This window comes from Impatiens glandulifera, chromosome 6, assembly GCF_907164915.1.
Source record: "Impatiens glandulifera chromosome 6, dImpGla2.1, whole genome shotgun sequence".
Taxonomy (NCBI): domain Eukaryota; kingdom Viridiplantae; phylum Streptophyta; class Magnoliopsida; order Ericales; family Balsaminaceae; genus Impatiens; species Impatiens glandulifera.
The window spans coordinates 54,925,961-55,059,363 of NC_061867.1; the positions used below are offsets into that span (position 1 = coordinate 54,925,961).

Below are 133,403 nucleotides of genomic sequence, written 5' to 3' on the forward strand. Positions count from 1 at the left end.
CAACATCAATTTGTAAATATTGCCTTAAATGGAAACAAAAGATGAAGTAAATTGAATATATGTCTCAGAAACAAGGAATCCAAAAGAATATGTTTTGCAAAGTTCTTCAGCAAAAAAGAAATGACACCCATGAAAAATAAACTGAAACATCAATGGCTGATCTAAAACTGAATTTTGCAATATATTATTTTTATATTCTAGCTTGCTTCAAATTTGGGTGTCTCCAACTAAGTATAACATCAGCATATGGCTACCAAACTTGCAGTTAATCTGACATTCTCTATCTCAATAAACTAGTATGATGTATAGCATATTTACTCATTCTCTGCGAACAGTTCTCCATATGTAATTCCATCAGAGTAGCGAATTTTCTTGAAATGATCAACTCCCTGCAATGAATGAAATGCCTTAACTTGATTGAAATAGGTACATCGTTGTCAAGACAAATGCACACAAAAAGAAAAAAGAAAAGGCACAAGAAGACAATATTTGAGATCAAGAGTTTCACACTGACCTGAAGTAACATTAGAATACGTTCGAGGCCATATGTTATCTCAACAGAAACAGGCATCAACTGAAGACTTCCTGCCTAGGAATCCATGTTAAGGGAAAGGAACAAAGAAAGAAGAAAAGTTACTCAAAATACAAAAAATGAGGGTAAATAAGAGAATCATAGCAAAAACTAAACAATAAATTAAACAAAGTATGCACCTGCTGGAAGTAGGTGAATTGTGTAATCTCCATCCCATCCATCCATATCTCCCATCCTAATCCCCAGGCACCAAGTACCTACTATGATTTTGGTAGCAAAAGGGAAACCTGTGAGTGAGAAACAAAAATATCCATGCATGTAAAGAATGTGAAGAAAATAAAGAGAACTTCAAGAAAGCAAGTTCTGCTCTTTTTTCTCGTGTTCAAAAGCAAGCAAAAAATTTGGCCACACTCCGCCTTAAATCGCACCAGATGAATTGAGTTACTATTGCAACACTTCGGAAAAGTAAGCATAAACTCAATTTCTTACCGGGCTTTCCCAGTTGTCCTCCACAAAACGTATATCATGCTCATTCACATTAATGCCTGTCAAGTAAAAAGAGAGAGTTAAACTAAAGTTCATGTGATTTGGTTAAATAAACGCCACAGAATAAATACATATACAAACTAAACAGTGGCCAAAACAGAGAAATCAGGACAAATAGATGGTTCTCAGATTCTCATTTAGAACATTAAAATTTGACAGCCGTCCTTAAAACAAATTACTGAAACAAAATTGGTCAAGATTACAGGATAAAACCATTACATGGGATCATATAACAAAAAATTTATCAAAACTGAGGATGTTGAAAATGAAGTATATATAGAGGGAAAATAGTTTCAACTTTTAACAAATAAATTTGATGCTTTTGAGTCATCCTTCCCTAGCCTCAAACTATTCTTTAAAGACTTTGAATCCATCTAAAAATCAGCAGTTCAAATCTTCTTATTATACATATTGCGCAAACAAAGTTTTGGCTGAACGTAGATTAAGAATATGTATGACTGACACAAAACCTTAAATCTGAAACAAATAACTTTTTTTAAAGGTCCAACTTCTACAGCATCCAAATGCACCACAAGGTACTAGAGAAAGAGAACATAATAAAGTAAAAGAAAAAAGAAAGCCAGAAAAAAAAATAAAAGAGAAATCTGAAACAAATAACTGTAATTGCAATTACTATCTTTATAGTACTCTAGAAAAGAACAAGTCAATCAAACTAGTGGAAACATTGTGACAATAGTTATCAGTCAAGTAAGATAAAGTCGAACTAAAACTGAACAAAATTAAATAAGAAATCAAGCAAATAAAGCACCTAAGGCTGATAGGCTCCCAATAAATAAGTCTTGAGAATTCCCAGGGTCGGGCTTCAAAATTACCTGAATAAAATTAAGACAAAGATAGAAAATCCATATCCATTAGAGTTTTGAAAAAACTCAGAAGACTCATTGTCCTACCAAATTAATATTCTACCTGAAACTGTGTATGGCGCTGAAGCCTATTTGGGTTTTCTCCGTAACGACTATCATCTGGTCGGATACTTGGCTCAACATACCTTGAACACATTTAGCACATTAACAATCACCCAAATGAGCTACGAAAGGAAAACTCATCAGAAGATAACCACTCCAAAAGTTTCAAGAGAAAAAAATTGGCAGCAGAAGTACAGAAGAAAACTATGTTGAAATCCAAATAACCATTTATTGGTGTACAAAAGGGCTTCTAATATTACCATGTGAAATCAAATATAGTCCCCATTTTGAAACACTTTTGGTTTTGCTTCTATATTTGGAAACCTTTCCAGATACAAAAACGTTTGGGAACAAAATTTAGTCAGAGAAAAAAACATAAATAAATGTGAACATAGCTTCCAAACGAGGCCTATATAATATCTAGTGGATCATGCTGTGATAGGAAATCTGGTTAATATAGATTATAGTTCAAAGATGCAATTGGCCTTAAGAGTTTCAGTAAAAGACTTACGCCACATTCCATGGTTCTGGCCCAAGAACTCTTAAGAATGTCAAAGGGTTCATTGTCCCAGCTCCAACCTGGTCAATATGGTAATTGTGAAACTTTAATCATGTAGGTAAGAAAGGACAAAGTACATACTTCGTAACATGTTCATGGGAGTCACAAGAATATAGTTTTTTATGGGTAAAACTATTTTCATTAATCCACAATTAACGCAAAAGTTGCATGAATCGTTGTGAAACATCCAGATAAAACAAATTCAAGTACCAAGTTATGACATGTACAACATTTAAGTCATGAATCATTGTCACCAGTTAATTCGGAAAAAATATAACATTGCAAAAAACCATCAGAAGGGAACATGTACATCCAGAATAATTAATGTACATTCAATATGAACAATACAATGCAAGTTCAAACACGTTGCTTAGTGAAGAAATATTCAATTGCAAACCCGTAAAATAAGAGTTATTACAGCTAAAATGCTCACTACAATGTATTTAAGATGAATAAGGATTCACAATTAGGTCCTTCAAATAAGAGATATTACAGCTAAGTTCTAAAAATTACTCATGAAATATTAAATAATAAAACAAAATAAAAGTGTACCTCTGTGTTGCTGCATTGCATTACAGCACAACCAACAGATGCCCAATACTCCTGTAACATGTTCAAGAAATAATAAAAATTGTAAGCATTAAGAAGATAAACCATTACGAAACATTATATATGTACTAGTGAAGTCAGGTAAGAGTTGGAGAAGGAGGCTATTAGTGATTGTCTAAACTATAACTCTTTGAGGTGTTCCTCAGCTCATACAACATCTGGAAATCCAAATATATGAGTTATTTGTATTGTATGTACAATGAATACTCATTCCACAAACATGTTCTTACTAACTTAGTTCTTCTTCCAAGACGCAGAAGTAGTAGCTCGGAAGGTAAAGGTTCAATATTAACATTAGGGTCTTTTGGGATTCTGGGAACAATGGATCTCGAGATGCTCGAGAGGGGTTATTAGCCATGAATGGAAGAGCATCCCGCTTATTATTTGGTGGATATTATGGAAAGAACGAAATAGGAGACATTTTCAAGGAAAGAGTTTTGGGGCTAGTAGGATTAAATGTTTTCTTCTTCAAACTTTCGCATCAATCAAGAAGAAGGGGATGTGCACCGGATGGGACTATCTCGAGCTTATCGGAATCTAACATTATTGTATTTTTGGTTTTCTCTTTCTTCACACTCTTTTTTCTGCAAACTGTTTAGGAACGTTTCTTGCGTTCTACCCTCAATCTCAATAAAAAAATTGACCATTTTCCAAAAAAGAAATACCGAATCGAGATGAAATCTTCCATATTAAAATTGTATTCTCCAGTAGAATCAATGCTGAAATCAATTAAGCACGTAGCACGGAGGTAAATGTTCAATAAAATGTAACAACATCCAGTACAACTAATACTGAATCGAGATGAAATCTTCCACATTAAAATTGTATTCTACAGGAACATCAATGCTGAATTCAATTAAGTACGTAGCAAGAAGGTAAAGGTAAAATCAACATGTTCTCACTAACTTAATATTCTTCCAATACGCAGTAGTTGCTCGGAGATATAATGTAACAACATCCAGTGTGACTAATACTGATCGAGATGAAATCTTCCATACTAAAATAGAATTCTCCAGGAAAATCAATGCTAATATCAATTAAGTACGTAGCAAGAAGGTAAAGGTAAAATCAACATGTTCTTACTAACTTATTTCTTCCTCCAATACGCTAGTAAAGGTTCAATAACTGTAACAACATTCAGTACAACTGTACAACTAATACTGAATCGAGATGAAATCTTCTATACTAAAATTATATTCTCCAGGAAAATCAATGCAGTACATAGCAAGAAGGTAAAGGTAAAATCAACATGTTCTTACTAACTTATTTCTTCCTCCAAGACGCAGTAGTAGCTCGGAGGTATAATGTAACAGCATCCAGTACGACTAATACTGAATCGTGATGAAATCTTCAATACTAAAATTGAATTCTCCAGGAAAATCAATGCCGAAATCAATGCAGTACGTAGCAAGAAGGTAAAGGTAAAGGTAAAATCAACATGTTCTTTCTAACTTATTTCTTAACAACATACAGTACGACTAATACTGAATCGTGATGAAATCTTCTATACTAAAATTGAATTCTCCAGGAAATCACTGCTGAAATCAATTAAGTACATAGCAGATGAAGATGAAGCAATATAGAATACCTGAAGACGTTGAATGGCTTGTTGAAATGTAGGAGTTCTTTTGGTGGAGATCTCAGAGCTAGCGTCATTTGTTGACGATTGTTGAGGATTCGCGAGTGTAGAAATGGCGGAGAAAGATGAACGAGCGAAGTAACGTTTCCTGAAAAGGAGAGAATTACCTGGATTTCTGGTGAAGAAGAAGGAAAGATGAGGTTTATAGGGTTTTATGAGAGAAGTTATGAGAGGGAAAGCGAGAATAGCCATTGAAGAGGAATGAAGGAGGCTATGGCAAAACCTTAGCCAGTTCAGTTGGATAGAAAATGAAGTTCATCAAGGGGTTTGCTTTTATATATAATTCACAGTTTCTTTATGAAAATATGTTTGAATTATTTTCAAAAAATTAAAATTTGGAAATTAATATATTTAATAATTAAAATATATTTTAAAAAATTATTTTATGTAAATAAATAAGTTAATAAGATACAAAAATAATAATAATAATAATAATTTACCCAAATCCAGATTTCCCAATTTTTGGGCCAATTAGTTTATGATGGATCTTATTATATTTAACATATAATGTTGTTCTTTATATTAATAAATTAATTTTAAATATGTATAATCAATTTTAAAAGTTAATATAGTTATTTAATTATCCTTTTTTACATAATTATTTTTTATTATTTATTTACTATATACTTAAACGCATAAATTTGAGAATAAATAATGTTATAATATAAGATAAAATATTGGTGAGATATTATCCTAATATTATTATAATATTATATTCTAATATTTATATAATTAATCTAATTCATGTAATTTAAATTATAACCTATAATATAATATTTTTAGTATGAGAGTTTATTTTTGTTTTTTAACCCACCAAATCATAGTCTTTTTTTTATTGTCAATGAGTATTCTAGTCTTTTTGACTTTGTATGTTCAAAATAAAACAAGTATTATTTTAACGTGATATCATAGCCACATTTTTGTTCTGATATACAAAATCATAGTCTTTCGATGTCTCTATCTAGGAGAAATTGCAATAGATGGTAATTAATCTCGAGACGAGGGTTGTCAGGAGACTACTTGTTTGGAGAAATCACACTCGACGATAATCTTTAATCAATGGTCACGATAGATCAGAATCAATCTCGAGTCAAGGGTCAATGGGAGGATGCTCGTTTGGAGAAATCACAACTGGTGATAATCTCTAATCGATGGTCGCTGGAACGCGGAAGTGGTCGTCAATTACCGCATTGAGGTCAACCTGTAGTTGAAGGGGGTAGACAGTTTAATCGGAAAATGTTAAGAGAGAGGTGAGGGGAAATAAATGAAAAAAGTTGATAGGAAAAAAAAGCAAACAATATTATTTGAATTTAGTCTGAACAAAAATAATATATATATTTTTTTTATGTTAATAGTTCTATTATAATTGGATGGAACTACTAAATAATTCAATTTTTAATAACAGTTTTGCTGCTTATCTTTTATAACAAAATCTAAATAAGATACTTATTTTGCTCTAATAAATAGGAGTAAGTGAAAGATATACCGGATTAAGATCATTTTTTCATAAACTTTCTCTTAAGATTCTGTAGATCACTCGGCATCGTTTTCAACAATGCATGTTCTTGTTGGATCTTGTCGAGAAGTTTGTTAGTTATGTCTATATTTTTTTTTAGAAAAAAAATGGGACAAAGAATTAAGTATATAGCCCGCAAACATATTTAATCAGACGCAAAACTTATTTTCTGACAGGCTCGAACCCAGAATTTTAAGGTTAATATCCACCTCTTATTACCACTAGACTAGGAGAGGAATTATATATATATATATATATCTTTATTTACATAGTTGATTCTTTTGTCTAGCCATGTTGTCATTTGTTGTTCTCTTGTTTCAGAAGAAGTCGACTATAGTGGGTTGATAGAGTAATTCGATTGGTAACGATGATAAATTACTTGGATTTGTTGAGGTCGAAATAGTAGTACGAATATGCTTAACAAAATTTCGTAAATAAGATTTTTTTTTTTTTAACAAAACTCTAATTAAATATTAATATCTTCTTTTGGAAATAGGTCTTGAGCTAGAGCTAGGTCTAAGTATACTTAAAAATCAAAAAATAATTTATGGTTATATTTGGTATTAACAATTGTAACTAAAAATTGGTTCTTAATTTATAAATCTATTAGTTCACTTGAATTGTATATTAATTTGATTATTTTAATTATTTGTTAATTAAAAATGATAATATTTAATTATAATTGAATAATAAAATAAATATAATTTATTTTTTAATGATAAAATTTTATGATATCTTTATTTTGACCATATTCTTTAAAATTAATTATAACATGATAAGTTAATTAGAATTTAATATTACTTAACAATATTTTTTTATTTAACAATATTGTTGGAGCACTTTTAATTAGGGATGACAATTGGCAGTTCGAGGCGTGAATGTATTACCATCTCCACCCCATTTTTATTTTATGAATTTTTTTAATATCATCTTTTTCCGTTCGGTTTCGGGAAATCCACGTGGTTAGATCAGGGTTGGATCGGGACAGGTCAGGCAGGACACAAATACTAGCCTAGCCCAGTTCTATCCCTGTTCGGTTTCGAGGAAAACCATCTCAAACGGAACAATTCAATTCGATTTTACGATACAGTTTAAAATTGTCATCCTTACTTTTTAATGTTAATAAGTTAATATTACTAATGACTTTGTTCTATCTGTCACAATTTTGAGGCTATCCAATATGTAAATATACTTATTTCATCTCTATTATAATATAAATATTTTTTTATAAGATATTGTCATCATCGTTATTTTCATTGTTATATTGGTCGTTATTGTCATAACTAGATTAATCATTGTCATATTGTTTCACAAAATTATATAGACACATCCTTGTTAAAAAATACATGTTTAAGCCTCTATAAAAAAAATTTACCACAACTATTTATAATTTATCGATTTGATTTTCATACTCCAAATAAATGTTTTATCGTAGTTCTCAATGAATTTATAGTTTATTTCTCAATTTCTATTGATTAAGTGTATAGTTTAAGTGATTAATTAATTTATTTTATTTATTAAGTACCAATTTAAAACCAAATTATTAAATATTATTAGAAGTCATTTTTTATTGCAAAATAATTCATTGAATCACAGCAGCCATTCTAATTGAGAAGAATATTACATATATCTGGTAAATCTTAAATAATTGATAACTTAATTAATTATTAATGATATTATTTAAATTATTATAATATTTATTATTTTTTATAATTCATTTTGTTTATTATATATATTTATACATATCAATATATTTTACTCAAATAATTGTTTTTTTAATTTATCTACACAAATAAGTTTATTTAAAACTAACTATATTATTTAAAATAATTCATTTATTAAACAAACTCTTAACCTACCAAGATAGAAAAGACAGCTGCCCCATCTACCATGTTTTCTAGATATAATAGAATTGTTAGTGAATTTATAAATATTCAATTTTGATGTTTATAAATTATGTGAGTGTTACAATTTTTATTTTATGATTTGATTAGATTTCGAATATTGTTGAAATATACTCAGTCCGGAAAAGAGCACAAGTAAATATTCATATATCACATATGCTTCTCTCGACCGAGTTTATGAAATTTATTAATGTAGTGAGTCCGAAATATTTCAAATGTAAATCTCATAATATTTGTTCATATTTTACCAGTATTTTAAATAAAATTTTAAAAAAGAAATTAGTCTTAGACCTTGTTTGGATTGGGTTATTTAAAAAACACAGAGGGAGAGAAAAAGTAATGATTTTGATAATTTTAAGAAGTTAATAATTATTATTATTTTTTTTTTGTAAAAAAACTTAAAATTTATTGATATATAAATAAAATAAAAAATAATAATAATTTAAAATATATTTTATTTTATTATTTTGATTAATAATTTAAGTGATATTATGGATGAAAATGGTGAGATGATGTTTGATTTTGTTTGAATTATTTAAAAATAATTCTTGTTTTCAAACTTTTTTTTATAATATATATATATAAATAAATAAATAAAGTAGCTTAAATAATAAAGAATCATTTTAAAGAAAAATTATGTACTGTATTGACAAATTCAAATTATTCTAACTAAGCAAAGTTATTTAAAGATTTCATTTGTATATTATATATTTGAGGTCTATATTAACTCATTAACAAATTGTGAATATATTTGTAAAATTTAAAGTTATTTAGGGACTAAAAACCTAAAATGGGACAGTCCTAAAAGAAAGAAACCCTGGCGGCGCCATCCTAAACGAAACCCTAAATTTATAGTTTCTTATAAATTCATTCTTCTTCTTTCATTGTTCATACCTACATGTTCTCTCTATGACCGCCGTCCTCAATAAACCCTACCCCTAATTTTCTACTTCTTTTAAATTCAACTACTTCAAAGATTTATGAGAGTATTTTATTTCAAAGGTGTTTTCCATAAGAAAAGAGAATTAGAATCATGGGAGGATTTATATTCAATATAAATATAAGTGATAAAGTTTATGTGTATGATGTTTTATATAGGAATGGTAACGACGTTACAACATTTGCATCCCGTAGATTCAGGTATATTATTTATCTTTATTATTTGTTTAAGATGATCTTTAGATATAGTTTTTAAAATAATTTTAGTTGTAATTTATCTATTTGTTATTTCAAATTTATTGCATCTTAATATAAATTTATTTTTGACACAGTTTGAAGATCGAAGCTGAATTTGAAGAGAAACAGATGCTGATTAATAGCAGGAATTGATAATGATTAGAAGCTTAAAAATTAGTAGTTAATTATATAAAATATTTGTATGTAATTGTTTTGAAATGATTGAGAATGTGTAATTAATATGAATAAATAAAATGAGTTGATATTTATATTAAATGTGTTATGTTTAATGTAATGTGCAGCTTAATTTGGTTGAATGTTTTATGAATTGGTTCAAATTTAATTAAATTTTAAAATTTGTTGATAAAGTTGGATCAGAGAATTAGTATGAGTGGGGTAAGTATATCTTATCTTGGGTTGACCAAGCCTAAATATATTAATTTGGTTTGGGTTGAATTTGGGTAAATTTAAGTAAGGTATAATTAGTATTTAATTGTTTTAAATAATATTGTTAATTGATCTCTCATTTTTTAGCAAAGGAAAATAATGGTAGACAAAATTGTGTTAAATGGCCCGAATAGGTTAACAACATATTAAATTGTTAAATTAATCAAAACAAATTAAATAATTGGTAAACGTGTCAGTCAAACCTAGGTCAAAATATATTAAACAAAAAAAATAAATTAATAATTATTAAACGGGTTAAAAAAAGTGTTAATTAAGTCAAAATATATTAAACAAAAAAAATAAATTAATAATTATTAAACAATAAAAAAAAAATATTAAACAAGTTAAAAATATTTTAAACGAGTAAACGTAATAAATTTGAAACCAAAATTTAGTTTGGATTACTCAACCTATATTTAACTCAACCCAATTTCAGCCCATACTCAACCCATATTAATAAATAATATATTTTACTAAATTTAATTTAGGCTAAATCATTTTTATTTTCTATGTTTATATAAGATATTTTTAATTTTTTAAATTAATGGATGTATTAATTATAAATTTAAAAGTCACTTTATTATACTTTATATTTTTATTTAGAAGATAATTATATATATTTTAAAGTTAAAGAGTGAATATAAGGTATAAGAAGGTTATTTAATAAAAAATAAAAATAAATTAATGAATACATATTAATTATGAAAGTCAAAAATCGTTTCATTTTTAATTCTATTTTATATTTTTTTTAAATAAATTATTTTATATATATTAATTATTTTATAATATGTATAATTGTATATTAAATATATATAACAATATATTTAAAATTAATTAATGATTTATTTAAATAAAAATAATTATTTTTAATTTATATAATTATATATTAAATATATATAACAACATATTTAAAATTTAATATATTTAAATAAAAATAAATTAATTTATTTGAGTAGTTGTCACCCTTTTATAATAATATTTTTTATTTATGTTAAAATATTTTTTTAATTCTCTCCATAATTATTAAATTCACTTATTTTAACTATTTTTCTTAATTTAAAATTTTTGAATCTTGTGTTTATTTTTTATTTTTTATTTTTTAATAAATAACTTATATATATATTAATAATTATATTTGTATTAATTATTTTATAATATATGATAAAGTATTAAGAAATGAGAGAAATTATTGATTTATTTCCTATTAATTAGGTTAAATAATATAAAATAATTCCAAAATTTTAAATTATTATCGATTAAATGAAAAAGAAAAGGGAAAGAGATAAAAATATTGTTTTAAAGAGGTTCATATATTGGGTTGTCAATAAATCTTTTTAAACGCATGGGTTAGTTGGTCAACCCTAATCAAATGATTTAGTGTAAAATTTTAGAAATGAGATTAGTGAGAAATATGTGAGAGTAAGATGTCGAAAATAATGATTAAAAGATGAGTTAGTTGATTGATTGAAATGAGAAATATATATATATATATATATAATTAATGATACTTAATTTTTAAAGTGTTAAAGTGCCGTTCAGTTAGAGTTGTGGGTAATTTAAATATATATGTGAGAGTAAATGAATACTTGTGTGGGTCGGATTGTGGTTGACAAAAATAAAATTAAAAATGTTATACGCATGGACGAATTCAGGAATTATATCTAGGGTGAGCTTGAAAAAAAAAATAAAAAAAAAAAAATCTTAGAATTGACTTAAAATTTGAAAAAACAAACAAATTTAAGTTAATAGAATTTAAAATTGTTCACGTTAACTAGTAGATAACTAATATAACCTTTATTAAAATTTTGTCACAAAAACTTAAAATTTTATAATAATTGAAGATATACCTCACCTGAAAAATTAAAAATTGTTGAAAGTAAAACTCATTTACACTCCAACATAAAAATAATATATGAAAGATAAATAAAAATTATAACACTTCTAAATTTATAAATAAATATGTTATATATTTATAACTAATAATTATATAAAATTATGAGATAAAATATAATTTTATTGTTTATATATACATAGTTTTTATAAAAATATAAATATTTATTTCTCTATTTACCACTTAAAATATCATTTATATAAAAAAATAAATTATTTACATAATATTCTTTAAAACTCATCTTAATTTAATAATAAAAAAATATCAAATAATAGTTTTATATTTTTTTCAAATAGCTATTCAAAATTTTAACTTAGACTTCAAGAATTTAAATATAAATATTAAATTTAATAAGTTATATATAAATATATATATATATATATATTTAGAAAAAAAAAAAGAGAAAATGAATAAAAGTAAGAACAAAATAAAAAAAAAAAAAAAAGTAGTAAATTATATCACGGCAGATAACTATCGTTCGTCTTATCCTTCTCGTTTTCTCTCTCTAATAAAATTAAGAACAAAAGTGAATAAAAAAAAAATAAGAGTAAATTATAGTCATGCAATCCGTTTCTGTTTCTGTCAACAAAACCTGAGAATATATATATATATAACAGGATTTTTATTTTTTATTTTTTTTAACATATCAAAACAAAAACAAATACAACTTTTTAACTAATTAGGCTAATAACATTTTATATTTTAAATTCAACACTAAATTTGATGAACGCGAGACATTTTAAAAATATAAGTTTAACTTTTTAACTAACTAATTTATATATATATAATTATGCTTAATTTTAAAGTGTTCGGATTATCGGATCGAGAGTTGTGGTTAATTTGGATATATATGTGAGAGTAAATGGATATTTGGGTCGGATTGTGGGTTGACCCGCCCATAAACTTAAAATGGTTAAAAATAAAATAAAAAATGTTATATGTATGTTTCGAACCTGCAACCTAACAAAACAAGTACAACTATTTAACCAAGTGTGATTGAGATATGGTTTGCCGAGGGATAATATGCCGATATCAATTGAAAGTTGTTAAACAAATATGAATCAAATATTTGATTGACTAAAGTGTGAGGTCACGATGCTAAATATTAAAAAATATAAATTAAATATTTGATTGACAAAGTGAAAGTGAAAGTGAAAGTGTAAGGTCACGAGATAAGATGTTCATTCGGAAAAAATATGTGAGAAGATAAGTTGTTTTATCAAAGTAAATAAAATGTGGAATGAGAGCGTTCTATTTTTTATTTTAATATATTATTCGTGATTTATTAAGAATTTTAAACGTTGAATACATATTATTATAGTTCTTTTTAATTTATTTTGTTTTTATTTTTATTTATGTACATCGTACAAGAATTTTTCTAGTGTTAGTAATGATGAGATGTTTTTATATAATGTGAATTGATTTTTTATTTTTAGTTGTTAATTATATCAATTATATATTTATATATACAATTATAAAAACAACTCAACATGGTTAAATATTCATAATGCATTATTCTATGTTTGTGATTAAAATTTCCTAAAAAGTGAAAAACAAATAAACATCATTCAATCTCAAGTATAATATATAACAATGTAAAAGGTGAAGACAAATAATATCGGACAAATCAACTAAATAATGTTTTCGAATCATGAGTAATAACTCTAGTAGTTTTAGATTTTGAGAATTAAAGTGGGGGAGGATTGTAGATTTTAATTGATGAAGCAATGCATTATAATTTTTATGATGTTTTACACTATTTTATTTATTTATTTTTTTATTATTGTTTTGAGTGAAGGAGAACTAGAATGTCATCACGGAGTTATGTCCTCACTTAAACTCAAAATTCTTTCAGAACTATATTTTATCCTAGTGGGATACTATAATGTAAATTTTAATATTTTTCTTTCTTTTGGTTTGATAGTGTTTGAGAAGATTTCTTATTCATTTTGTATTTTTGGAATTGTTGACATGACCATTTTTTTAAAATTTTGTTAATCTTTTCAGTTCTATTAATAAATAGATTAAACTTTTTTATAAAATATATAAATATATAAATTTGTATTATTAATTACTCGTATATAACTAGCGCAAATATATAAAATAAAATAATTTTATATATTATATAGTTATGTGTCTTAACTCTTAATATATAAAATTGTATAAATATTTATTTTAATCAACATATTTATATTTAAAAAAAAAAGTTTCAATTAATTTCCAAATAATGATAATTTTTAAAAAGAGTTTATTTTTTTTTACTAAGGAGTGCTTGGTTGAAGGGTTCCCTTAGGAATGAGAAAAAAGAAAATTTAGTTGTTTGATACATAGTTTTCACCATATTGATTTGAATAATCATACTAAGGTTATTAAAGTTGTGTTACATAAAGAATATGAGTACTTAATAACTTAAATAACTAGACATAAAAAAAATTGAATTAACAAGCATAAATATATAAATTTTAAATTGTAAGTACTCAATATTTAAATTTATTTTATCTAAAATTAATATACGATAAGACTATTATACCCTTATATATTAATTATATTAGTTAAAAAAATTATTCTAGTGCCCTTAAATGATTTATGTTTAAACCTTAATGCCCTTAAATGATCGATATTCTTTCGGTATTTTCTCTTATATATATATGAGAGTAAATAAATATTTGGGTCGAATTGTGGGTTGTCCTGTCCATAAACTTAAAACGGTTAAAAATAAAATTTAAAATGCTATAGGTATATTTCGAACTTGCAACTTAACAAAACAAGTACAACACTAGTAGAAAAAGGACCTTCTATAATGAATGTTAGTAACGGCTCTATAGCGCCGTTATAATTTTTTTTATTAGTAACGGCGCTATAGTAACGTTACCGACTTATCAGTAACGGCTTTATATAACCGTTAATATCACGGCTCTTACTTAGAGCCGTTACTAATAACATTGATTTTTCTCGGTCTTTCGAACTAAGAGTATCTGTAACGATTTTTAAATGCCCCTACAGATAGTCTTTGAGCATCTGTAACAGTGTTTTGAAAAATTGTTACAGATACCCTTTTTTAAGTGGTATCTATAATGGTTTTCGAATGTCCTTACAGATACTATATACCATCTTTGTAACGATTTTTTGAATGCCCTTACAAATATTTCATTATAACCCGAGAGCAACCTCTTCTCTTTCTTCTCCGCTCCCGTCCTACTTCCGCTACTACCGTCCTGCCAATTTAAGTTGTCGATTGCTATAAAGGATGAATTCTTCAAGTCCATCGCACTATGAAAGTTCAAGAACATCGATTCAAGAACCAGGTTAGTTGACGACATCAATCCATCCTCAATTAAGGCGCATCTATCATTATCTCATTCTTGTCAAGATCTAACTTTCATTTCACGTTTCACGTTTTTGTTTTATATAATTCTTCGATGATGATTTCCTTTTCATTTTATATCTGTTTTGTTTCGTTTGAAATAACTCAAGCATTTACTTAAAAAGCATGTTACAATTGAGTTTATATCATTATTCTAGATCTAGTATGTACCTCCTTTATCCGATTGCAAAAGATCAATCTGTTTATTTAAAATAATTAATGTGTTTATTTGCTGTTCTGTTTCGGTTCCGTCTAGTTCATGTGTCGATGCATGATCATATTCAATTCTATAAATAAAGCATTAGATAACATTTGGGTAGAATTAGGGATTAAAATCACCGCTAGTTCATGTGTCGATGCAAGATCATATTCAATTATGTAAATAAAGCATTATGATAGCATTTTGGTAGAATTAGGTATTAAGTTCATCGTGTAGTAGTTATTATAACGAATTAGAATCAGATGATGAATGGATTCAGTTTCATAATATGAACCTTCTGTTTTTAGCTTCTAATCTATTCTCTAAATAGATAGATTACATTGATCTTGATGCAGGAAAGTGATAATGGAAGGAATTGTGTCCAGTCTAGCTATTGAAGTAATCAAGCATGTTAAATCTGAAGGAGGAGAGATACTCACAAAGTCTTTCTTGAATGTTTGTCAGCAAAAATGTTTACAACCGAAATCAGATGGAAGTAGGATTGAGATAACATGATATGATGGATGAAAGTGGTTAAATGATGTTTGATTTTGTTTAAATTATTTAAAAAAAATCTTTTTTAATAATATATATATATATAAATAAATAAATAAAGTAGGTTAAATAATAAAGAATAATTTTAAAGAAAAATGATGTACTGTATTGACAAATTCAAATTATTCTAAATAAGCAAAGTTATTTAAAGAATTCATTTGTATATTATATATTTGAGGTCTATATTAACTCATTAACAAATTGTGAATATATTTGTAAAATTTAAAGTTATTTAGGGACTAAAAACCTAAAATGGGACAGTCCTAAAAGAAAGAAACCCTGGCGGCGCCATCCTAAACGAAACCCTAAATTTATAGTTTCTTATAAATTCATTCAACTTCTTTCATTGTTCATACCTACATGTTCTCTCTATGACCGCCGCCCTTAATAAACCCTAGCCCTAATTTTGTACTTCTTTTAAATTCAATCACTTCAAAGATTTATGAGAGAATTAGAATCATGGGAGGATTTATATTCAATATAAATATAAGTGATAAAGTTTATGTGTATGATGTTTTATATAGGAATGGTAATGACGTTACAACATTTGTATTCTGTAGATTCAGGTATATTATTTATCTTTATTATTTGTTTAAGATGATCTCTAGATATAGTTTTTAAAATGATTTTAGTTGTAATTTATTTATTTGTTATTTCAAATTTATTGCATCTTAATATAAATTTATTTTTGACACAGTTTGAAGATCGAAGCTGAATTTGAAGAGAAACAGATGCTGATTAATAGCAGGAATTGATAATGATTAGAAGCTTAAAAATTAGTAGTTAATTATATAAAATATTTGTATGTAATTGTTTTGAAATGATTGAGAATGTGTAATTAATATGAATAAATAAAATGAGTTGATGTTTATATTAAATGTGTTCATATATGTTTAATGTAATGTGCAACTTAATTTGGTTGAATGTTTTATGAATTGGTTCAAATTTAATCAAGTTTTAAAATTTGTTAATAAAGTTGGATCAGGAGAATTAGTATGAGTGGGGTAAGTATATCTTATCTTGGGTTGACACTTGACCAAACCAAAATAATATATTTGGTTTGGGTTGAATTTGGATTGCTAAATTTATGTAGGGTATAATTAGTATTTAATTGTTTTAAATAATATTGTTAATGGGTAAATAAATTTGTTAAACAGGTTGAGACAAATATTGGAAAAAAAGAGTTGAATAAGTCAAAAACTTATTAAACAGAAAAAAACAAATAAATAATTGTTAAACGGGCAAAAAATATTTTAAACAAGTAAACGTAATAAATTTAAAACTAAAATTTAGTTTGGATTACCCAACCCATATTTAAATAAAATAATTATTTTTAATCTATATAATTATATATTAAATATATATAACAACCTATTTAAAAATTAATATATTTAAATAAAAATAAATTAATTTATTTGAGTAGTTGTCACCCTTTTTTATTAATATTTTTTATTTATGTTAAAATATTCTTTTAATTCACCATAATTATTAAATTCACTATTATTTTAACTATTTTTCTTAAAAAAAAATTTGAACTTTGTGTGTTTATTTTTTAATAAATAATTATATATATATTAATAATTATATTTGTATTAATTATTTTATAATATAGAATAATGTATTAATTAAACAAATTATTGATTTATTTCTTATTAATTAATCTAAATAATATAAATTAATTCCTAAGTTTTCTCATAGTTATATTTTCTATTAATTTTCATTAATTTTGATATTATGAAATCAAACTATATATAATTATACATGGAAGAGAAATGAAATAGAAAAGGGAAAGTGAGAAAAATATTGTTTTAAAGAGGTTCATATATTGGGTTGTCAAGGTGTGGATCTTTCTAAACTCATGGGTTAGTTGGGCTTACCTAGGGTTAGTGTAAAATTTTAAAAGTGAGTTTAGTGAGAAATATGTGAGAGTAAGATGTCGATAATGATAATTAAAAGATGAGTGAGTTAATTGATTGAAATGAGAAATATATATATATATATATATATATATATATATATATAATTGTCGGGTCGAGAATTGTGGTTAATTTAGATATATATGTGAGAGTAAATGGATACTTTGGTCGGATTGTGGGTTGACCCGCCTATAAACTTAAAACGGTTAAAAATAAAATTAAAAATGCTATAGGTATGTTTCAAATTTGCAACTTAACAAAAACAAGTACAACCATTTAACCAATTAGGTTAACATCACTTTATATTTTAAATTCAACACCAAATTTGATTAACGCATGAAAATATAAGTTCAACTATTTAACTAACTAATATATATATATATATATATATATATAATATGATGCTTAATTTTTAAAGTGTCCGTATTGTCGTGTCGAGAACTGTGGTTAATTTGTATATATATGTGAGAGTAAATAACTATCTGGATCGGATTATGGGTTTACTCGTCCATAAACTTAAAACGATTAAAAATAAAATTAAAAATATTATATACATATTATTTATAATATTTTAATTATTTGACCTAAATTATTCAAAATCTACTGCCGTCTAAACCATATTTGGTGGAGAACTTGTCAACCCAAAATTGACCATTTGTTTATTAATGATTAGTTGTTGAAAGAGTTTATTAATAATATTAGTTTTTTAGTCATTCTAAGTGAAATAACTTAATAATTCATTTTTTCATCATTTAAATAAACAATGTTTATTGCAATATATCTAACCTAACTAAACGAGTCTTCAAAAGAAAATTACTTCTTTTAGTAATTTTTTTTTTCTATTTAGACAAAACTTAAGATCAAGCCAGCCCTAAAGCAAATTATCTAAAAATAAAGAGACATATAATATAATGTTGCCATTTGGTTTAGTTTGAAAAAACAGGCTTCAACTGCCCCCATTTGTAACCTACACTAAATTTACATGGTGTAACTATATTTGTTTTATTTTATGTATTTTGTTTTTTTCTTACAATATTTTCTTAACAGGATCTTTATTTAAACATATTTGGGTGGAATTGTCAAATTAATATTCTTTATTGAAGTCAATTGGGATTTATGACTTCTCCTTTTAAACATCATATATTGAGGGTTATTTATTTATAAAATTATAAAAAAACGAATTTTGTCTTAATAATTTCAAACTCAATTAACTTATTATCTAACGATATTTATAAATAAATAAATAAAATATTAGTATCACTAATTTAACTAACGAATTTAAGCGAATGTAGGGTTTTGATTGCCGATTCTCTAAAATCCGTAATCAAAACCCTCGTTCGCTGAAATTTAAATTAGTGATATGAATACGGATAAAATGAGAAAATAAAGAATCCCGATCCATGCAGTAACGTCTGAGTCCATTCAATTTGAAATTGTCGGCGTAATTTTTTGAATTAGAAAACAAAGTCATTAGGTTTTCTTCTTCAAATAGCTTGATAAGATAAAAACTAGGACTCACTATTTAAAAATAAGTTATTTTTCAGTATCTTCTTTTTGATATGCCGCTCCACGAGCGAGAAAACAATTGGGCAGTGGTGATGTCATAACTTTCGTTTTGAACTCTCTCGTTTCCCGGTAATTAAACCCTTTACCGCTCTGTGGGACTAATCTTTTATCCTGAGGCAGATCAATCATCACAAATCAGATCTAACCGCGCTCACTACTAAAACGAAAGAAATGAACTCCAACACTCAGAGGAAATTGGTTGCTCTAGAGTTACAGACAAGGAACTGAACTCGAAATTGGTAATAAAACTATCGTTTCGCTGAAATTTGATATTTAAATTAGTGATATAAATATTTTATTTATAAAAGTCACGTAGATAAATATGTTAACGTGGTTTGAAACGGTTAAGACAAAACACAATAAGAAACTCTAAATTGTGAGGTTCGAAAGATTGAGACTAAAATTCTCATTTGTACCATTCTGGTGATTTTTTTTATATTTTGTTAAAAGTATCTTAGATAAATCCATTTGGCATGATTTTGCTCTATAATTTCATCATCAACTACTCTGTCCACATCGATCAATGCTTAAAAAATATAAATATGATCAAGTAACCGGTATTTTTACAAGCATTTAGCCACGTCCAAAGTCATAGTGGAGTTGTTGGCCATTGAATAGAATCTGGCCAGTTATGTATTTATTTTTAATGTTAATATATTAATTATTGTCACATAATTATTTATTATGTCTAATGTGAAACATGTGAGCTCATTGCCTAGCTAGAAAATTGTATAATTTTCTTTATTTTTGTAAGTTCTTCATTGAAAAACAGTTAAAGATGTAGTTAAAACATTGTTTGATAAATAAAGTCTAGGTAGCGGAGAATGACACATTTTATCGTACACACAAAACGATTCACTACATAAAGTCCCGTAAAAACAAGGAATTTCAAATGTATATATTTATATATATGAGCCCAAAAGATCGATACAAAATTCAATGAAGAAGATAAATTCCACAATGATCAAAAATAAAAATAAATAAATAAAGAAGTGCTAATGGGATGTAATTAAAATACTAAAAATAACTTAACCAAAGGGAGTTCATAATCAAACTAATTGGAATGTTCTAACACAAAAATAATAGAAACTATTCGTTTTATGCAATATAGACCTTTTATACTAAACCCCGAGTTATGTACTTGAGCATTTTTTTTCTTTTTTACTTTGCATGTTACGTCCTTGTTTATTTAATCGAATACATTTTAGAAAATCCTATAAGTGTAATTAGTAATTACAATGAATAAAAACCCTAATGGGAATATTTAAGCTTGACGTGTAAAACTAAAATTAAGGTATTACATACCTTGCTTAATTTCAAAGTTATTTTAAAAAAGTGAGATTATTTTTAATTAATGAATTTTAAAAAATATCTTAAACAAATGAAATACAATTAACTCAATTAGACGTATGAATTAATAAAAATTCAATTTAAATGTATGTACTATCAAAAATTGACTCATTTAGTCACTATTAATAACTAAAATTCATTTTTTCCTTAAATTTATATATTTATTAATTAAATATTTATTTTTTCTCTTTCTTTTTACTAATTAATTAATTTATCTCTTTTTATTTATTTTTTTAATTTTTAATATTTTTGTAAAGATTTTTTTTTATAAATAAAAATGAAATTAATAGGTTTTTTATTCAGGTTTATAATAATAGTAAACAAAATCATTGAGATATTATTTTTTTTATAATTTTGATTATTACTCTTGTTGTTGGATGGACTAATATTTATTATTATCCAAAATTTAATGATATTTTGTTGGTGAATGAATGAAACATTGTAATATCTCAATACTAACTACTTAAATAGATCAAACAATTTTAAAATAATATATAAGAAAACGCAAAAATAGTAAAAATAAAATAAAATAATCAAATATCAAAAACATATGAACAGACCATTGAAGAAAAATAAATAAATTGAAATTAACTAATTAATAAGAAAATAGAGAGAAAAATTAATGATTAATTAATAAAAAGAAAGAAATAAAAAAATGAATATTTAATTAATAAATATATAAATATAAAAAAATTAACTTAAAAAAAAGACTAAATAAATCAATATATATTTGATACTACCTTATGAAAAAAAATCATATCAGGATATTTTGATATATTTTTTTTTTATATTTTATATAGAAAATTAACATAACTCCAAAATAAACTTGTTTATTTATATATATATATATATATATATATATATATTTTGATTAGTTGATGTTGGTTATTTGAATTTCTAATGTGCTTATTTTGCATTGTTATATATTTAATTTAATGAGCATGGTCTAGTTTTTATTTATTTATTTATTTTTATTAATTATACTTCCCATACACTCACGAAAAATATATTATTTATTGTCCGGAATTGTTAAATTGATAATACTTAGTGGGGGAAAACGAGATTTCAGACCTTTTCTTTTAAATTGAAGTTCTTTATTATTAAAATTATATAGATTGAAAACACATACCGTTAAATTTTTATATACGGATTATTTATAAATAAATAAAAGATTCATGCAAATAATTTAACTACCGAATTTCAGCGAATTAAGGATTTTGACTATCGATCGAATTTTAAAGAATCGGTGGTCAAAACTCTCACTTTGCTAAAATTCGGTAGTTAAATTAGTGACATAAATTATTTATTTATAAATGTCGCATAAATAATAAACCAACAGCGTTTTAAACACTTAATTTAAGACATGTATATAACTTTAATATTAAAGAGTCCCAAACTGTGAGATTGAAATGAAATTGTTCTAAAATCTCAATTGATCATGTTAAGGAATCATAATTTCACAATGTTTTATTATTTTAAAATAAAAATAATAATTTTCTTTCTTTTTCATTGATCTATATATGTTATCACAAATATTACATATAAAGTGAAAAAACTCATATCTATACCACCTAATAAACAAGTTCTGACCAAATAATTTATCACAAATTAATCCTAACAAAAACATTTAGAACTCAAAAAAAAAAGAAGATGCACATAGGACCTGACCAAATTAAGATGGGGATTATGCGGACAATTAAATAACTAATTTATAAACAAACAAACAATCATGCATGCATGATGATGGCTATTTATTAGCTGTCAAAATATATATGTATGTATTTGGTGCGATCCACATCTAATTTTTCTCTAATATAATTATTATTATTATTTTATTTTTAAAGGGAGAGGCAAAGAAGTGTTTGGTGCAATATATATATATTAAGACGTTATCTGGTGAAGGTGATATGAAACTGTAAATGGCGTAATTCTTAAACATTATGAGAATTAAATAGGAACCTTCATATATATAATTTTTTTTTAAAAAAAAATTATCAAAAAAATTGAAACATTATAATCATAACCTTACATTCTTAGACTGATAAACTAAACTAGAATATTGAAGCTTCATATTTTATTTTCTATATTAAGAGAATTACAAAAATTACATCAATCAAATTAATCATTACATGTTTCAAATAATCAATAATAATTTTTAGATACAATGCAATCACAAATTTTGCACAAATTAATAAAAATAATTATATTTCAAAGGTTTATATCATATTTTTAAAAAAATATAATAATTTATGATTAATTTATATTTTATATAATATATATATACTCTAATAATTATATTAATAATGTTATGTCTTTAATAATGTTTGAGACATCTCCGGTAAACTAAGACAAAAATCAACCAAAAAAACAATTCAGTTCAAAAAACAGTGGAATAATATTAATATAAATATTAAGACACTATTTATTTCAAAATTATATTAACAAATTATTATTACTATTACATTAAAATATCTGAAACCCCTACTTTTATATAAAAAAAATTAAAATAATTGTTAGTATTTATTTTATGAAAGTAGGTACAAATAATTTATTAGAATAATTCTAGTAACAAGATAATCGGATTAATTCCATTTAAAATATCATAAGTTAGAAAAAAAATTAGGGGCATAGTGTTTTTTTTACGGGAAGAAGGTGACATAAGTCTTAATTTTCTAATTTTTTTAATTAAATTTATTATTTGTTAATTTAATTCTAAAAAAAAAAAAGACAAACTCACATTTATATACAAGTTTTATTTATAATTTTTAGTTTTAACTTTTTTTAAATTCAACCCAATCTCTAATTTCTGAATTCATTTATGACGTGACTATGTTAAACTATCATTGACTCCTAGCTTTCAATATATTAAATAAAAATTAAGATTGAACCTATGTCTATCTATATATAACAAACATGGCCACCACGCATTCTTGTGAGCCTTAGACATTTGAAGAGAGATGGCAGCAATGGGAGCTATTTTGATTGCGTTTATGCTAGCAGCGTTACCAGCGGCGTTTGCGATTCAGCATATCGTCGGCGGTAGTGATCAATTATGGGTTCAAGGGGTCGATTACGACAAATGGGCTCAAGGCGAAAAATTCACCGTCGGTGATACATTACGTAAGTTCATTCATTTGTTCGTTCATTTAATCTAATTACCTTTACTAATTAAGAAAAAAAGTTATTTAATTGCTAACAATGTTATATTTTAAATATAAAAACAACTTTACCATTTGAATTATCTTAATGGATTCATGCTCGAAATTTTTGACCATGAAAATTTTATAAAAAAAAAGTTTATATCTTCCCTTATATAAGCTTGTTGGTTTTTATGAGAAATTATTAGCTTTTCATTTGGTTTTGTTTATTTTTCTTGATTTTGACTCATTTATGTGAAAACAATTGTGTGTAAACTTGTGTCTAACACATATTACATAACTTATTTTTGATTAATTATTTGGTTTTGTCATTATTTTTGTGACTTTCATGGATGGTGGTAATGAGTAGGATAGAGCCTCATTACAAAAAATTAATAAATTATGGACAAACATAATATAATAATTCAACTTCAACCACTATATGTTGTTACAAGTCTCAATCAAACATGTTTGCTCCAACTATATATATTATGATTTTGATATATATTTGTCCTCTTAATTTGTTATTATATTCAATAATTTCGCTCTATATCATAATTCGATATTTCGATCCTAATTGAATGAGATTATTCATCGTTTTAAATACGGTATATTAAATCCAATAGGATAGTTTAAGTGAAAAAAATTGGTTTTTAAAAAGATTAAATATTACGAGTTCATTCTCTTTTATAACTCATTAAGTTTAAGTGAAAATTACAACTTTAGAAGTCTAACTTCTTAAATTAAAAAATAAAACAATATAATATAATATTTTTTTATTACATTTTAAATACAAAAACAAATTATTACATTTTAAGTTTTTGTTACTTAATATTTTTTTATGTATTTGATGGTTATAAGTAGTTAATAAAAAATTATTTTCTATGTTTGAACTTTGACTTTTTTTTTTTCTTATTAATATTTATTTTAGTGTCTATCTTAATTTTATTCTCTCTATTTGTAGTGTTTTACCTTTGTATAATTATTTTATGTGAAAATTTACTGAAAGCAATGGTTAGGAGTCAGATCAGTTTCATACATTAAAAATAAATATTTATTATGATAAATTTTGTTACTATTTTGTTATATTTATTGTGTATTGGCATATGATATTTGTGATCTTAAAAAATGTGATTTAATAAACAAAACAAATAAAAAACAAAAAAGTAGTTTAAAAAAAACTTAACAATTAATGTCCATTTGTACTCAACATTATTTTTATCCCCATATTTTACTACGGTTTCAAATAAATGTTGGAATAAAAAAAGTATAATTTTTTAATAAAAAGAAGTTGAGTTGTTATTTGATGCCTAAATTTGGAGCGTTTTTATTAAGAGAGACTTTAATTTTGAAATGTGTTATATAAGATTCGAACTAAAATTTTAGTTATTTGCGGCTGGTAGTATTTTTTTCCTAACTAATTTATCAAATTTGTAAAAATAAAATGATAATTCTCTTTTTTCGATTTTTTCTAACTATTTTTACATATTACACAATTTTTTAAGACATTCATATTGTATTTAAATTAAGAAGATATGTACGTTGAAAAATACTTAATTTAAAACACGAATATATTTAAATTAGTAGATAGTACATAATTATGATAAACACCAAATCTATCTCTTTACCAATTTTTTCAAAGAATCACATTTTTTTAGTCACTCAATCTTTCTTTGACAAACTAAAATGTGTAGATTTCAAAAAAAATATTCAATTTATAAAACATGTCTAAAATGTATGTAAATATCATTATATTACAAACAAATATCATTATATTTGTACACGTAACAAATTTATTAAAATAAAATAATACATTCTAATAACCATACATAGGTGTATGGTTTAAGAAAAGTCTCAAATAATTAAAATTATGATACATCGTCAAATTTGAACTTCAACCACCCAAATTTGACAATCAAATATCCATATTTTGCAGTCTTTACATACTCAAGCCTACATAGTGTATACCAAGTAACCGAAACCAACTACGGCAGTTGCAACACCGACAGCCCTATTAAAAGAAACTCCGGCGGCTCAACCACCGTGACCCTCCCCACTCCGGGCACATACTACTTTATTTGTGCTACCGGTGGCCATTGTGCCAGTGGCATGAAAGTTGCGGTGACGGTACCCGGAGCTTCCGGCACATCACCACCATCTTCCGGCGGCAGCCCTCCAAATACGCCGCCTTCTAGTACAACATCCTCTCCGCCACCGCCAAGTGGTTCAACCGGATACTTTAGGACTGTGAATTGTTTGGTTGTTATGTTTTCTTTGTTTGTAGCCAAGGTTATGTGGTTTTAGAGCTAGGCAAGAGGCAGTGCTAAAATGTATGTTTTATTATTATTGTACTTGTTATTTTTCTTTAATTTGTATTTGAACATGGATGATGAATGCTGATTAATATTTTGGTTATCTTAATAAAGTTGTTTTTTTGTGCAAATATAGTTTGTTAAAACTAGGAACTATTTGATCCTTTGTTTGGTTGATTCTTTTACTGTTCCCAAAAATTAGAAGACGGAAAATTGAGGTGAAAATCACGCAATTATGTCTTTCAAGTTTTAGGTTCCAATAAATCAGATCCGAGTTCAATATACTTAATTATGTATATATTTACAAATTTACTAACATTTGTTCGATGAAACTTAGTTCCACTCCAAATAAATGTGTTTTCTAATTTTATTTTATATTGTTTCGATTAGTAAATTAAGTTATTTATGGTTGAAAACTTGAAATGATATATGTGGTGAAAGAATAATTATATAAATAATAATAATAATAATAATAATAATAATTATCAATTTGTTAAAACATAGTTTGCAATTATTACTATTTTTCTTTATCAAAGAAAGATTTAAAAATGTAAAAAATGACAAATATGGATAGAAAGCAATAGTATTTTTTTTAATTAGAAAAGGATAACAAGTGAAAACAATTAGTTTAAGCATAACCATCAAGAATGATAAAGATAAAAAAAATCACTTAGGCAAACATAATAAACTAACCCTATGTTTTCCAACAAAACAATTAGGTCATAGTTGATTCCACAAGCATCCTAATAGAACATTACATTAGGCACCTTATCCATTTTCTTTTTCATAATAAGAAGTTACATAACTTTATAATCATGACTTTCATCAAAGTGTATTGCTATTAAGAATCACAAATATAGACCTTGTCACATTGCATTAAAGAAAAACAGTTAATAAGAACCATATGTCTACCCTTAGAAACGATAGACCATTTCCTTTGATACGTGGTCGTTAGTCCGACCACAAACCCCAAAATACTAGATTACATGTTTCTCATCTTATTCGAAAGATGAAGGAGATGTTTTACTTATAATCATGGTCGTGTATGAGAATTAAGACCTAATTCAAATAAAATTTTTTTGACAAAATTAAAAAAAAAATCCCAATATAAACTTTAACAAAAATAAAATATATACATAAATTAAATATATAATATATATTATATCAATAATTGAGAGAAAATATATAAATTGATTCATAATATATATTTATGAATTAATTAAATAATTAATAATGCTATATAAGAAAATTTTGACATGAAAATTTGAATAATTTAGATTAAATATAATTAAATTCTAAATTTATAAAAAAAAAAAATGTTTTGATGGGTAAATTAAATTATTTATGGTTGAAATATATAGCATCTTAACCATGATTTGGTCTTTGGGAAAAGAGCCGGGTCGGGTCGGGTCGAGCCAACTTCATTGCCGCTCTCTTTTGTGTTGAACTTCATCTTCATCATCTGAAATCGCGCAGTTCTTACTATTGAAGAGAGAGAAACAACAATGGCAGGAGAAGATTCTGAAGAATTTTACCTTCGTTACTACGTTGGACACAAAGGAAAGTTCGGTCACGAGTTTTTGGAATTCGAATTCAGACCCGATGGTAAGCTCCGTTATGCAAACAACTCCAACTACAAGAACGACACCATGATCCGTAAAGAAGTCTTTCTTACTCCCTCCGTCCTCCGTGAATGCCGTCGCATTGTCACCGATAGCGAGGTATATACTCTCTGTTCCTTCTCCCACTCGTTTATCACTTTCTAGGGTTTCGTTTTTGATTTGAGTTTCTTTTTCAATTTGTATAGCTTATGAAGGAAGATGATAATAACTGGCCAGAACCTGACCGTGTTGGGCGTCAAGAGCTTGAGATTGTTATGGGGAATGAACATATTTCCTTCACTACTTCAAAGATTGGATCTTTAGTCGATGTTCAGAGTAGCAAAGATCCTGAAGGACTTCGTATCTTTTACTATCTTGTTCAGGTTAGTTCTTTCATTGACAGTAAATGATTTAGGTCTTGCACTTTGATGAGAACAGATACCCTTTAGTTGTCTTTTGGGGATTTGCAGTGAGCAAAATGGGGTGCAATTGAAAACTATTTTATTGTTGTTGCATATCTTAGTGAAAACAAAATGGCATTCTTACCCATGATAGGTAGGTCAGAAACCATATGAGACAGGTGAAGAAGACTGCGGGAAAACACATGAGCTAGGGTGTCGAGGATAAATGCTTTGATAACTACCTTAAGATGAACCAGCTATTAGATTCTAGTTGTTTATTGTTAGGGGCATGACAGGAGTTTTCTACATTGGGTTTTATATAGGAAAGGGGATCATTATTCATCACTTATGAAATGAATGATGTATTCTGTTGGTCACATCTTGTGTATATATTCTATATTCTACTGTTTACACATACTTCAAAATTTATTGAACCAGTAGGTTTTAAGGTTGAATTGAAGCCACTCATACATCTAAATTTTCGTTGTTAGGTGATTTTATTGAGGGTGTAGTTGTGGACAGTCAACTTATTTTGTTTTTTTTGTTGAGTTAACATGGTTATTTTCAAACTATGAAGTTCATCCTTGTACAATAATCATGAACTAAGTGAATCTTGGGCCTTGTTTGATGAGAAACCCCTTATCCCTTCATCAATCATTTCATCAGTCAAATCATTTAATCAACCAAAATACCAAATTTTAGTCATTTAACTCAAATAGCCCTAAATATTCAACTTTTCCATCAAGCAAGATTTCCACCCAAAAAATTGGTTTATTTCAAAAGAAAATCCTTCATCAAACAAGCTCTTGTGATTATGCTGGTAGTTGATGATGTTTATGCCAATGTTGTTAGCTTGATTATTGGATATAATTGAGCCCATTTGGAAACTATGTTTTTTTTATAGAAAATTTAAAGTTGTATCTCAGTCCCAGCAAGAAATTGCTAACTTTGTAGTTGGAACTGCAACTATGTTCTTTCTTTTAGATATTTTGAAGTGGTATATCAATCACAACGCAAAATTGCTAAATTTGTAGTTATACTGTAACTATGTTTTTTAAGATAATTTGAAGTTGTATCTCAATCCCAATGAGAAATTGCTACATTTGTAGTTGTATTGAGATTTTTTTCGTTTAGTAAAAGTTGTAATGTTACTAGTGACGAAAATAAACTACAAATACTCCCGATCAAACCAAATCACTGAGTCACTACAACCCAAGGCCAAAAGGTCACAATGAAGATATGTAAAATAGTCTATTAGTCCCACTCTTATAACGAGTCTACATTTACTATGATTTTCCTTTGCGGGGACTTCACACAATTGTAGTTGATGTAGAATCGCTTCATTTACTACTTGTTGTTTGTCTTTATGAAAGTTGATTTGTAATTCAAAGGTTTATCATCTCTCTTTTACAAGTGATAATATATTGACCATGATTTTTGCAGGACTTGAAATGTTTTGTATTCTCACTCATATCTCTTCACTTCAAGATCAAACCTATTTGAGAAGGAGAATGGTGATCAACAGTTTTCTTCATCTAAGATTTGAGGGAGAGATGTTCATTTAACTGAACTTACTGATCAAATTATTAGTTTTTGTGTGTTTGAATTTCTCAATTGTTGAGAATTCTGTTTATGTGCCAAACCGACCTTATGGTGTGGCTATTATCCTTCACGTCTTTCTTTTCTGTTACCTTGTACGAATTACGATACATACAAGACAGCGACAAAAGGGTAATGAAACAAGACTGAGATTCATTTTTTTACTTCTTAACTAATTTTCCAGGAAACTAGCTACATCAACCCATTTTCATAACCCTCAAAAATCTAAAATAAGTCTTAGAGTTCAATTCTTTTGTCATCTGATCTATTTAGGTATTTTATATTTCAGTAGTGATGTAGTGTTTTTAATGAAAATAGAATGTGAAATCTGATAGTAATATGCAAGTTAGGGTTGACAATTCAGGTCGAGGTTGTTTTTAGTTTTCTTGCATAGAGTTCTATTCTAAAAGGATATTATAGTTTTGGTTCTACTCTAAAAAGAGATCATAGTTCTTGATGACTCTTATAGATAGGGGTTAGCGGGTTGATGGTATGTTTATTTCTTATAACATGTTTATTTATTTCTTATAACATGTTTAGTAATTCGGTCATAATCACTATTTTAGTAAAATGACTTCAATACAAAAAAATAATGAAGTTTAATTATAAATCTGCTAAGAAAATGACTTCAATACAAAAAAATAATGAAGTTAAATTATAAACCTGTTAAGAAAAAATCCTTATAAATATTGAAATGATGACTAAGAAAAAACAAACACAAAATTTTACAAAAGAAAATTGTAACCGGGTTGACGAGTCTACTTTGAACAATTTCAGGTTAATCTGATTTTGACATGTTTATTAATTAGGTTAAATTGTCCGACCTGATTTTTTTTTGTTCGGTTCAAGTAATGTTTTCGTGTTAGGTAAAAAATTGTTGACCCTATTGTTATTCAATTTTTGTTTTATTGACTTATCCAAAGTGTGTTAGGAAAATTGTGTTATTAGATAAAAAAATATTCAAAATTGTATTATTTTTTATAAGAAAGTGAAAAGTAATTAATTTAATTAATAAAAATAGTGAAAAAGATATTAAATTATTTAAATAATTCTCACATAACTAAGGCCCAAAATGTTGTAACAAATTGTACCAATTAATTCAAGATCTTTGTGTTATTCGGTGGGTAGGTTTGAATACACTTTAAAATTTAATAACTAGAAAATTTATAATAATAGGGACATTGATAACTAGATATGTCACAATCACCACAATTATAAAAAAAAATAGTACATGCATTGATATAAAGATGATATGTTGGGGTCAAGACACTATTATTAACCCATCCTAACCACATCACTTGGTCGGGCAAAACATTATTATTTAATGTGTAAGAAATAAATATTATTATTATTATTTTTGTAATAAAGTCACACACGACTTGACTAATTGAATATCAGTGTTACCTATAAAGGGAAACACATTTTGGATAGAAAGTCTCTTTTTTCATACATGTGGTTTGAGGGGACAGTATCTAATACTCACCTTTTTTTTATAGACTTTTATCAAAAGAAAAAAGAAAGGAAATGTCAAATTATTCAATGAATTTGCATGTGAAATTCAAAATTGTATACTTTATTAGATTGTTGATCTTAATTAAAGGTCTTTAAAGAACCCTTTATTTTAAAGTAAGTATTCTTTAGAAATACCAATGTTAAAAGAAAAAATAAGAAGGTTTAGTGTGAATCTTAATTATTGTATAATGAATCTTATGAAGTAAAATAAATAGTGGGTTATTTGATTTATGCAAAACTTGATTCTTAATACTATTGTTTTCTTTTTACATTGTAATGTCAATTTGACATTTACTCTCATTTTCTATTTATAAGGAAGCTAGAGTGCATAATTAGGTAACAAAAAACAATGTTTTTTGCGGTGGTTCTTCTGAGATATGACAATGTGGAGGATCGGGAATGTGGAGGATCGGGAATGCGTTTACTATCCCATCTCATTCTACTTTGGAGATTTTTTTACTACCATTATCGCCTCGTTCAGTTTCAAGGAATCCGCCACGCACTTTTTAACCATATTCTTTAAAAATATCATTTGATAAAATTATATTAACGGATTTTTTAATATTATATATTGTAATATATTAAAAATTTATACTATTATAAAGAAATAATCTTTAAACTTTTATAAAATATAAAGAATAAATAAATATATTACTGATATTATATATTTAATTGTATTTATTAGTGTTCGAGGCAGAATTGAGGTAAGATTGGGACGAAGACAAATATCATCACGCTACATCCCATCCTTGATCACTACCGATCAAATCGGGGAAAACCGTCCTAACTGGACAATTCAGATCGAAAATCGTTAGGTGAATTATAATTGTCGTTCCCAGTTCTTATTTCTCTCCATTTATGTTTTTCTTCCTTCTCTTTTTTTTTTCAATTTTTATTCTTTTACATAAAAATTAGTGAATTTTCAAATTTTGTAGGATACAACATTCAACAAATTGATCATTTTAGCACCATTACTAGTTGAATGAGTGATGGAATATCTCACAATAATCTATAGTTTTCTAAATTTATATACATTTATTATGTGTTTTCTATTCTTTATAATGTAAGAGTGACAATTCAAAACTAATAAAAATAAGCATACTTTAACTTTTCAATGGGGTTATTGAACAAATAAAAAGTTGAGTAGGCTATTATAGTACTCTTTTATATATGTTGAATGGACATTTTAAATCTTTATTCCTTTTTAAAAGGCATGTTTGGAATCATATAACTTTATTCTCTTACAAAGCTAATGGTCATGCCAGACTATATAGATCATTTTGCCCACAATGAAATGGTTTAATTTAACTCACAAGTTATGATCATGATTACTACATTGCACGCCCCCACCTTAAGTCTCTCATTATTACCTGAGGGTTGATTGAAGTTTTGGTTAATTATAGTTATAATTTTCAACACATAAATTAGTTGATTTGTAAATTGATTCATTTGTTTATTTGAATATAAGAGTTAATAAAACGATTGGAATCAATTTGAAACCAATTTACATATTAATTAAAGTGTTCTAAATGTGAATCGCATCTATCAAAATAGTTCTAATGAAAAGAGTGATTCTTAAAATATTAAAGGTCTTGAGTTCGATTCACACTTATAAGGACTTAAGTTGAAGTGAAAATTATTACGACGAGTTATGCATCATAATTGAATGAAACTAATAGAAATCACATGCCATATGCATAATCATTTTATGATAAATCAATTTATTTATTTTTGTTAATCACTTGAACTAGGGGTTATGTTTTTATTTTTATCTAAATTAGGCCCGTTGGGTTGACCCGCCCCACCAAATAATTTAAACGGGTTGAGTTGAAATATTAGCAACTCATTTGGAAGTGGGCCTACACGGACCAGTCAGTTCGGATCGCAGGCCTAGGCGGGTCGAGCTTGGTTGGCCCGTGCGTTGGCAAAAAAAATATAATCTGATTTATAGCCTTATAGGCATATGCCGCATAACCCTAGTTTTTTTCTCTCCCAAGCAGCATTGCACCAGTCAATACTCAATACTTCGCCCATCGGCCACCGACTACTTATTTGTTTCGTTTTTCTTTTCTTCGTTCTCGCCTTCAAGGGTTCGTGGATTCAAACTTGCTTCCAAACTGCAGTAGTCAATACTCAATACTTCGTCCATTAGTCGCAGACTACTTATTTGTTCCTCCTCCCTTCTCTTCGTTCTCGCCTTCAAAGGTTCGTAGATTTAAACTTGGTTCCAATTTTAAAAGTTTTACACTAAAAGTTTGAAACTTAATATTCTGTTAGATAACAAATTTATTTTTGAAATGGACTCCTCTCAAAATCAATGTATTGATTTGGATGTTGATGAATTTGAAAGTGCTAAGCATGGTGAAGGATCATCTAAAAAGTCTAGGGAATATTATGATATATTTTAAGAAAATGAAGAGTATTGATAATTAATATAGAAAAAGATGAAGGTAATGGATGCAAAATTTTTAACTACCTTCATTTTTGTGTATTTCATATGTAGATAAAAATCAAGAATGCAAAGAGGATGCTGATGCAAACATTGAAGAGAAATGCAATGAAGGAGAATGATTTGACATGGATTATCTCGATTGATGATATTTAAAAAATGTTGACTTTACTAAAAATTTTATTTTATGAATTTTTTAAATCTTAGTTACTTTGTTGAACTATTTGGTGGTGGATTGGGAATTTTCAGCCCGTTGGGATGGGGGTCGGCCCGCCGTCGACCCGTCAAATGATGGGTTTCGGTGGATAAGTCTGTCTCGCCATGGGTTGACCCGTCTAACCACTCTATATGTCCCGCGGTCCATTTTTTTTAAAATATGTGACAATTGATCTCTGAAAAATTGTTATTGTTTCTTGAATTCCGTAACAGGTTATATATTAATAATGTTTTCGTTTGTTGTAATTATATTAAATTCTTAAAAATAAATTAAAAATTCACCAAATAAGTTATAACATTTTTATATTATGGATATCTAAAAAAAGTACATAGAAGATTATAAACGAAGCAATCTCACTTTCCGACGACCAGGTGCATTTTCCATTGCCGGGAAAGCAATAATGATACATGAATAATAATGGTTTACAAAATAATAATAAATAGTACATAAGAAACCACATTTCTATGTTTGACTGGATTTAAATATTCTTAAAATTATTTTCTGTTCCACTTTATATTGTCGGATGCTTGTAGTTAATCCAAAGATATAGTGTAGAAGATCTGTCTGGGAAATTATTAGACAAAACCAAAATTGATTGGAGATTATATTTATATTTAGTGTCTAAACCCTAAACCCGATAATTAAACTCATGCCCTCTTACATTTAGTGTCGGCCCGATGCCCCAATCCCAAAATTTTTATTTTTCGAAAAAATCAAGTGAAAACTAACAAAATTATCGTCGTTTTAATAATTGAACCAATAATATTGTAAATCTAAAGTTAGAACCATCTTGCTTGACTTACCTTTGAGAGGACCCTTTAATTCAAAGAACCAACCTCAAATATGTTAAATTATTATTACACATTTACCAAAGAAAATATATAAGTTATGGCCTATGTTATTATAAGTTAATCATTTAAATAAAAATTGTATCAACTAATCCTATGTATCTAAAGGTCAAACTTTTGTCAACGTATCAAGTAACGTCAACTTTCGTTCGTATCTTTGTCAATGGTTGGTTTAAAAATTTTCGATTATTTTATTCTCATTATTTTGGTAATTATACGTAATTAGAGTAAAAAAGGGATATCTCCAACTTCCTGAGATTCTGAGTTCGAGCCTGTCAGACGAAAAATTATGTGATTGATTAAATAGTTAAGTGTGTTTGCGAGATATATGCTTAACCCGTAGGGATTAATCGCATTTCAAAGGAGAAGCGGAAACCTCTCTAAAAGAAAATTGTATTGAGAGGACAAATCTTATTACATTACTAATAACTTTTGTATTTTAAATTGTGGGAATCATTTTTACAATCAATATAATATTTCATTAATTTATAACCTTAACTTTTCATCTATAATAAAGTTTGGTAAAGACAAACTCTAGCTTAGAAATTTATATTTCCTAGTCCACCTATATTGTCTTCTTTTTAATTTCACTAGTCCTACACCATTGACTATGCCTTTATTACTTTAAATTAATTTATTAGAGAAGTTAAATTTCCAAAATAAAAACACTTATAATAAAGATAATTGCTTTAGTTATTTTTATATAAAATATCATTATAATATTAAGTAAAAATGTATATATATATATATATATATATATATATATATATATATATATATATATTGTGATATTTTATATTAATTTTCGAATAATTTATAACAATTCATGTCATAACTTAAACTTAACAATTTTTTATGGGTTTTATCGTCATATTACCTTTTTCCCTTTAATATTTTAATGAAATGTATTTAATCCTTTTTGTAAAAATAGTACGTGATTTTAGAATTGTATATAGCTACAGAAGGACAATATAGGTATTTTGTTTTGCAACCTAAGACGAGGAATGAACAATAATTTTTTTTAATGTAGTTAGTGACGAGAATAAAAACACCATTCTCCACCATTCCATCCATTTCGCCAACAAAAAAAAAAAAAGTGTGTAAATAATAATTGATTGATAATTCCTTGAAAGTCATCCAATAATGCACATTTTGTTGTAAAAAAATAAGAGAAAATTGAAATTGATGAACACTCCTTAGTTAGTGGAAGATGATGAAGTATCCAACTTGTAGTGGACCAGAAAAAACTTGCTATGGAAGGGTTAAAAAGTAAAAACTTAAAAGGGATGAAGATAAAAGAAAAGGGTTTGATAATGTTTGGTAAGCTATATGGACCCTATATATTATTGGATGTATTGTGGGTCACAATTAGACTTGTTTTGGTTGTAGTTGTTAAAATATTATTGTTATCATAGAAAGCAAGCAACTATAATCAAAGTACAAAATTGATTGTGGGGTATAATTTAATTGAACTCTTCCCATCATGACAAAAGCATCCCATGTGACTAGTAGCCAAAAATTTGAGCCAAACACTACCTATTTACAACTAGTTGGCAATCTACCCTTCTTTTTAAAGCTTTTTTTTTTTTACTTTGATTCTTGGGATGGTAATGTAACTTTATTGTGGTCCACCTTAATCTAAGTAAAAAAATGTAAATAAACTAGTTTGTAGTTCTAAAATGAATCTAATAATATTAAGAAAGAACTTGTCAGATATGTTAAAATGACCATTGAGATTAAGCAAGAGAGGATCGTCAAAATCATGATTTGTTAGAGAGGTCCAACAACATTAAGCGACATTAATTATTAATGAATCCTTGTAAACAATTCACGAACATGGAAGTTTTGTACTAATGGGACTTAAATTCTTTAAGACTTAATGATTGAGATTTGTTATTTCATTTTTTATTTTTATTTTTTAGATTCATATGGGTGTAATCATGTAGGTAGCATTTTTGATAGAAAGATTATGAATTATTGAAATTTTAATTATTCATTAAAATATATACGATGTTACAAAGAGTTTAACGCAAAATCTCTCAGTTCCCCTATTTTTTATATCACGAAATATTATACACGAATATCTTGAAGTTTGAGTGTTAATTTAATGACCTTGATTGAATTAATGCCCACACTAAACATTTTTTATGATTTTAATGATTATTTCAATTTATCTTTTAAGTTTTTTAAAATAATTTATGACAAATTATGTTATAATAACATAATTTATAATATATTAATTTTGTTTATGAGTTTTCGCTGAGTTTTCTATTATCTTCACAAAAACACAAGTTAATAAAAAAATTGTTTTACCTTTAACAAAATGTATACATTACAAAGAATGGGGCTGGATTGATTGAGTTATTTAAATAATTCAGCATTGGTTCATTCTTTTTTTATCTATTACATCATTTAATTCATTAAGTAAAATACTAAAATATACTGTATTTTTAATTATTTTTATTTTATCATTATAATATCAATATATTTTTACTAAAAAATTATTGAATCTCTTCAAAATCATTATCAATCACGGAGAACAGATCTACTCTTAAGGCTACATGGGTTGTATAAAAGATGAAATAGCGACGAAAAATATCATTGTTATTGATCCATTCTCCATCGTTAAAGGAAAATAGCCAACGTAAATTTTGTTTGTTTGATTGATATTATTATCATTATAGTTCGAATAAATTTTGTAAAAAGTTTTAACCCGAATAGATTCAAAATCATAACTCCATTCTTGTTCATCACCACCTTTTAAATAACCCGAATTATTAAAAAAAACTCAAATCCGAACTAGCCATTGTTTATCTTTGAAAAGAAACAAATATTAGTCATTAATAGTTTATAGACAAGATTGATTAAACCAATAATAGCTATACATCTCATTGACTAGTCTCTTAATTGTGTGTGATTAGTTTCATCAACTTTTCTTAACATTACTATACACATTACTATACACATGACATCTATAATGGCATGATTTGATTATATATAACCTTTGATTGGTTGAATATTTAATTGTTTATATACTTGAATGATTTTCTGCTTTTACTTCACTCAAAATTTCAAAGCCAATTCAATAATTATGATAGTTTGGTTCTTGGAATGTTTTGTAAGGCTACTTCAATAATCATTTCTTGATTTATGGATGTGTCTATACATTTATTTAAATAAAATAAATGTGATAATAAATATATTTCTTATATTATCTACTGTTTACTAGGTGATATCATTGAGTCTTTTTACCTCACCATTTTTTAAAATGGCCCATTAGAGAGAAAGTGTCGCGAAAACATAACAATAAAAGTATTAAAAAAAACAGAAAAAAAAAATTGAGATACTAAACTAAAAACAAATGCAAAATTATAAAGCACGAAAATCTTCTAAAAGAACAATGAGATTACCTGTTAAGTTCACATTCATACCGGATCTCACATCAGAAAATGTCGTGATAATGACGTTGTGAATGGACATTGATCGTTTATAATGTCAAAAATTCATGTCTGGTTTATAAAATGACTTTGGATACAAAATAAAAATGTATATGCTAAAATTGAAAAAAAAAGTATTTATTGAATTTATTCCGTACTTATTCAATTGCTAGATCACTGGATTAGATTGTTTATAATAACATTTGAATCTTGATACAAATAAAAAATATATATGCTTAAATAAAAAAATGTACTTATTTTATTGGGTTTATTTTGAAATAGGTTTCTATCTCTATATGCAAATATTTTGTGTATTAAATAATATATTTCAAATAGTGGCATCGGGATTCAAAATTACAGTTTATCCCTTTTATTTTATTTTTGGGTGGTCCTAGTTTATTTTTAAAGTGGTTAATACAACTTCATGCTATCGTGATTCATTTTAAATAAACGTAATTTTTTTTATATAAAAACAAATACATATATTTTTGTCACTTAAACTACCTTATTCTTATCTCTAGATGATATTAAATGGTTTCGATTTATATAATTTTGTAGAAGATTAATCACCTTTATAGACTGGTTTTGAGTTTCATTATTATGATCTTAGTAAGTTGGTTTGGGTTAAATGTGTAATTTGGCTGTCTACATTTAAATTTATTTGATCAACATAGAATTCATTCACAGTGTGACACTTTTCTTTTCAATTTTTCTCTTTTATCTTTGCTGACTTCTTTTTTTTCTTTAGAATTTAAATGTGTTTACCTTTTATTCTCTACTTTCTTTCTACTTTCTTTTGTTTGTTTATTATTGGTCAAACAATATTTTTATCATAATTTATATTGAGAATTATTATAATAATTAATTTTAAAAAGTATATGTATACTTATTTTCTTTTGTTAGGGTGTGAGTTAGATTTCTAATCAAATTTTAATATTATATAAAACATATTTTCTAGAAAAATATATTTATTATAGTCTCTATCATGATCTTGGATTATTATCTATAAAATAATTTAAAGTAGGATAAAAAATTAATTTGAATCACTGTAAATTTTAAATTAAATATTTTTTAATAAAATTATAATTATGTAAAATAGCCTTTAATATTTTGTATATTAATTTAAGGTGGAAACATATATAATTTTAATAGGGAATATATCATTCAATAAGTGAAATGAATATTTGAAAATTCCTTATTATTCAGACTTATTAAATGACACATCATTCTTAATAAAATTCCTACAAATTATTTCTCTAGTATATATATATATATATATATATATATATATATATATATATATATATATAGATATATATATATATAGATATCTAATTACTTTTAAATTTTTTTTATGAAGAATTGGTTTTCACAAAATTTTTAAAAAAAATTAATTAAATTTTGTAAAAAAAGAATTGAACTGAATTCCTTATTTGAGTTAATTGAGATTTAGGCCTTGTTCGGATTGGAGTTTTTAAAAAAAACCTAGAGAGGGAAAAATGTAATAATTGGTGATGATTTTGAGGAGGTAATGATTATTTTTGATAAAAGACTTAAAAGAGTATTGATATATATGAATAAAATAAAAAATAATAATTTAAAATAGAGGGTATTTTAGTATTTTGGTTAATGAAATGAGTGATGTGATTGTTGAGAAGTGATTGATTGGAAAATTGATTTGGGATGAGTTTTTTAAAAAACCCAAAGAGAACAAGGCCTTAGATATCTTCTTTTAAAAAGATCAATTTTACTAATTTAACTATCGAATTTCAATGAAATGAGAGTGAGAGATCATCGTTATCGATCTTCTTTACAAAATGAAGAATAGCATAAAAATGTTAAAATATTTACAAAAATTCTAATAAGTAAAAGAATATACATACTTTAATAAATAATAAATAGCGTAAAAATAAAGATATAAAAGAAGGAATATACGTCCTCGCCGTCTGTTGTCACTCCCCTCAGCGAAGATAAAGGAATCCAACTGATAATCTCACAGAGATAGAGAGAGATCATCGTTATCGATCTTCTTTGATTCGTCAAGCAGAGAATCTCCATCAGCTTGTACTGAAAAATGTGCATTCTGTTCCAGAGTTCGTTACTTATTCTGCATTAGCCGTTCGAGATCAATCAATTTGAATTTCTCTTCATTTTCTAGATTTCCTCTTCTTTTCTCTCGTTTTGATCGAGGAGTAATCATCGATTTTATTGAACTAAGATGTAAGTCAGTTATTTGATCTGAAATGCATTTTTAAGCTACTTTCATTTCGAGAATTGACGGTTGTTTGTTCTATTTGTGTGTGTGTTTTCTGTTTGATTCAGTTTTTGGATGAAATGACAGCTTGAAGTTGAGGAAATGGTGGATTCATCTTTGAGGCTTTAAGTTTTTCTTGAAGGTGAATATGGACGATCGAGGAGGTTCGTTTGTTGCTGTGAGAAGGCTTTCTCAAGGTCTTGACCGTGGAAATAACTTGCACTCTACTTCTGGTGGTACGTTTCGTGATAGATTAACGTATTAACTGCAATCTATATATATGTATATTTGATTTTGTATCTACAATTTGCACTCTACTTTTTCTTCTGCTTGCTTGATCTATCGACCTAAATTAGGTCATACTGATAGATGATTGATTCCTACTTGCATTCAGATTTGTGGTGAGTGTGTATTGAACTTGCCGATCTGTCCTTTTGTTTCTAACTTTCTCCCGATTTGCTTGCTTGCTTGCGTGCGTGATAGATGCTGTTTTCCATTATAACTGAAAGTATAGAAGCGAACTAATGAAGTTATGGACTAAGTTATTAATGACAGATTCATTTCAATGGACATGAGACCTAAGACAATAACATATCGAAATCGAATTGATGTATTTTTTAACGATTCCTTTATATATAAAGCTTTCCAATATTCTTCTCTTGATGACTGAGTTCTAAATGGAGGCCAGAAATTGTAAGCATAAACTTAGGTTATCTACATTGTCATTATGTGTTGTGATCTGGACACATTATCGCATGTAAGTTGTAACTACCTCTGGCAGTCAACTAGACTATCACATATTCACATCCCGAATACAAAATGGTATGCAATAAGGTAACTATAGCTCACAATCATATCTTATATACCATTAACAATTTCCTTGCTCTCCGGAGTGGGATGCTCACTAAGTTGCAGGATATACTGATCTAATACCATTTATGAGGTCCTGAATTTACATTCAATTTGAGGTGTGTTAGGGTATGCATTATAAATTGGGTCAACGCAACCCAAGTGCCCTTACAACTCACTCCTTATATAGTTATACTATTATAAGATGATGGTATGGATGTATTTCATCAATTTAAATCAAATGCTGCTTGGTTTATAGTTCTGTCGCCAGTGTAGCTTGAGGTTTTAGAAGACTCGTGACAGGATTTTGTGATTACTATTTTGAATATATGTAAAACAATGCCTAAATTGAGATTAAAAGTTCTGAACATAGTTTTATACGAGTTTCTTGTTGATTCTGTAGTGGAATTATATATATTGCCCGATGAATTGTATGTATCTATTTAATGTGTGAATAATCAGATGTCAATTCAGGTCCAAGGAACTTAAAACTCGACTGTTTAAATCTCTGAAAATGCGAATCAGTTAAACCAGTTTTGCTGTTTTGGAATTTATTGACTACTTTGCTCAATTTAACTTGCTTATGGTTTGAGACTTCATGACATTGTAGCACTTTCTTGTTTTTTCTGTGTCTTTGTCTTGGCCATCTATTATGTTAATTTAAATCTGAGAATTTGCAGACTCTGTGATTAAGTCTTCTGATGATTTGAACTGATTGTGTTTTATATAAGAATTATGGTGCGTTTGAAAAGGCTGATAACTAAGTGTTGAATGTCTACATTAGAAGTACTTGATATGTAATTTGATTCGATAAAACGTGGAACTAATGTTGATATCGATCATTTTTCAGTGGTTAAAGTTGTTTCTTGTACAATCTTGCTATATTACAGAGTTATGTCATTAATAGATTTAAAAATACAAAATTAAGCCAAATTTTTTAGCTTAATAACAGTTATAAAATGAACTTAATGCAAATAAGTTAATTATTAAATTAAGTAAGACTATTTATTTGTTCATTGTTGGGTAGAAAGTAAATTGTACATGAACCATACAGATGAATTAACTAGGAATTTTATTGTTTTTATGTTATATTTTAACGTTGCATGTTTCTACACTGTTTTAGCTGAGGCTGTAGCAGGATCAGCGGCATGGCTTGGCAGAGGACTTTCATGTGTTTGTGCTCAACGGAGAGAAAGTGATGCACGCCCGTCATTTGATTTGACTCCATCACAGGTTATTTTCCGAGAATCTGGGTTGATAATGGTTTATTATTATGGCTATCTGAAATAAATTGATTTTTATGGCCAGAAATAGCATGATGTTAACATCTCTTTACCGTTTTTCTAGGAGGAATGCTTGGTAAGGCTACAGAATCGAATAGATGTCACCTACAATAGCTCAATACCTGAACATCAGGTGCCTTTCATGCTCATACTGGTTAAATTTTCCATTTTTTTTTTTTTGTCAAGAACGGCGAACCATTTAACTTTGCTGAAATGTGTTATTTTATCATGTTATCTTGAATTATAAAAGGTTTTGTATGATAGATAGTCACTCTATATGTATTGTGTGGTTCATAGGAGGCTTTGAAGGCTTTGTGGAAAGCTGCTTTCCCAGAGGAAGAACTTGTTGGACTGATATCTGAACAGTGGAAGGAAATGGGCTGGCAGGGAAAAGATCCATCTACAGACTTTAGGTACGCTAAATAATTATTTACTATGTTGTTTTATAAATGATGTGTTACTGAAAGATTTCTTTCTTCTAGGGGTGGCGGTTTCATATCACTAGAAAATTTGTTGTATTTCTCGAGAAAGTTTCCGGTATATCCTTTTTCTTTTTCTATTTATTCTTTTTATTATATTCCAGTTTCTAAGATATTGTTGACTTCTTTATAGTAGTGTTGCAATCTGAGAAAGAATGACTAATATTAAGATAGAAAGTCCACTCTTTGGAATTTGGCATTTTGAGGAAAAGGGAATCCTTTGCTCACTTAATAAACCAAAAACCCATTTACTTCTATCATTTATATCATCTCATCTCATACATTCTCTAGAACTGCAATACTTACACGAAGATAGTTTTTTTTTTTTTAAACCAGTTTATTCTGTGGAGAAAGTTAACACGATCCCCCAATGTCATGACCCTCCACTTCATAGGGGGTTCTTAGTTGGAATTGAACCTCAGACCTTTGATCTCTTAAAAAAAACTCTTTCACTTAAGCTACACCATGTTGGGATAAATGAAGTTAGTGTTTCTCCATAAACAAGTGAGCCTGCTTGAAATTTGTATTTTGTCAAAATCTCTATCCTACTAGAAAATTGTGAAAGTTAAAATTGGGTTCATGATCTAGATTATAAGTGTTACTTTTTGCTTCATTGGGTATAAATATGATTTTGGATCATCATCTAAATTATGATATAGTTTTGGCTTTATTTGTATACACTTTTTTTTTCTGGATTATGATCCAAATTATTTTCTAGATGATGGTGAAAATATAGATTTTTCAACATTATGATGTTAGATTTTTTTTTTTTTAAAAAAAACAAAGTTTACTCTATGTAGTAAGATAACACGACTGCCTACTTCAATTTAGAGTGTTCTTAGTGGAAATTGAACCCGAGACCTTTGGTCTCTTAGGAGTATTTCCCTCAAAAACACAAAGTGAGATTAGACAAGTGAGCCTTGGAATTTAATTATATTTTGTCACAATCTCCTTGACAATTACGATCCCACTAGAAAATTGTCAAAATTATAATTGGGTTCATGATCTAGATTATATTGAGTGATATTTTGCTTCATTTGGTATAAATATAGTTTTGGATCATCATCTAGATTATGATAATGATTTTTAGCTTAATTTGTATATACTTTCCTCATATCAAGTGCTCTATATGACAAACTGTATTCGGTTTAGCATCATTTCTCAAGGTCGTCAAACATTGAATGCAGGATTCTTTCCAAGATCTTCTTCACAAACGAGAAGGTGATCGAGCCTTATGGGAATATCCATTTGCTGTTGCTGGTGTAAATATCACATTTATGCTCATTCAAATGCTTGATCTCGAAGCAGGTTCGTCTATATTTCGTTTACTTTTCCTCATCAAGATCCTTTTATGTAAATACCAATTTTTGCTCAATCTATTATGCAGTAAAGCCAAGGTCATTTGTGGGGGCAATCTTCTTGAAGCTTCTTCTTGGTATGGTTAACAAAAACAAAACTCTGTCTAATTTTAACGATAATTTACTTAAATTTTCTCGATTTATGCAGAAAATGAATCAGCATTTGACCTTCTCTACTGCATTACGTTCAAGCTTATGGATCATCAATGGCTTTCGATGCATGCTTCTTATATGGATTTTAATGTATGTCCCTCCCCTCTATTGAACCATTCTTCATATCATAAATAACATAAATAACCAAATGCTTAATTATAAACGCTGTTTTGTTTACGGGTTATTACAGACAGTAATGAAGGCGACTCGTCGTCAACTTGAAAGGGAGCTTTTGCAAGAAGAAGTAACTCGGCTTGAAGACTTACCATCGTATGGACTTCTTATTCGACCATCTAGTTATAAGATTTAGGCGAAAATACTTAAAAAGTTTTCAAAAATGCTATATTTTTCTGTATTCTGATTGTTGGTGAGCTCTATTACTACTACATTACAATGTTCTTTTCTTTTATTTTCTTTTTTGGCTTTATGACATTTTCAAAAACATGTCAGAAAGACAAATTATATTTGTCTTTTTGATTTGAATCTTCAAATGAGAGAGAGAAAAAAAATGAGGTATAAGTTCAGTTTGAATGCTAACTTTGGCTTTCTAGACGTCGTGTAAATGAATCTCTTTAGAGGGATGAGGAGACGTTTCATTTGGTGGTATATTTTCATGTTTGTAATAAACATCTTATTGATTTTTCATGGTTTATTTTTTTGGTATATGTGAAATCAAACATCATGAGTATATTGATTTTGTTCTTAGCTACCATTTTAGTTTATATAAAATAGAGAATTTATTAATATTTGGTCTAATTGTCAAATTGGCGCTCCTTAGTAGAGTTAATTGAGATTTATGATATCTATTTTTAAACCTCACAATTTGTATATAAAATGATGTTTAAAACGCATTTAACTTATTAGTTACGTTTCATTTATAAATAAATAAAAGATTTTATCACTCATTTAATTATCGAATTTCAGCGAATTAAGAGTTGAATATCGGATTTCAAAAAATTAGTAGTTAAACTCTTAATTCGCTAAAATTTGGTAATTAAATTAGTGAAATTAATTTTTTTTATTTAATTATAAATGTTACGTAGATAACTAATAAGTAAATCTCTCGATTAGATTTAATTAAAAATCTCAATTTTACTGACATTAATATATAGAGTTTATTTAGTAAAATTGTTTTTTTAATTTATAAATATAAATTTAATTTCTAAAATAGTTAAATCAAAATAATTTATAAAATTAGAATGTCTTAAATTATAAATTTAAAAATATTAAATTTTAATTAGTTTAAAATTTTACTAAAATATAAGTCATTAACCTCTTTTATAAGATTTTAAAAATTAAATTTTATTGTTGTCTTGTTTGTGAGAAAATACAATCTTTATTCTTATTATTTATTTTAATTTAAACATTTTTTTTTTGTCTGTTTATGAATATAGAAAGAAATATAAATATCTGAAATGATTAAGTTTAAATATAAAATATAAATAAATAAAAAGTAGGTCATTTCATTTTTTTTATTGTGTTTGTTTTGGAAATGCCTTTTATTTTTATTTTTATTTTTTTACAACTCATAACTTAATTTACCGACTAAATATTAAAATAATTTTACTTTATATTTAAAAAATTGGAAAACTAATACAATTTGCCAAACAGAAAATGAGCATAATCGTGGTTCATTTCTATTGATTCATCTTTCAGCATTGTTAATTCCATATCTAAAATATCATAATGATATGCTAATTTGATGATATATAAAATAATGTGAATTTGATTCTCATTAAGAATTAATAACGTTTTATGTTTATTAAGATAAAATAATAATATTTTTTTCCATTAAAATAAAATTTAAAATTGTTTTAATTAGAATTAAAAATATTCTAATTAATAATTTGTTCTTGGTCATGAATTATAATTAATTAAAGTCAACCGAGAGAACTAAATATACAGAAATTCTCATAGAAGTACGAGTTTATGTTCAAATTGAGGTGAGTTTAAATTCATCCTGAAATTTGTAAAAAAATTATTACTTTAAGAAGGTGTAGTGAAACCCTATTTTTTTTTAAAATTTATTATTTGTTTCTCTTGTTTTAAAATAAAAAGATAAAATTCACACAAATTCATTCATTTCATCTATAATTTCTGATTTACTTTTTCAAATGTAAGTCAAGTTTAATCCCCAATTCTAATTTTCTGTTGAGTTATATATAGCCAGTTTAATACATAGAGTTACTTTAATGGTATATAATTATATTTGATAATTATTTTTATTTGTTATTAAATATTAAGTCAAATAATATAAAAAGAATGAGAATATGAATAAAAACAAAGTAGTAGCCAGTAAGTAAATAAATAATAATATTTTGCCACTGTCAAATATTTAAATATTATTTTCAATATGCAAAGTGACAAACTTTAAAAAATAAAATAAATTAGGATGATCTTATTTTAAATTTGAAGAATTGTTTAAAAATTCAAAACAGAGGAGTTGAAAATAAACATAGATCTGGAGATTCCAAATAGGTCAACATTATGACAACTTATTTTAAATTTGAAGAGTTGTTTAAAATATAAAAAATAAATGAATTTAAGTACAATTTTAATTTTAATTGAAATGAGATGATCTATATATTATGATTTATCAACAACACATGTATAGCTTAATTTATTTCATAAATCTCCATAAAATAATTTATAAAAGTAGTTTGACCTCCAAATAAATCATATTAAAAAACTTAGTTACAAATTATTGTTATACCTAATAAGTTTCTCTAAATAACTAGATTTTGAATTTTAAAAAACAAATAAATATTACAATTATCTGAAAATCCCTAGATTTGAAGTTTAGGTTTGGAAAAAAAAAATGTTTAAAACTTATATTTTTTAAAATATTTTATTTGGGTATTGATTTAGATATTTATAATAATTTGGAATTTTTTAAATTTATATATATTAACAAATTTAATAAAAAAAAATTAATTTTACCTCCAAATATTTTCAAACAGGCTCATTATTTAACCAAATATTTTTTTAATTAAATATAAATTCACTTTATTTCTTTAAAAAATCTAAATAATTTATAAAATTATACCATCTTAATATCATAAATTTAAAATTTAAAAGTATATTTAGTAACAAGAAAATATAATTAGAGGTATAATTCAAATTCTCAAATTTAATAAATCATTTAAGATTGAGAATTGAAATTAAAATTAGAACCTAATTCAAGTTAATGTGTTTTCATTATAATTCTAAATATATTTTTTTTCTATTTTTCTAAATAAAAATATCTTATTATTTACCATCAGGTTGACAGATTAAACCAGTAATTTTATTTTAAATTTAACAAGTTACTTTTTTTTAACTTAATAACATAACATTTTGAATTATAGATATTTTATTTTTAAATTTAAAAAGTTAAATAATGAATCAATATTTTATTTTCTTATTGACAAAAATATATATAGAGAGAAAAATATTGACACTCCAAATATTGTAATAGATGGTTTCAATCTAATGTCTAATTAATATAATTATTATATCTTAAAATAGTTTATATTATATATTCTTTTTAAAATGTAAAAATTATAATTTAATATAAATCTGAATGAAATTTCAAATTCTAAATGTTTGGTAAACCTTTAAGATTAAGATTGAAATTACAATATAATGTATTTTTATAATTTATAACTCTATTTATTTTAGTTTGAAATTATATTTCAAATATTTTTTAAACAAAAAATTATTATTATTTTATAATTTACAATCATGTTTACTTGTTAAATTGATAAAAAAAAATATTAATTTAGAAAATTTAAATATTTAGTATTTAAGTTAAAATTTAAAATTAAAATTTTTATTATTTAAATATTAAATTGATATTTTTATTAATTTAATAAATTACCCTAACCAACCATGTTTTTTTTAATTAAATATTAAACTAATATCTTAATAATATAGATAAAATATATTCAAACTATTTTTTTTTTATTAAAATTGAATTACAATTCTTTAACATAAAAAAAAAAGTAATTCAATAATTATATTACCAACCTAAAATTGTTAGACTTTTTATCATTCTTAACCCATACTTCTCAAACCATTATATATATTAATTCAATGAATTAAAAATCTAAATAACACAATATGAAACTAATATTTTTATTTAACCAATATAAAAGTAATTATAAGCATAACCAATAAACAACAAAATAACCCAAATCAAGATAATATCAAGAAAACAAAATACTGAAATTTATAAAAACAGACATAATTCAAAACCACATAAACAGACAAAAGTCTTAACAAGTAGAAGAGAATTAATTATTCAAAATTACCATCACACAAACAACAAACTATGACAAAATCATCATTCATAGATCCATTTATGGCTGCTGCTAGTCCATTCAGCAACACCTTCAGGAAACCACAAAGCAATCTCCTTTTTTCCACTTTCAACTGAATCACTTCCATGAATCACATTCCTACAAATCACAAACAAATATCAAATTGTCAACAATAATGATTGATGAATTAGTTCAAGTCAAATCAGATAAGATTTACCTTCCAATATCAATAGCGAAATCTCCACGGATAGTTCCAGGAGCAGAATCTGCTGGATTAGTTGCACCATTAATCTTCCTTCCAGCATTAACAACATTCTTACCTTCCCAAACCATAGCAACAACAGCACCAGAAGTAATATACTCAAGCAATCCATTGAAGAACGGTTTAGATGATAGATCAGCATAATGCTTCTCAGCCAAAGCTTGTTCAACATTCATTAACTTCAAACCTAATGATCAACAATTACAACAAATCACATATTACATTCTACTTATTCATCTTTGCATCATTGAAATAAACAAGTACCTTTCAAATAGAATCCTTTCTTTTCAAATCTAATGATAATTTCACCAACCTGAATACATAATAAATCATAATCAACCAGAGTAGATATATAATCAACAATAGGTAAAGGAGATAGATAGATATATTAAGACTAACCAGGCCTCTTTGAACGCCGTCTGGCTTGATCATGATGAAAGTTCTCTCCATTGTTGATGATATGAATTTGATACGACTAACAATTGAAAAAGGAAAAGTATGAAGAATGAAGATTGAAGATTGAAGACGAGCATTTATAGGGGATTTCTGATTGAAAACCTAATGAGATGCTTGGTAAGTGGTTTTTGGAGAATAATTTGTATATTCTATATTTTTTATACTTATATGTTTAGGCTAGTAAGAGTAATGTAGTTAATTGGAACTAAAAAGATTCTAGTGTGATACATAAATAAAAATATAAAAAATATTTAATAAAAATAAAATAAAATACTATTTAATTCAATGTTTAAATTTTTTAATAAATCATAAATATTATATTAAAATAAAAAAAAATAAAACAATCTCATTCTACATTTTATTTATTTGGGTAAAATAACTCATTTTCTGACATATCTCATCGCATATTTTTTTTCCATATAACCTATCATCTCGTGACCATACACTTTTACTTTGGTAATTAAAAAAAATAAAATACTCTCATTCTACATTTTATTTACTTGGGTAAAACAACTCATTTTCTGACATATCTCATTACATATTTTTTTTCCCAATTAACCTATCATCTCGTGACCTTACAATTCTATTTTGGTCAAATAAAAAATCTCATACATTACCAATCTCTTTTTTACCTTCTCTTTAGTCATCAATGTATAATCGATCTCTCATCTCGTGATCTTGAAGTACTTAAACTGACCAACCATCTCATTTCACATTTATCTACCAATTCAAATCGAATTTCTCATCTCGTGACCTTAACTTTCTCTTCGGTTAAACAACTAATCTTACAATATGAGATTCTTTATTGTTAAAATTATATAAAATAAGGTTTCAAACGCAGTTAACTTATTAGTTATTTTATTTATAAATAAATAAAATATTCTATCACTCATTTAACCATTGAATTTTAGCAAATTAAGAGTTTTGAATATCGAATTTTAAGAAATTGGTAATCAAATTTTTTAATTGGCTAAAATTTGATAATTAACTTGTGAAAGGATATTTTTATTTAATTATGAATGCATGCAGACAATCTTTTTATTTAATTAATTTAGCATAAAAAGATATGTTGAATGTTCGGTTTTCGTTGAAAGAAGTTGGGGAGGCCATTAAGGGATGCGGAAGTAATAAAGCGTTGGAATGCGACGTGTTTATTCTGACTTATTTTAAAAATGCATGACATTTTCTTAAGACGAAATTATGGAAGCAATGGATCATTTTTATTACTTTTCATTATTTGATAAGAGTTGAAACTCTACTTTGAAATGTCTTATTCGTAAAGTTCTAGGGACTATTGATGTGAAGAACATTAGGCCTATTAGTCTCGTTTCATCTTTCTATAAAATTGTCGCAAAATATTTAGTCAACAATTTGAGAAAGATATTAGAGACGTCATATCTAGTAATCAGATGACGTTCATCAAAGGTCGTCAAATATATGATGTTGTATTAATAGTCAATGAGTGCATTGACTCATCTAATTCAAGAGGTGACAAATGTACTTTTGTCAAATTAGACATCGAAAAAGCTAATGATCACATCAATTGAGAGTTTTTGTTTGATGTAATGGGCAAAATGAGAATGGTATGAAATAAATTGGGTGGATTAGATTTTGTCTCTCGATGACTAAGTTTTTTTTGTCATTATTAATGGTAGTTCTCATGGTTTTTTCAAGAGTTCCCGAAGGATTAGACAAGGTGAATCACTCTCTCATTTCTTGTTCGTTACTTTTATGAAAACTCTCTAAAAAATGATAGTGTTCACAGAAAACTCGAGACTTATCCATGGAGTGAGTTGTGGGTAAAAAGATATCATTTTTCTATATCACATTTGTTTTTCGTTGATAACACACTCTACATGGTTCAGGCTACCTACAGGAATTTAAAATACCTTCGGGATATTTTATGGGTATTCGGTGCATGTTCCGGTCTATGTGGAAAAGTTTATTTTATGGATATTTTATGGGTATTTGGAAAGAAATTTATTCTATGTGGAAAAGTTTTTGTGAGCAATCTAGATTCATTGTAGGGGATGGTTCTTCGATAAGTTTTTGGGACAATAGTTGGTGTAGTGTCAAAAGTTTAGCTACGACGTATCATGAGCTTGTTTCCATTGCCATATGCATAAATGTCACAGTTAAGGACATGTTTGATCCTTGATTTAGTGATTTCTCTAGCCGAATTAGATATAAGGAGATTAAACATTATGGAGAGTTTGTTCATAATAGAATTTTACTTTTGATATGACGCAAACAAGTGTCCCCGTTTGAACAGGACGTTATGCGTTGATAAAATATTGATATTTTTTATGTGGGGGCATTGCTACAAATTGTTCACTAAGATGAGTTCATATAATTTTTATTAAGAGAAACTTTTAGGGTGTGTTTGATGAGGGGGAATTGGAATTGGAATTGGAATTGGAATTCTAATTCCAATTTCATGAGAATTGGCATTGAATTACAATTCAATTCCTATGTTTGGAAAAATGATAGAATTGTAATTCAATTCCAATTCCTATGTTTGGGAAAATGATAGAATTGTAATTCAATTCTAAATTCAATGTTTGTAAAATAAAATATCGGTTCAAAATGTTAACTTTTAAAATATGTTTTCACGTTTTGGCACGTTTAATACGTTTTTGACATTTTTTTCACATTTTCACACGTTTTTCACGTTTTTCACAAGTTTTAACACGTTTTTCACATTTTCATACGTTTTTCACATTTTTCACACGTTTATCACGTTTTTCACACGTTTTAACACGTTTTCCACACGTTTTCACGTTTTTCAAACGTTTCTCACATGTTTTTCACGTTTTTCACACGTTTTTCACGTTTTCACGTTTTTCACACGTTTTAACACGTTTTTCACGTTTTTTACGTTTTTTCACACGTTTTTTTACACGTTTTAACACGTTTTCACGTTTTTTACACATTCTAACACGTTTTCACATTTTTCACGTTTTCACACGTTTTCACGTTTTTCACACGTTTTTCACGTTTTCACACATTATTCACGTTTTCACACGTTTTTCACACGTTTTTCACGTTTTCACGTTTTTCACACGTTTTTCACGTTTTACACGTTTTTCACGTTTTAACACGTTTTTCACGTTTTCAAACGTTTTCACGTTTTTTACACGTTTTAACACGTTTTTCACATGTTTTAACAAGTTTTTCATGTTTTTCACACATCTTTCATGTTTTCTTACACGTTTTTCACACGTTTTTCACAGTTTTCACACGTTTTATACACATTTTAACACGTTTTTCACGTTTTCACACGTTTTTCACATTTTTGGCACATTTAACATGTTTTTGACATTTTTAATATGTTTAACATGTTTTCCACACGTTTTGATAGTTTTAAAACGTGTTAAACCTATCAAAAACGTTATAACGTGTTAAACGTATCAAAAATGTGTTAAATGTGTCAAATAAGCGAAAAACTTGTTAAACGAGCCAAAACGTGAAAAACGTGTTAAACGTGTTAAACGTGTTAAAACGTGTTAAACGTGTTAAATGTGTCAAACGTGTCAAACGTGTCAAAAACGTAAAAAAAACATGTGAAACGTATCAACAACGTGTTAAACGTGTTCAAAACGTTTTAAACGTGTTAAAAACATGAAAATGTGTCAAAAACGTGTTAAACGTTCCAAACATGTGAAAAACTTGTTAAACATGCCAAAACGTGAAAAACGTGTTAAACGTGTCAAAAATGTGGTAAACGTGTCAAAAACGTAAAAAAAGTATTTAATGTGTTAAAAACGTGAAAACATGTTAAACGTGTCAAAAACGTAAAAAAAATTTGTTAAATGTGTTAAAAACGTGAAAACGTGTTAAACGTGTCAAAAATATGTTAAATATGTGAAAAATATGTTAAACGTGTCAAAACATGTTAAACGTGTCAAAAATGTGGTAAACGTGTCAAAAACGTAAAAAAATGTGTTAAATGTGTCAAAAACGTGAAAACGTGTTAAACGTGTCAAAAACGTGTTAAATATGTGAAAAACTTGTTAAACGTGCCAAAATGTGAAAAACGTGTAAAACGTGTCAAATGTGGTAAACGTGTCAAAAACGTAAAAAAAACGTGTTAAATGTGTCAAAAACGTGAAAACGCGTTAAACATGTCAAAAACGTAAAAAAATGTGTTTAATGTGTCAAAAACGTGAAAACGTGTTAAACGCGTCAAAAACGTGTTAAATATGTGAAAAACTTGTTAAACGTGCCAAAACGTGAAAACGCGTTAAAGATGTCAAAAACGTAAAAAAAACGTGTTTAATGTGTCAAAAACGTGAAAACGTGTTAAATGCGTCAAAAACGTGTTAAATATGTGAAAAACTTGTTAAACGTGCCAAAACGTGCAAAATGTGCCAAAATATAAAAAACGTGTTAAACGTGTTAAAAATGTGAAAATCATGTTAAACGTGTCAAAAACGTGTTAAACGTGTCCAAAACGTGAAAAACGTGTTAAATGTGTCAAAAACGTGTTAGACATGTCAAGGACGTGAAAAACGTGTTAAATGTGTCAAAACGTGTTAAACGTGACAAAAATGTGTTAAACGTGCCAAAAACGTGTTAAAAACGTGAAAATCATGTTAAACGTGTCAAAAACGTGTTAGACGTGTCAAGGACGTGAAAACGTGTTAAATGTGTCAAAAACGTGTTAAGCGTGCCAAAAACGTGTTAAACGTGTTAAACGTGCCAAAAACGTGTTAAACGTGCCAAAATATGAAAATATGTTAAACGTGTAAAAAACGTGTTAAAAACGTGTAAAACGTGTTTAATGTGTGAAAAACGTGTTAAACATTTCAAAAACATGAAAAACGTGTTAATTTGGAATTATAATTCCGACCTAAAAAGATAGGAATTGAGAACTATCAAATTACACTATATTGAATTCCATTGGAATTCTAATTCCAATTCCAATTCTTAATATTAAAGTGTCTAACAAACATAAGAATTGGAATTGAACCCTCCAATTCCAATTCCAATGCCAATTCCAGGGTTATCAAACACACCCTTAGAGTCAAAGATTCCATCAAAAATCTGGTCCTTTGAATGGAGCGTTATTCACAGTGAAATTCTTACGGATGATATATGCATGCAAATTTTTTATATTATGGTTAGTCGTATGTGTCACGATGAGGTTGAATCGGCAACTCGCTTGTTTTTGTATTGTCGAGGGTGGCTAGTATCTGGAGTCTTTTGTGGAGTATCATTGAGATTCATTGGGTGATGCCCGAGTCTTTGGGTAGTTGTTGAGAAATTTGTATTGATACGACTAATATGACAGACCTACATTTGGTGGACTATCTGGTTGAAGAAAAATCGTTGAACTTTCACTGATCGTAGTCGTACGATGCATATAATTCATAATGTTACTGTTATGATTTTTACTCGAGATTAATTTCAAAAAGACGGTAGAGTCTGTGGGGAAATTAATCGTTATTCTCGAAAACTTACGAGCTCGATAACCTATTTAGTAACGTTTTTTATTTTTTTATTTTAATTTTTTTTTGTTTTAATATGATGTTTTTGTTATTGCGTTTAAACGATTTTTATTAATTTTAATATATATATATGAACCTTTAAAAAAATGTGCTAATCTAGTTTAAAGATGAGGTGGACTCAAATTCTTTCCGAATTTTTTTTATTACTTTAAGAATGTATAGTGAAACCCTAATTTTCTAAAAAAAATAATAATAATTTTATTTATTTATTCTATAAAAAAACATGTATCAACTCGTTTCATCTATAATTTATGATTTACCTTTTCAAATCCATATCAACTATAATCACCAATTCTTATTTTTGTGATTCTAATTTTTTATTCGGTTCTTATATATATATATTTACTAAAAAAAAAGTATAAGGAGATAATCATATGACAAACAATGCTAGTTGAATGCCCTCAGGCTTGAGCATAGGGAGACTTTAATGGTATATAATTAATTTATTTGATAATTATGTTTATTTGTTATTAAACATTTAGTCAACTGGTTTGAAAAGAATGAGAAAATGAATAAAAACAAAGTAGTAGCCAGTAAGTAAATAAATAATAATATTTTTCCACTGTCAAATATTTAAATATTATTTTCAATATGCAAAGTGACAAAATCTTTTTAGGTGAACAAACTTAAAAAATTAAATAAATTCTGATAACTTATTTTAAATTTGAAGAGTTTTTTAAAAAATTCAAAACAGAGGAGTTGAAAATATACATAGATCTGGAGATTCCAAATAGGTCAACGTTATGATAACTTATTTTAAATTTGAAGAGTTGTTTAAAAAAAAAAATGTATTTAAATTTGTTTCCTTACCCATACAATTTGAATTGAATTGAAGTGAGATGATCTATATATTATGATTTATCAACAACACATGTATATCTTAATTTATCGAAGTAGTTTGACCCAAAAAAAAATCATAATTTCCAATAGTGTAAACTACTTAAAAGAATTATTGAAAAAATTATATAAGAAGATTGACAATTGAAAAAAAAAAAAAAGTATGTAAGCTGCCTAAACCAAAATTCGTAATTGTAATGGTGATCCAACCTCCATAAAGTCGGACTAAACATGATTAAAAAAATTAGTTACAAATTATTGTATAATACTAAAAAAAAAAAAAAAATTCTCTAAATAACAAAATTTTGAATTTTAACAAATTTTAAATATTTATCATATCTGGAAAGAGAGTGATAAGGGAAAAAATTTGGGAGAATGAATAACGGTTTCTCCACATCACTGGTTTTTCCTCCTAAATTCCCCTCTCTAATCATTCATCTATCTGGAAATCTATAGATTTTGAATTATTTATTTATATATATTAACAAATTTAATAATATTTGTTCGTTTAATTCCACTCTAAATATTTTAAAACATTCTTTGTTTGACAATATATATTTTTTAAAATAAATAAATTCACTTTATTTCAATAAAAATTTCAAATAGTTTATACAAAAATACCATCTTAATATCATAAATTTAAAACTTTGAAGTATATTTGGTAAAAAAAAATAGAATTGAAGGTTATAATTCAAATTCTCAAATTTGATTAATGATTTAAGATTAAGAATTAGAATAACAATATAATTAAAACAATTTGTTTTCATTATAATTCTAATATATTTTTTTATTTTTCTAAACAAAATTATCTTATTATTTTATTATTTACAACAAAGTTCACATATTGAATAATGAGAAATGATTGGGAGAGCGAATGAGAAAGGAATGATGTGCCAGAATTTGATTAGCAAAAAAAATAACAAAATTTCACTCTGTTCTCTCACCTCATATTTTATCTTTTTCCAACTGGTGATGTATTGACACATCATTCTAAAATTTAATAAGATAACATTTTAACTGCAAATATTTTTTTTTAAAATTAAAAAGTTAAAAATTGAACAAAAATTTTATCTTCTTAATAACATTAAACATATAGAAAAAAATGTTTACACTTTAGATATTGTAATATACTATTGAAACCAATGTTTAAATAATATAGCTAATATATATTAAAATAGTTAATAATATATTATTTTTTCAAACATACCTAACAAAAGAAATTCTCAATATAATCTTGTTTTTTTCTTCAATTTGTTTCTTTATTTTCAAATTAACCTAACTTATTATTTAAATTTAGTTCTTTTATTTTTTTTTTTAAAATTAATTAACTTTTTTAATTTAAACTCATTAATATATATATATATATTTTAATTATTATTTTATAAATTTGATATATTTAAATTATTATTTGTATAATTGTGATATATTTAAATTATTATTTTTATAAATTCGATATATTTTTATTATTATTTTTATAAATGTGATATATTTAAGTTATTATTTTTATAAATTAAATTATTTATATTTTGATATATATTTTAAAATTATTATTTTTATAAATTTTATTATGTATATAAATATATATATATAAATATATATATATATATATAAATATATAAATATATATATAAATATATATATATTTCAATTATTAATTTATATAACTTTTTAATAACAAAATCAATAAATTCACCTAATTTTTAAAAAAAATATATATATTTTCTATTGTCATAACAATATATTTAAATTATTAATTTTTATAAATATTTACCGAATACTATTCTAGTTAATTTTTTACTTTATTGTCTCTTCACAACATATTTTTGTTAGGATTTAATCTAGTTTTTTTTTATAAAATAATAATTTAAAATATAAATCAAAATATAAATAATTTAAAATATAAATAACATAATTTATACAAATAATAATTTAAATATATATATATATATATAAAATAACGAGTTTAAATGTAAATAAATAAATTAATTAAAAAAACTAAATTTAAATAATAAATTAGATTAAATTGAGAATAAATGAAAGGACCATAACTGAATAACTCAAATATACATATTTATAAAAAAAAATATTTAGAAAATTAAAATCTCACATATATATTTAAAATAAATATAGTAAGTTAATATTTTAAATAAATATTAACTAAAAAAAAATGAAACTTAAACTATCCTAATAAGGCAATATACTTGATAATATTTTAATAATATATACAATTTATTAAAACTATTTTTATTATATATTTTTTGAATATAAAAATTTATATATTTTTCAATAAGAAAATTAATTCAATGACAATTCTTTAGAGTTTCATTACCACCTAAAATTTTGGACTTCTTTATACTTCTTGACACATTCTTGTCAAACCATTATATTAATCAATTAACAATCTAAATAACACAATATCAAACTTATATTTTTTTTAAACTCCCATATAACCCCATCATTATCTAAAGATCATACATATAAAAGTTAATTAGAAGCATAACCAATAAACCAAAACAGAAACCCAAATCAAGATAATATCAAGAAAACAAAATACTGATTTATAAAAACAGTCATAATTCAAAATCACACACAATCCTCAACATAGAGCAAAAGTCTTAAACAAGTAGAAGAGAATCATCCAAAATTACCATCACAAACAACAAACTAGGGCAAAATCATCATTCATAGATCCATTTATGGCTGCTGCTAGTCCATTGAGCAACTCCTTCAGGAAACCACAAAGCAATCTCCTTCCTTCCACTTTCAACTGAATCACTTCCATGAATCACATTCCTACAATCACAATCACAAACCCATATCAGATCGACAATTCTCAACAATAATGATTGATGAATTAGTTCATATCAGATCAGATTTACCTTCCAATATCAATGGAGAAATCTCCACGGATAGTTCCAGGAGCAGAATCTGCAGGATTAGTTGCACCAATAATCTTCCTTCCAGTAGTAACAACATTCTTACCTTCCCAAACCATAGCAACAACAGCACCAGAAATAATATACTCAACCAATCCATTGAAAAACGGTTTAGATGATAGATCAGCATAATGCTTCTCAGCAAAAGCTTGTTCAACATTCAATAACTTCAAACCTAATTCAACAATTACAACAAATCAGATACTATATTCACTCTACTTATTCATCTTTGTATATCATTGAAATAAACAAGTACCTTTCAAAAAAAATCCTTTCTTTTCAAATCTACTGATAATTTCACCAACCTGAATACATAATCAATCATAATCAACAATCGGTTCTTCGTTACAATGAATTGAAATCAAATTAAGACTAACCAGTCCTCTTTGAACACCGTCAGGCTTGATCATGATGAAAGTTTGCTCCATTGTTAAAGATACGATTTTGATACGACCAACAGTTGAAAAAAGGGAAAGGATGAAGAATGAAGATTGAAGACGAGTATTTATAGGGGATTTCTGTAAAACCCTAATTCGTATATTCTATATTTGATACTCACTTTTTTGTGGTCCAGAATGAATAAAACTTGGGCTGTTCTTGATTTTCTAATCCATATTTTAAACCCATGTATTTTATTTTTATATGGGCCTATGGACCAATTGTTTTTATTACAAATTATTTGAAAATCAACATATTTATTATTTTTATTTATAAATCTCGATTACGATTTTAAAAAGTGAGATTTTGAAATTTTGTGATTTTAATATTTTACAAATTTATAAATAAAAGTTAGACATTTTTTTTTTATAAGTTGTCTTATTAATTACTTATTTAATATAAATATTTTTGATAATATATATTTATAATTATTTATTTCTATAAATTTAAATAAAAATATGTTAAAAGTAATAAAATATTAATATTAATATTATTCTAAGAGTGAAGAAAATTCCTATTTAAAAAAATTACCAAAATATCACTTAATCATTAAATTTAATAAAATTACTAGGTTTTTCGTGTTTTTCAACTTACGTATAACAAATTTTCTTCCTGTTTTCTTTAATTTTAATTCATCAAATTTATAATAATACTAGATTAATTTTAAACATTATATAGAATATAGAAATGTAATCATATTTAAACTAATTATTAATTATAAAATAAAAAAGAGAAAAGAGAAAGTAGAGAAATGAGAAATATATATACATATATATTTAACAAATTACAAATTAATAATTTAATACGCAAATTTAAAAAAACTATTAATATTTATTTTGTTATTTTTATTTAATATATTAAATTATATAATTCAATATATTGAGATTATTAACTAATATAATTAATATATAAAGATATAATAATTTTAATATATATTTCAAATATTAATGTTAAATATTATGAAATTAATTCAAATATTAAGTAATTAAAATATAGACAATTCAATCTTCTCTAATTATTTAAGTTATTAAATATTTAAAATTCAGTATCTTAATTTTAAATTTTATGTATTAAACTATTATGAAAATCAAGACCCATTTATTTATTTAAATTAAAGAAAACTAACATTTTCCAAAGGACCAACTCTGATTGGGTCTCATGTATTTTATTTTATCATGGACTCTAGACCAATTGTTTTGATTAGATTTTTTTTTTCAATTTAGGAAAGTGTTATGATGATTAATTTATTAATTTTTTCCAATTTAATGTAGTAGTTTGTTTCTCTAATTCTTAAAAGAAGGCATAAAGTCGCGTTAATCTACTCGTTTAAGTTCACTGTAATTTTAATTTTTAGATATGTTCATTAACGAATGACTAATTATTCTACTTAAATATTTTTTTATATCCTCTCTTCAATATAAAATTATCATAATTTACTTTGTATTAGTTAATTTGATTTTACTCATGACGTTTTATTGTTTTGTATGAACTAATTAACACTATTGTTGGTGGATTTTAAAGATGATAAAATGAAGAAGAGAAAGAGTTGTTTATAGTTAATGGAGTTGGTAATTGATAATTAAGTCTCAACTGTCGAAGTAATTAATCACATATTAATATATATACAAAAATCTTACTACTGTGATATGAAAACATTTTTCAATTTAATTTACGGTATCTTTATCTAATTTGAAAAAAATGGTAAAATTCATCTGCCCGTTTTATCCATAAAGAGAGATGAAACCGTTTACCGTATGTAGGTTTTACCTTTATTTTTTTAATTCATACTATTTTTTTTTAAGTCTATTCCAACTCTAATTTCTTGATTTTATTGACTAAACTCGTATTATAATATATATATATATGATTTGTATTGTTGTAATTTAATTTTCCACTTTTAATTCTTCTTCTTTATTCTTTGTGCGTAACGTAACCCTTTATTCTTTGTGCGTAACGTAACCGTAACCGAGAAAGATATTTCAAACCATAAAATTTTAACTAAAAATCAAATGTTTGAATTTTAATTTTATGAAGAACAACTTAATTTGAAGTAGTACTTTATACACTAAAGAAAAAGAAAGAGTATAGTTAAATTGGACCAAAGAAAAAAATAAAGGATTTTATTGGGATATGAATGATGTAATTGTGGACAAGTTGTGAGCCCACGAAATATCTGATGGGAATAGACTTTACTATTACCCATCATTATAATTTGGAAGACTTTTCATTTTTTATTGGAAAGCCATGATTATTGCATGGAATTCAACATATTTATACTTTACCCCCTTTCTTTTCAAATACAATACAATTTTTAATTATTTTCTTCAAATTGTTAATATCACTACACTACTGTTTATAAGCTAAAGTGCATCATGTGTTTCTTGGAGGGATTACATGAAGGGTTCATATATATATATATATATAAACAATTATTGGAACTTTGAACTTTTATATGAAATCATGATGAGACTTTCGTCGGATCGATCCATTCTTTTTTTCTCATTTGAAAAAAGATAATTGTTAATGTGGATCTCATACACTATTCAAGTTAAAAGGATATTTCTTTTATATTATAAAGAATATATTATCATTAGATATGGTATAGTGTGTTCACCATTTGATTTATAACTCGTACTATTCTATGTCATAATTTATGAAATTTCTTAAATTTAGTGTGATTGAGATATTAAGTATATTTATAAATATAAGGTCAAAAATCCAAAAACATGATAAAGTCTGGCAATTATTGGTTAGATTCACAAATGCTATATATCTGTCATCCCTACAAAGTTGGGATTGTTCCAATGGCCCAACATGTAGTTTCTGCACTAACTATAGGATATGTTTGTTATCCGACATCATCCGAAATACTCGGTCATCCATATAGAGAAAGATCTATGTACGAAAATAAACAATCTAATATGAAGCTAGCACAATTCCTACATAAGTAGTGTCAAGCCCACTATGATAGCTTAATTGACAAGTCTTATAAAAAATATTAAATGTCTTTGATTCGATTCTAACTAAACAAGCTAAGCTATGTTATATATAATAAGCATGTGAAGATAGTGACCACACTAATTTTCATTGGCTCAACATGTAGTTTCCACACTAACTATGGACATGTTTGTTGTCCGACATCATCTCAAATATTCGGTCATCCCACTACATATTATAATTTTTTCCAAAACATTTATGTATGAAAATAAACTTAATACAATGAAGCTAGCATGATCCCCACATGACTCTCAACCCCCAACATGGTAGCTTCGGTTCGATTTTAACTGAACAAGCTATGTTACTTCATTTAGGTAATATGGTGTAAACATATAATCTTTTCTTTAAAAGCTTGAAAATGGTAACCAATCATTCAATATATTAGAATGTTTGCTTAATTTTCAACCAAACATTGAACATTCAATTGGAAACCAAACATTCATGGATTTGGTTAGAAAAGGACTCTATTTTCACATCATCATGTCCAAAAAAGCTTTGTAGAAGTTGTAGGTAGGAAAAAATAAAAAATCTAAAAGGTGAAACATGTCAAGAAATGGTAGATTAAATAATCGATTATCTGTTTAAGAATCGCACACACTCTGACTATCGACAATATTAGAAAAGTTGTGGAAATGCAATTGACTTATAGTCAAAGTAAAAATAAGATTTAAACTATTATTTGTGGATTAGTTTATAATTTTATAAATTAATTTGTTGGGATAATTGAGTAACAAAATAAACAAAATTTGATATAGTACATGGAAATGATCATTATTATATGAATTGGGACTGTGGATGAAATAACAGATCGAGAGTGAGTGGAAGTAAGAAGGAATGAAGAAAGAGGAATGATGATGTATCTTTTGCAGGGGCAAGAATATTGGTCTGAGTAGACTTGTATATTTGTCAAATATTGCAGCATTTAGATTTCCATTATATTTGCCTTTCTTTTTAAAAAAAATTATTATTAAGATTTTTTTTTTTTTGGGTCGATTCACGTTTAGGGTGAACTTAATTCTACCATATATGTGTCTCGGCCAAGAAAACAATTTTAATCGCAATCAAATAAAAAAAATTAAAAGTGTCAATTATGAGAATACGAGGAAAAGTTTGAAAATAGGCCAAAAGAATCACAATCAAATAGTAAATATTGAAAATGTCAATTATGAGAACGTCACGAAAAGTTTGAAACCGAGCCAAAATAATTGGATTCAAATTAATGTGGGTTTAGACTTAGACGGTTAAAATTTAAAGTTGACAATTATGAGAACGTGACAAAAAGTTTGAAATTGAGCCAAAAGAATTGGATTCAAATTAATGTGGGTTTAAACCTAGACGGTTAAAATTTAAAGTTGACTCTTAAATCTTATGATTTTACGATTTCAGAGAAGGTTAACAAGTCTGGTTTTAAGTAAACTTTTAAATAAGTAATTTCTTAACATTTTAAATTTACGATAATAAAATTTTACGAGTTTTTAAATAATTTTGATTTTATTATTTTATTTTTTTTTTAAAAAATTATAAATAAATTAAAAGTTATTTTTTATTCAAATAAATCAATTAATATTTTTATAGTGTTATTTACTTATTATTATTATTTTAATTAATTTTATAACTAGATATAAAATATTAATTTAATTATATATATAATAATAATATATAACTAATATTTTTTCAAATAAATTCTAAATTTTAGAAGTAACCAATCATTTGAAGTAAACTCTCAATTTTGACGTTGTTGATTTAAACTCTCTAGAGAATTTTGATCTTGGATTATATGAGATTAGATTAGTACTGCTTTAATATAAGGTAATGATGTAGCTAATTTTATTATTGTTTGTTTTGTGTTAATGTTATGCTTTCTTTTATTGATTACATTTGATTTTAATTTTTCAGGATAAACTTTCAAAAAAATAATTTAAAAATTCATATACACGGACATGCTTAAAAGGGGGTTGGAAGTGACCCGGGTGGGACTTAAACAAGACTCTCTATGTATATCTCTCTATTTTCCAAAAAGAAAATAAAACCCTAAGAAATAATTCCATCATCGTAAAAAAATCATACACAAGATGAACATGAAATAATACAGTTTCTAGAGAGTAGAGAGAGAAAATAAACTAGAAAAAATGGAAAGAAGTTTGCCGACGACGGCGACGGCCGGCAATTACAGCCATGATCTTCATCATCAAGTTTCATTCACATCTCCAATCATAAATCCAATTAACGAAATGGGTTTTGTTCATTTTGAAGATCATCATCAAACTCATCATGTTTTGACTTTCTTACCTAGTCTTGATAACTCCACCGTCGGCGCCGGCGCCGGCGCAGTTGCTGCCGGAATCACATCCACTACTGGTAGTGGATCAGTCATGGCCGGGTTTAATCAAAGTGACCCGATTAAGGTAATATATTGTTTTCTTTTTATATAAATATATATATAGATTTCTTTAAATATTGTTATATATATATGTGGAGATGAAATTAATTTAGGTTGGACAAGTGGATCCAAACAAGACTAATGTGGAGAGTTGTTCTAATGCAAGTGATGGAAGCAATTCATGGTAATATTTATTTCTTCAAATTCTTTAGATTTTAAGAGAGAGAGAGAGAGAGTAGGGTTTTTGGTATGACTAAGAAATTGAGAAAATCAAGTTCAATTTGGACAAGAATAAGAACTTGTTAGGAAAGTGGAGGTAGTGAGCTTGGTTTTTTTTTTAATTTCTATGTAAACATGATAAAAAAAAAATTTAGACCATTAAATTGTGAGTTTTTTAATCTATACAAAAAATTAAGGATTTGTTGAATTAAATTATGTTTTTAAAAAAAATAATTTATGTTAATATAGATAATTAACTAAGAGTAACATATTTTGTACTTTGGTCTTATATACTTTATTTCTAGTTTCAATTTTGAATTTGTACTAATTCTTGGTGTTTTTTTTTTGTCGCTTGAGTTTATTTAATTAATTGTGGTTAGTACTCTCTTGCCTTCGTGATTTTTTTTTAAAAATTTAAATGTTCTTAGGAAAAAATAAAATTCCTGTCATCTTAGTTAACCTATAAATTTTGTTTGAGTTATTGGAAATTTTACTATAATAATATAATTTAATAACATAAATATATTTAGAGTGGTTGGGTTGGGTTTATTATAAAAATTCAACCATAATCAAATTAAATCATTTTATCCGTTTTATCTTCAATTACATCACTCAATTTAAATACTAAAATACCTTCTATTTTATCCTTATATTATACTAAAAACTACCAACTTTTGCGAATCAACCCTAGTTTGGTTTATTTAACATTAGCTTCTAATTGGTGGGTTTTCAATTTCAGACTTGACCAGATAAGAGACATGTTCTCTCTTTTATTTTTAAAAAAAAAATGTATTATATATCTTGAAATTGTGTGGGAGAAGTAATGAGTGGTAAGCCAACTAAGAGTTACACTTACAACTCCATGATCTTCAAGCTTCTCATCAATCTGTTTGTTTCTTCTTAATTGTCTCTTTCTGCACCCTTTTTTCATAAATGGAACAGAAAACAAGAAAAGAATATCATTATGATCATATGAGAAAATAAATCAACCTATAGCCTTGTTTGGTAGCTAGCTAGGTATTTTTTATATTTAATATTTATATATATAATTAAATATCATTTCATCTCATTTATAATCAATTACTCGATTCATTAACTACAATAATAAAATTTCATCTAAAAAAAATCCGAAAACTCCCTAACGACTGGAAAGAAACTAAAACAAATTATTTCAATTTTTGCGATTTTTAGGTGGAAGAGCTCTTCGTCTTCGGCTGCGGCGGAGAAAAACAAGATGGTTAAAGTGAGGAGGAAATTGCGAGAGCCGAGATTTTGCTTCCAAACGAGAAGTGAAGTTGATGTTCTTGATGATGGTTACAAATGGAGGAAATATGGCCAGAAAGTTGTCAAGAACAGCCTTCATCCTAGGTACTCTCAATCATTTTCTTGTTTTTCTTTCATTAAAACTACAATAATTCTACAAAATAAATGGAACCGAACTAGTTTCTTTAATAAATAAAGTTTATTTTTTTAAAAAAACTAACACAAACTTTCCCTTTAACTTAAGAGGTTTTTGTAAAAAATCGAGCATGAAATCTTTATTCTCTTAGATAAAAAAAAATGAAACCAATATTACTAATAATAAAAATAATTCATTTTGATGGCCTATCAAACCCTAGTTTCTAGATAATAGAGATTCTCTCAACATTAATTTATTTTTCTTTATTAGTCCATGAAACAGTGACAAAACTTTCGAGTAAAAATAAAAAAATAATTGTTTGAAGAAAAATATTCCAACATACATAAAGAACTTTTTGATACAAATTATTTAGAATTATTTTCAACCATATATCATTAATTACAATTTTTAAATAAACAAGTTTTTTTTCAAATTAAATAATCCTAGATCAAACAAGTTCTAAGTTTTTGTTTTCATAACAAACTTGGCAGTCATTCCATTTATAATTAAATTGTTGTAAATATGGTATTGATGTATATAAATCCTTTTTTACAAATAATTAATTATAAAAAATATTAATAAATATGATGAATATTGAAAATAATATAGGTATACAAAATTAAATAGAGAACCTATTTAAGATCGATATTTGATGTTGGTTATTTGTGAATTTATATATATAAATCATATATCTCGTTATTTTTATTTTTAATAACTCAATTTATCAACTAAAATATTAATTCATTCTTACTTTATTCTTAAAATAAATAAATAAAAACTTAAAAAACCTATATTTTTATCCAATATTTTTTTTTTCAAAAATACAATAAAAATACTTCCAAATAACCAATATCAAATAAACCCTAATATAAACAGATATCAATATAGCTTTTGAAGCAACAGAGCAGTAATAATTTGAGTATTGAATAAATTCAACATACCTAATTAACTTTATTCCTAAGTTAACAATTTGGTCTTGAATATATAATTCTTATACGTCATTTGAAAAGAAAATAATTTTTTTATGTTATTTTAATCTCTTCATGATGTAACCTCAAAGTAATTAAAATCCACATATCAAATTGATTTATTAAATGAGGCATCAATGCAAGACAGATATAAAACTTTTTTTTTTAGTTTTGGATAATTGTAACTTTTTAATAATTTTATTTTTTCACACAATTCATTATACTTTCTCAATGATTATGGATGAATGAAAAATTATAAATATTTTTTTTTTCAAATTGGATGCATTGTCTTTGTCATGTTTTAGAATTTGATTTGCATATGGGTTTAGACGGAAAAAACTTCAAATGAATATATGTTTAATTAGTTAAGTTATGTTTTAAATCTTACTAATTTAAACGAACGTTTGAATAAGATACTTGATAACAAAAACTGTTTAGAAGAATGTTATTAACGTTTTCTTGTCCAACCCGGAGTTAGATTCAATTTCAAAAAGTTTTTCTAAATGAGGATTATCAATTATATTGATTAGTTCATGTGTAATTTTTAGAACTTTTTAATTTGTTTTAATTAATAATTGTGATTGCAGAAGTTATTATCGGTGTACACATAACAATTGTAGAGTGAAGAAAAGAGTTGAACGATTGTCTGAGGATTGTCGAATGGTTATAACAACGTATGAAGGACGACATAACCATATTCCATGTGATGATTCAAATTCATCTGAAAACGAATGTTTTACCTCGTTTTAGCTACCTAATCTCATCATTATTGAATGCCCTTATTAATTAATTAAATTGTGTAATTAAGTACATGTAATTTGTATAAACAACTTCTTAAAAAAAGACAAAATATTCATGTTCTATAAGTTTTGCTTGTTGTTCTAATTTATTTATTAAATTTAAATTCTAAGTGCCATGCTTTTTAACTTTTATGTATAAGCAATTTACTCTGTCAAGAGATATATTGAGTAGAATGATGAATTTTGTGTTTCTTATTAAGAAAAAAAAAGATAAATTTCAATTTTTAAATAAATTAAGACAAATATACATAAGCATAAAACACAAATCATATTCTTAATTCATAATCAAGGAGAAAATCACATTAATAGTTAAAAAATAAACTTATTTAAGTTTCCTAAAAATTATATCATGAATTATTGATAATGAGAAGGAAATTCCATTGTTCCAAATCAATATTTTTCATCAACTAAATTATCTATTAGATTTTTTGTAATCCTAACCTAAATGATTGGTTATATTTTAAAAGGATTAAAAATTTGTTAAAAATTTGATTGTACAAAAAAATTGATAACATAAGTTTTACTAAATTTCTCCAAGATCAAACATTTTAAGTATAATCAGACTAAAAATTCAACTAAAAAAAAGTTCAAATAAAAAGATTTATTGAAGAAGTTAATCGTTTCAAATTTTGTAGTCATATACTCATCCAATTGTCGAATTTGGGTATTTTAAACCGGGTCAGGTCAAACATGAAGAGGGTAAAAGGTACTCGATCGGGTTCGTTCGAGGTGAGGGATAAAGAGTATGTAAAACTCAAAACCCGATATCTCATACCTAACTATATTAATATTAAAAATAAAATGTGTTTTTCTTATTAAGGTTTAATGTAATCTCATGACAAACAATTCAATATATATCATTTATTTTGCTCTTATTTACTTAAATCAATAATCTTACAACCGAATAGTGTATGGGGATAAAAATATAAATAACAATTATGGTAGGATATTGAAATTGAGTAGAGTACTATTGTCATCCCTAAATTTCTCTAAACTAAGATAAAATCCACTATTCCCAACATCTTTCAAATATATATATATATATATATATATAATGATACTTAATTTTAATGTCTCTGAATTGTCGGGACCAGAGCTGTGGTTAATTTGAATATATATGTGAGAGTAAATTGATACTTGAGTCGGATTGTGGGTTGACCCGCCGATATATACTTAAAACGGTTAAAAATAAAATTTAAAATACTATAGGTGTGTTTCAAACTTGCAACCTGACCAAACAAGTATAATCTTTTAACCAACTAGGCTAATAACACTTTATATTTCAAATTCAACACCAAATTTGATGAACGTGAGACATTTTAACAATATAAGTTCAACTTTTTAACTAACTAATTTATATATATATATATATATATAATTATGCTTAATTTTTAAAGTGTTCAGATTGTCGGGTCGAGAGCTGTAGTTAATTTTTTGAATATATATGTGAGAGTAAATGGATATTTGGGTCGGATTATGGGTTGACCCGCCCATATATATTTAAAACGGTTAAAAATAAAATAAAAAATGTTATATGTATGTTACGAACTTGCAACATAACAAAACAAATACAATTATTTAACCAACTAGGCTAACAACATTTTATATTTTAAATTCAACACCAAATTTGATGAACGCGAAACATTTTAACAATATAAGTTTAACTTTTTAAGTAATTAATCTCTCTCTCTATATATATAATTATGCTTAATTTTTAAAGTGTCCGAATTGCCGGGTCGAGAACTATGGTTAATTTGGATATATATGTGAGAGTAAATGAATACTTAAGTCGGATTGTGGGTTGATCCGCCCATATATACTTAAAACGGTTAAAAATAAAATTTAAAATACTATATGTGTGTTTGGAACTTGTCACATAACAAAATAAGTACAACCATTTATTCAACTAGACTAATAACACTTTATATTTAAAATTTAAGACCAAATTTGATGAACGCGGGACATTTTAACAATATAAGTTCAATTTTTTAACTAACTAATTAATATATATATAATAATGCTTAATTTTTAAAGTGTCTGAATTGCCGGGTCGAGAACTATGGTTAATTTGGATATATATGTGAGAGTAAATGAATACTTAAGTCGGATTGTGGGTTGATCCGCCCATATATACTTAAAACGGTTAAAAATAAAATTTAAAATACTATATGTGTGTTTGGAACTTGTCACATAACAAAATAAGTACAATCATTTATTCAACTAGGCTAATAACACTTTATATTTAAAATTTAAGACCAAATTTGATGAACGCGGGACATTTTAACAATATAAGTTCAACTTTTTAACTAACTAATATATATATATAATTATGTTTAATTTTTAAAGTGTCTGAATTGTCAAGTCGAGAGTTTTGGTTAATTTGAATATATATGTAAAAGTAAATGAATATTTGAATCGGATTGTGGGTTGACCCGCCCATATATATTTAAAACGGTTAAAAATAAATTTTAAAATGCTATACGTATGTTTCAAACTCACAACCTAACAAAACGGGGAATTTGAGGAAATGACCCCACTGATAGGCCTAATAGCCGATAATGTGGGGGCATAAATTAAATAGCACTGGTGACCATTTTTTTAATGACAATTATACCCTTGCGTAACACAACTCCAATTGCGTGACGCAACTGAATTTATTTATTATTATTTTTTTTTCAAATTTTTTGGAAAAAAAAAATTGCGTCACGCAACTTGAGGTTGCGTGACGCAACTGGGGCATTTTCGTTCAAAATCAGTAAAAGGGGTCACCAGCACTTATTTTTTTAAACTCTGCACTTTCCGCATTTAAGACATTTTTAAGGGTCATCTTCTCAAATTTTCCAACAAAACAAGTATAATCATTTAACCAACTAGACTAATAAGACTTTATATTTTAAATTCAACACCAAATTTGATAAACGCGAAACGTTTTAACAATGTAAGTTCAACTTTTTAACTAACTAATCTATATATATATATATATATATATATATATATATATATAAATATGCTTAATTTTCAAAGTGTCTGAATTGTCGGGTTCAAGAGTTGTGTTAATTTAAATATATATATGAGTAAATTAAAAATGATATCACAATTTCATAGTAATTCTTTTTTAATTTTTATATTATTAAATGCACATATACTAGTACAAAAATAATAAAAAAATATATGTTTGTGACTTACATGTAAACAAAATAGTATGGCATATAATCATCTTCCAAAATAAATGATATATCAAAAAACATTTATAACCTCAGCCTTCCAAAATAACTATACCATCTTAAACAAACCTAGAATTAAGACAATTAATCTAAATATTGAAAATCCCCAACTTCTGAAAATATTTCTAATTAATCACACCATCAAATATTACATATTTCATCACCTCCTTAAGCCATTGTTAATAAGAAAAACATCCCCCTTCAGACTTCTTCCATACATTCCAATTAAATGTTAGATAATAACTGCTTAATAGTAAGAACCAGAACCGCCTCCCATGTAACTGCTACTGCCGCCACCGCCGCCCATCCCACGACCAGAATACATAGATGATGGGTACGAGCCCGAGCCCGAGCCCGAGCCGCCACTCACCTGTAAAATAGCAAATAAACCGCAAATCAATCAATTTGGTTTGTTTTCAAAGAAAACCGACCAAGATGAAAAAAAAAAAACTTACATCAGATCTACGCGATATGTATTCACTATCGTGACCATACCCACTTGAAGGGTACATACCGCCAATATCATGGTTATGACTACTACCCCCACCACCGTAAGAACCTGCACATTCGTTACATTTAGGAAATCTAGCTAGTTTTGCTTTAGATTCAAGGAAAAAATTGAGTAAAATTTTCAAATCTGCCAGTTTTGATGTTTTCATTATTTACGGGTTTAGTAAAAGAAACAATTTTTTAAAAAAATATACCTCCAGCATAACCCATACTATGGCGGCTTCCATAGAGACTATGCGATTCTTGACCCGAAAGATGAGCTCTGCTGCTACCGCCTCCACCACCATAGCCTAGACTAGATCTCACCATCCTACTGAATCGCAATAACCCAAATATTCCGTTATTCAAAACCAATAAATAAAACAAAATACACCCGATTATTCAAACAAACCTGTCGCTATATGCATTTACATACTGAGAAGAGCCACCACCGAGATCATAATCCAAACGAGCCCTTGAATGAGGAACGCCACTATCAGCATACCTCGAAGGGATATCATCCTTAATAATTGGACCACAATCAAATACCCTGATCAGTTTACTATACAGGATGATGAAATGATTAATAAAGTTATTTATTTTACTAACCATAGAACTATAAGGACGCTTTGAACCAGGAAGAGGATCATAATCACGATCACGTCCTTCACGATAACTTGGAGGAAGTGGAGGAGGAGGCCTTTCGTATCTCTGCCCATAACTGTCTTCTACATAAGGTCTCTTCGATCGTGAAGAACTTCTTGGCAGATCGGTATAGCCAGAAGAACGGGTAGGATAGTCGTCTCTATGAGAATGACGCCTCTCATCCATAGCCCTCGAACCATAGTTAATTGTATCTCTGCTGCTCCTAGGAGGTGGTGGTGGCTGTTCACGTCGGCCATAATCCCTCTTCATGCTACTCTTAGAATATGAAGGGACTGTGGCAATGAAACCTAGTGGTTATTTCAAAATTACCTTGTTATGTAGGTTATTGATTTTGATCTAGGTTTATTTGAACAACCAAGTGGTTATTTCTAAATAAAAGTGTTTGATGTAGGTTATTGAAAATTAATTTATTTAGGTAAAAAAAAACATTAAGAGGTATAAATATATAATTTATTATTTTTATACAATAAAGGGTAGGTGAGATATTGTACTAGCCTCCTCTAAGAATTAAACCCTAGTTAAAATAAATAAAAAATGATGTGATTGATGAGTAAATTGTTAAAGGTATTATTTTGGAATTAATCTCAAATAACTCACATTAAACAAGGAATTTGAGTTATTTGGGTAAATGACATTAAAGCCTTGTTTGATCTTGGGTTATTTGATAAACCAAGTGTTATCTTCAAATAATCTTGTTTGATGTGGGCTATTGAAAATCAGGTTATTTGGGTATGAATATATATTGAAAAATAGTTTAGAAACAAATTGAGGATATTTTGGTTAATCATTTGAATGATGTGATTGTTGATTGGATAGTGGGTTATTTGGATCACTAGTAAGTTATTACCAAATAACCTTGTTCTGTTTAGGTTATTGAAAATCGGGTTATTCAATCAAAGCCCAACATGCACTTTCATAGGATCAAATGTAATCTGACAGACTTACCAGGCGGAGGTCTCCTATCATATGACCTAGGTGGGGAATGCAATGGCCTGGCTCTAGATGAAATAGATACAACAGGACGTCTATCTCTAGAACTGATGGGCCTCTTCAATCCACGGTCAGAAGGAGGATGTGGACGATTTCCTACTCTTGTTGATCTGACCGGAGGGGGTCCTCTTTGGATGGGTGGTCGGCTCCAAGGAGCTCTACCACTTCTTGTAGAACCTCGTCTAGGCCTAGGATCACGAATGACATGTTTTCCTTTACCTCTATTAAGAGGCCTTGACAATCTAGCCCTCACTTTAATCTAAAAGAGAAAACTAGCTGATGAGACAGGAAATCAAAACTATTATTGCAAATATCAAATAAATTATATAAAATTACTAAACCTTGTTGTTTCCTTCGCCCAATTCTTCATTGTTGATATTCTTAGCACATGTAATTGCAGAATCATGAGTGGTAAAAGTCACAAAACCAAAATCCTTTCGCTTGGCAGATGGCATATTACGTGCAAGCTCAATTTTCTCGATGGCTCCATATGCCTTGAGTAGGTCCCTCATACGATCCTCATCCCAAGAAGCAAGCAGTCCATCAATGAAGACAGTTTTTACCTAATATCATTTAAAAAAATAAGCAAACTTGTTTGCAGTTAAATACGTTACACAAAAGGGCATCCTTGGCGAATGTATCCAAATAACACACTATCTCCTCTTCAATCAAACCATTAACTAATATTGAATATAAATGATATTTTCGTCATTTAAACCAAATACTTTTTAATCAAATAAGGTTTTTGTCCACAAAAAAAATGATTTTTTCGAGAAGGAAAAAATAAACTACATCAAACAAGCTCTAATTTAAATGAAAGAATCAGGTTAATGAAGCTTGGGAGATCTCTAATATGATAATAACCACCATCTGCCCACTGAAGGTGCAGCAAACAGGCCATATATACTCATTGGAGAAGTTGAAAAATGAATAAAGATTGTGAATAGCACCTTCAACATTGTTTCCAACAATGCATATCAAATTCCATACACCTTAAACAACCACTTTACAAATCTAGGAGGCAAATATGTAGAGAATTGATGTGCACATGGATTCAGAAAGTCAATCCATAACTTTACCTGAGACATGATCTCATCGCCAGGGTCAATAAATGAATCTGCAAAAGAAACTTTTGGAGGTCTATCAACTCCAAATGCAACATCTTTCTTCTGTAAACGCTTGAAAGCCTCCATGGCTACAGGGCGAGAATAGAATTCCAAGAAAGCGAAGCCCCTATTTGTTCCTTCATTATTACTATCTTCAACTAAGGTCAAATCTTGGATACTGTCAATTCCATAATGCTTCAATTTGGCTTTCAACTGGTAAGCACATATAATACTGTCAGTAATGAATTAAAAGGAACTTGGTAGAAGAAGAGGAAGATCAACATAATCCAGAAGAGCTTGTAGGCAATATTATTAAGCTGTCCTAATCTACTTACAGCTTCTTTTGTCCATGTCCTGCATATATTACCCAAAAATAGGGTATCGCTATCTTGACTGGGCGTAACACCACATTGTTTACCATTGACCTGGAATCGTTGTTAAGGAAACATGATTTTCTAACATAAACAAAACATTTGCCGCTTTGAGTTATATAAGAGAAGGAAAATAGTCAAATACCACTGGGTTTTTTATCTCAGTGCAAGCTCTTTTTGCTTGTTCAATAGTTGCAAAACGCAAAAAGGCAAAGCCTTTGTTCTTCTTAGTTTGAGGATTCATGAGAAGCCTGACTTCAGTAACCTCCCCAACATCCTTAAAAACTTTCCTCAGATCATCCTCAGTAGCTTCTTTGTCTAATCCTCCGACAAAGATTTCAAACTCTTTGCGTTTACGCCTTTCTTTGAAAACATCATGATGCTCCTCTTCACCATCCGCCATTTCTGGTTGCTCTTCACTTACATGTCCATCTTCTTCCTCGCCCTCAAGTTCCTCACATTGATCTTCAATTTCTTCCTCAACCATGTCACCTTCTTCCTCTCTTTCAGCTTCCTCATCAACTTCATCCCCCTCTCTTTCCACATCATCATGTTCAATCTCCTTCTCATCATAATCACCAACATATTCTTCAACTTCATAATCAGGTTCATTGTCATCCAAGTCCAATCGTTCATCTTTTTCATATTCCTCTGTGGATTCCTTAATATCATCTTCTTCTGTCACGGAAAAATGGAGACATCCAAGGAAATCAAGGAAATGTACATCTGGGGGAACCCACAGTTTCCAGCAGTCTTAAATAAATATCTGTTTAGAGTTTCTTAACCCTCCAGAAATAATTACCAATGGTCCAATGAATCTCCCACTTATAGTAACAAACTTGTTCCTGAATAAAGTTCGCTAGTATATAAACCATAAGAGTGTGGGAAAAAGGTCCAGAATTGTCAAATTTGACACTTTTCTGTCAACTATCATATTCCACTAGAATAATGGATTGCAAAAATTTGTCTAGAATAGAACAGAGTAATATTCATACTGTTAATTGTATTCTATTAACAAAATTTGCACCAACCAGTATAAGATAGATATACTCTGTGAGGAATCATTATAAGTTGTCCAAGTTGCCAAGAATCTAAAACAGAGTAATCATAATCTTTTACCATTCTATATCACAATCTTCCACCAGACGTTCATGTGAATCTTCAACACATTGATTAAAATCATACTTAGCAATCGTTAAATAAGGTTCAATTAGCTTTCAGGTCTTTCTAATCTATAGAAACTAGGGTTTATGGAGAGTCTATCAAGCTTGATCTCATTGATTCATCGCTCAATTATCAGAAGATTAAACATAAATATAAATATAAATCATGAGGATCCAGCTATCATTAAGAATAACGTAACTTACTCTTCAAAGGAAGAACATCATCATCCACATATACAATCTCAGGTTTAGTCTCCGTAACCGGTTCAATCACAGGTTTGGGAACTATCGGCGTGATTTCCGATCTCTTCTCCTCGGTCTTATTCTCATCGATCTTGACCTCATGTTTAACATCAGATGGAGAATCATCCGCCTTTATCTCTTCAGGATTCAACTTCTTGTTCAGCGTCCTCGGAGTACCACGTCCCGCCCTCCCTCCTCGCTTCGATCCTGCCCCAATTACAGTCTTCCTCGCCGATTTAGGAGGCATCCTCGAGAAATTGAATGAATTAAACCCTAGAACTGATACCAAAAAACGAGCTCCCAATGAAGGGGAAAGATGGATATATATATATATATGGTTCTTTGAAACAGGGTAACAATCTAACTGAGAGATATCGTAAGGAACCGAATCTCGGGATGGACCGGACCGGATCCAATTGGCAAACCCTAATTTGTTTTTTCTTCTTCATCTAAATATATTCTCAAAACAAGTTTTAATCATGATTTTTTTTAAACATCAATATAATGCACCCACATTGCAAATTTTATATGCAAGAATATAACTGAAAAAACCGTAAAATGCAACCGCAATTAACGGAAAATTTTATTTCAAATATATTGTCGTCTATCCATTTAAATAAGATAGTAAATTCAAAATAGTAATAGAATTGATATCACAATTCACGGTTCGCAAGATATATATAGAAAAAACGAGAGTCGTTTAAACATAATGAAAGTATGTATGACATTAAAAAAATCGAAAATTTAAATTAATGAAATAATATATTAACATGTACGAAGGTTGATGAGCGCTTAGATGACTCCGTACTTTTCTAAGCGAATATCATAATGGGTTATAACAATAGTGTACGCGCCTTTTTAGGTCATCCTCCTCTTTTCGGATCGAAATCGGATCTTCTTCTCGGGGCGCGGCCTTTCTAACTCCAAACTTTTTTTCATTTTTAAAGTTCGCCTAGTTTGTTTCTTAATGAAATTATGAAAGAAATTCATAGTATTATAATTAAAGGTTCGGTGTTTGGTTAAGTGTGGGAAAGTGTATCGGCGTTTGTCATAAAAGGAAGGACTCTTGTTTGATGTTTGAAATTTTGTGTTGTTTGTCTAATAATATATTATGCTTATTACAGTCCTAGAAGTTGTTTCTAGAAATAGTAGATAATGTTGAAAATGAAAGCAATAGACAAATTTGATGAAATAATGGTGTACGCGCCTTTTAGGTCCTCCTTTTTCTGGATCGGATTCGAATCTTCTTCTTGCGGGCGCGACCTCTCTAGCTCTAAATTTGCTTCAGTTTTAGAGTCGCAATCTTAATTCGCTTCTTAATGAAAGTAGGAAAAAAATTCAGAGTAATCCGATTAAGGATTCAGTACTTTGTTAAGTGTGAAAAAGGTTTCGATGCTATGACTCATATGCCCCGTCCTAAAATAACGGTGTCAACTACAACACAGTTGGTTATTGAGACATAAAGGATTGTAAATTTGTTTGATGTTCAAAATTTAAACCTACATTTATCCAAATACAAATACGACGTTAAAATCCAAATATGCTCAAATGTGGACTTTCTTATAATTGAGAATAATATTAGGAGCATGTAAAATTTTCCAGTTTTAGAGTTACCAAATTAGGATTTTTCCAAACATGCTCTAAAAACTCTAAAAAAAATATTGTGTTGGTTAAAATACTCTTAGGAGCATTTAGGGATTTATTTGGTGATTTTTGGACTTATAAATTTAAGTTATGGCATCAACAATTAGAGAAATTTTCAAACATGATCTAAGAATTCTTTCTTTTTTTTTTGTCAAGAATAATATTTTTGACCATTTATATTTTTTGAGATTTTTCTGAATTACTTTAAAGGTATAAATTAATTGAAAACTTTGATGTTGTAAAGGAAAATCCAAATAGTCTCAGAATTTTAAAGAAATTTAAAATTGAGAGCTAGAGGACAAAATTGTGCTATGGAAAAATCGTGTTAGGGATAAGTTCATGAGTTAGTTTGAACATGCCTAGGAAATCCAGGGATGCGCCTAGGATGTCTATTGTAGCCTTCCACATGCGAGGTCCGAAATCCGAATATCCTTAACTTATAGGCCGAGTTGACCTTGAGTAGGGCAAGTGAACTTGAGGTTGGGGTTTAAATCATGACCTCAGTTTATTTGTATGTTTTATTTTCTTTAAGCTGATTGTGCCTATTATACGCGTCTAAAAATGTTCGGAATGAGCTTTCAGACTTTGAGAATCGCCACCAAATTTTGTTTTATAAAAAAATAGGAAAAAGTTTACGTTTATTGAACGTTGTTTAATTTTAGAAATTCTATTTGGTTACCTGTAGGAAAGGACTTTAGCACTATATTTCACGTGTCTTCCCTTTCGGGCGGTGTTTACTCGTGTACAGTTTGACTCGTTTACATACATAATTCAATCATTTGTCATATTGGCATGCATGCCAATCACAGCTCACAACAGGAATTATTCTTCATCTTGTTCACGTTTTTTTGTTCTTCCATTGCCATTGATAAACGTTATTCCTTCCTCACCTCCTTACATGCCTTGACCAAGGTCCTACACCAGTTATCCGAACAGATCGCATCAAAAATGGACTGAATCAGTACAAGTCTCTCTAAATTTGTCGTATCAACGTCTCGGTCACATGAGTGAGAAAGGGTTGCGAATTCTGGTGAGAAAGTTTCACATCTCCTCAACCAAATACGAGGTTTTGGATCTATGTGACTGTTGTCTATTTGGTAAGCAACATAGAGTCTTTTTTAGTCAAACATCAAAAAGAAAACATAATGTGTTGGACTTGGTTTATTCTGATGTGTGTGGTCCTTTTGAGGAGGAGTCATTTGGTGACAATCGATATTTTCTAACATTTATTGATGATGCATTTAGAAATGTGTGGGTTTATTTTATGAGAATGAAAGACCATGTATTTAATTATTTTCAAGAGTTCCATGTCATGGTAAAAAGAGACAAACAATAAGCTGAATGTCTTCGCTCTGATAACGAGAGAGAGTATGTTAGGATCTAGGTCGCGGCTGGAGGACCGGGGTTGGGCCGGTTAGCGCGTCTCACTCAAAGGGTGGTGATTAATCCGGTTGGAGATTAACATCGGGGTTTCAATACTACACAAATTGTCACAAACCCTTGAACCAGGTTCAAGCGCGGAAGAGGTTTGTTTCAGGTTGAAGCAGCACACTTGCAGGATAGGCAGAACCGGTTTTTAGTAAGACAGGTTTGGAAGTTTGCTGGGTCGGTTTTGTAACTCGGTGATTCGGTTTAGGTAGTGTAGAGTCGGTCAATGCGGTGTAGGTAGGTTAGTACAGATCGGTTAGAGTGTAGAACCGACAGAAAGTAAATAACAAGACAGGTTTTTATGGATGTTCGGAGATAAAACTCCTACGTCACCCATTCCTCTCGAAACCGCGAGAAGGATATTCACTAAGGAATACAAATAAAATCCGATCGAGACTTATTTCCTGCTCGATAACACCCGTACAATTTACACCGAAATTGTAAATACACACTTCAACTTAGCACTTAAGCTTTTCTAGAGATAGAACACAATCTTATCACTTGTAAATTAATTGTCCACTATGTCCCCCATTTACTCATCTTCAGCTGCTCCTTTTATAGGTGAAATGTGCCAACGGTCACATTTCATTTCCTTGAATTTGATTGGTTGAGGAGAGGTTCAGTGATTCAGACCTGGCGGTCAACTGTTCAGACCTAGCGGTCAACTTTCAGACCTGACGGTCTGTTCTTCCAGTATGTAGGACAAACCGGCTAGGTTTGTCTTTTACTCAATGTGGTAACTGTCGGTTAGACAGTTGTCTGTACTTGGAAGATTGTCTTTCTGATTTATCATGAAGTGGAAAGATCTTGTAGGACGGTTTTCTGCAGCATGCAGACTTTCCTCAGACTTGTATGAATATGGAGATGTTCAGTCTGTTCCTTTGGTATCATTCTCAACAGATACCCGAAGTATCTTCTTATGCTGGTCGGTTATTTGTCTTAACCGGATGACTTCCGGACTGGTCGGTCATTTGTCTTAACCGGATGGCTTCCGGACTGGTCGGTCATTTGTCTTAACCGGATGGCTTCCGGTTATTCCTTTGGCTTCTAAATGACCGGTTGTCTGGTGTTTCTGGCCTTTAGTTTTGGCCGATCTTGCCTTCTTTGTGCGGTCATGTTTCGGTCAGTTTAGGTGTTTGACCGGTTGAGCTTCTTAACCGGTTCATTGGTTTGACCGGTCCGGTTCTTTGTCTGTTCCTGCATAGGAAGTTTATTTGTGTTAAGTTATATTGACCGGTCTAATTTTATCTAACAGAGTATACCTCTAAGGAGTTTAAAGCATGTTGTGTAAAATATCGATTAAACCGTTAAATTTAATGAGTAATGTTTATGAAATCATTAAATGGTCGATTTAGTGACGGTCGAACCAAGGGAAAGAAAATATATAATACATATATAATTTGGTTACAATTAATTCATAATTATATTTTTTAAATAAATATATTTGGGAGAATCTTTGGGTAGTGGAATATATATGAAATAATGAATTAATAACTTATAGATTAGTAAAACCTTTCACATATTTTTAATTACTTTAATTTGTTTTTAGAGTGAATTTTTCTATATTTAACACAGTGTGTGTTTTCATCAAATTATATTGTGTTACTAAATAATATATTGTTTCTCAAAATAAAATACATTTTTTAGTAAGAGATTCAACCAAAACTACATGAAAGTAGAGTTTTATAGTCTTGGTTTTATCATCACAATTATTGAAAATTGTAATTTTAAATGAGTGAATTGATTCTTATTTTTTTTAAGGTTTCAAAAAATGTTACATTACTTAATTAAATGAACTTGTATCCTCAAAAATCATTATAAACCAGTAACAAAAAGGAACTGAAATAAAAACAAGCTCATATACATTTGTTATTTTATCGCGGTTATTTTAAAAGAACCTTCAAACAATCCAAATAACAAAAAGATATAAAAAAAAGTGAAACCAAAAAAATAGATTAGTTCAAACAAATAGAAAAAAGACCGGGTCGATCAAGCACTAGAATCCACAGTTAAAGAAGAAAGATCGAATGAACATCATAACGAATGATCATATTGATTGTCTAGAGGATGCGACAAACTCTATATTGTTTCTTCTTCTTCTTGGATTTGGGTGGCTGAAGAACCACCTTGATTGCAGCATCAAATACACCTTTCACATTCTGCAAATTAATAATTTCGATTACAAATCCATAAAGAAATGATAATATGGGAAATCATTTACATTTTGAGAATAAAATCGGGGGTTAACAACCTGTTGTGTCTTGGCGCTGCACTCGACATATGCAACCGCTCCAATCTGCTTCTTTAGTTCTTCGCCCTGCAATAAAATTTAGTAATATTTGATTTGATATTCATAAAAATGAGTAAATCTTGTTGTTTTTATAATTTATTTAGGCTTTGAAATTTTATGGTATACAAGCATCTACATTTCTACAATGATTTGAATGTATAAGGTTTGTTTATTTGTGGGTAGGATTCTATCGTCATAAATTTTAGAGTGTTATTAGTAAGAATCGAATAATAGATATTTAATATTTTCGATTATACCGTCTTGCACTTTAATATAGTATAGTTTGAATGAACTTAGCTTAGAAAAGAAATTGTAATGTTCAGTACCTGTTGAGGAGAGATGATACATGCACCTGGATAGTCCATTTTGAACTGATTATCCTCTCTTAAATCTGCCATTATTAGAATGAAATTACACTTTATGAATTTGAAAAAGAAAAATCACTTATCTTTGAAAAATAAAATAAGATAATTGTATGATAGATTTCACCTCAAATTTTAATTTATTTTCCCACAAAATTAAGTGCCACATTTATATTTTATATATAACAGAAAAAAGTTACTAACTTTTTTAAAAGAAAAATATTTATTTCAACACAAAATAATATGGAAAAAAAGTAACTATACTAAATAACATAAAAAACAAACCCAATAGGGATTTGGATTAGTCTTTCTTAGATTTAGTTTATTTGAGTTTAATCTCAAATAATTTATCTTCTAATCAACATTTTTCATTAAAATATTAAAAAAATCATTACATATTTATATTTAAGTGTACAATTTTTTTATCAAAATAATTCACTTTCTAAATACATTTATTTTTGAAATAACTAACCGATTATCCAAATAACCCAAAGTCGAAAAAGACTTACTCAATTGAAGAAAGTAATTTATTATCTTTAGATTAATTTTTTTTTTTTTGGGTTATGTAAGAAAAGTGAAGAGAAAACTTGAAGTAAAAGCAAAGATAATTGTATTAATAATTAAAGAACTAAAAATATTAGAAACAAATGAATAAAATGAAAGAATTAGAAGAAAAAAGATAGAATATTCACCTAGTTTTGTCCCCACAAGAACAATAGGCACAAGTGGAGCATAATGTCTCAACTCCGGGACCCACTTTCGGTATCAAAAGCAAAAGAAAGAAGAACACCCATTATTAGGTTAAACTTCCAAATTAATTTAACCACAAGATACAAGAAATTTGAAGAAAAAAAAAAACTTACTTTCTTTGATATATTCTCGAAGCTAGGTTTACTTATTAGAGAAAATGATAGAATGAAGACATCTGCACCTCTATAACTAAGAGGCCTTAGCCTGTTGTAATCTTCTTGACCTGATCATGATAATGAATTAATCATTTATTGGTTTCTTTTCAATTATAAAAATGTGTCAATTAAAATGATATTATTAGTGAGAAAGAAAAAGAAAGAGTTAAAAGATAATTCGGATGATTGGTAATGATTTCGAGGGAGTGTATGCTTTTTTTTATAAAAATACTTAAAATGATAAAATAAAATTTAAAATAAATGATATTTTGTATTTTGATAACCAATTGTAATTGTATGATACGATGAATGAGAAAGGAGAAAAATAACATTTTATTATGTTCAATTTATTTATATTTATCAAATATTTATGTATCTCAATCTTTTAAAAGAATAATAATTTTGTATTAATAGTATTACTAATTTTAAAAATAAATTGTACAAATCTTACATTATTTTTTACATTAAATTCAATCTCCCATACTTACCTAAAAGCTAGACAAAGCTGTCAATTTTATTCTCCAAAAATGCTAAAGCAGAATAATCCAATTTTCAAAAGGAAAAAAACTAAATTTCACCCTCTTTGGTTTAATAATACTCAACTTGTTTCATCTTAGGACTTGTTTGGGTTATTTAAAAATTTCACTCAAAACCCAACTATCACATATTCTTTAATTATCAATTAAATCATTATATTTATTAAACAAAATTACAAATTACTCCTTATTTAAATATTTTTATAATTTACTAAATATAAAGGTATTTATGTATATATCTAAAATCCCAATTATTTTCTAAATCATATCAAACTTTTTTTTAACCAGTTTTTATATCTAAAAATCCAACATCAAATGGAACTCTTACATTTTTTTATATTTTATCTGGGTTTTTGAATAAATTTTTTATTTAACTTAATTTTAAAAAAGAAACTAGTCTTTTATAATTTTATGATCATTCTACTCTATTAATATATGAAATTGAATAATGAGAAAGAAAATATTAAATAAAAATATTTGAGTATTTTGTTTGATAAAATAAATAATATAATATATGAAAATTCAAAAATAACCAATATAATTAAGTTTTTTTAATAACAAACAAAATTTAAAATAAATAACTCAAACAATTCATTAATCAAACAAACAAGACTAATAAAAGTAAACCAAACAAAAACATTTGAAAAGATTATAGAGAGAGAAAAAACCTGCAGTATCCCAAAGTCCCAAATTGATGATTTGTCCATCAACAGATACATTAGCACTGAAGTTATCAAACACAGTTGGAACATAATCCTGTAAAATTCAAAAACACAACATAAAAAAGATTCAATTTTTATTTTCAAAAATGAAAAAAAAAAAAAAACAGACCGTTGGGAAACTATTGCTAGTATAAGAGATCAGAAGACATGTCTTCCCAACGGCTCCATCCCCCACCGTTACACATTTGATGAATCTTGAATTTCCACTCATTCTAATCAATCAAATTAAATAAATTAAAAAAACCCAGATCAAAAACAAAGAGTAATCTTTATGAAGAAGAAAACTTATGTTTTTCTCTCTCTAGAATTTGTTCATTTGAGAGAGAAACTGAGAGATCATTTCTCTTCTTTAGACAGAGAAGAGAAGATGACTTTATTTTGAGCTGTCAATGGCACCCACTTATTATATATGGCCCTATTTGAAAACAACTTTATCATTATAATTATGAGATAATTGATCAAAATAATTATTATTATTAAAGCCTAATTGTTGTTTGAGACTAGAATCTACATGAGATTTACTTTATTTTTAATTAAATTGGCATGTATAAAAATAAAAAATAATTAAATTAAAATATTAAAATTATTTTTTACTAATTTCGTGTGTATGTTCAAAACAGCGAGAGATTAGATAAGATGAGGTTTGGACCTTAAAGATTGAAGATGAAATCGTTGGACCATTGAACTGTCTGTAAGGGAAGAAATCGTGAAAGTACTATAAAGAAGGGTCCGAGTTGTTAAGTGAAGAAAAAAAACATTATTTAAACTAAATATCATTTCATTACTTAAGTGATAAATTAATTACAAAATTTTTATTATAATTTTATTTAGGACAAAATATTAAATGGTTAAAATTGTGATAATTTGATATAATTTTGGTATAAAAAAAACTATCCAAAATTGAATATTAAATCTTAATTTGGTTAAAATAATATAATGTGTAATGTTTTTTATTTTATTTTTCATATTGTACTTTTTGTCGTCGTGCTTAAATAATTTTTATTATTTTTAATGTAATAGATATTTTTAAAAAAATATATATTTATAATTTTATTCTTACCATAGATGGTTTTGAAATAATGTGGGATTAATTAACCATTAAAATAGATAATTTAAGTTACCAAAATTTGTTAAAATTTAATTTATGTGCATATTATTAATGTAATATATAAATGTAAATTAATTATATTTCCTTAACATAATAAATTATCTAAATCTTTTTTTAGACGGTGTTGATTTATATTTAAAATAAAGTGTATATTGTTATATTTATTAAAGTTAGTGAAATGATGGTCCAATTGACTTTTTTATTAAGTTGATGGTAGAATGATTATGTAACCCACACGTCACTCATGAACGGTCTCCTTTAAGAACCTGAGATAACGATATTACTAATACACTATTTTAAGGACTCATTTTAGAAACAAATTTAGAGTGTGATGAACTTTAAACAAAATTAGAGTAGGTTTACAAAATAAAGATTTTTTTTTTTTTAATAAAATAAGTGTATAAAAGTAAGTTTTATTATTTTTTTTAATAATTATATAAACCAACCGTAAATTATATTAATTTTTTTTTATAAATAACAAGGTAATGTTACATTTTTACTTATTTTATTTTTTTGTTCCGGGTGGGCTGCCCCTAGATAAATCCACTCATGTTTGTTTGTATTGTATGGATTATTTTGGGCTTTGTTCGTATAAGAGTTTATCAAAAAAATAAATTGAATTATTTGAAAAATAATGATGGATAATAGTTTTGAAGATGTGGAAATGTTTTTAAGTAAACATATTTCAATGATATTAATATATAGTTATAAAATAAATAATAATAATTTAAATATATAATATTTTAGTATTTTAATTAATAAATTAAGTGATTTGAAAAGAAAAAAAGTTGAATGAAATGATATTTTTTAGATTTGAATTATTTAAATAACTAAAATCAAATTAATTCTTATAGCTTGTTTGATATTGAATAAATCAATTAATATTTCATCACTATTTTTTATATATGAAAAACTTAGGCCTTATTTTGATTTGATTTATTTTTTTTTAAATATGAAAGAGAGAAAAATAATAATTATTGGTGATAATTTTTAAAACGTTAAATTTTTTTTAATAATAAAATTTAAAGATTATTAATATATAATAATAAAATAATATTTTGATTAATAAATTAAATAATCTGATAATGAGAAGTCAATAAAATATTATTTAATTTTAATTTAAAATATTTAAATAACTCAAATTCAACTTATCCTTAAAAAGGTATATTAGATGTAAAATTATTTTTTTTTAATTATAAATGTGTTAGTCTAATGGTACAAAGTTTTATATACTTGGGCTACCCATTTTTTTTTTTAAGTGACCAAAATATTATATTTTTTTAGCATTTTAAAATATTATAAAATAAAAATATTTACTTTGAGATTATCTATAAAAGTTTAAAACAAATAGAAAATTTAGGATTATTTGAAGTCGCCACTTTCACGACTTAACTTTTATCTAAAATTTCACTTTAAAAAAATAATGATTGTCCACTTCATCCACACTCTTCACAAGTATAATTATTTTTTTACTTTGAAATAAATGATACAAGAATTCACTATTTTAAAGTTATTATTTTTAATTTTATGTAGAATCAAATATTGAAATTAGTTTATTATAGTGGAGATATTCAAGTACCCACTTCAAGGATATGTAATTTTTGTTTAATGTGTCAAACTCAAATATATTTAGAAAATTTTAATAATATTGAAATTAGTTTATTATAGTGGAGATATTCAAGTACCCACTTCTATTAGTATAATGGTTCAAAATAAAAACTGATAACTTTTATTTGTTTATGGTCATTCAAATCTCAATAAAACATTTTTTTATCAAAAATTTAAACTAGTTCTAATAAACAAAAAAAAAAATCACATTTTTTCTCCGTAAGAGTTGGGACACCCAACACTCGAAATCAACTATTTGTATAAACAAGAAAAAAAAATGTTCAAAATATATTTTGTTCTTAAGTCAAATTGTTTATTAATTAATTTTTGTTTCCACATTACTAAACTTTGAGAAAGGTTCATCCAAATAATTTTCTTTTTAGTTTTTTTTATTTTATTTATGTGTGAAACACTTTATATATAGTTTTAACTTGTTCAAGTGGTAATAAGATTCTTAAAAGACTAAGATAACTGGTTCGATTCTCAAATAGATTTTTTTTTTAAGTAAAAGTTACTATTGTATGCTAGCTTGGTTATAAAAAAATGTACTAAATAAATAGATTAATATATATAACATGTATATGTCTAAAATGGACCTAGGATTCGGTGGTGAGTTAGCTAAAAAAAATTATGGTTGACTTAAATAAATAACCAATTTTTTTTTTTTTTTGAATAAAACGAGTATATAAAGATAAGTTTTACCATTTCTTAAGATAATAAAATAAAAAATAATAATAAATTCTATTGAAAATTTTAAAAAAAATTAAGGGAGTAAAGTAACCTTCTAACCCTAAAAATATTACATAGATTCGTCCCTTTATATGTCCATCTACATGACTTTTTAATTTTACAACATTGGAAATCATATATTTAAACAAAAGAAAATAGTTCATTTTGTTTTTCTTACCCTTAAATATATAATTTTTACATTAATGAATTATTTGAATATAAAAGATAAAAATTAAGAACTTCAAATCATTTATTTACTTATAAGTAATTGTAATCAATTAAAAAATAAAATAAAAATAAGGTAAATAAATAAACTTAATAAAGTGAAAAATGAAAAGGTTGAAAAAATGGAACTAGAAACATTAAAAAAAATAAAAAAAAAAAAGTTTGAAGACATTAGACAAATTGAATAAAATTATTATTTTTAGTTGTATTTTAAGAAAAAAATATATTTAAAGACATTAAAAAATAATGATAAAACTAGTTTTAAGTTGTTTTAACACATTTATTTAGCAAATTAAACATCACAAATTTTGAGAAAATAAAATAATTTTGTTTTAAATTTATTTATTCAAATGAACTTATTTTTTAAAAGAACAAAAATTAAATTCCATAATGTCTTTTTAATCAATCCTAATTATATATATATGCTTAATTTTGAAAGTGTCTGAATTGCCGGGTCGAGAGCTGTGGTTAATTTGATATATATGTAGAAGTAAATGGATATTTTGGTCGGATTCTGGATTGATCCGTCCATAAACTTAAAACGGTTAAAAATAATATTAAAAATTTTATAGGTATGTATGGATTTCGCAACCTAACAAAAACAAGTATAACTCTTTAATCAAATATGCTAATTAATAACATTTTATATTTTAAATTTAACACCAAATTTGATAAACGCGGAGCATTATAACAATATATTTTTTATCCGTTTACATCGTCATGGGATCTTTCTAGTTAATATAATCATACAACCATTTAAGTTTTTAAATAATTTAAGTTTTTAAATAATTTAAGTTTTTAAATGATTCTCTTTATTGGAAGAGTATATATATATATATATGCTATCCTTTTTAGATTTTCTGATAGAAATAAAAGTAATTAATTTTATATTTAGATTTTAAATTTATAATAAATAACTACCACTTTTAGAAAAAAATATAATATTTGAAATATTATTTAATAACCAAAACCATTTTTACCATGTTGTTATATATACATATCTCAAGTTATTTCTATTGTTGTTTTTAAATTATAATACGAAAATAGTTAAAATATATTAATTGTGAAAATACTCACTAACTATTACAAATCTCTTTTTTCAATAAAAATAAATAATATATTTTAAAGTAGTCACATATATTAATATTAAATTGATTCTTATTAAAAAAAATTACACATGAGCCATGTTTCAAACTATCAACTTTAACTAAATATAATATTAATTTAAAACTTATAATTAAAGAATAAACGTCTCAAATTAATCTTTACCTATCATATTTTTCTAAAATTTCAAATTAAAAGAAAATTTTGTTTAATTTATAGATTTATTGAATCTTCCCACCAAATAATAATACCATAATTAATAATTCATTAATCAATTCCGATTCAATTCCTTATTTATATTCTGGCCTCTTGAGATTTTATTCTCTAATTGATATTTTATAAGTTTATAAATACAAATTTTTATTATTATCGTTATCAAATAAGAATTAACTTAACACATCTATCTAGTCTTATCATAATCAATATTATTGTTATGACGTCTTCTTCTATAGCAATATCTATTATCTTTCTATTGACTTATTCTTCAACAATTTTCGTAATAGCTACCAATCGTATCCCTTTCATGGTTAATAGTAAAGATCATTATACCCATGAATTGAACGTTGTGGTGTTTCGTAAATATCTCATATCTTACTTCTATTATTAGTTTTTGTAGAATTATAAAAAAAATATATATTGTTTTTTATAATAAATAACTATTTTTTCTTTATATTGCAGCATGCCAAGGTCGAATTGGTTGTTACTCATGTTGTTACTGCAATATTACAATTATGCCACCAGTATGTGAAAAGTGTTGCCCTCAATAAGGATGGATGGATTTTCATTATATAATAGAGAAGATTATTCCCTTTTATTTTTAATAATTAATTTCATTAACTATGGTAGAAGAGAGTTAAATAATAATATCATTATATATTCAATTATTTGAATCCATTCGTTTTCTCATAAATTTGTTTTTTATATGATTTATTTATTAAAATAAAGATTATTTAAGTACAACGACAAAAAATATAAAATGAATAAAAAAAATTAAAAAAAGCGAGAGAAAAAATACAAAATATCAATATAATTAATTGACTTGAAAGTCTTTAAGAAGAACAATAATGACTCCACGCGAATCTAAAATTTTTTGGATCTAATTTCCGAAATCTTTTTTCTTATTGATTTCTCTTATTTTATTAATTTGTATTAATTTTCTTATAAAGATTGTGGCATAAAATGTTGTTTAAACTATAAATTTTATTTTAATAAAATTCAAATGAAAAATAAGATATTGGAACAACAATACAATATACAATAGATAATTATAACTTATAAAATTCTATTTTATTAGTTTATAAGCACAAATAAATCGTGAATTAAGTAATATTTAACCAAAAAAAATATCATAAATAAATAAAATAAAATGTAACATCTAAAAAATAAATTAGATAATATGAATCAAATAAAAAAAAGATAAACAATCAAAATAATATGAATCGTGATTATAAGGTTTGATCTAGAAATTTGGAATGCTGACAGAAAAATAAAATTTGTTCTTATTCTTTTTTTTTTAACTTGTTATATTTAATATATTAATAGTTTTGTATTAAATTTAACATAAATAATCTAGTTTAATTGGTTAAATCATTTAAATATTATAATAATTTTAATTATCTCTTAAATTTAAACCATTATAGGATAGTTTAGTAAAAAATAAATTTGTATAGAACCTTAACCTAATTTGTCTCACCCAAAGGCTGTACTTGATAATTTTGAGAAAGTTATGATTTTTTAAGATAAATAAATTTAAGTGTATTAATATATATTAAAATGAATAAAATAAAAAATATTTAGTATTTTGATTAATAAAATTAATTGAAATAATGAATAAAAAATGAATAAAATAATATTTGATTTTAATTTAAAATATTTAAATAATTTAAATTATTTAAATTCAACTTGTCTTTACCAAGGTATTTTAGATGTAAAATTATTATTTTTTAATTATAAATGTATTCGTCTAATAGTAAAAAGTTTTATATACTTTGTCTAACAAATATTTTATTTTAAATGACCAAAATATCATACTTTTTTTTAGCATTTTAAAATATTATAAAATAAAAATATTTGAATTGAGATATCTATAAGAGTTTAACACAAATAGAAAAAGTGAAAAATAATTATTTGAAGTTTCCATTTTAACGACTTAACTTTTATCCAAAATTTCACTTAAAAAAATAATGATTGTCTACTTCATCCACGCTCTTCAGGAGTATATTTATTTTTTTTACTTTGAAATAATTGATACAATTAACTATTTTAAAATTTTCTTTTTTTAACTTAGAATCAAATATTGGAATTGGTTTATTATAGTGGTGCTATTCAAATACCCACTTGAAAGATATGTAGTTTTAGTTTAATTGTAGAAATTTTCTTTTTTTTAACTTAGAATCAAATATTGGAATTGGTTTATTATAGTGGTGCTATTCAAATACCCACTTGAAAGATATGTAGTTTTAGTTTAATTGTAGAAATCTTAGTAGCTGAATTAAAAACATATTTAGAAAATTTTAATTGTGTGTAAACCCTCGGGCATCCCATCCCACTCCTCATAATAGTAAATTTATTATTTAGTGTAACTTAATGGTTCAAGGTAAAAACAAATAATTTATATTTGATTATGAGTTAAAATTTCAATAAATTATTATTATTATTTTAATTTTAAACTAGACCTACAAAAATAAAAATAAAAATTCACATTTTATTTCTACCTGGAGTGGGATCAAAATTAGGGATCGTCTCGGTACATATATACAGTGGAAAAAAAAAGTTCATAATATATTTTATTCTCAAGTCAAATTGTCTAATAATTAATTTTGATAAAATTCTCTCATTTTTACACGCAACTCATAGTTACATAGAGTCCCATTTTTATTAGGTCCCTATTTTTAATATTTAATAATATTATATTATTAATCTTATTTTTCTCATTTAATATTAAATATATATTATTATATATATATATATATAACTTTTTTTTATCTCTTTTTTAATCTTATGTTTCTGTATTATAATATATTAATAATTTATATCTCAGTTTATATTATTAAAATTAAAAATTTTTATTTTAATATTTTATTACCTAAAATTTAAATTTACATAAACCCCAAATTCATCAGGCCTGACAATAATTACTTAACCCTTTTCTATACCTGACTATAAACTGTGGACATAAATAACTACTAAACTTTGATAAAGATTCGTCAAGGCAGATTTTTCTTTTTAGTCTTTTTTGTTTTTGTTTTTATGTGTGAAACACTCTATATGGTCTGAACTTGTTCAAGTGATAATAAATTCTTAAAAAGTAAGGTAACCGGTTTGATTCTCAAATATATTTTATTTTGTAAGTGAAAGTTACGATTTTGGGTCATGATAGTTTGTTACATTATATAATAAAAAACATGTAATATCTTAATAATATATCTAACTTTTATATGTCCAATTACATGACTTTTAAATTTACAACATTGGAAATCATACATTTAAAAAAAAATAGTTCATTTTGTTTGTTGAATTTGGAACAAAAGTTATTCTACTTTTCCAAATATTAGTTACAGCTCAATTTGCTTATTGAACTTGTGAAATAGCTAAAATATAGTCTCCCAATGGTTTTTTCTTAACAAATTAATGAATTATTTTAATATAAAAGATAAAATTAAGAACTTCAAATGATTTGTTTACTTATAAGTGATTGCAATCAATTAAAATATAAAAAATAAGGTAAATAGATAGACTTAAGAAAGTGAAAAATAAAAAAATTAAAGAAAATGAAACTAGAAACATACAAAAATATAAAAATTGAAGATACTGGGCTGAATGAATAAAATTATTTTTTAAGTTTTAGGTTAAAAAAATATATATATTTAAGGACGTTACAAAAATAATGATAAAACTAGTTTTGACTTTTGAGTTGTTTTCACCATACTTATTGAGCGACTTAATCCTCACAAGTTTTGAGAAAATAAAATAAATTTGTTTTACATTTATTTATTAAAACAAACTTATTTTTGTAAAAAAACAAAAATTAAACTTCATAAAGTTTTTTTTTAATAAATCCTAATTATTAATATAATTATATAACAATTTAAATTTTTAAATGATTCTCTTTATTGAAAAAGTCTGTTTCGGTAATATACATGTATATATGCTATTTTTTTTTAGATTTTCTGACAGAAATAAAAGTAATTAATTTTGTATTTAGATTTTAAATTTATACGACCACTTTTAGAAAAAAATTATAATATTTAAAATATTAATTAATAACCAAAACCATTTTTACCATGTTATTATATATACATATCTCAAGTTATTTCTATTATTAATTTTAAATTATAATATAAAAATAGTTTAAAATATATAATTGTAAAAATACTCACTAACTATTACAAATCTCTTTTTTCAATCAAAATAAATAATATATTTTAAAATTAGTCACATATATTAATATTAAATCGATTCTTATTAAAAAAATTATACATGTGTCATGTTTCAAACTATCAACTTTAACTAAATATAATATTAATTCAGAACTTATAATTAAAGAATAAACATCTCAAATTAATCTTTACCTATCATATTTTTCTAAAATTTCAAAATAAAAGAAAATTTTGTTTAATTTATAGATTTATTGAATCTTCCCACAAAATAATAATACCACAATTAATAATTCATTAATCAATTCCGATTCAATTCCTTATTTGTATTCTGACCTTAAAGAATTTTATTCTCTAATTGATATTTTGTAAGTTTATAAATACAAATTCTTATTATTATCGTTATCAAATAAGAACTAACTAAACACATATATTTAGTCTTGTCATAATCAATATCTTCGCTATGGCGTCTTCTTCGATAGCGATATCTATTATATTTCTGTTGGCTTATTCTTCAACAATTTTCGTAATCGCTACCAATCGTATCCCTTTCATGGTTAATAGTAAAGATCATGCTGCCCATGAATTGGACGTTGTAGTGTTTCGTAAGTATCTCATATCTTATCTCGATTATTAGTTTTGTAAAATTATAAAAAATATATATATTATTTTTTATAATAAATAACTTTTTTTCTTCTTTGTATTGCGTGCAGCATGCCAAGGTCGAATTGGTTGTTACTCATGTTGTTACTGCAATATTACAATTATGCCACCCGTATGTGAAAAGTGTTGCCCTCAATAAGGATGGATGGATTTTAATTAAATAATAGAGAAGATTATCCCCTTTTATTTATAATAATTAATTTCATTAACTATGTTAAAAAAATAGTTAAATAATAATATCATTATAGATTCAATTATTTGAATTCCATTCGTTTTCGTCATAAATTTGTTTTTTTTATATGATTTATTTATTAAAATAAATATTATTGAAGTACAACTACAAAAAGTATAAAATGAATAAAAAAAATTAAAAATAACGGAGCAAAAATACCAAATATCAATATAATTAATTGACTTGAAAGTCTTTAAGAAGAACAATAATGACTCCACGAATCTGAAATTTTTAGATCTAATCTCAAAAAAAAAATCTTATTAACTTTTCTTATTTTATTAATTTGTATTAATTTTCTTATAAAGATTGTGGCATAAAAGGTTGTTTAAACTATCAATTTTATTTTAATAAAATTCAAATGAAAAATAAGATATTGGAACAACAATACAAAATACAATATATAATTATCATTTATAGAATGTCTATTTTATTAGTTTACAAGCACAAATAAATTGCGAGTTAAGTAATATTTAACAAAAAAAATATCAAAAATAAATAAAATAAAATGTAACATCTAACAAATAAATTATCTATCAAATAAATTAGATAATATGAATCAAATCAGAAAGATAAACTATCAAAATACTCAATGATTATAAGGTTTGATCAAGAAATTTGGAATGCACTAGTGAAGAAAAATAAAATTTGTTCTTATTCTTTTTGTTTAATTTGTTATATTCAATATATTAATAGTTTTGTATTAAATTTAACATAAATAATCTAGTTTAGTTGGTTAAATCATTTAAATATTATAATAATATTAATTATCTCATAAATTTAAACCATTATTAGTTTGGTAAAAAATAATTTTGTAGGGACCTGGGCCTAATTTGCCTCAATCAAAGGTTGCTCTCCTAATAATTTTGAGAAGGTTATGATTTTTTTGGATAAAATTTTTTAAAGTGCATTAATATATATTAAAAAGAATAAAATAAAAAAATATTTAGTATTTTAATTAATAAATTAATTGATGGAATGAATAAGAAATGAATAATATGGTATTTGATTTTAATTTAAATTATATAAATAACTCAAATTCAATTGGTCTTACCGAAGGTATTTTAAATGTAAAATTATTATTTTTCGAATTATAAATGTGTTAGTCTAATATTAAAAAGTTTTATATAGTTTGTCTATCAAATATTTTGTTTTAAATAATCAAAATATCATACTTTTTTTTTAGCATTTTAAAATATTATAAAATAAAAATATTTGCACTAGGATATCTACAGGAGTTTAATACAAATAGAAAAAGTGAAAAATTATTATTTAAAGTCGCGATTTTAACTACTTAACTTTTATCCAAAATTTCACTTTAAAAAAATAATGATTATCTACTTCATCCACTTCACGAGTATATTTATTTTTTTACTTTGAAATAATTGATACAATTAACTATTTTAAAGTTTTTTTTTAACTTAGAATCAAATATTGGAATTAGTTTATTATAGTGGGGCTATTCAAATACCAACTTGAAGGATATATAATTTTGGTTTAATAGTAAAAATCTTAGTAGTTGAACTCAAACATATTTAGAAAATATTAATTGTGTATAGACATGACCCACTTATGGTAACCTAGTAAACCCTTGGGACTCCTTAAGATACTAAATTTATTATTTAGTATAATGGAATGGTTCAAGATAAAAACCGATAATTTGTATTTGAATATGAAATTAATATTTGAATATGAGTTCAAATCTCAACAAATTAAATATTTTATAATTTTTTTCTATAAGGATTAGGACCAAAACTAGGGACCGACTCTATGTATAGACTATATACAAGGAAATAAAATGTTCATAATATATTTTGTTCTCAAGTCAAATTATCTATTAATTAATTTTGATCAAAATCTCTCATTTTCACACACCTTAGACAAGAATTATTTAACCCTTTTCTATACATGATTATAAACTTTGGCCATAAATAACTACTAAACTTTGATAAATATTCATCCAAACAATTTTATTTTTAGTCTTTTTTCTTTGTTCTTATGTGTGAAACACTTTATATATGGTTTGAACTTGTTTAAGGGATAATAAGTTTTTAAAAGACTAAGATAACCAATTTGATTCTTAATTATATTTTTTTTTGTAAGTAAAAGTTATGATTGTAGAGTCACAATAACTTGGTACATTATATTATTAAAAAAAACATGTACTAAACAAATAGATTATGTACGTATGATATGTAACTTCTAATAAGAGACAATATCTTAATAATATATCTAACATGTATATGTCTAACTACATGACTTTTTAATTTTACAACATATATTCTACTTTTCCAAATATTAGTACAGCTCAATTTGCTTATAGAACTTGTGAAAATAGCTAAAATATAGTCTCACAATGAATTATTTTAGTATAAAAGATAAAAATTAAGAACTTCAAATCATTTATTTACTTATAAGTAATTGTAATCAAATAGAAAATAAGGTAAATAGATAGACTTAAGAAAGTGAAAAATGAAAAGGTTAAAGAAAATGGAACCAGAAACATAAAAAAATATAAAATTGAAGATACTAGGCAGAATGAATAAAATTATTTTTTAAAGTTGTATGTTAAGAAAAATATATATTTAAAGACGTTAAAAAAGATGATAAAAACAAGTTTTGAGTTGTTTTCACATATTTAGTGAGCATTACAAATTTTGAGAAAATAAAATAATTTTGTTTTAAATTTATTTATTAAAACAAACTTCTTTCTTAAAAAAACAAATTTAAATTTCATAATATTTTTTTTAATAAATCCTAATTATTAATATAATTATATAACAATTTTAGTTTTAAAATGATTCTCTTTATTGAAAGAATACTCTATATTTCGATGATATATATATGCTATTTTTTTTATTTTCTGACAGAAATAAAAGTAATTATTTTGTATTTAGATTTTAAATTTTCATAAATAATGAACTCTTTTAGAAAAAAATATTATATTTGAAATATTAATTAATAACCAAAACTATTTTTACCATACATATCTCTCAAATGATTTCTATTATTGTTTATAAATTATAATATAAAAATAGTTAAATATATATATATATATATATATATATATATATATATATATATATATATAATTGTGAAATTACTCACTAATTATTACTTTATCTTTTTCTCAATCAAAATAAATAATATATTTTAATATTAATCACATATATTAATATTAAATTATTCTTATTAAAAAAATTACCCTGGGCCATGTTTCAAAATATAAACTTTAACTAAATATAATATTAATTCAGAACTTATAATTAAAGAATAAACATCATAAATTAAGCTTTACCTGACTTAATTTTCTAAAATTTATAAATAAAATAAAATTTTATTTAATTTCATAGATTTGTTGAATCTGCCCACAAAATAATAATAATTCATTAATCAATTCCGATTCAATTCTCTATTTGTATTCCAGGCTTGAGATTTTATTCTCTAATTGATATTTTGTAAGTTTATAAATACAAATTCTTATTATTATCGTTATCAAATAAGAACTAACTAAACACATATATCTAGTCTCATCATAATCAATATCATCGCTATGGCGTCTTCTTCGATAGCAATATCTATTATCTTTCTGTTGGCTTATTCTTCAACAATTTTTGTAATAGCTACCAATCGTATTCCTTTCATGGTTAATAGTAAAGATCATTCTGCCCATGAATTGGACGTTGTGGTGTTTCGTAAGTATTTTATATCTTATCTCGATTATTAGTTTTGTAAAATTATAAAACAAATATATATATTATTTTTTATAATAAATAACTTTTTTTCTTTGTATTGCAGCATGCCAAGGTCGAATTGGTTGTTACTCATGTTGTTACTGCAATATTACAATTATGCCACCAGTATGTGAAAAGTGTTGCCCTCAATAATAATGGATGGATTTTCATTATATAATAGAGAAGATTATCCCCTTTTATTTATAACAATTAATTTCATTAACTATGCTAAAAAATAGTTAAATAATAATATCATTATAGATTCAATTATTTGAATTCCATTGGTTTTCGTCATAAATATGTTTTTTTATATGATTTATTTATTAAAATAAAGATTATTTAAGTACAACCAAATAAAATATAAAATGAATAAAAAAAATTAAAAAAAGCAAGAGGAGAAATACAAAATATCAATATAATTAATTGACATGAAAGTCTTTAAAAGAACAATAATGACTTCACACACTAATCTAAATTTTTTTGGATCTAATCTCCGCTTTTTTTCTTATTGATTTCTCTTATTTTATTAATTTGTATAAATTTTCTTATAAATATTGTGGCATAAAATGATGTTTAAATTATCAATTTTATTTTAATAAAATTCAAATAAAAAATAAGATTTTGGAACAACAATACAATATACAATAGATAATTATCATTTATAGAATATATGTCTATTTTATTAGTTTATAAGCACAAATAAATTCGTAAGTTAAGTAATATTTAACAAAAAAAAAAAGAAAAATATCATAAATAAATAAAATAAAATGTAACCTCTAACAAATAAATTAGATTTAAAATAAATACAATTGTAAATAAAAAATAATATTGTACAAGGTAAATATTATTGATTTTACTTAAAAACAAAATTATAAACTTGAATAGTTTAAGTTGATTTATATTTATATATAAAATGTCATAATCACACTATTAATATATTTCAAATATGATTTTGTTCGGTTACAAATATTTTATACTAATATATCTGATCTGGTTTTATTATATGAAAACCATATACTGTATACAGTCTTACATTCAATATATCAAATATTTTTCAGACAGATATGATAAGAATAATATTAAATAAATTGGTTTGAATGTTCAAACTTACCTATTAATATGATTTATACTAAGTGTCGACACGAGACGCAACCGTGCTGTCATGAGACGACGAGGTATTTTTGTAAGAAAAATAAGGTATTTTTGTAAGAAAAATAAGAAGTCGTCGTTTATGCAAAAAACAAAATTAGGTGTCGGCTGGCTGCGCAATTAAAGTTATTTAATCATTTACACTACACAACTAAATCAAGCTAAACCTGTATGAATAAAAATAAATAAATTTAATTTTTAAAAGTTAATTTCTCTCTTATGTTATTTTGAAAAAAGAAGATAAATCAAATAATAAAAACTCTTTAAATTCATGACTAAATAAGTATTAATATTTTTTTTTTCAATCAAAAATATACCACTCCCTTTTAGACTAACAATAATATGAACTTAATTCTAATAATAATATTAAATTAAAAATAAGATTTATGTTCAATAATATGAATATTCAACCATCGTAATAATATATTTTTACAGCATTTGTTGAAATAATCTTGTTGTCTGCGTATTTCACAAAATTTTAAGATTCGTTACAATCAAATCTACGTACTAAGATAATATATCCAAATTTATTTCCATCTTCTGCATCTTTCAGGTCTATCATACACTTTCATCATGTTCGGAATATCAATCACTATATTTAAATTTAACTAAGAATAATATGAAATTAATTATAATAATAGTATTAACTTACAAATAAAATATATTTTATAATATAAAATATGCTCCAATCCTAATATTACTTTTAAAGAGAATTAATCTTGCCTCTCTTTTGAACCTTTGTTGCATATTTTGGTCAACTTTCATCAACTGGTTATCAACTCGTTATAGTCTAATCCAAGTACATTAAGATTAAGATGATATATCCAAATATATCTTCATGTTTTAATAAAATAAAATGTTTGTCTTCATTGCATTTTTCAGTCTACTATACAAGTGATCATTTTCAGAATATCAGTCACTACATTTAAAACTAACAATAATATAAACTTAATTCTAATAATAATATTAACATAAAAATAAGATATATGTTCTAAAATATAAAATATGCTACAATTCTAATATTACTTTTAAAGAATTTGGAGAATTAATCTTACTGTTTCCTTTGAACCTCTGCTACATATTTTGGTCCACATATTTTATAAAATTACTGTATACACCTAAAAATCTTCCAGCTCGTTAAAGTCCAATAAATATATTAAGATTATATATCCAAATGTATCTCTATTTTTCAATAAAATATTTATTTACGTTACCCATGATCATGCTCAGAATATCTGAAAATATCATTTGTCAAGTCACTGTGATAATTATTTTGTTGTTTCCTAAACCCTAAACCTTAAATCCTAAACCCTAAACCCTAAACCCGAAATCTCAAACCCTACAAATTTAATTGAAAATGATTGATTTCGTTAACAATTAGTTATATTAATAAACAGACCTGCCTTTTTCGTACATTAGTTTAGGGATTTGCGTCATCGCCTCGTTGCATAATCCTCAATAGTTATATGGAAATACACCTACAAACAACAATTAATGGAACAATTAATGAAACTTTTAAAACATTTGGAGAATTCTAAAATATCAACTAAAAGAACTCAAAAAATATTTTTATATTCAATTGGCAATATGCAAACAAAGTATGTTCTAAACTCAATAGACATCTTTATGGATAAAGCATGATATTAACTACATCAAATCATGTGCATAGGAAAACTTTGAGATCTCAAGCTACTCAGATAAAGTTGAAGAGGCATTGAAACTTGGACTTAAACAAGCTGTAAGTTTTGTCTATAGAATTCCAAAAGGGTTATATATTTCCTAAACTTGTCTTCTAAGGTTGGTTTCCTCTGCATAGAGTTGCTGGTCTATTCTCTGGCGGGTAAATGCAGCATCAACACTGTCGTTTATTTTAGTAGTTATCTATAGTGCTAACTTAACCCTGCGGTCTTACATCATCATTCTGTATAGCCTGACACTTTGACAGGTATACAAAATGAATACTTTTCAGCCATATTATCTTGTTATAAGCTATAGTAATTATGCAACAAAAGGTTTTGGCTTACTTGAGTGAGAAACGCTTCCACCACTCTCAATTAGGGGGTTAGCTCGAATACCTCTAAGCCTGTCACGAATTTCAAACCATCCCCACTCCTCGCTCCTCGAACAAATCAGACATATCAAATTTACTTGGGCATGATATGATATCAAAAGTTTTCAAGATTAGCGGCTTTCCTAATTAAGCTTCCAATCCACTTCTTCTCAAGTTTTATTTGAATTGAGAAACTAATGACGTTTCAAATACCAACAACAGCTCCCGTTGAAACTCTAAATTTGATTCAACATCAACTCATTCGTCTTTCGCAGTGCACAATTTATTGTCCTCAATGTAGAATTTTACGTGATTGAAATCCTTCTTAAACCATTTTTTTTCATTCTTGTTTCAGTATGGAGTAATCCAGCAAGTAATTGGCGAGAACCATTCTGTACATTGAATACACATCTGTATTTTCTAATATTAATCAACAAATATTGATGAAATTATTCATCTTTAGGTTGGATGCTAAGAGCATCCGCCATTGCGAGACCTTCTCTTCCTTCCTAAACCTTCCACGCCGCTGGAAAATAGAAATCTTAGTTGGGAAGGAGAAGAACGTGACTCTTGGTCGCTGTCACTCCCATGCCGACCCGTCTAAAACCCTGGCGTCCGAAAATGTATACAGAATGAATACTTTTCAGCCAATTTTATCTTGTAACAAAAAAGGCGAAAACGTTTGACTTACTTGAGTGATAGACGAAACAGTTCTTTATTAGGGATGCAGTGCTGAGAGTTTTTGCCATTGTGAGACATTCTCTTCCACCCAAGCCCTTCCACGCCGGTGGAAAGTAGAAATTGCAGTGGGGAATGAGAAGAGCGCGACTCTTGGTCGCCGTCACCTCCAAGCAAACCCCGTCCAAAACCTAGGGTCCGGAGATGATTGAGAAAGATGCGCCAAGTGAGTTTTTTTTTTTTTTTTTTTTTTTTTTTTTTTTTTTTTTTTGTATATTACTGAGATCCAAACCGATCCAGATAGGGTGAAGACCCGCGAGAATTTATATTTTACCCATTTTAACCGATGAAGCACGTAGGGCTCTAACTCTAAGAAGAGAGCGTATACTCCACCACAACATTTTTATATTAAGCTATAAATATTTAATTATTTTAAAATAATTTAAATTAACAAATAAAAACATAAAATATTTAAATTAATTTAATAATATTTAAAACTAATACTTACAAAAATATTCAAACACTATTATACCTTCACATATTAATTATATTAATTAATAAACTTAATATATAAATTATAAATAACAAAATTCTAAAATAATATATAATATATTTAAATGAGATCATATTTTTATTTTTAAAATTAATTTGATAAATTATAATCAAATAGAAAAAAAATTTATTTTACTTATAATGAGAAAAAAATTTAAAAATCTAATAAAATTTTATATATAATAATAATTTTATAAATTTAGAATTAAAAAGCAGTTTTCTAATAATTTTTCTTTTATTTTAATTTTGTTTTCTTTTAAAATAAACTCTATACTTATTTCTACTAACTTAACCAAAGGTCAAAATATATTAAGAATAATAAATTAAAATATTAAATTTATATAAATGATAAAAAATAAATACACTCCTCTACAAAATAAAAAAAATCTTATCTTTTAAATTTAATAAAATTATTATAATATATAAAATTATATTAGGTTTTCTATTTCTTTCTTATTTTCATGAAATTAATTTTAAAAAATCATAAAATAAAAATATAATAATAAATAAACTAATTATAAAATAAAAAATAGGAGAAATATTAGAAATATATATATATTTTGTTAGTCATTTAAAAAAAAATATTAATATTTATTTAATTTATTAAATTATATACTTCAATATATTTAATTTATTAATTAATATAATTAATTTGATATCATCAAACAATTTAAATATTAAGTATTTATAATTTATAATTTGTTTTTTTCAAAGAATGTCTATCTTTAATATCTTAAATTAAATGATAAGTAAAGTAATAAACACTATAAAAATAATTATTTGAAATAGTAATGATGATAATTTGTAAAATAAATTGGAAAAGAAACGTTTATAGAGTTCTACGGGCGACCCGTTCGATTTCGATCTCCTAAAAAACCTACCTTTTTACTTCCACCTATAGCAGTTCATAGAACTCTCTCTCAATTTCTCCCAATCTCTCTCTCCTAAAAAACCAACCTTTCTCTCTTCTCTTCTCTATTCATTCTTCTTCGCTGCACTCCTTTCTTCTCCATCACTTCCCTTGTTCCCTATCCAAATATATTCTTTTCACCCACAAAAAAACCCTAATTTTCATCTCTTCAATCCCTTCACAGGTCAATCCAAATACCCTTGTATGATTCTTTCATTCTCTACCCTTTTCTGATCATCGATGGATCTGTTTTACCCTTATTTTTGTTTTGTTTTCTTTTCTTTTCTTTTATCAGATATAATCAGTTCGGGATTTATGTCCTCCCATCAATCTAGTGGTGAGAGGACCGATTCGACACAATATAAAAAATTGGGTCGATCCGGTAGCTCAGGACAACACCAGTGGAATCCTTCAGGTGGTGGTGGTAGTGGTAGGGGGGGCGGTGGTGGTGGCGGTGGAGGTACCGCCGCCCATCCACCTTCTTCACTTAATCCATCGTTTTATTCGAATTCGAATAGAAGGTATATAGATAGATAGATATATAGATAGATTGATAGATTGTTTCTAGCGGATTCATTCTTCTTTTTAAATTTAGGGTTTCATTAAATTTTGTATTTTGATCATTTATTTTTGTCACTTTCAGCTTTAAGAATCATAACAATGCACAAAGAATGCAACCTAGGTCTGGCCCTGGAAATGTGAAGTTAGAATCTGAATTTCGTCCTCTGCAGAATGGAGCACATTCAGTTCCTACACAACAAAGTAATTTTAAAAATTACAAAATCTCTTTTTATGAAAAACCTAGTTTGATGTTTTATTTATTATTATTAAGGAACTGTCGTTGAGCCAATTGTAGGTGTTTCCATCAAACCCGCAGCTGAAATGCCAGTCCAGAGAAGTTCAGGGGTTGTTACAACAAATGCTCAATCCTATCAGCCAACAGCCCCTACTACTCCCGCGAAGGGTGTGTCTCTTTCTATATCGAATAAGTCTAAATACATCTAAAAATGTTGTGTTAATGTTTATTCTATATGATGTAGTACCAGGAGATGCTTCAAAGTCATTTCCTCTTCAATTTGGGACCATAAGCCCTGGTTTTGTGAACGGAATGCAGGTGAGATAAATTTACATGCATCTTCCATGTTTATTTCGACTGTTATCTGCTGTGTGTATACTTCACACCTAGTTTTAAAAGTTGATGTTGTGTACTGTAATTTTATAGTTGTGTAATTCCTTTGGTTTTGTTTGCTAGATACCTGCACGAACCAGCTCGGCACCTCCTAATCTGGATGAGCAGAAATATGACCAGGTCTGTATGAAGATTATTTCTCTTGATCTGGTTATTTCGTTATACAATCTTTGTATGTGTTTATCTGGCCAACATAGAGTCTATTTGGAAACTAATATTTTGTCACAATCATGATCTCATTGTAAAATCGTCAAAGTTAATATTGTAAGATTTTTTTTTATCATATTCAGATTTTAATATGATTTTTGATGAGCATTTGGTATAGAAATTATTGTCAGAGGATCATGATTCAAATTATATTGTAATTTTTTGTTTCATTTTTTTTTCTCCATCATTCTCAGATTTTCTTTCGATCATAAACAACATATTTTCTAGATCATTTTGAATTTTTGCCAACATAACAAATATAGATTTGTCGGTATCATGATCAACATGATTTTTTTTATTACAAAATAACCAACTAGGGTGGTTCAATTGGAAAGAGTTTTGCAAAAGTGACCAAAGGTCTCATGTTCATTACCACTAAGAATGCCATGTTTGAAGTGAGGGTTGTGCTATCTTCCTGTAAGGAAATATAACTCTGATTTCGAAAGAAAAGTGATATGTGTACTCTATTGTAACAATTGCTTTTTACTTGGCTGCTTGAGTAACTTTCCATCAAATATGTATGTATAAGTCTTTGTGATTTGCTGATTCTGATTTTTTTCCAGGCTCGGCATACTGCTTTAACACCTGTGATGACCCATCCTGTTCCATCAGTCCCTAAGCCTCAAACACCTAGGAAAGTTGGAGTAGCTATTAACCAATCCAATAATGATGATTCTCATCAAATCCCAAAGGCTAGAAGAGAGGCTCAAGTTTCAGCTGCACCTCATATGCCCCAAGCTCAGAAGTCTCCTGTTCATTCTATACCCGGAGTTCCCATGCCATTGGCATATCACCAGCCTCAAGTTGCCGTTCAATTTGGTGGGCCCGGCCCTTTGATGCAATCGCAAGCTTCAATGTCAATGCAAATACCAATGCCTCAACTTCCGCAACAGATGTTTCTACAACCTCATCCAATGTCTCATCAGGGGTTAATGCATCAAGGTCAGAGCTTGAATTTTACACCACAAATGAATCCTCAGTTAGGAGGAATCAGTATGAGTCCACAATTCACACAACAACAATCACCTGGAAAATTTGTCAGCCAGCGTAAACCTGTCAAGATTACTCATCCTGAAACTCGTGAAGAGTTAAGACTTGATGAGTCATTGAGCTCAAAGCCACACACTCTTCCTAATTCGGTTACTCCTACTCACCCAGTCAATTACTACACCAGTCCTTATCCTTCTACCCCCATTTTCCCTGTACCTGGTTCCGTTCCTATGAATAATACCCAAATTGCCCCCAGCTCCCAGCAACCAAGGTTTGGCTATACAGTTAGCCAGGGTACACAATCTGTTCCTTTCACGATTCCTTCAAATAAGAACAATAATCAAATGCATGGAATTGCTGAACCATCAGCAGCTCCACATGTAACAGTTAGACCAGGCGGTTTGCTTCATGCTGTTAAAGTGGAGTCTCCTGCTGCAATAACTTCTGTTGACAAAGTTAACTCATTTCATTCTCAAAGGGAGCCAGTTGTTCATCCGGAAAGTTCTCTATTGCCTGCTACTGTTAAGCAACAACCTAAGGGAACATCTTCACTTCCCATTCAAGAAACTGCATCGGCTGTGGCCAATGATGAAGGAAGAAGTGCTGAAGTAGTTAATAGGTCCGACCCTCCTAAGAATCTTCAGAATGAGAATAATAAGGGAGGACAATCTCCAACACACCAGGTACTTCTATATTTATCCTACTTTGTTTTCTTAGAGCTTGTTTGTAGTTTTTTTTGAATAATCTATTTTTATGGGAACTATTTTGGAAGCTCTTTTTGTCAGTTTGCCAAAAAACAAACCATTTGGCAAAAAAATGTTGTCAACAAAATTCTGTAGCATGAGCTGAAAATTTGTCAAAAAAAAACATCATTTATTTCATCCACTTTTCACCTAAAAAAAAATTCATCTCATTCAGTCACACTTTTCCTACCAAATACAAACATCACTCTCACTTTTTACTTGGACAATTTCCAAAAAGGCGATGATAAAGTGGTTTTTTAAGGATAGGCTTAGATATCCTTGGTATTTTAGATTTTAAAATGTTATAAAATATAAAGAAAGAGTATTTTAGTCGATGGTTTGATTGATGAAGTGATTGATAATAAAATATGGGGTTATTTTACACATGTCCGAATAACCTTTCATCAAACAAAAGCCCCTGGATAAAGTAAATGTATTTCATCGCATTGAGAACATATTTTGCATTTGTTTTTGCAGGTTTCGACTCAATCTACCTCTCTTTCAGACTTGTCCTCTCAGTCTTTACATGAAAGTGGTTCAGTTGCCAATGGTGCAACCGTAGCAAAGGATGGGGAAAAAGTTAATGCTTCAAACGGTACAAGTGAGAGCTACATGTCTTACAGTGAGTCATTTCCTAAACTCAGTGGTTCTTCAGATTCATCTTGCATAGAGTTGAATGATTCAGTTAGCGTTGATAGCTTGCCCTCTGGAAACAATGCCATAAAAGAGAATTTAACTGTACACATTGAACCACAAAAGCTTGAAACCATAGGTAATAAAGAACAAGCAGTTGGGATGAAGGAAGCGTCTAAGCAAGATATAAACGACTCCGATTTATCTCTGGATTCTGTTTCTCCAAGATCTTCAGAAGTTGCTAATCAATCTGAATCTTACATTGATAAGAAGATAGAAGAAATTGAAAAAGTAGAGAAATCAAGTGCTGAATTTGCGGATTCTACAAACAGTGTGGATTTATCAAGCTTAAATTCTGAAGGAGATATTTCTTCTGCAGCATCAAGTCCAAAGGAGGAGAGGCCTGTTTCAGAACTGAGTAGGATGAAAAGTGCAGTATCCAAAGCCAAGAAGAAAAGAAAAGAAATTCTTCAAAAGGCAGACGCTGTTGGTGCATCAAGCGATCTTTATAACGCATATAAAGCAGCGACTACTCCTTCAGAAGATTCAGAAATTACACCTTCTGACCTAAAGCAGCAGGTTGAAGCAGATGATCCTCAAAACAACATAATATCAAATGAAAAGGTTGGGCAGAGTAAATCCGAGCCAGACGATTGGGAAGATGCTGCCGACATATCAACTCCAAAATTAGTAGTAGAAGAGAAGCCTGTCCCTGGTTTATCAGTTAAAAAAAAATATTCTAGGGATTTCTTATTGACTTTATCAGAACATCACACTGGTTTGCCAGTCGGTTTTGATTTTAAGACAGGAGGAGTGATCCTGAGTGGTTCTAATGCGGATAGTTCTCACGATTCATACCCTAGTGCTGGAAGGGGGGCACATCGCGTTGGCGGTCCCCCTGGTCGCGATTTTCGACAGGATAGTTTCGGAAATGAGACAAGTCGTGATTTTCGACAGGATAGTTACGGAAATGACACAGGTCGCGATTTGCGACAAGGAGTTGGAAATTATGGTGTACCAAGGAATCTACGTTCACCAGTTGGTCCATATGGTGGAGGAATCCTAAACGGGTCTATGATGCAGCAGACCGTTAGCCTGCAACGTAATAACTCCGAGTCGGACAGGTGGCAAAAGTCTTCAAATCAGAAGGGCTTAATTCCTTCACCGCAGACTCCAATGCAGGTTGTGAACTTTTCCCTTTTTTTTGAGATAAAATTACACAAATGTCATTTATCACCACCCCCACCCCCACCCCAAAACAGGTTATCCACTATTTTTAAAATAAAATGACATGAATGTCATTTGCTCCCCTAAAAATGAAGGTCATACACTTTTCTTTTTATTTATTTCCCTCTCTTTTCCTTATAAAATGACACAATCACAATCATTTACGAAACTTGCCAAAGTTAGAATTGAAAGTGATTTTTTTTATATCCGACATGAAAATTGTGTTGAAGTAGATGAAAAGAGGTGAACAGTGTCTGAAAAAAGTGATTTTTTTCCAATTTTGTACAAAAAAAATTAAATGATAATTTTTGTTTCTTTGACAAAATGGGATACCTAGAAAGCTCAATATTGTCATTTCCCACCCCCCAAAAAATGCAGGTCATGCACAAAGCGGAAAAGAAATACCAAGTTGGTATTGTGACAGACGATGAACAAGTCAAGCAGAGACAACTTAAGACAATTTTAAATAAGTTGACTCCACAGAACTTTGATAAACTCTTTCAGCAAGTTAAAGATGTCAACATCGACAACGCAAATACTCTAGTCGGTGTTATATCGCAGATTTTTGATAAGGCGCTTACAGAACCGACTTTCTGCGAAATGTATGCAGATTTCTGTTTTCATCTTTCCCGGGAATTGCCTGATTTTTGCGAAGACAATGAAAAGATTACTTTTAAAAGATTGCTTCTGAGCAAGTGTCAGGAAGAATTCGAGAGAGGGGAACGAGAACAGGAAGAAGCTAACAAGGCTGAAGAAGAAGGCGAGGTAAAACTATCAAAGGAAGAACGAGAAGAGAAAAGGTTGAAAGCGAGAAGACAAATGTTGGGTAACATTAGGTTAATCGGAGAGCTGTATAAGCAAAAGATGCTGACCGAGAGAATCATGCATTCATGTATAATGAAATTGTTGGGTCAGTGTCAGACACCTGATGAAGAAGACATCGAAGCTTTATGCAAATTAATGAGTACAATAGGCGAAATAATCGACCATCAAAAGGCGAAAGAACATATGGATGCGTATTTCGAAAGAATGGCAAGTTTATCAGTCAACATGAAGTTATCCTCGGGTTAGGTTCATGTTAAAAGATTCCATCGATTTGAGGAGGAACAAATGGCAGCAGAGGATGAAAGTTGAAGGACCGAAAAAGATCAACGAAGTTCATCGTGATGCTGCTCAAGAACGAGAACGACAGGTTCAAGCCAGTCGATTATCTCGTAATCCTCCAAGCTCCAATTCTTCTGTTAGAAATCGTCAAATGGATTTTAGTCCAAGACCCAATCAAATGAGTGGTTTCCGTTCTTCACAACCACAACAACTAAGGGGTTATAATCAAGATTTTCGAACGGAGGAACGAAATCAATATGAAAATAGGACTATGACTCTACCTTTGCCTCAAAGGCCTTTTGGTGACAACTCGATCACACTTGGCCCTCAAGGTGGTTTTGCTAGGGGAATGTCAATGAGAGGGCAAAATAATTCTTCGACAGAGTTTACAAACACTGGAGGTTCTTCTAGAAGGCTAGGAGTTGATACAGTTTCAGATAGGAGTTCTCATGAACATCCAAATATGGTGGATTGGAATATTAAGAATGGAAATAGAGATCCGAGGAGTGCTGAAAGTCCACCAGCAATTTTGTCGCCAATTGTTCTCAGTGCTGAACTTCTGCAATCTAAGTCTAAAGCTACTATTAAAGAATTCTACAGGTATGTGTTTAATTCTTCTTTTGTATTTTTTTATGCTCATCCTAATAACCTAATTTAAATACGATCGAGTAGTATTGAGTGAGAATTATTCCTATAAGCTTGCAGGTATATTGTAAAAACTTAAGACATGTACTGAAAAATTTAATATAGGTTAACATTTATTTTCATCTTTAACTTCACCAAACCACCCATATTCAAACTTTGTTGGCCACCTATCTTCGTTGATATTCTTCCTTTGTACCCATGCCTGTAATACTTATTTCAATGAGCATATTTGGAAAGTGTTATTTTGTCACAATTACTTTTGAAAATTACCAAAGTAAAAAGTGAATTTTATGTTATATGCATTTGGAGGAAAAAATTGATTATTTTATGTTATATGCATTTGGAGGAATTTTAAGTTTGGATATCACAATAAGTTGAGTTGATTGTCACTATTTCAAATAATATTCTAGTTGATATACTTTCTAAAAAGAGAGGCACATCTATCTACATTCAAATCAATTTAATAATATATTCTTGAAAATGTAACAGGTAAAAACAGATAAATATTGTTAGATCAAAACAATTGTTTTATAATGATAGTAATTAAGATAAGAGCAGAAGAGAAAGATTATGACATAATTATGATCATTACATCCTACCACCCGAATAATGAGTCATCTTGATACTATTATAAAACTTTTGGAGAGAGATTCCATTTTTTTAGTATTCTTTTGATTTTATAACTTATAGATTTTATTATTAATGTTGTTATAATTGATTTGTAACTCTGTCATTTTTCTCCAATAATTATGAAAAATAATGTTTTCTAAATTTGGTATAGATGGATATTATTATAAATAGTGACTAGTGAGTTAACCTAACATTAAAATAATACAATTAAAAAAATTGTTGAACAAGTTGAGGTTTGATGGAAGTGTCGGTCATTGAACTAACTATACGAGTCTGTAATCCAAAAGTCAGGTGACAAATTCTACATAATTTATAAGTTCAAGGGTGAATTTGTACATTTAGCCAAAACTTTCATAAGTGAGATTGGAAATAGTGCAAAATAATGTTTCTGCCAAAGTTAGATCGCTAAGTTTTCTTTCAATAATAATTTATATCAAGACTCTCATTTCATCTTTCAAAGCTTGCTGTTTCTCTCTCTAGGATTTAGAGATGGGGAGTAGCTCCGGCTGGATTTCTGCTCTCTTCTTCGCCGTCGTCCTGCACCTATTCTCACCAGCGAACTGCTTCTATCTCCCCGGTGTAGCCCCTAGAGACTTCCAACGGGTATGTTCATCATCGTTATTCAAGTGTATAATCCATTTCTGCTATTTTTATTTGATTTCTCTATCTTCTCTTTGTTGCAAGTCTACTTTTCTCGCGGCGATCCATGAATTTGTGTCGTTGATTTGTTTTGATATTGTCACACGACTGCACTTGATTCTATTATATTAAAGATCTGATCTAGGGTTTTACTAGCTGTTATCTTCATCTATGATCTTTCCGTTTGTGTCTACTTCAATTAGATCTTGTTATATAGTTCAATTTCGAATTGGAAAATTGTCCTTTAGCTTCAATTATTAAAACTATTTTCCTTTTCCTCGTCAGTACGTGTTGGATATTTCTTTATTTTTATTCGTCTGCTTGTTGTTTTGTGCATCGGTGAATTGATTCATCAGTCATCACGTTGTTGTCTATAGTGCTTTTCTTTTTAGCTGTATATGCTTTCTGATGAATGTTATGCTATTGCAACAGGGCGATCCATTATACGTTAAGGTTAACAAGCTATCATCTACAAAGACACAACTTCCATATGACTATTATTACTTAAATTACTGTAAGCCTGAGAAGATTATGAACAATGCTGAAAATTTGGGAGAGGTTCTTAGAGGTGATCGCATCGAGAATTCAGTTTATACTGTGAGTATCTTCTGATATTCTCGGTTTTTTCTGGAATAGTCGGCGGATAAATTTGTGAAAATGAATTCCGTTTATTATTATTGAACACATATTAAGCAATCTGAATCTAACTAAATAGGAGAATGTTGTAGTTCAATATGAGAGAGGAGCAACCTTGCAAAGTAGCCTGCCGGAAAAAGCTTAATGCTGAGCAAGCGAAGAACTTCAAGGAGAAAATTGATGATGAATACAGAGTAAACTTGTAAGACCTGCATGTGAAGCATATTAAACTAGAGTTGCCACTTTTGACTTTACCCACTTTACCTTTGTATTTTTCTAAAGTTTATTGGCATGATCATTAGGGCCTTCTCACCATTGTTCTTATCACGATACAGTTAGAATTGCAAATTTTTGTGCCATACATGACTATTTAACTATAGAATAATTAATTCATTTTAAGTTATATTTGAACTGAAATGAATTTGATGTCTTTGCAGGATTCTTGACAATCTTCCAGTTGCTGTTCTTAGGCAAAGGAGGGATAATAGTCAATCAATCACTTATGAACATGGATTTCGTGTCGGTTTCAAGGGAAATTATCAAGGGGTAAGTTGTTAACGATTGTTGCAATTTTAGGCCTTGTTTGAGGAAGGGTTATTTGGACTGTTATCCCATCATTCAAATCATCCACTTAAATACCAAATTACAGTTACTTTATTTCTTGTAACTCTTAAATATTAAATTAAAAAGATACTTTAGTCATTTAACCCAAATAACACTAAAAAATTATATCCATACCATCTAATCCTGAGTAGGAGAAATGCTTAGTTGAGTGAAGAGAAGAGTGCTTGAGGTCTATACTTTGTGTCGCTTTTTCATCAATCAAGATTTTTTTTCTTTCAGAAAAACGGATTATTTTAAAAAAGAAGATAACAAAACTACATCAAACAAGCTTTGAATGTTCTTACATGCTTTCATTTGCGTATCTTACTTTTGCAGAGCAATGAGGAGAAGTATTTCATACATAACCACTTGAGCTTCCGTGTTATGTATCACAAAGATTCTGAAACTGATCTAGCCCGAATAGTAGGATTTGAGGTCTCACAAAACAGGTATTTTTCTATTATTCATTTGACCTTGTTGTCAACATTTCAGACTTTACTTTTATTGACATTTCTATTAGAGCATATAATATACTAGATATGATATATGAGAGTGGACTTTTGAACCTGATATGAATACATGTATACTTCAGCTCTCTACCGAAAGCTAAATTGGTGAATCTAGCAGAGCACATTATAAGCTAATACCATTTCTGTGAAATTTAGAAATTTGATAGCTGTTTAGGGTACATGCATTCATGCATGAATTCTATAAATGTAAATAGTTTTTTTTAAAGTTACCAATTACCAGGAGTCAGTATAAGTATGGACCGAGGCAAAATCAATGCCAAGAACCTGGTGATTCCTAATGAAGTCTGTTCCAACTTGTTTAGCGTATGCATTTGGGTTGACCTGATCAGCCCTGTTGTTGGAATTTGTAAGACTATATATAGAACCCTTCAACTCCGATCTCAACCAAGTGTATTGGATCAATACTTTTCATATATACTGTCATTTCTTCTATCCATGCCTATATATGTATATATATATCTATATATACATGTAATTAAACCAAGCTAGTTGCATATACAATTACAATCAAATTAAACCTATAGTTTATCTCCAGAAGGGTCTGAGGTGCAGCGTGGCTCATTCATTAGTTCCCAAGAAAAGATTGTAGGGTCATCTTTGTAAGTGATGTTATTCACTGAATTCACTCTATTAAGAACTGTCTGCACAAAACAAAAGTCCATGAAGAGTCTAGCTAACTAAACAAACAAACAAAAATGATATATAATTGCTTGCCTTAACGTGGGATTTGTAGTAGGCTTTGAGTGTTGGATCCGAGAAGAAATCGTCATCTGAAGTTAAATTATTAAGGCCACCAATCTCTCTACCCCATTTTACATATTGTGCTTTCCCCCATATGTTTCCCAGTTGATTAATGATAATATCAGCCTTATCTTATATTTTTTTGCTTCGTTCACTACAAAATCTAATGTTTGGAAAACTTGTTCATTATAAACTGATGGCGATTTCTGAAGAGCACTCCATTGTCCATAATTGAAAGCCCAAGTCCTACATACGGTTAGACTCAAAGAAGATGCCTGCTGAAATGTCTCACTGACCGTCCCTCTAGTGGATAAATCAGCTGCAAATACCATCAGCCAATAAATGTTAAACCCATTAATGTAGAAAGGTTGTCCCCCGCCATTCAACACAAACTGTTTTCCTTTCCTCTGCACCATTGTCCAGCTTCCACCGCCATCCCCTATCTTCTGTTCCTCCTCCCCAAATGTCCTGCTCATCATGAGGGAAACTTATAATTGCATGAAAATACATTATAAAGAAAGGAAACAATGTAAAGGAAAACTTGGATACCCTGCAACTTGACTAGACCACCTTATCTCTTTAACAAGAACAACTCATCTCTTTAATCACTAGACCACCTTATCTCTTTAACAAGAACAACTCATCTCTTTAATCACTAGACCACCTTATCTCTTTAATCATTCATATTTATTATTTATCTTAATCTCCTTTTTACATGAATAAGATGAGATACATTTTATTGTATGTAACTCTAATTTATTTGAAATTTGTTTCTTTTTCTTTTACAAATAATATGGCTTATAACACTAGGAGTCGTGCCACTCCTAAAATGTCCACTAGTTTCACCAAAGAACAGCTTGTGCAGCTTTTAAACGAAAAAGTTCGAGTCGACAACAAACTAACTTTGACGGTACTAATTTAATATAAATGATTTTTTAAGTTTAAACTCTTAATAATTTTGATTATATAATTATGTTTGTTTGTATTAAAAATGTGAGAAGAGATTAGACTATATAGAGCGGTTAAAAACCGCTCTAAGCTGGAGTATAAATCAAGAGAGTCCGGATCTCAGCACTAGCTTCAAAGATAAATTACAAGTCTCCATCGAGGAAAATATAAAGGTCTCCGAGGAGAATATAAAGGAGTGCGAGAAAAAACTGCAAATCAGCGAAGAGAATCTTCAAAGTTGCGAGAAGAAGCTTCAGGTAATTTTTTATATATATTTCATTTTTAATTATTATGTCCTTCTAGTTTTTTCTTTTTTTACTTTTTTTTTGTTGTTGTCTGTTTTAGACTGCTGAATTAAAAATAGAAGAAAATACTCTCACAATTCAAAATTTAAAAAAAAACTTGAAGAAGCAAAAGTCAAGATCAAACAAGAAGATTTAAAGAAGAAACTAAATAGCATCATTTAGTTTCTTCTTTAGATCTTCTTCTTATTTGATCTTCTTCTTTAGATCTTCTTCAAGTTATTTTTTTAAATTTTGAATTGTGAGAGTATTTTCTTCTATTTTTAATTCAGCAGCTTAAAACAGACAACAACAAAAAAAGTAAAAAAAGAAGAAACTAGAAGGACATAATAATTAAAAATGAAATATATATAAAAAATTACCTGAAGCTTCTTTTCGCAACTTTGAAGATTCTCTTCGCTGATTTGCAGTTTTTTCTCGCACTCCTTTATATTCTCCTCGGAGACCTTTATATTTTCCTCGATGGAGACTTGTAATTTATCTTTGAAGCTAGTGCTGAGATCCGGACTCTCTTGATTTATACTCCAGCTTAGAGCGGTTTTTAACCGCTCTATATAGTCTAATCTCTTCTCACATTTTTCCTACAAACAAACATAATTATATAATCAAAATTATTAAGAGTTTAAACTTATAAAATCATTTATATTAAATTAGTACCGTCAAAGTGAGTTTGTTGTCGACTCGAACTTTTTCATTTAAAAGCTGCACAAGCTGTTCTTTGATGAAAAAGTTCGAGTCGACAACAAACTCACTTTGACGGTACTAATTTAATATAAATGATTTTTTAAGTTTAAACTCTTAATAATTTTGATTATATAATTATGTTTGTTTGTAGGAAAAATGTGAGAAGAAATTAGACTATATAGAGCGGTTAAAAACCGCTCTAAGCTGGAGTATAAATCAAGAGAGTCCGGATCTCAGCACTAGCTTCAAAGATAAATTACAAGTCTCCATCGAGGAAAATATAAAGGTCTCCGAGGAGAATATAAAGGAGTGCGAGAAAAAACTGCAAATCAGCGAAGAGAATCTTCAAAGTTGCGAGAAGAAGCTTCAGGTAATTTTTTATATATATTTCATTTTTAATTATTATGTCCTTCTAGTTTTTTCTTTTTTTACTTTTTTTTTGTTGTTGTCTGTTTTAGACTGCTGAATTAAAAATAGAAGAAAATACTCTCACAATTCAAAATTTAAAAAAAAACTTGAAGAAGCAAAAGTCAAGATCAAACAAGAAGATTTAAAGAAGAAACTAAATAGCATCATTTAGTTTCTTCTTTAGATCTTCTTCTTATTTGATCTTCTTCTTTAGATCTTCTTCAAGTTATTTTTTTAAATTTTGAATTGTGAGAGTATTTTCTTCTATTTTTAATTCAGCAGCCTAAAACAGACAACAACAAAAAAAGTAAAAAAAGAAGAAACTAGAAGGACATAATAATTAAAAATGAAATATATATAAAAAATTACCTGAAGCTTCTTTTCGCAACTTTGAAGATTCTCTTCGCTGATTTGCAGTTTTTTCCCGCACTCCTTTATATTCTCCTCGGAGACCTTTATATTTTCCTCGATGGAGACTTGTAATTTATCTTTGAAGCTAGTGCTGAGATCCGGACTCTCTTGATTTATACTCCAGCTTAGAGCGGTTTTTAACCGCTCTATATAGTCTAATCTCTTCTCACATTTTTCCTACAAACAAACATAATTATATAATCAAAATTATTAAGAGTTTAAACTTAAAAAATCATTTATATTAAATTAGTACCGTCAAAGTGAGTTTGTTGTCGACTCGAACTTTTTCATTTAAAAGCTGCACAAGCTGTTCTTTGATGAAACTAATGGACGTTTTAGGAGTGACACGACTCCTAGTGTTATAAGCCATTTTACCTGTAAAAGAAAAAGAAACAAATTTCAAATAAATTAGAGTTACATACAATAAAATGTATCTCATCTTATTCATGTAAAAAGGAGATTAGGATAAATAATAAATATGAATGATTAAAGAGATAAGGTGGTCTAGTGATTAAAGAGATGAGTTGTTCTTGTTAAAGAGATAAGGTGGTCTAGTCAAGCTGCAGGGTATCCAAATTTTCCTTTACATTGTTTCCTTTCTTTATAATGTGTTTTCATGCAATTATAAGTTTCCCTCATGATGAGCAGGACATTTGGGGAGAAGGAACAGAAGATAGGGGATGGCGGTGGAAGCTGGACAATGGTGCAGAGGAAAGGAAAACAGTTTGTGTTGAATGGCGGGGACAACCTTTCTACATTAATGGGTTTAACATTTATTGGCTGATGGTATTTGCAGCTGATTTATCCACTAGAGGGACGGTCAGTGAGACATTTCAGCAGGCATCTTTTTTGGGTCTAACCGTATGTAGGACTTGGGCTTTCAATTATGGACAATGGAGGGCTCTTCAGAAATCGCCATCAGTTTATAATGAACAAGTTTCCAAGCATTAGATTTTGTAGTGAATGAAGTTTGCTAGAAGGATTCACCCAAACCCAAGTTAACACCCTTGCTGTGAAAGATAATTTACTGGTTGCTGGTGGATTCCTAGACGAACTTATATGCAAGGTAATATGGATTAACTGTCATCATTATCTGAACTAGTACTTTTGTGCTTGTATTTTATTTTTTTATTTTTAGTATGAACTGCAGCAGAATTTTGTGTGAATAATGTGAATCAACATAAAGTCATAAACTATAGTAGTATAGTACATCTAGCTTGTCATTGGACCGCTTTATAAATAGGTTGTGATCAGATTGTCCAGTAGCCCCAGGGCCTCCTGCCTTTGCAGAATCAAAGATGCTCTTATAAACAGTGCTCAAAAAAATGTCTCTGAAAGAGGAGTTGTAACCAACATCCTTTCTCAATATTCCAAACTCACTGAACACCATTGGCATTCCCCCGAGGAGATTCTCTGCATCCTTAATGTGACTTTGCATCCATGATTTGACGAACCGGAGGTGTTCATCACTAATTGATTGAGAACCGGAGGGGTTTAGGGTTTAGGGTTTAAGGTTTAAGGTTTGGGTGAATCCTTCTAGCAAGCTTTCAGGATGTTTCTGGAGTATATAAATTGATAATCAATTTATTTAAGAGGAAAAAAGATATTCCAAGAATTTACCTGGAAAAAATGAAGACGAAATCGGGGCGGCGAGTTCTAAGTCAAATCCTCCGCTGCCTTCAGTTAGGGTTGCTAATGATCTAATCTAAGGAGCTCGTAGGTGGGGAGTAGGCGCTGGTGTTAAAACATTCAATCCCTGTGAATAGTGTTCTAAATGGCGGTGGGCGGTGGCGGAGCGGTAAGTGACTGCCTACTGCCTCAGGTGCCTAGGCGGTGCCTAGGCGGTTGAATATAAATAAATTGAAATATAAATATAATAAATATGTTCTATAATTATCATTTTATAACAAAGCTAAATTAATATTCTCTAACATAGTAACATCTAACAAAAATAAGTATGTAGACGAGCTGAAAAAGAGATAGATGTTTAGATGATCGAATGATATGTAGATGATAAGGGAGGTGAGGTGAATGAGATAAGAAACGGAAAAGAAGAAAATAAATGAATTGGAATGTAAACAATCATTTCAAAATTTATATAAGCTGTCTCGGCTGTGCTACCGGAGGCTCTGGGGAAGTCGGAATAGGAACAATTTATTGATCAGATTTTAAGGAATTTGTAGCCCCACCCACACCCTTCCTTGTACGGCGTGGGAGATAAATAGTGTTTTTATTGAATTTATATATATATATATATATATATTAATATTAGTAATTAATTAATTAAAAATAATAAATAATTAAATAATCTGACCGCCTCATGTATAGGCGGAGCGGTGTTGGACCGCCTACTGCCTAGGCGGCCGCCTCGACCGCCATTTAGAACACTGCCTGTGAAAAACTAGTAAATATTGGTGGTTTTTTAGCTCGCAGGTGGTGGAGACTGGAGAGTAACTTCAATGTCGCTGCTTGCTTGAAATCCAAGTATGCGTGAATGTTGAGTTTTGTTTGACTAAAAAAAAATTAAAACATAGTATAATAATTAGACCTTATTTTTTTGTTTTATTTTTAATTAAAAATAACTATCTTAATTATTACTACTAATTTTAGAAAAAATAAATAAATTGATTTGAAAAAACAAATCTTATTTATATTCTATAAAAATTATTTTTAACACTATCTGAAAATAGTTTAAACCAATCATATGCAACATAACAGTAATAATAGTCTCAAAATTACTATTAATTTAAATTCATTTATATTACTATAATTGTTATGATTACGTGAACTTGAAGTTCAAATAAATAGAACAAGCCTTCCTAAATTGCAAGGGCGGAGAGACAATTTCAAAAATTAGTTACTACAAACAACAATTAATGGAACAATTAATGAAACTTTTAAAACATTTGGAGAATTCTAAAATATCAACTAAAAGAACTCAAAGAATATTTTTATATTCAATTGGGAATATGCAAACAAAGTATGTTCTAAACTCAATAGACATCTTTATGGATAAAGCATAATATTAACTACATCAAATCATGTGCATAGGAAAACTTTGAAATCTCAAGCTACTCAGATAAAGTTGAAGAGGCATTGAAACTTGGACTTAAACAGGCTGTAAGTTTGTCTATAGAATTCCAAAAGGGTTATATATTTCCTAAACTTGTCTTCTAAGGTTGGTTTCCTCTGCATAGAGTTGCTGGTCTATTCTCTGGCGAGTAAATGCAGCATCAACACTGTCGTTTATTTTAGTGGTTATCTATAGTGCTAACTTAACCCTGCAGTCTTACATCATCATTCTGTATAGCCTGACACTTTGACAAGTATACAAAATGAATACTTTTCAGCCATATTATCTTGTTATAAGCTATAGTAATTATGCAACAAAAGGTTTTGGCTTACTTGAGTGAGAAACACTTCCACCACTCTCAATTAGGGGGTTAGCTCGAATATCTCTAAGCCTGTCACGAATTTCAAACCATCCCCACTCCTCGCTCCTCGAACAAATCAGACATATCAAATTTACTTGGGCATGATATGATATCAAAAGTTTTCAAGATTAGCGGCTTTCCTAATTAAGCTTCCAATTGAGAAACTAATGACGTTTCAAATACCAACAACAGCTCCCGTTGAAACTCTAAATTTGATTCAACATCAACTCATTCGTCTTTCGCAGTGCACAATTTATTGTCCTCCATGTAGAATTTTACGTGATTGAAATCCTTCTTAAACCATTTTTTTTTTCATTCTTGTTTCAGTATGGAGTAATCCAGCAAGTAATCGGCGAGAACCATTCTGTACATTGAATACACATCTGTATCTTCTAATCCTAATCAACAAATATTGATGAAATTATTCATCTTTAGGTTGGATGCTAAGAGCATCCGCCATTGCGAGACCTTCTCTTCCTCCCTAAACCTTCCACGCCGCCGGAAAATAGAAATCTTAGTTGGGAAGGAGAAGAACGTGACTCTTGGTCGCTGTCACTCCCAAGCCGACCCGTCTAAAACCCTGGCGTCCGAAAATGTATAGTCGAAACAGTTCTTTATTAGGGATGCAGTGCTGAGAGTTTTTGCCATTGTGAGACCTTCTCTTCCACCCAAGCCCTTCCACGCCGGTGGGAAGTAAAAATTGCAGCGGGGAATGACAAGAGCGCGACTCTTGGTCGCCGTCACACAATTTAAACCGAAACAGAGTTATTCATTTTCATATTTTAACAAATATCAAAGCTTCTTAACATTAGGGATTCAATGGTTGTTTCTAGTGTTTGCAAATACCCAAAATGCATGATAAAGATGACTAATTGGAGTGATAGATCTCCACAAAACTGTGTTATTATATCCACTTATAACCTAACTGACAGATAAATCATCATACATTATTGATTTCTTCACGAATTCTTAGCTTAGGCATGACACATTCAACACAGAAATATCCTACTAAGCAAAATACACAGATATAAAATATATATATGAATGAAGACAACCAATGAAATGGAATGAATGCTACAAGGAAGACTTACCTCTTTAATGGATATATCCTTCATTGTTGCTACCGAAGAATAGGAGAGCACGTCCCATGGATTCCTTGCAAACGGCTGAAATAGCTGACCATAGAACTTCCAAGAGATCAGGAGAGAACCAGATCGGAGAGAGATCTTGAGGATTTCTAATTTGGAGGCGGTTACTGTTTGTAGAAGGGGATCGGAAGTGGAGACTATGGAGGAAGAAGAAGGTAGGGCTTGCGACGGCAACGAGTTCCTTTTGTTTTCGCTTAATGAAGATGGAGAAAAAGATAGATCTTCATCTCTTCTCCTCTCTCTCTGGTTCTTTGCCGCTTACTATAACCTAATGGCGACCAATGAGTGATTTAGGGTTTCGAGAGAAGAGAAGAAATTTGAAGAAATGAGAGATACTGGATCTCGTTCGAATGAGGGATCGAAACAGGGATGTTAAACAATCTGTAAATGCGCAAAGTGAGAAAGAGAAAGGAGATTACCAGGAAGGAAACACAGGTGTTGTTGTGAGTTGGGTGAAGAGAGATGAATCTTGAGAGACTTAAAGGAGCATAGTGAAGGATAGAGAAAGAGCCACCATTGAAGAGCAGGATATAAATATAAATATATATATATATGAAAGGGATCTCTGTTTAGTCGTTTGGTGTATATTTGTTTATGGGTTTTGATGTAAAAAAGAAAAAAAGGGTGATGAAGGGATTGAGTGGGTGGAGGAGGGTTTCTCAGCCAGATCAAGACAAGCTAACCACATCGCCATTGAGGGGAAATTTGAGCAAATGACCCTGCTAACAGGCCTAAATGCGTATGGTGCGCGTGCATAATTTAAATAGCGCTCCTGACCCTCTTTTTTTTTAATGACTATTATACCCATGCGTCACGCATCCTCCAGTTGCGTGACGCATCCGAAACCCTATAAAATCATTTATTTTTTTCTCATTTTTGATCAATTTCTCTCTCATCTAGGTCTTCTCGCCGTGAACCCTAATGGCGGAGAAGACTTTCACTTGGAAATGGCGTATTCATCGTCGATGAACAGATCGAAGAGGCACCATGGACCATTCCACTATATTCAATGGCGTAGAGCGGCGAAGAACTACTTCCAACGGCGAACTGCGGCTCCAACGGCGAACGACGACGGCCAAAAGATAAAATTTTCACTATATTTGTTGTATTCGTTTATATTTTGTGTTGATTTCGTTTACATATGATTGTTTGTGTTGATTTGTGAAGATTTTGTTTATAAAACGTCATCGATTCGTCTAGATTCGTTGAATTTAGATTGGTTGGATGCGTCACGCAGGATGCGTCACGCCGGATGCGTCACGCCGGATGCGTCACGCGGATGCGTCACGCCGGATGCGTCACGTAGCAACCTGTCTGCGCAGCAACGAACGGACCATAGAAAGAAAGCCGCAGTCAGCTATTTTTCACACATCTACAAAATCAATCCCTAAGTAATCTAAGTACCCTTCTTAAACGTTTCAAAACCTAGCTTTTCTTCTACTTCAATTGCAACTGCAAAAATCACTCTTCAATCTTATTCGTTTGATCCGATTCCTTGCTCCTTTTCCAATCTCATTCCAGTACATTACAATCAGATTGTAATCCTCAAACAAGTAAGGTATCTTTTTTAGTTTCCCTTCGATCTGGGCTGTCGTAGAAAGAATTGAGCCGCAGTAAACTGGAGTTTTCTTTGAGGTATGCACTTACTTTTCCCCTTTACTCGAATTGGTTGCTTAAGAAGACATAATTGACAAGATATTTGTTTGCCTGACATGACTTCTATAATGGCTTACAGGCTATTGGCTTGTTAATTGGGGTTGAAGATGTTTCACCGGACAAACAAGCTGATTTTCTTTCGACATTGCTTAATCCCCTTAGCCAGCAGGTTAATAAAATATTAATTGTCCTTTTGTATAGGCCCGAGTTAATGTTACACACTTGTATCTAGTGCCTTTCTTTTTCTGATATCTGTCAAATGATGTTGCTTGATATAAAATAATTAGGTGGAGGTGTTGCTGCAAAATGCCAAACTTCACAATTCTGAAGAATCTCATGCAAAGATTGCTAACATTCAGCAAATCATCATGGCGATTAATGCCCTGAGCAAGGTGCACTTTTGTTCTTTCATCAAGTCTGAATATTTATAAAGCACATGCATGATTTTCTACCATTTTGCAACTTCTATCTATTTACCGTGCATTAGGGAATTATTACTACTTGGTCAAAATAATAAATAAAGATAAAACACTTTCTTCTTTTATGGTTCCTTGTTTTCTGCTCTCTGTTATCTAAGTTGAATTTTGTGGACATAGAATTGTTATATAGGGTTTGATTGCAATATTTTATTTGATGATGGACATAACTGCTGATTACTTGAAACTCATTATGTAATGCAGGGATTCAGTGAGCGGCTTGTGAATTCTTGATCTCATCTGAGTTCCCTTCCTGCTCATTTTAATCGGCTTTAAATTAATGAAAAATGGTGATTGTATTAAAAATGAGATGGACATAACTGCTGATTGCTTAAATTATCTTAAAAGAAATGAGAGTTAGATGTTGTGGGTACACATGAATATGGATTTCCTGCAAATTTGTATTGCCTCTCCTTTGTACTACTCATTTTGGATTTAGTTATTACTTTAAGTTGTGGGTATTCATTGGTTTTGTTTGGATGCAGTATAAGTCAAGACATAAAGCATAAGCTTGTATGGGAAGTTCTTGATGATGGTTTGAAGAATAAGATTGAAATTCAGTGGTCAGATATAATGTCATTAAAGAGTAATTACCCAGATGATGGACCTGAGACTTTGGATTTAGTGGTAATTAACTTGCTTCTTTTGATTGTTGTTGTTGGTTCGGTTTAGTGTTTGAATGACTCTTGAACTAATGTTGGTGAACTTTTGATTATTTTGAAGTTTCCACATTATGAGACTTCTCATAGTTTATCAGGTAGAGTGCAACTAATTATAGTTTGTATAGTAATTATTTTGTTGTCCTTTCATTTCATCAATTGACAAATTCTGATCATAATGCAGTAATGGACAGTCATGCAATCTCCCGAAGATGTCGAGAATAGATTCACTTGGTGAGCTGCTGGCTAATCTCCCGAAAATTGCTTCTCTCCCACAGTTCTTGTTCAACATTCTAGAGGATTCCAAGATGAACCAAACTAGATAACCTTAAATCTGTTGTTGGGAAATCTTGTTCTAGTAAATGAATGATTGTTAAGAGGATTCTGAAATCGACGTTAATAAGTTGTGTATCGATAATAGGTCTACTGTTTCTGCTTTAGTCTTTCCTTTAAATGTACAATGAATATGTATAGTTTCAATTGTAAAAATATTAAGGGTGGCAATTTAAGTTGGCAGGGTTAACGATTCTAACCTGACTCGATTTTACCTATTTCGAACCAAACTCGACTTGATTTTTTCATGGTTCCGTCCGCGAAAACTTCGAAAATTCAGTATAAATCATCAAATTTCAAATATTTATAAAGTTCTCAAACATAGGGTGACCATTATTGAGTAATGTCTGATTTACAAACCAATGTAATTACATATTTACTTACTATGTGATAATATCATGAATTCTCTACAAAGAAAAAACAATTTATAAAAGACAGTATAAAGACACATATCATCTGATCTTTGTTGATCATAAAAGAGATCGATCAGATCTAGAAACTAGGGTTCTTCGTCGTCATTTTCCTGCACCAAACTGATTAACATGTCGATCTGGCTCTGCAATCTCACGTTCTCTCTTTCTACATGAGACATTTTATTTCTCTCCTCCAACAGATGAACTTGCAGGTGTTCAACACATTTTGCATCTTCTTCCAATTGCTCATTTAACTCATCAATCTCTCTGTCCTGAATTTTCAACAGACAATGGAAAAATATGTGACAAACTATGTCATCAAATTAAAAATAGAAGCTAATCAATCTACTACAATCCTAAACTACAAAATTTGGCTTTTATGGGCCACACAGCTTGGATTGACACCAGATAGCTATATAAATCCAATTTGAGGAAGATTTCATAATCAAGAATAAACTAACATGCTTCAAGCCTTCAACACTCTAAAATCAGTTGTCAGTTACCCTCATTTCTTCAAAGAATAAATTGGGTATTTCAACAGGGCATTTCATCAACCCAATATATTTGAACTGATAACACAAAAAAGAAATAACATATTCAGATGGTTGCTACTATCAATCGAGAGACACCGTAACAATGAAATGCAAATACTAACTATAAATGGTTTGGGGTGCGTCACTCAGGTGCGTTACGCACCTGCGTTACGCACCTGCGTTACGCACCTGCGTTACGCACCTGCGTGACGCACCTGCGTTACGCACCTGCGTTACGCACCTGCGTGACGCACCTGCGTTACGCACCTGCGTTACGCACCTGCGTGACGCACCCGGATTTCGCCACCGGTGACATTTGCCTAATCAATCCCTAATCCCTAAACCCTAACAAACAATGCGTTCAAAGAAAGAAATAAAGGAAGAAGTAAGCATACCAGTAGCAGAAAGAGACATCTCCTTCGTTGGGATTCCGCCGTCTTCGTTGGGATTTCTTCGTCGGTGGTTGTTCTTTTTAGAGAGAAGGAGGAGAAAAGGAAACGAAGAAAGAGAAGAAGAAAGAAAGAAATGAAAAGAAAGAGAAAAACTGTAATTTTTTTTATTATATAGTAAGGGAATTGTGGACTTTTCACAATGCCCTCGGGTGCGTCACGCAACTGGAGGGTGCGTGACGCAATAGGGGTATTTTCGGCAGAAAATATTTTGGGGGTCACCAGCGCTATAAAAAACATGGGCCCGCACCAAACATAATTTGACCCCTAAAGAGGTCATTTCCTCAAATTTCCCCCATTGAGTGGTGGTAGGAAAGGAAACAAATAATAATCATATTTTTATCAATCTACTATTATAGTATATATCTTTTTTTAAATAAATCAATTAAAAGTTTTTATTATTAATAAGATTTTTTATTTATTTACGAGACTGCTAGGATAGACAATTTTGGACTTGAACACTAAAAAAATCGTGTTAGAGTTATGTATTTTTTTTCCGGTTAAAATCAGGTTGACTTAAAATGACTCAAAGTAGATCGGACAGTTCGTTTACAAGTTTTTTTGTTTGTTGAGTTTAATGTTATTATTTCTTATTCCTAACTCATTTTTTTTTGTCAAATTTTTTATAAGTGGATTTATGATTTAGCTTTATTTTTGTTTTGTGTTGATCTTATTTCATTTTGAAACATGGAAATGTGAATTAATTACATCAGGTTTGGTTCGAGTTGACTCGGGTCAGGTTCAGATCAATTACAAATAAACATGTCAGGTTCAGGTTATAGATTTTAACCCGAATTCTTAAACATGTCATTTTATGTTAGCATCGTTCAACTCGTTAACTTGTCAATCCGAACCAACCAACCTGAAACTTATCCAAATTATCACCCATGGAGACGGCTTATTTTAAAGGTATTACTTTCACTTTATCTTATCTTGACATGATTTAAAGAAAAATTGAATTTATAAATCATCAATTATTCACATTTGAGCTCCCAAACTAAATTATGAACAATCTAGATCAATATTCAAATTTGAAAATTTAAATTCCGCTATATTATTGGTGGTTATACTAACAAAGACTTAATATCTTAAATTGGAATGTATATTATATGGATTAGCGTATCTTCATAAATAATTCATTCTAACATTAAATTAAAATTATAATCTAATAATAAACTTCAACACAATAACAATTTTAAACAAATATTTTTCTTAAATAATAAGATCAACAAACCAAGTATATATGTAAATAATAATAATTGTTTAAATAAAATAAAATTTATACTAATTAAATATATATATATATATATATATATATATATATATATAAATAAAATTCTCGAATAGATTGATTAACAAGTTAACAATGATTTGAAATAAAACTGTACTAAGGCCGTGTTCTCGTTGGGTTATTTAAAAAACCCAAACAAAATCAATTTTCTAATCAATCACTTCTCAACAATCACAACACTTATTTCATTAACTAAAATACTAAAATACCCTCTAATTTAAATTATTATTTTATGTTTTATTTATATATATCAATATATTTTAAGTCTATTTATCAAAAATAATTATTACCTCCTCAAAATCATCCCTCGTCAATTAATTTTTCTCTCTCTTGATTTTTTTAAAAACCCATAACCGAACAAGACTTAAAAGTTAACAATGATTCAATTTTATATTTATTTTTATCAAATCAGAAAGATAAACTATCAAAATAATATGAATCGTGATCCAGAAATTTGGAATGCACAAAAATAAAATTTGTTCTTATTCTTTTGTTTAACTTGTTATATTTAATATATTAATAGTTTTGTATTAAATTTAACATAAATAATCTAGTTTAATTGGTTAAATCATTTAAATATTATAATAATTTTAATTATCTCTTAAATTTAAACCATTATAAGATAGTTTAGTAAAAAATAAATTTGTAGGGACCTTAGCCTAATTTGTCTCACCCAAAGGTTAAAAAATAAATTTGTAGGGACCTTAGCCTAATTTGTCTCACCCAAAGGTTGTCCTTGATCATTTTTAGAAAGTTATGATTTAAAGTGTATTAATATAAATAAAAATGAATAAAATAAAAAATATTTAGTATTTTGATTAATAAATTAATTGAAATAAAGTATAAGAAATGAATAAAATGATATTTGATTTTAATTTAAATTATTTAAATAATTTAAATTCAACTTGTTTACCAAGGTATTTTAGATGTAAAATTATAAATTTTTAATTATAAATGTGTTAAAAAGTTTTATATACTTTGTCTATCAAATATTTTGTTTTAAATGACCAAAATATCATACTTTTTTTAGCATTTTAAAATATTATAAAATAAAAATATTTGTATTGAGATATCTATAAAAGTTTAACACAATTAGAAAAAGTGAAAAATAATTATTTGAAGTCTCATCTGAACGACTTAACTTTTATCCAAAATTTCACTTAAAAAAAATAATGATTGTCTAATTCATCTACACTCTTCACGAGTATATTTATTTTTTTACTTTGAAATAATTGATACAATTAACTATTTAAAAGTTTTCTTTTTTTTAACTTAGAATCAAATATTGGAATTAGTTTATTATAGTGGTGTTATTCAAATACCCACTTGAAGGATATGTAATTTTAGTTTAATAGTAGAAATCTTAATAGTTGAACTAAAAACATATTTAAAAAATTTTAATTGTGTGCAAGTCCTCGGGCATCCCACTCCTCATAATAGTAAATTTATTATTTAGTGTAACGTAATGGTTCATGATAAAAACGAATAATTTGTATTTAGTGATGAGTTCAAATCTTAATAAATTATTATTATTTTTTTTTAATTTTAAACTAGACCGACAAAAATAAAAATAAAAATTCACATTTTATTTCTACGTGGAGTGGGACCAAAACTAGGAATCGCCTCGGTATATAGACTATATACAGTGAAAAAAAAAGTTCATACGTTCTTAAATCAAATTATCTATTAATTAATTTTGATAAAATTCCCTCATTTTTACACACTTTACACGGTCATGAGATAAGACAACCCATGCAGTTACGTATAGTCCCATTTTTATAAAATTCCTATTTTTAATATTTAATAGTATTATATTATTAATCTTATTTTTCTCATTTAATATTAAATATATATTATACTATATATATATATATAACTTTTTTTTTATCTCATGTATCCGTATTATAATATATTAATAATTTATATCTCAGTTTATATTATTAAAAAATTTAAATTTTGTTTTAATATTTTATGAACCCAAAATTTAAATTTGTATAAACCCCAAATTCACACCCTCACAATAATTACTTAACCCTTTTCTATACCTGACTATAAACTGTGGCCATAAATAACTACTAAATTTTGATAAAGATTCATCAAGACGATTTTTCTGTTTAGTGTTTTTTTTTATGTGTGAAACTCTCTATATATGGTTTGAACTTGTTCAAGTGATAATAAGTTCTTAAAAACTAAGGTAACCGGTTTGATTCTCAATTATATTTTTTTTGTAGGTGAAAGTTACGATTTTTGGTCACGATAGATTGGTACATTATATAATAAAAAACATGTACTATCTTAATAATATATCTAACTTGTATATGTCCAATTACGTGACTTTTAATTTTACAACATTGGAAATCATACATTTAAAAAAAATAGTTCATCTTGTTTGCTGAATTTGGAACAAAAGTTATTCTACTTTTCAAATATTAGTTATAGCTCAATTTGCTTATTGAACTTGTGAAATAGCTAAAATATAGTCTCCCAATGATTTTTTCTTAACAAATTAATGAATTATTTTAATATAAAAGATAAAATTAAGAACTTCAAATGATTTTTTACTTATAAGTGTTTGCAATCAATTAAAATATAAAAAATAAGGTAAATAAATAGACTTAAGAAAGTGAAAAATAAAAAAGTTAAAGAAAATGAAACTAGAAAAATAAAAAAAATAAAAATTGAAGATACTGGGCTGAATGAATAAAATTATTTTTTAAGTTGTAAGTTAAAAGAAATATATATTTAAGGACTTTACAAAAATAATGATAAAACTAGTTTTTGACTTTTGAGTTTTCACCATACTTATCGAATTAATACTCACAAGTTTTGAGAAAATAAAATAAATTTGTTTTACATTTATTTATTAAAACGAATTTATTTTTGAAAAAAAATAAAAATTAAACTTCATAAAGTTTTTTTTTAATAAATCCTAATTATTAATATAATTATATAACAATTTAAATTTTTAAATGATTCTCTTTATTGAAAAAGTCTGTTTCGGTAATATACATGTATATATGCTATTTTTTTTAGATTTTCTGACAGAAATAAAAGTAATTAATTTTGTATTTAGATTTTAAATTTATACGACCACTTTTAGAAAAAAATTATAATATTTAAAATATTAATTAATAACCAAAACCATTTTTACCATGTTATTATATATACATATCTCAAGTTATTTCTATTATTAATTTTAAATTATAATATAAAAATAGTTTAAAATATATAATTGTAAAAATACTCACTAACTATTACAAATCTCTTTTTTCAATCAAAATAAATAATATATTTTAAAATTAGTCACATATATTAATATTAAATCGATTCTTATTAAAAAAATTACACATGTGTCATGTTTCAAACTATCAACTTTAACTAAATATAATATTAATTCAGAACTTATAATTAAAGAATAAACATCTCAAATTAATCTTTACCTATCATATTTTTCTAAAATTTCAAAATAAAAGAAAATTTTGTTTAATTTATAGATTTATTGAATCTTCCCACAAAATAATAATACCACAATTAATAATTCCGATTCAATTCCTTATTTGTATTCTGACCTTAAAGAATTTTATTCTCTAATTGATATTTTGTAAGTTTATAAATACAAATTCTTATTATTATCGTTATCAAATGAGAACTAACTAAACACATATATCTAGTCTTATCATAATCAATATCTTCGCTATGGCGTCTTCTTCGATAGCGATATCTATTATCTTTCTGTTGGCTTATTCTTCAACAATTTTCGTAATAGCTACCAATCGTATCCCTTTCATGGTTAATAGTAAAGATCATTCTGCCCATGAATTGAACGTTGTGGTGTTTCGTAAGTATCTCATATATTATCTCGATTATTAGTTTTGTAAAATTATAAAAAATATATATATTATTTTTTATAATAAATAACTTTTTTTTCTTTGTATTGCGCGTAGCATGCCAAGGTCGAATTGGTTGTTACTCATGTTGTTACTGCAATATTACAATTATGCCACCCGTATGTGAAAAGTGTTGCCCTCAATAAGGATGGATGAATTTTAATTAAATAATAGAGAAGATTATCCCCTTTTATTTATAATAATTAATTTCATTAACTATGTTAAAAAATAGTTAAATAATAATATCATTATAGATTCAATTATTTGAATTCCATTCGTTTTCGTCATAAATTTGTTTTTTTATATGATTTATTTATTAAAATAAAGATTATTTAAGTACAACTACAAAAAGTATAAAATGAATAAAAAAATTAAAAAAAACGGAGTAAAAATACCAAATATCAATATAATTAATTGACTTGAAAGTCTTTAAGAATAACAATAATGACTCCACGAATCTGAAATTTTTTGATCTAATCTCAAAAAAAAAAATTCTTATTAATTTTTCTTATTTTATTAATTTGTATTCATTTTCTTATAAAGATTGTGGCATAAAAGGTTGTTTAAACTATCAATTTTATTTTAATAAAATTCAAATGAAAAATAAGATATTAGAACAACAAAACAATATACAATAGATAATTATCATTTATAGAATGTCTATTTTATTAGTTTATAAGCACAAATAAATAGTGAGTTAAGTAATATTTAATAAATAAAATATCATAAATAAATAAAATAAAAGGTAATATCTAACAAATAAATTAGATAATATGAATCAAATCAGAAAAATAAACTATCAAAATAATATGAATCGTGATTATAAGGTTTAATCCAGAAATTTGGAATGCACTGGTGACTGAAAAATAAAATTTGTTCTTATTATTTTTGTTTAACTTGTTATATTCAATATATTAATAGTTTTGTATTAAATTTAACATATATAATCTAGTTTAATTGGTTAAATTATTTAAATATTATAATAATATTAATTATCTCTTAATTAGTAAAAAATAAATTTGTAGGGACTCAGTCTAATTTGTCTCACCTAAAGATTGTCCTCGATAATTTTGAGAAAGTTATGATTTTTTAAGATAAAAAAAATTAAAATGGATTAATATATATTAAAATGAATAAAATAAAAATATTTAGTATTTTGATTAATAAATTAATTAAAATAATGAATAAGAAATGAATAAAATGATATTTGATTTTAATTTAAATTATTTAAATAACTTAAATTCAACTTGTCTTACGAAGGTATTTTAGATGTAAAATTATTATTTTTTAATTATAAATGTATTCGTCTAATAGTAACAAGTTTTATATACTTTGTTTATCAAATATTTTGTTTTAAATACCAAAATATCATACTTTTTTTTAGTATTTTAAAATATTATAAAATAAAAATATTTGCATTGAGATATCTATAAGAGTTTAACACAAATAGAAAAAGTGAAAAATGATTATTTGAAGTCGCCATTTTAACTACTTAACTTTCATCCAAAATTTCAATTAAAAAAATAATGATTATCTACTTCATCCACACTCTTCGTGAAGAGTATATTTATTTTTTTACTTTCAAATAATTGATACAATTAACTATTTTAAAATTTTCTTTTCTTAACTTAGAATCAAATATTGGAATTGGTTTATTATAGTGGTGCTATTCAAATACCCACTTGAAGGATATGTAATTTTAGTTTAATAGTAGAAATATTTGTAGTTGACTAAAAACATATTTAGAAAATTTTAATTGTATGCAAGCCCTCGGGAATCCCACACCTCATAACACTAAATTTATTATTTAGTGTAACGTAATGGTTTAGGATAATAACGGATAATTTGTATTTGGTTATTAGTTCAAATCTTAACAAACTATTATTATTTTTTTAAAAATTTTAAACTAGACCGATAAAAATAAAAATAAAAATTCAAATTTTATTTCTATGTGGAGTGGGACCAAAACTAGGGATCGCCTTGATATATAGACTATATACAGTGAAAAAAAAAGTTCATAATATATTTTGTTTTCAAGTAAAATTGTCTATTAATTAATTTTAATAAAATTCCCTCATAGATAAAACGGGAAATTTGATGAAATGACCTCAAATATTGGGTTATTTGAGGTGGTGGCAAAAGATAAATTTTATTGCGTTCGTGGTCTTTTATTTTTCTTTTGACAAATTTTCCTTTTACGCATAACGTGAAGGGCTTCCCGTTTTGCGAAGTGGATTAGGATTTAGTATAAATACTCAGATTTTTTCACTTCCTTCATTTCTTTTCTCTCTTTTCTCTCTCTACTTTTGTTCTCTCTTTGACGGCGGCGACGACAACGGCATCGGGGAACACAACATACAGATAAGAAAACTCTAACCCTAAATCGATTTATCTTCATTTCAAACCCTAACCCTAAATCGATTTATTTTCATTTGAAAACCCTAATCCTAAATCGATTTATCTTCATTTGAAAACCCTAAATCAATTTATGTTTATCTTCAAAATCGATTTAA

At 27.5% G+C, this 133,403-nt stretch overlaps 11 protein-coding genes, 1 long non-coding RNA gene and 1 pseudogene across 17 annotated transcripts in view; 7 read left to right on the top strand and 6 right to left on the bottom strand.

Moving 5' to 3' along the window:
• LOC124941153 (glycine--tRNA ligase, chloroplastic/mitochondrial 2) overlaps nt 1-5,058 on the bottom strand; it is an 18,148-nt gene extending 13,090 nt beyond the window's left edge. Inside the window, exons 1-9 of one of the 2 annotated variants that reach the window (XM_047481426.1) lie at nt 4,761-5,058; nt 3,116-3,166; nt 2,516-2,583; nt 2,006-2,087; nt 1,848-1,911; nt 1,022-1,077; nt 712-789; nt 515-589; nt 319-389 (exon numbers count right to left, since the gene is read on the bottom strand). In XM_047481426.1, the coding sequence (XP_047337382.1) occupies nt 319-389; nt 515-589; nt 712-789; nt 1,022-1,077; nt 1,848-1,911; nt 2,006-2,087; nt 2,516-2,583; nt 3,116-3,166; nt 4,761-5,003 (788 nt within the window). In that variant the 5' untranslated portion in view covers nt 5,004-5,058. Of the gene's footprint in view, nt 1-318; nt 390-514; nt 590-711; nt 793-1,021; nt 1,078-1,847; nt 1,912-2,005; nt 2,088-2,515; nt 2,584-3,115; nt 3,167-4,760 lie in introns of those variants that run through there. The other variant, XM_047481427.1, reaches the window with a different exon arrangement.
• Nucleotides 5,059-23,646: 18,588 nt separating this feature from the next.
• On the top strand, nt 23,647-26,256 carry LOC124941152 (mavicyanin-like). The gene is made up of 2 exons (XM_047481425.1): nt 23,647-23,815; nt 25,769-26,256. The coding sequence occupies exons 1-2, from the start codon at nt 23,653-23,655 to the stop codon at nt 26,134-26,136; spliced, it is 531 nt and encodes a 176-aa protein (XP_047337381.1). The 5' UTR covers nt 23,647-23,652; the 3' UTR covers nt 26,137-26,256.
• A 1,341-nt stretch (nt 26,257-27,597) lies between these two features.
• Nucleotides 27,598-29,809, top strand: LOC124942199 (protein mago nashi homolog 2). Its single transcript, XM_047482657.1, has 3 exons — nt 27,598-27,865; nt 27,952-28,128; nt 29,590-29,809. The coding sequence occupies exons 1-3, from the start codon at nt 27,650-27,652 to the stop codon at nt 29,647-29,649; spliced, it is 453 nt and encodes a 150-aa protein (XP_047338613.1). The 5' UTR covers nt 27,598-27,649; the 3' UTR covers nt 29,650-29,809.
• A 10,702-nt stretch (nt 29,810-40,511) lies between these two features.
• LOC124941900 (ELMO domain-containing protein C-like) lies at nt 40,512-45,234 on the top strand. The gene is made up of 9 exons (XM_047482276.1): nt 40,512-40,698; nt 42,435-42,544; nt 42,659-42,727; nt 42,892-43,007; nt 43,077-43,131; nt 44,261-44,381; nt 44,461-44,508; nt 44,580-44,674; nt 44,775-45,234. Exons 1-9 carry the CDS (start codon nt 40,611-40,613, stop codon nt 44,892-44,894), a joined length of 822 nt encoding a protein of 273 aa, XP_047338232.1. The 5' UTR covers nt 40,512-40,610; the 3' UTR covers nt 44,895-45,234.
• A 3,862-nt stretch (nt 45,235-49,096) lies between these two features.
• On the bottom strand, nt 49,097-49,337 carry LOC124942561 (nucleoside diphosphate kinase B-like). Its single transcript, XM_047483088.1, has one exon. The coding sequence runs from the start codon at nt 49,321-49,323 to the stop codon at nt 49,099-49,101; it is 225 nt and encodes a 74-aa protein (XP_047339044.1). The 5' UTR covers nt 49,324-49,337; the 3' UTR covers nt 49,097-49,098.
• Nucleotides 49,338-58,487: 9,150 nt separating this feature from the next.
• LOC124941929 (nucleoside diphosphate kinase B) lies at nt 58,488-59,376 on the bottom strand. Its single transcript, XM_047482312.1, has 4 exons — nt 59,264-59,376; nt 59,143-59,191; nt 58,830-59,061; nt 58,488-58,743 (listed from the first exon to the last, which is right to left on the bottom strand). The coding sequence occupies exons 1-4, from the start codon at nt 59,312-59,314 to the stop codon at nt 58,629-58,631; spliced, it is 447 nt and encodes a 148-aa protein (XP_047338268.1). The 5' UTR covers nt 59,315-59,376; the 3' UTR covers nt 58,488-58,628.
• Nucleotides 59,377-64,384: 5,008 nt separating this feature from the next.
• On the top strand, nt 64,385-68,193 carry LOC124942800 (probable WRKY transcription factor 12). Its single transcript, XM_047483357.1, has 4 exons — nt 64,385-64,726; nt 64,815-64,885; nt 66,112-66,288; nt 67,875-68,193. Exons 1-4 carry the CDS (start codon nt 64,451-64,453, stop codon nt 68,035-68,037), a joined length of 687 nt encoding a protein of 228 aa, XP_047339313.1. The 5' UTR covers nt 64,385-64,450; the 3' UTR covers nt 68,038-68,193.
• Nucleotides 68,194-71,317: 3,124 nt separating this feature from the next.
• LOC124941671 (heterogeneous nuclear ribonucleoprotein Q-like) lies at nt 71,318-76,618 on the bottom strand. Of its 5 annotated transcripts, none has more exons than XM_047482017.1 (11): nt 76,301-76,618; nt 75,079-75,608; nt 74,898-74,987; nt 74,536-74,775; nt 73,798-74,019; nt 73,412-73,715; nt 72,410-72,753; nt 72,213-72,322; nt 72,016-72,134; nt 71,767-71,870; nt 71,318-71,681 (listed from the first exon to the last, which is right to left on the bottom strand). In XM_047482017.1, exons 1-11 carry the CDS (start codon nt 76,584-76,586, stop codon nt 71,559-71,561), a joined length of 2,472 nt encoding a protein of 823 aa, XP_047337973.1. In that variant the 5' UTR covers nt 76,587-76,618; the 3' UTR covers nt 71,318-71,558. The 5 variants fall into 5 exon arrangements, with proteins under 5 accessions (XP_047337973.1, XP_047337975.1, XP_047337974.1 ...); XM_047482019.1 differs by having other exon boundaries at nt 72,016-72,131; nt 72,410-72,738; nt 75,079-75,611; XM_047482018.1 differs by having other exon boundaries at nt 72,410-72,738; nt 75,079-75,611.
• Nucleotides 76,619-81,256: 4,638 nt separating this feature from the next.
• Nucleotides 81,257-84,582, bottom strand: LOC124941462 (rac-like GTP-binding protein 5). The gene is made up of 7 exons (XM_047481795.1): nt 84,336-84,582; nt 84,173-84,260; nt 82,927-83,036; nt 82,756-82,819; nt 82,028-82,092; nt 81,663-81,728; nt 81,257-81,570 (listed from the first exon to the last, which is right to left on the bottom strand). Exons 1-7 carry the CDS (start codon nt 84,435-84,437, stop codon nt 81,472-81,474), a joined length of 594 nt encoding a protein of 197 aa, XP_047337751.1. The 5' UTR covers nt 84,438-84,582; the 3' UTR covers nt 81,257-81,471.
• An 18,711-nt stretch (nt 84,583-103,293) lies between these two features.
• On the top strand, nt 103,294-110,164 carry LOC124944016 (annotated as a pseudogene).
• A 1,565-nt stretch (nt 110,165-111,729) lies between these two features.
• Nucleotides 111,730-113,132, top strand: LOC124942684 (transmembrane 9 superfamily member 7-like). The gene is made up of 4 exons (XM_047483230.1): nt 111,730-111,945; nt 112,077-112,186; nt 112,422-112,530; nt 112,924-113,132. The coding sequence occupies exons 1-4, from the start codon at nt 111,757-111,759 to the stop codon at nt 113,122-113,124; spliced, it is 609 nt and encodes a 202-aa protein (XP_047339186.1). The 5' UTR covers nt 111,730-111,756; the 3' UTR covers nt 113,125-113,132.
• A 503-nt stretch (nt 113,133-113,635) lies between these two features.
• LOC124943929 (mannan endo-1,4-beta-mannosidase 6-like) lies at nt 113,636-115,893 on the bottom strand. Its single transcript, XM_047484385.1, is given in 4 exon segments — nt 113,636-113,758; nt 113,832-113,941; nt 113,944-114,326; nt 115,861-115,893. Coding segments are annotated over 3 exon segments (564 nt in total). The 5' UTR covers nt 114,275-114,326; nt 115,861-115,893.
• A 7,276-nt stretch (nt 115,894-123,169) lies between these two features.
• LOC124941189 lies at nt 123,170-123,943 on the top strand. Its single transcript, XR_007099610.1, has 3 exons — nt 123,170-123,241; nt 123,530-123,726; nt 123,811-123,943. It is a non-coding gene; the product is annotated as an uncharacterized LOC124941189 (long non-coding RNA).
• Nucleotides 123,944-133,403: the final 9,460 nt, after the last annotated feature.

What these genes read in the sequence shown, in the direction of transcription:
- LOC124941152 (XM_047481425.1), top strand. Translation starts at nt 23,653, where the DNA reads ATGGCAGCAATGGGAGCTATTTTGATTGCGTTTATGCTAGCAGCGTTA. An exon ending in CACCGTCGGTGATACATTAC is followed by an intron (nt 23,816 to 25,768) that starts GTAAGTTCATTC and finishes CATATTTTGCAG; the next exon opens with TCTTTACATACTCAAGCCTA.
- LOC124942199 (XM_047482657.1), top strand. Translation starts at nt 27,650, where the DNA reads ATGGCAGGAGAAGATTCTGAAGAATTTTACCTTCGTTACTACGTTGGA. An exon ending in GCATTGTCACCGATAGCGAG is followed by an intron (nt 27,866 to 27,951) that starts GTATATACTCTC and finishes CAATTTGTATAG; the next exon opens with CTTATGAAGGAAGATGATAA. An exon ending in TCTTTTACTATCTTGTTCAG is followed by an intron (nt 28,129 to 29,589) that starts GTTAGTTCTTTC and finishes TGATTTTTGCAG; the next exon opens with GACTTGAAATGTTTTGTATT.
- LOC124941900 (XM_047482276.1), top strand. Translation starts at nt 40,611, where the DNA reads ATGGACGATCGAGGAGGTTCGTTTGTTGCTGTGAGAAGGCTTTCTCAA. An exon ending in CTTGCACTCTACTTCTGGTG is followed by an intron (nt 40,699 to 42,434) that starts GTACGTTTCGTG and finishes ACACTGTTTTAG; the next exon opens with CTGAGGCTGTAGCAGGATCA. An exon ending in CTTCTTGAAGCTTCTTCTTG is followed by an intron (nt 44,509 to 44,579) that starts GTATGGTTAACA and finishes CGATTTATGCAG; the next exon opens with AAAATGAATCAGCATTTGAC.
- LOC124942561 (XM_047483088.1), bottom strand. Translation starts at nt 49,323, where the DNA reads ATGAATGTTGAACAAGCTTTGGCTGAGAAGCATTATGCTGATCTATCA.
- LOC124941929 (XM_047482312.1), bottom strand. Translation starts at nt 59,314, where the DNA reads ATGGAGCAAACTTTCATCATGATCAAGCCTGACGGTGTTCAAAGAGGA. An exon ending in GAAAGGATTTTTTTTGAAAG is followed by an intron (nt 59,062 to 59,142) that starts GTACTTGTTTAT and finishes TTGTTGAATTAG; the next exon opens with GTTTGAAGTTATTGAATGTT. An exon ending in TTCTCCATTGATATTGGAAG is followed by an intron (nt 58,744 to 58,829) that starts GTAAATCTGATC and finishes TTGTGATTGTAG; the next exon opens with GAATGTGATTCATGGAAGTG.
- LOC124942800 (XM_047483357.1), top strand. Translation starts at nt 64,451, where the DNA reads ATGGAAAGAAGTTTGCCGACGACGGCGACGGCCGGCAATTACAGCCAT. An exon ending in AGTGATGGAAGCAATTCATG is followed by an intron (nt 64,886 to 66,111) that starts GTAATATTTATT and finishes TGCGATTTTTAG; the next exon opens with GTGGAAGAGCTCTTCGTCTT. An exon ending in AAGAACAGCCTTCATCCTAG is followed by an intron (nt 66,289 to 67,874) that starts GTACTCTCAATC and finishes TTGTGATTGCAG; the next exon opens with AAGTTATTATCGGTGTACAC.
- LOC124941671 (XM_047482015.1), bottom strand. Translation starts at nt 76,586, where the DNA reads ATGCCTCCTAAATCGGCGAGGAAGACTGTAATTGGGGCAGGATCGAAG. An exon ending in GGACATGGACAAAAGAAGCT is followed by an intron (nt 74,776 to 74,897) that starts GTAAGTAGATTA and finishes TGTGCTTACCAG; the next exon opens with TTGAAAGCCAAATTGAAGCA. An exon ending in AGCGTCCTTATAGTTCTATG is followed by an intron (nt 72,323 to 72,409) that starts GTTAGTAAAATA and finishes CCAATTATTAAG; the next exon opens with GATGATATCCCTTCGAGGTA.
- LOC124941462 (XM_047481795.1), bottom strand. Translation starts at nt 84,437, where the DNA reads ATGAGTGGAAATTCAAGATTCATCAAATGTGTAACGGTGGGGGATGGA. An exon ending in CTAGCAATAGTTTCCCAACG is followed by an intron (nt 84,261 to 84,335) that starts GTCTGTTTTTTT and finishes TGAATTTTACAG; the next exon opens with GATTATGTTCCAACTGTGTT. An exon ending in TCTTGTGGGGACAAAACTAG is followed by an intron (nt 82,093 to 82,755) that starts GTGAATATTCTA and finishes TAATAATGGCAG; the next exon opens with ATTTAAGAGAGGATAATCAG.
- LOC124942684 (XM_047483230.1), top strand. Translation starts at nt 111,757, where the DNA reads ATGAATGTTATGCTATTGCAACAGGGCGATCCATTATACGTTAAGGTT. An exon ending in TCGAGAATTCAGTTTATACT is followed by an intron (nt 111,946 to 112,076) that starts GTGAGTATCTTC and finishes AGAATGTTGTAG; the next exon opens with TTCAATATGAGAGAGGAGCA. An exon ending in GATGAATACAGAGTAAACTT is followed by an intron (nt 112,187 to 112,421) that starts GTAAGACCTGCA and finishes ATGTCTTTGCAG; the next exon opens with GATTCTTGACAATCTTCCAG.